The sequence below is a fragment of the Magallana gigas genome, chromosome 3 (assembly GCF_963853765.1).
Source record: "Magallana gigas chromosome 3, xbMagGiga1.1, whole genome shotgun sequence".
Taxonomy (NCBI): domain Eukaryota; kingdom Metazoa; phylum Mollusca; class Bivalvia; order Ostreida; family Ostreidae; genus Magallana; species Magallana gigas.
The window spans coordinates 48,524,237-48,636,048 of NC_088855.1; the positions used below are offsets into that span (position 1 = coordinate 48,524,237).

Sequence of the window (111,812 nt, forward strand, 5' to 3'; positions counted from 1 at the left end):
TGTATATTTACCATAACATGGATTTATAACCCTTAGATATTTTAAACAATTAGAATAGGTTGATTTAAACTGCCGTGTGCATGTCAAAACCTCCAAATAGTGTCATTTTTAGAACTTCAATGCCTTTCTTATATAGAGTGGGTCTGAGCTCCATATTTTTGTCATAGTCTATATAAGGTTTAAAGGAAATGAAACTGACTTCAATCAGCGAAAACATGGAGAGATGACCCACTTTACTTTAGAAATGCCATTTTGTATTGCAACAATTGAACATTTTAGAAAAATAATACAAGTCTTGAAATTTGTGTTTGAAGTTGAATATAGCATTTAACAATTAAGTTTGTTGTGACTGAAATGGCTCAGTGGTTGGAGCACCAGACATTAGGTAACATTATAGAGCTAGGGTTTTAGGTTGTGGGTTCGAGACCACCAAAACTTAATAATTTATTTATTTTTTAATATTCAAAACTGAATATAGTTAGAAATTGTGCCTTTGTAAACTTGAATTATAACACTAAACCAAATGGGCATTTGCGCTATCTTGTTCCCCCATCTTCTTTATTCTGGCATCCAGGAGTTAAATATTTACTTCTAATGAGTATTTTCTCATAAAATTCTTGAAAGAATTAACAATTCATTTTTCTTCATAATTTATAAAACAGTGGTTGATAGTTAAAATACTGGTAATATCAGTTTAAAAGCTAACTTTGTGATGTGTGCCAAGTTTAAAGATGTGTCAGATATCATTACATTACATGTTTGATGAAATTGATAGAGAAAAATAAATGTTTCATTGAATATAAGTCATTCCAATCATCCATTTTTGACAGAAGTTGGAGGGTTAACTAGGTGGAAAGGAAATCAATAGGCAATAGTGATGATATAAGGGACATTAATTCAGACATTGTTTTTCCAATTCATATGTTATTTATAATTGTATTAAAGTCTGGAAACAACAAAAGGTTTGCTAGTATTTTTATTTCTCTATTAGTCAAAGAAAGACTATTGTTGCTCAGTGGTCTAAGGAAGTTGAAACGCCAGAGTTAACATTGTGTTGAATTAGTTGTACTTGGACTAAGCACTTGACTTGAATGCCAGAGTCCACCAAGATCAACATTATTAGTGGATCGGTACCAAATTAATAGTTAACAGAGAGCTGAGGACTTTCGACTTTGAGTAGAGCATTGATTAAAACAGTTTTCCGGTCAACTTTTCTTTCAATATACGTCGATCAATTGATAAATTATTAAATTTATTTCTTAATTAAACCATTCTTATTTAGACAACGAACATGTAAATATATGGAGTTAAAAAAAATATCGTCCCATAGTTAATAAAAAATAATCTCGGCGAGATTCGTCGAGACGGTCAATTTTTTCAGTATCGACTTACCGTAATTTTCAAAATCTCATTGTCTTTATCTCAGACAAAAACATGAATTAATGACGCTGCGATGGCACCTATTTTTAATGTTTTAAAAATTTATAACCTTTTAAATTTTGTGTGAATTTTCAATCTGAATTAAAATTGTGATAAGGCAAATTTTGATTGCTCTTTTTTTATAATCTTGAGAAAAGCGATGCATTATGTTAAATTACTTTTAGATCAACACTTGCAGGGGCGTAGCTTGACTTAAAAGTCTAGTGAGACAAACCCATTGTGGCCAAGGCCCCCAGCAGGCCAAGGGCGGAGTGCTGATGGGGGTTCAGGTGGACAAAGCCCCTTGACTTTGAGAGTTTTAAAATTTAAAAATCATATTAGTCCTTGACAGAAATTCGTAATTTTACCAATGGTTTTGTTTTAAAGACTCCAGCATGCATACCATACTTCATATTAATTTTAAAAGTATTAGAGTAATTAAAAATGTTTACTTAAACTTCCAACACATTTAAATATGAATACACATTTTATTATTTTTTTTCTTTAAAACTTTATCCTCCCGAAGATATTGATATGAAAGTACAACATTCTATAGATTTGTTTAAATGTAAAATAAAAGCCTTTAGTTTTAAAACAAATTAAATATTTTCTGCAAATATTTTCATAATTATCATGATTATAACCTTATATTGTAAAAGGATGGTGGTCAAAAAGTCTTAAGGCAGTGCCTCATTGCCACAATAGAAGCTACGCCACTGACTTGCAGAAATGACTTGCTATGATGTATACATGCATGCATGCATTGTGTGTGTGTGTGTGTGTGTGTGTGTGTCTATATATATATATATATATATATATATATATATATATATATATATATATATATATATATATATATATATATATATATATATATATAGGCAAAATCGTTCATGTTTTCAATTCATAGATTAAAATATTTTGCATTTTCATTTTGGATACATTTGTAGATATTTAGAAACCATATTTGAGGGAAACATATGCTAAAATATCAATAGTTAAACTATGATACCGTTAGAGGATATAAACTCTGAAGTGAAATAAGCAAATCAAACCAGCGACCTTAATTATTAGTCATGGGATTTTTTTTCAAGTCCATTTTTACAAAGTATCTTTGGATATTGAATTGATATTAAAGGGGCGTGGTCACGATTTTGGTCAAAATCTATTTTTATTTTTTCATAATTTACAATGCTTTAGGGATGCATTTCTAACAATCAGATGAAATTTGAGAGTGAGTCGTAGAGTTATAAGCAAGATACAGGGCTCGCTATTCTAGGCACGTGCCTTGTTTTTGTTAACATAGGCTCAATATACCGGTAAAATATATTTTTCCAGCTGATTTGTCTATCTTCTAATTCATTTTAAGCATAAATAAAAAGTTTCAAACGTTTAACACATTCATTTTAGGTATAAAACTGTCATTTCCACTTCAACATTCAAAATGTAAACAAATGCTTTTTTTACATAGCAAAGAATTGTAAGCTCTGTAATTCGCTTATAACTCAACGACTGACACTCAAATTTTGGTTGCCTATTAAAATGCCATTTGTATTACAAACGTTAAAATCAGAAAAATAATTTTTTTTACCAAAATCGTGACCATGCTGACTATGCCCTGGAAATGCGTTAATTTAAAAACGTACCGTTAAATTCAAGTGCAAAAGTATTGCGATATTGCGCGAAAGTGTCGGCGTTTAATTTGTTTTGCGTTCATTCACGAAAGTTTTGCGTTTATTCGCAAAAATAATTTTTAGCTACGAAATACCTGCAATTCGGTGTGAAAAATTCGTTCCAGAACGTCTCAGCGCCAGGTGATCCTACAATCGCTTCCTCGCCTTCGCAACTTCGCACTCTCGCAAATTTTAAATTCACCCTAATGATGAAAGTGCGACCGCCGAGTGGCCCCAACGGAACACCATATATAACCACCCTCCCCCAAACTTTATCTTGCAAGCACATGTATGCACCTGTAATTATTTATTCATGGCATAGGCCTATATATGATTTAAATATTCGTTATAACGTTCTCATGTTTAGGCTACCCACAGTACTTTATTCTATATAAGATAACGTTACCTTGTTTTTTTTTGTTTTTTTTTTATATATATATTTATTTATTTAATTGAAAAGGTTAATTAAAGTTGCGATAGCGATTAGACACCCCCCCCCCCCCCCTTGCTCTGCTCTGTCACAGGTGAGTGCTTTCATCACATGATATTCCTGTTTGACCCGGAAATGATTTTTTTGAATGAATTATGTGACGTATGTTGTTGATGACATTCATACAAAAACATAGATCCTATAAATATATTTTTATTTAAGACAATTAATCGAGTACAAAATTAAACATATCAGCGTATAAAATTTTGTAATGATATGCTATATGGTATCGCTTAACATCATAATTTTACTGATTTATTGACAAATGCGGATGAATATTGGAACTATTTTTATTCTCTTCACCCGGTGGCCGCCATATTGGCAGAACGTAAGGACGGTCACAGTACTAGCCACCGGTAGTAATTTATCTTTTTCGAAAAACTTAGTGTAAGTTGGCGTGAAACAGGGAAACAAGTGATATATTGGCTACAGAATATGTCGCAGTTGCTTCCTATTAGGTTCCAGGAGCATTTACAGGTGTGTATATTCCGTTGTGCATTACTCATCTTTGGGGACACGTTACAGAAATTTCAAAACACGCCCCTCGTTTTGCATTCGGAAACAGGTGTTCTACCCTGAAACACCACTGATTTTAGGCAAAGTGTTTGATATTTGTATCCATGAACGTTTTCATGGACAAGATCAAGTCGATTTAATTTAATAAGACGCATCGCATCATAATTATGTGTAGAAGGGGGTGGAACTTGCAGACCGGAAGCTGATATATTGGTTATTTACAAATGAAGCATCTTTGATTATTTGATCAGTTGCTTCTTTGTAAAAGACATTATGATTTTGATTTTTACTGAATTAACGAATTTGAAATCTGAATTTGTATTATGTTTATTTTAATGCTTTGGAGATTATTCTATAAAAATAGAAATGACTTATAGTTGTACATCAAATGGAGTAATGTCTAAGACAGTATTAAATCTTAGCAATATCTGGTCATTTCATGCCCTGGGGCCTATGCTGTCAGAGAAATACATCTAAAGAAAACAAAACACTACCTTGTTTATGTGCCTGTTGGAAGTTTGTTAGGGATAAAATTGCATCATATAATCTTGATGACCCTCCCACCATCCACATCCACCCCCCTTGTCAATAATGACAATTGTCGAGAAATTTTGATAATGAGGAAATCATTTCATTTTATTTTTTTGAGGTTGTAAATGTTGTATGTCTTGTTAAATCAAAATTTGAATTTGAACTTTTCTGAAAATAAGTATCCCCAAATACTGGATTAAGAATATAAATATATTTATATTATTAAACAATATCTTTGTATGGCTTCTATTTGCAATATTACATAGTTTTCATGAAAAGAAATGTCAGCTTAATCAATGTAGACTTTGTTTAATATCTTATCAGAATGTCAAGAGATAAAACTAAAATGGGAAGTTCAGCTAAATTTAATGTAAATCTGAGCCATAGTGTACGTGCAGTACATCTTTACCAATCATAACTGGGATATTGCCGACAATCATTCAAGCTGCAACAGAGAATACATAACATGCCATGGTCAACTTTTGCTTTAAGTGGTATTAGTATTAGTTGACAGAGTAATGGAACTGTAATAAAATCAATGATGGTTGAGCTGTTTAGTCAATTTATCCAGAGCATTTATTGATTTCCACTATGACCAATAAGCATGATGCCAAGTCTTCTAAACTCTGACATGGGGTACCTTATCCCCTATATCTGTTTGGAAATATCTTTATGATGTTTGTTGAGGTAAAAAAAAATTATTTTTTAAAATTTTTGTTCTGCTCATAGCTCCAAAATGTTGGAATCAATGCTGCAAACATTGGGTTCAGCACCCTTACTATGGAATCGGACAAATACATCTGTGTCCGAGAAAAGGTGGGTGATACTGCCCAGGTGATCATCATAGATATGAATGACAGCTCCAACCCTATTCGCAGACCAATATCTGCTGATTCAGCCATCATGAATCCTGCGAGTAAAGTCATTGCATTGAAAGGTAATGAACAAGCTCATTGTCACATTCCATTGAGATAAAAGTAAAAGAAATGTGTATAGAACATAATTAACTAATCTTTGGCTCTATTTCACAGCTGGTAAGACTCTTCAGATTTTCAACATCGAGATGAAGAGCAAGATGAAGTCTCACACAATGACGGAAGATGTTATATTCTGGAAATGGATTTCGGTGAACACTGTAGCTCTTGTCACTGACGCATGTGTTTATCACTGGAGCATGGAAGGTAATATCATTGGAACTCCATACATTAAGAACTCTACTCCTTCGTGTCAAAAAAATGGTGGGATAGTATAAAGTACTAAGCATTGGTTTTCTGTTACAGGTGACTCCCAACCACAGAAGATGTTTGACAGACACACAAACCTTGCCGGTTGTCAGATTATCAACTACAGAACAGATGCAGCTCAGAAGTGGCTCCTTGTTGTTGGAATATCTGCCCAGGTATGCTTCTAGTCATATTGTTAAACTATCATTCTGAAATGTTTGGCATGAGCTTACTGCTTTATCTCCAAATTTGCATCCTTATCTGAAAAACAATTTTCATATTTTCTTGTTTAATTGTTCATTGATAAAGCATTGTGCTTAAGCATGAAATTCTTGTTATTATTCAAACCTCAATGAAAATCAGCAATGCATATGTTTACAATTTATCAATTAACTTCTTGAATGGATTCTTTTAATGAAAAGTATCATTTGAAGGAATTTCATGCATGTTTTAAAAGATTATCATATCAAATTCAAGCTAATGCTTTAACTCTGGTAAGTGGAGCAGGGGTCAGTTTATTAAGTTTTGTTACTTTGTTAACTAAATATTTGACACTGTGTTATGCTAGCATTATCATTTATGTTCTAAATATTGTGTGTAACATATTGTCAAAGATTTTTGACCAATACTTGAAACAGCAGCACAGGAAATAGAAATATTGCCTGGGTGTTTGTAACGAGGTCCTGACTGGCCAGGGACCTTGTATCTGTAACCCTAACACTGACTTCTCTCAAATTTCAGACTGGGGCAGAAGGAGGAGTAAGTATATATACAGCATTCCCCAGCCATTCTGTACACATAATTACCCCTCCAAGCGCCCCACTGAGGCTGTGTCCTTAGTTCATGGAGAATTCAACAAAAATGCATGTTCTTTACTAAAAGCTATTGATTTTGATTACTGGTTTAGTTCTATGATGATAAAAAGTAGATGATGTTGCATGGGGTATTTTACAAAAATGAAAGTTAATGTGACAAAAAACCAATGAATTTAGGCATGTGGTTGTTAGGAAGAGTTAAATACATATCATGTTTAAACTAGATATGTATTGGGTGGTAGGTATTTTTGTGTAATTTTGTGTTTATGATTTTCTCAAGAATAAGACAAATCATTACTCAATTTTAGATGAGTGCAGATTCAGTGAGTATAGCAACCTGACCCAGATCCCGTTTATCTTCCACAATTACAGTACATTGAAGTCATGAGCCCAATACTCCCTAATTTACACCTGACAACCTAAAACAAGTAGGGAAGACACACGCCAACATTCCATTAACTAAGTTTAATTGCTAATGTTTCTGTTTACAGCAAAATCGTGTTGTTGGTGCCATGCAGCTGTATTCAGTGGAGAGGAAGATCAGTCAGCCAATAGAGGGTCATGCTGCAGCGTTCACACAGTTCAAGATGGAGGGTAACCCCCAGCCATCCACACTCTTCTCTTTTGCTGTCAGAGGAGCACAGGGAGGAAAGGTAAACTTGTAGATGAGGATTCAAACATGTATACTGCTCTGTTGAATAGGTTGTTTGATTAACATCAGACTAATATTGGAATAACTGATTTTTAATTTTAAAACATCATGGAAATTGTATTTTCTACAAAATTTATGCTATTTATTTTTGTCTCTGTAGCTTCACATAATTGAAGTAGGTCAGCCCCCTCAAGGGAATCAGCCATTCACCAAAAAAGCTGTAGATGTGTTCTTTCCTCCAGAGGCACAGAATGATTTCCCCGTAGCAATGCAGGTTGGTTTTATTTTGACATGGTATCATGAGAGATTGGCATGTTTCTAATAAAGTTGCAATTACATTTTTATGAAAATAACTTCACTGAAATAATTTTTCTTTCAGATGAGTCAAAAACATGGTGTTGCATTTCTGATCACAAAATATGGGTACATTCATTTGTATGACATAGAAACTGGTACTTGCATTTACATGAACAGAATCAGTGGAGACACAATATTTGTCACTGCTCCACATGAGGCCACCTCTGGAATCATTGGTGTCAACAGAAAAGGACAGGTTAGTATCAACTTGTGAAAGAAGGTCTCCAAGAACCAGATGTTTTTTTTTTCAAAACTAAAAAAACCTTACAACTTTTATTTATTTTGCCAACAGGTTCTTTCAGTCAGTGTAGAGGAAGACAATATCGTTCAATACGTTACCACTAACCTGCAAAACCCAGACCTGGCTTTGAAAATTGCCTCCAGGGGTAATCTGCCAGGGGCTGAAGACCTGTTTGTTAGAAAATTTAATAACCTATTCCAGAGTGGAAACTACCAGGAAGCTGCCAAGGTAGCAGCTAGTGCTCCCAAGGTAAACTGTTATCAAACTTCTGTATTTATAAACAAGGGTGGTTTTTGATAATTGATTTTCATGATCATACCTATGTTTATAATTTTAAACAAGTCAAAGTAGCATGTAAGGACAGGATTTCTGCTATAAATTTTGGGTTTATAGTGTAACAGTAAGCAATTTTACAGAAATTCAGGTATTATTAATTATTTTTTATGTCTATTGGTATATACATGTAAATATGGATAGATTATGTGATCAAATCCAATTAAGCAAAAGAAAACATTTGCAAGTGAAGATATGATCTGTTAAGTAGCAGTTTGTGTGTTTGTTTAGGGAATTCTAAGGACACCTCAGACCATCCAGAGGTTCCAGCAGGTAGCTGCACAGCCCGGACAGAGCTCACCACTGCTGCAGTACTTTGGTATTCTGCTGGACAAGGGGCAGCTTAACAAATACGAGACTTTAGAGTTATGTCGTCCAGTACTACAGCAAGGCCGCAAACAGCTTCTAGAGAAATGGCTTAAAGAAGACAAGGTACGAGTCAGATATGAAGCATTAGATGTAATCATTTTATTTTAATTGAATTTGATGAAGTGTTCACAGAGGTAACTTTTATTTTAGCTTGAATGCAGTGAAGAACTAGGAGACCTTGTCAAATCAGTTGATCAGAACTTGGCACTGTCTGTATATCTGAGGGCCAATGTTCCTGGAAAGGTAATAAACCCTTATGTTTTAATACAAGTAATCTTTTATGTTACATTCGAACAAATTTGTATTTTTTGGACGTACATTTACATTTGTAGAATGAAAAAATGTTTATAAGTTTTCAAATTTAATATTCTTTGTGTACATCTTACAAAATAATCACAATAAAATAAATAAAGTAAATTGTAATCCTGTTTGAACCCTTTTTGTTGTGCCATTGTAGGTCATTCAGTGTTTTGCCGAGACGGGACAATTCCAGAAGATAGTGATGTATTCAAAGAAAGTGAACTTTACCCCCGATTACATCTTCTTGTTGAGAAGTCTAATGAGGATTAACCCTGAGCAAGCTCTACAGTTTGCGCAGATGTTGGTGGAAGATGATGAACCTCTGGCTGATCTGAACCAGATTGTGGACGTGTTTATGGAGATGAACCTGATCCAGCAGTGTACTTCGTTCTTGTTGGATGCTCTAAAGAACAACAGGCCATCAGAGGGTCCTCTACAGACCAGGCTACTGGAGATGAACCTGATGTCAGCCCCTCAGGTACCTTCAGAAGATTCATAAACTTGCTGTAGTGTGTTTTTGTCTTAGTATAAAGAAACCTGTAATTTAAATGTATTTGATCTTCCTAGGTTGCTGATGCCATTCTTGGAAATCAAATGTTTACTCACTACGACAGAGCACACATCGCCCAGCTGTGTGAAAAAGCTGGACTCCTGCAAAGGGTGGGTAATCGTCTTTGTTAATAAATTATATTCAATTTTAAAAGCTATTTGAGTGGAGAAAACATTTGTTTCCAAACTTTATATTTGCTATAATTACAGGCATTGGAACACTACACCGATCTGTATGACATCAAAAGAGCTGTTGTACACACCCATCTCCTGAACCCAGAGGTAAGAGCCCGCCTGTAGAGGACTGATTGGAGAGTTGAATGATAGTTATACTAAGAGATGTTGTTTACATATGGTTTGTACATTTGTGCAGTGGCTAGTGACCTAATAAGACATGTTGTTTAGATAAGTGTTCTACAATTTTACAGTGGCTAGTGACCTACTTTGGATCCCTGTCTGTTGAGGATTCACTGGAATGTCTGAAAGCCATGCTACAGGCCAACATCAGACAAAATCTGCAAGTCTGTGTACAGATCGCCTCCAAGTATCACGAGCAGCTTGGCACCAACAGCTTGATCGAAATCTTTGAATCATTCAAAAGCTTTGAAGGTATAATCCATTATTCTATCCTGGGAAAGAAATTTTCCAAACGTAAACTGAGTGAAATGAAATAGACACTGTTTGCCTGTCAGTGTCGCATTTCAAATCACAGGTTCTATTAATTATTTATATCATCATATTTCCTGCAAACATACTGTTGTTTCATCAATATTCCTTGAATAACATTTTGTATTAATTTGATCATCAGCAATTTACAATCTTTGAAACTGATTTTCCTAAATCTAGAAAAAGTTTATATCAACAAAGATTGATGAAATCACAATACAATGCATTAAAGGAAATGAAAATCCATATACTAAAGATTTGTGTAATTTTCAGGTCTATTCTACTTCCTGGGATCTATTGTTAACTTCAGTCAGGATCCAGATGTACATTTCAAGTACATCCAGGCAGCCTGTAAAACGGGACAGATCAAGGAAGTGGAGAGAATTTGTCGTGAGAGCAACTGCTATGACCCAGAGCGTGTCAAGAACTTCTTGAAGGAGGCCAAACTGACCGATCAACTGCCCTTGATTATTGTCTGTGACAGATTTGACTTTGTTCATGATCTAGTCTTGTATTTGTACAGAAACAATCTGCAAAAGTACATTGAAATCTACATTCAGAAGGTAAGCATATAATCGAAACTTACTAGTTATGTAAAGATTATGGACATTTCTTATTTGATTAAGTGTTTTGACTTTGTGCCAAAATGCTTAAGAAATTCCTAGAGAAATAGTTCCTCAGACAGGCCGGTGATCCTAAATGATACTGCGCTTTGCTTGTGAACAAACATATCACTCTGTATTATGAATATATGCTGTTCAAGGTTAATGTGCATGAATTTCTGAACAACTGAATTCCTGTTGTAGGTGAACCCTGCCAGACTGCCAGTAGTCATCGGTGGATTGCTGGATGTAGACTGCAGTGAGGACGCCATCAAACAACTCATCATGGTGGTCAAAGGACAGTTCTCCACTGATGAACTTGTAGCTGAAGTAGAGAAAAGAAACAGGTCAGAATTCATTTGCCAGCTTGTTTTTCTACTAATCTCTATGGTAATTTAGGAAAAGGAAGTTGAGTAATCACAAACACGTGCAGATGCAGATGTTTTTTTATGATTCAGCAACAAGACTTGCCTCTTATTTTAAATTCCTATTTTCATAAATTGAGCTTTATATCTTTTCTGTACTGTTGTAGACTGAAGCTGTTATTGCCTTGGCTGGAGATGAGGGTACATGAAGGAGTACAAGAACCAGCGACACATAATGCCCTCGCCAAAATATACATTGACAGCAATAACAACCCAGAGAGATTCCTCAAGTAAGAATCTCCATACATTAAATCGTCTACCACTAACTTGTTAGCTGTTATCACAGCCTTTGGTTGTGTTATTATCATGTGGGTAAAATCTTTTTTGATTTCATTTTATAGGGAGAACCAGTTTTACGACAGCCTTGTTGTAGGAAAGTACTGTGAGAAGAGAGATCCTCACCTTGCTTGTGTAGCATACGAAAGAGGACAGTGTGATGAGGAACTCATCCAGGTACACGCTATATTGAATTACATGTAGTGTCATATCTATGTACTATTGTAGTAAAGCATCACTGATACCTGCTTAATAATATTTGTATAAATTTTCCCTCTCTGTAGGTGTGCAATGAGAACTCCTTGTTCAAGAGTCAGTCCCGCTACCTAGTGAAGCGTAGAGACATGGACCTTTGGGCCAAGGTGCTGAATGAAGACAATGAGTTCAGGAGACAGCTGATTGACCAGGTGGGCGTTGCCTCTATTCACAGGAGATAGTGGAATCATTGCTTGATGCTGTTCTTTGTTAATTGTCAGCTGTTGTAATGAATCTTGACCATGGATTTGTTTTGTGCTTGCAGGTAGTGCAGACTGCTCTGTCCGAGACCCAGGATCCCGACGATATCTCGGTGACAGTGAAGGCTTTCATGACAGCAGATCTACCCAATGAGCTCATTGAGTTGTTGGAGAAGATTGTTCTGGATAGCTCTGTCTTCAGTGAACACAGGTTGGTATAGATGGGAAGGAAATGTTTCTACCATTCCTGCATATAAAATTATCAAAATGTTTCTATACTTAAATTTAAATTAATGTTGTACATGTATTGCCATTTTAGGAACCTACAGAACTTGCTGATCCTGACTGCCATTAAAGCTGATCGCACTCGTGTGATGGAGTACATCAACAGACTGGATAACTATGACGCCCCAGACATTGCAAATATTGCAATCACTAATGAACTGTATGAGGAAGCTTTTGCCATCTTCAAGAAATTTGAAGTCAACACATCTGCTATACAGGTTAGGATCGATTAAAACTTTGAAACATGTATTTTTGTTTGATATTTGTTAACTTCTGCATGTAAGGTTTAGATTTATGAAAATTGTATTTACTATATTGTAAAAAAAATTTTTACAGGTGCTAATTGACAACGTAAAGAACTTGGACCGTGCTTATGAGTTTGCCGAGCGTTGCAACGACCCAGCAGTCTGGAGCCAGCTCGGACGTGCTCAGCTGAATGAAAACATGGTCAAAGAAGCCATTGATTCCTTCATCAAGGCTGATGATCCATCACAATACATGGAAGTTGTCAATGTAGCAGCCAGCAACAGTAAGCAATGTTATCCTGCTTGTAGCAAATGCATATCATTGGTGAACATTCATTGTTCTGTCACTAGTAACTCTTGCAACAAATTCAGAATGTGAAGATATGTATATTAATTATGTTGTTTCTCCGTTTATTACAGATAGCTGGGAAGATTTAGTCAAATTCTTGCAAATGGCCCGCAAGAAAGCAAGAGAAACATTTATAGAAACAGAATTAGTCTTTGCTTATGCAAAAACCAACAGATTAGCAGATTTAGAAGAATTCATTTCAGGGCCAAACCATGCTAACATCACACAGGTAAAAGAGTATAGAATGGTTTTCAGATATTCTAAAATCTGTTTCTGTGTGTGCGTGTTACATGTTTGTTAGATGAAAGGAAACCTTTGATCACCTTGTAAATTTCCTTTATAGGTGGCAGACAGATGCTTCGACAACAAAATGTATGAAGCTGCCAAACTACTGTACAATAACGTATCTAACTACGCCCGCCTGGCTATCACTTTGGTCCATCTAGGAGAATATCAAGGAGCTGTGGATGGGGCAAGGAAAGCCAACAGCACTAAGACCTGGAAAGAGGTGAGGCACAATATACATACATTACTGTAATAGCGAGTGGATCAGTGTGGATGCTGTATAGTTATCTAGTTTGAAAAAGATGAACTAACAAGTCTACTTTTATATGAAAGGTTTGCTTTGCTTGTGTGAACAATGAGGAGTTCAGACTGGCCCAGATGTGTGGTCTACACATTGTTGTACACGCTGATGAGCTGGAGGAATTAATTAACTACTACCAGGATAGAGGCTTCTTTGAGGAGTTAATCTCCCTACTAGAGGCAGCATTAGGCAAGTCACAAAATCTCAATACCAAAACTTATTTCAAATGATATTAAGTTGCAGAACTTTTGAAGATTTGGATCATGTTGAACTAATTGTGGTACGTTTTGTTATTTTACAGGATTAGAAAGAGCCCATATGGGTATGTTCACAGAATTAGCCATTTTATACTCAAAATTCAAACCTGAGAAGATGAGGGAACACCTAGAGCTGTTCTGGTCTAGAGTCAACATTCCAAAAGTAAGTGCATATATTTTAAAATCAGATACTAAAGCTGTATGATTTTGAAAATTAAGTTTTGAAAATTTTGGAGGCAAATTTCAGTCAGAGAGCAATATGTTGAATCTCTTATTTTAGGTATTACGAGCAGCCGAACAAGCCCACTTGTGGCCCGAGTTAGTCTTCTTGTATGATAAATACGAGGAGTATGATAATGCTATCATTGCAATGATGAACCACCCTACAGAGGCCTGGAAGGAGAGCCAGTTCAAAGACATCATCACAAAAGTCGCCAACATTGAGCTCTACTACAAAGCCATTCAATTCTACCTGGACTTTAAACCTTTACTTCTTAATGACTTGCTAATGGTCCTGACCCCTCGTCTGGACCACACCCGGGCGGTCAACTTCTTCATCAAAGTGAAGCAGATATCCCTGGTGAAGCCGTACCTCCGCAGCGTGCAGAAGAACAACAACAAAGCCATTAACGAGGCGCTGAACAACCTCCTGATTGAGGAGGAAGATTATCAAGGTCTGCAGGCCTCCATCGATGGCTACGAGAACTTTGACAACATCATGCTGGCCCAGCGACTAGAGAAACACGAACTCATTGAGTTCAGGAGAATTGCAGCCTACTTATACAAAGGAAACAACAGATGGAAACAGTCTGTTGATTTATGCAAGAAGGACAAGCTTTTCAAGGTGAGATTTTTTAAGAAGGGTGGACTGAATTTTATTTAAGAAACAATATTGAAAAAGAAATAAAACATCTGAATATTTACTGTAGATTCCTTATTTATGCCAGTACTTAATTCTGCGATTGAACTGTTTTGCATCAAATTGCGAGAATATAAAATTGCAAACGCCTAATTTTTATCGTGGTTTTATTTACACCTGTCCAAAAAATAAAAGCAAGAATTAAAATCCGCAAGATGGCCTTTTTGCATTTTTACATGGATATTTATTCCTCGTGTTTAATAAGGAATATACAGTATTGAATTTGAAATGACTAACAGCAATTACAAATACATATAAAGATGACAACTTGAATTTTAACAATTTCAGGATGCCATGTGTTATGCTAGTGAGTCTAGAGACACTGGAATAGCCGAGGACTTGATTGCCTGGTTCTTGGAGAACCAGTATCATGAATGCTTTGCGGCGTCACTGTTCCAGTGTTATGATCTCTTGCGACCCGATGTGATACTAGAATTGGCATGGAGACATAACATCATGGACTTTGCCATGCCCTACATGATTCAGGTTGTGAGGGAATACATTTCCAAGGTAAGAAAATTGTAAATCTGTGAAATACATACCCAAATATACCAGCAGACTATAACATATTGATCGGTATGACGTCTATGGGTCTGATTATTCTGTGGATGCATTTCAGGTTGATAAGCTGGAACAAGCAGAAAATGTGAGAAGTGAGGAGGAACAGAAAGCAGAGGAGAGACCCATTGTCTTTGGTATGAATATTTATAGTTTGCCACTGTAATGATCTTTGAGGAAAATTTTAACAGAAATATTTATTTGATGTACTGGAAAAATACTAATCTGTACAGCTGTAAATTGATCAATTGTTTCTGATTGCAGCTTAATTTGGACTGATGTTATTTTAACAAAATTAAAAATTTGATTGTTTCTGATTTCAGCGGAACCTCAACTGATGCTGACTGCTGGTCCCTCCAACATGATGCCCCCACCTCAGGCTCCTTCACCCCAGCCTCCCTATGGGGGCCCCGCCTACCCTGGGATGGGTGGTGGTGTTCCTACCTATGGCTACAGCATGTAACATTAAAATAACTTCATAGTCATACCAAGTATTCCCAGCATCTGACATGGTGTATATTGTGAACAAGTGATATCATAGATGTGGAAGATTCAAAAGTTTGCCAGTGATGTGTTTTGATGCATTAGTTTGTAGAAGCTGTACAACAGGTCCTTGATGTTGAGTGCAATATTCTCTGTATGTAGTACATAGGGACTATTTAGGCAACCAATAATTTTCAGATTTAATCATTTTCAAACAAATCTTACCGAACGCTTTACTGAACAGGATTTGTTGAATTTTAGTTAATTTTAAAAAATAATGATCAATGATTAATGAAAACTTATTGATCATCGCATGGCAGATTTTTGGAGAAGCCTTAGCTAAATCAATCATTAATTCCAAGGGACCTGTGAAATGTTATATCATTTTATGAGATGTAAATTTTCTGTGATTTTAAGTTGTCAAGTATGTATGTATATATATATATTGAATTTAAGTTTAAAGTGCTTCAAATGCAGTTCATGCAGTGTTTTTGTTATTCATAAAATGAGGTCAAAATAGTAATTGTTACTAGATATAAATTTTGAATTGGCTTGATCATTAGAGCATGTTGTTTTTATTTTCATTTGTCACATGGTTAATGATTAAATTAATGAATGTGTGGTATTTTGCACTAATCTTTCAAACCTCATATTGACATTTGATTTCAAGGAAGTTTTGAATTTGTAGATAAGACAAATCATCAAATACGCTTTACTTTAAAGCATAGAAATTATTTATTTATAGCTATTTAAGAAAAATGTACTATAGACTAGCTTTTAATTGTTGCACATACTCAAATATATCACTGAAAGGAAACTACAATAGTGTATGAAGTTCCATAGCCAACTATATATATAGTTCATTTGAATTCAATGTTGTATAAAAGGACATTTGTAGAGGTTCACTTGAATATGTGACTGTGTGTTGTTGGTTTTCAGACTCTGCTATTAAGGTTCCAGCTAGTGAGCATTTCGACAATATTGTTGTCTATTCTGTGGTCTAGATTGTTATCCGATGCTGTGATGACATTGGATTTTATCTATCAGTAGTAATGTACAAGTGTATTACACAAAGAACAAGAATAAACTTCTATAGACAATATTGAAAACGGCAGTTATTTTTTTTATTCAAAAGGAAGCAATGTTTTGTAAGAGTTATCTCTCTTTTATTGACGCCACCTGAAGAACGGAAATGACTTCCTGAATGACCCGTAGTAGTAGACTCAATACAACATGTACTATGGCATCAGCAGGATAATGATTGACTCACTTCCTCCGATAAGAATACGTGAATCACTCTTTGTTCATTAAATTATCGAAGGAAAAAACGAAAAGATAAACTTTCTGCGGGACCTTGACTTGCGAGCTTAGGTTAATTTTTGACGCTGTTTTACACCGCGATAACTACTCTGTAGCTTCTAGCAAGTCGAAGAAAAGACGCAGTTTACATTACACTGTCGAATTAGTAGTTGTTATCAGTTTCAATATCAATTATTAATAATTTGCCTCAAAATACAAGAACATGTGTGATAACCTTTGTATCAGGCGTATTTTTCACTTCGAAAACTTTTTGTTCTTTGTCTTAGTAATTGAAAAGTTACAGTCATACTGTGGGGAAAACTGTAAATTGTAGTATACATAAATCTCTTTATCACAGCTAGATGTCGTAATTATGTTGACACTGAGTAAAGGGTATGCCACTCGCAAGGTGCGCGGTTACCTGTGACCCCATAAAATTAAGCATGGTCATGAATATTCATAAGTTCGCAGCTTATATAGTCTGACGGGTTTTCGCATCTTTAGTACTAAGATCTAACGAGAGAATAATTAAACATTAAATGAAAATATTTATACTATAGGTGTGAATCATTCGTTCTAGTTGGTGGCGGTAACTTTGAGAGTTTCCCCTTCATTCGGCGAGGCACTCGGATCGGCAGCAGTGGGGGAATTAAAACCTTAGCGCGTGGCAGTGTGTAGCAGACCTCGCGCAAACCAACAGCGCTGCTGAGGGGAGAAGGAACAGCATCTCACAAATCTTGTGGAAGTCGTAGCTTTCATTTTGTTTCTCGCTCAGTGATAGACATGATGGGGAAAAGTGGGCTTCTTTTGGTTGGATTTGTGTTGTGCGTGGTGTATTTCAGTGGGGCAGTTTCAGCTTTCAGGACTTGCGCCGAGGCCCGCTATTGCTGCCCGGGCCGAAATAATACATGCTTTGCTCATGGACCCCGAATGGATAATGACAATAAGCAAGAAAGATGTTTTTGTGACCAGGAATGTGTCACTATGGGCGACTGCTGCATCGACTACACACAGACATGCTCAGGTAATTTCTTACCAAAATATGTTGCCTAGCAACTTGTAGAATTATCAACATCTGTGCATGTAAGATAAAGCTAACCAAAAGCTCCTCAGATTAGCATTAAGATAATGATAGGCTACAGAAAGTAAATCTAGTGCCTTTTCCTACCATGGTACAATTTGTTTACCCATTTCAAAGAATTTAATTATTGGAGAAATCTGAACCCAAAATTAAGAATTTTTCTGGAGGGCAAGTGAGGTCGGCAGTAGATTACCACACAAAGAGTGCTAATTTAGAGGTTTATTACCGACAATCCTGACCCAGGGCTGTGTGTTTAGCTGGGCTGAGACTGGGGGCTGATCCTTGCCATTCAGAGACACTGGGGATGTCACTGTTGTATGTATCAATACACACTGGCTTTGTGTGCCACATTCAACTTTCGCTGTGAAAAATATGATTATCCAGCAGGTTTGCTAATATTCACACGGGGTGGCTCTGTATTGATAGAGATTTAACTGCCCAGGTATAACCAACCCAGACCCTTTAATATATCCCTTGGCAATGGCTCCACTAGACTGGAATTATTTTGTGCGTCTTTTTAGGGTTTTTTTTTCTGACCTCCCCAACAATAGTAATTTTTCTTGTGTGTTCTTGAGGAAGGGGATTTGTAAAATGTGGAATTGGTCAACAGTTTAATGGTTGCCTGTTATCTACCCTTTCTTTGAACCAAGTACACTGTAAACATCATAAAATTTTTGTTTTAGTTCAAATACAAAGTGAAGAGGCATTTATCATGCCAAGACTGCAGTAAGTCCAAAACCAGTTGTTATGTGCCCTGATCTCCTAAATTAAATGTCAAACTTGCACAAAAATCTCTTCTCTGCAATGTTTACACTAGATAATTTTTTCTTCAATGTGTCTAACCTGTTACCTAACAATGAAATAATCCACACAAAGAAGTGTCTTCCCGTTTCTGTGATTATGCAGTGAAATATTGCTTCCTCCAATTTCTAAAAAGGTTGAGTAATGGAACCAAATTCCTTAGATTTTTTTTTCTTTTCCTTGATTATGACGTAATCTATTGGCCACAAAAGTTCGAAGAATCTTATTAAACACTTGATTGATGGAGTGTGTAGCTGATTTTGGAAGGTTGCTCAGCTTGTTATAAAGCAAGAATCATTGACCCCCTAACCAGTGCTGATAGAACCACCGACCCTGATAGTAGGGGGAGATCTCAGAGATGCTATTATCCTGACCATTCACCACAGAACTAGGCCATGTCTGTGTGGCTGTTTTTACTGATAGAGGAGCTGGTAACAGAGCAGTCAGAGAACTCTTTCACAGAGACCTGCCATGTTTTTTTTCTCCACACTGTTTTGAGATTCTTGTGTTTCAGACATGTTTGAAGAAGATTTTGATAAAAGATGAAAGTTCTAGGTCAATTTTTTCCTTCAAAATGTTCTGTATTAAGTCTTAATTGAAAAAAGAAATAAACTATTAAAAATACATTAAATGCTGCCATGCTGTTGAAGATTTAGGATAGACACTATGCATATATTTTCTGTCAGACAGTCAAGACTAATTATGTTAACCTGATTTGACAACTCAGTGACCCAAAGGATGAACAGTTGCAGTCTGGAGGGTAATTAAGGATCTTACGGTCTTTCACCAGGGTATCTATTAGAGGGGAATCCATTTATTAGGTCAGATCGGGTGACTCTTTAATTATTTGCAATGATTCCAAGCCAGTAACTAAGCCGACCCTGTGATCTTCAGCACTATTATCTTACCTCACCGCCACCCCCTTCAGAGCATTTTCAGAATTTTGAAGTTGTTTTGCCAGGAGGGATAGATTGTCTGGCAATTGCTTTTTAATCATACACATTGTCTCTAAGCAGTATATTTTACCCATTCTTTATGACCCATGGTTCTCTATATAGTGGCTCAAAATTATTATGTTATGGACGGAAAGAATGTTGCGTTTTGGTCATATGCATTCATTTTTATGGCATGTTATAAATTTTTTTAAAAGATAATGTTTTAAAGTTCAAGTCAAGGCAAATGGATTAACATATGAATTCTTATTTGAACCAGTCCTTCATGATGGCCTGTTAAATTGTCCACACTCTTGAAAGGGGGAGACATCATTATGGCCACAATTCAGATTTCTGGACTCAGGTGGCTTGTAATTTGAACATTCTTTTAATTTTATGTTAATAAACTGTCAGATTTTTATTTTCGAGTGTGATGAATGATGCGACCAGAGAACTTGATCAATTGAATTTTTTATTTTGAGCATCGCATGTATCTGATAAATGCGGTGTGTGTGGACAGATAAAAGTAAAGGGCCGAATGATGCCCCTTGGCTAACCTAATGATGGGCCTGAAAAAGATAGGCATCTCCCATCATGGTGACACCCTGTGTATAGAATAGCGATGGCAAATTGATTTCATTGCTGTGGGACGACCGCTTGGTCAAACTCTTTTTTTTATTTTGACATTGAAGAGAAGGACTGGGTGTGTAATCAAATAGTTTGTGTTAACAGTTCTTGACTTCTGCCACTATCTGTCACTGCCAGGCTGGAATGAAGTCTAATGGATTCTTAAAGGACAAACACAAAGATAATGAGTCAATCTACATTAATTTATTAGTAAGGGGGAGAAATACAATTGAACCTTTGAGACCAACCTCTTAGATTTGGTTACCTTGGTCCTGAGTGGACACTTTAGTGCTGCTTTTCATCATGACTGTAGTATAATATAAATACTGACGAGACTGAAATACTGCCTTTCCTTTTAAAATCTTCCATCAATAACTTCTTTGTTTGAAAGAAATGTCACTTTTATTTTAACTATTTGGAAAGAATTTATTCTGAAACAAGAGATGTATAAAGAGTGAAAGTTCCCATAAATTATTTAAAATTTATAATCTCTTTAACAGTTGACTTTTTGTATCTTTACCCAAAAATCCAATCTATAATATCTTTTAGTGTGTTGTGCACCTGTTTAATGGTGAAACTAATTACCTAACAGATCACCTTGTGTAGTTCTGGGTAACAGAGGTAATGGTGTTTTTTAGTTAAATTAGGTGTCCGTGGTGATCTGGAATAATCAGGTGGTGCTTCTCACACCTGTTTGTTTTTTTGCAATAAACTGCATCATAAACCACATGACTAGTGGAGGAAAAGTTATCAGTAGTGACGACTCAAGTTAAAAAAACTGAGGGCACCATGACTTCTGTTGTTGAAATAAAGTTGAATTCAGGGTGCATGGCTTTTGCAGATTGTCGTTTATGGCACAAGCAACAAGGATTAAAGGTTTATGAAATAAATCTTCCTAAAGCCAACCTCTATTGAGACAAACTGTCGTTTTACCTAACTATTGACCATAAATAACATCATTCATCCTGCTTCCTTAGAAATAGTGCACAAAAAAAGATCAGGCCCCGAAGATTTGAGTCCTTCTGGTTGATTAGTCCCATCATTGTTCGGACCCTCTCATCAGTGGGGGATATGTTCGGGGTAAGGTTCTGCGGGATCGGATTTTCTGTCTGACCAGGCTGCATTCATGAGGTGTTTTGTATGTTGTTAGACCCCATGTTTGTCAGCTTGTTTGATGACTGTTCATATAATAATACAGCATGTCTGCCTATCAGCATAAAATGAAGTGAAGCATACATGGATAAAAACAGCATCAATGCTGAATGATTCTTACTTTAACTTGAATAGATATATCAGCATTCCAGCATTAGAAAATCAAGAGAGTAGGAATCAGGGTTAATAATTGACAAAGTAACGATATATGCTAAATAGTGCTAAATAGTGCTAAAAAGTAGATACAAGTAATTATAATTTGTACATGGATTTAAAGGTAAGAAAAACTGGAGTCACTGGTTGTTCTCCAATTCCAGCTGTTGCCATGATATGAATGGAGTGTGACTAGCGAGGAGTACTTGAGAGCATTAAGTAACTGTGTTTAATTGAGTCAATCAAGTCGGTTTGTACATGGACTGATCAGTCCTTTGTATACAAGTACTAGGTTATGATAATATTTGCTCAGGTCGTGTAAAAACAGCAGGCTCTGCTCGGGTTGTTGTTGGCAAAATCACAGGTTTCCTTTGAACTGTTCTGATTAATCCTTTTGTCTCCTTACCTAAACACACCTGTCTGTATTGGGGGTTATCTTAATGTCTTCTGTCGTGAACCCACTGTAACACAGGGTTATGCAGAAACGTGTCAAACTAGTACGCCCCTCAAAACAAAGCTCCCAAATTTTCCCTCCCTTGAATTGTTCCATCAGACTGTTCTATTTCTGTGTTTGCTTTCCTCTCATACACGCATCTTGAGACATTTTTAAGTAGAATAATGATGTATTATTGTCTGGCTTCTCTCCATTCCTTTTTTTTAAATTGGACATATCTGCACATCTGGATTAAGAATGATTCATTGCAGGAAAACTTAATGCATTTAACCTTGCAGTTGACCAGAAAATCACTACCATTTTCTTCTTTCAGTCCTCTTTCAAAGGAGGGTATTGAGCATGACAAATCTAGCATAATGATAGCTAATCATGCCAGTGTGCCAGAATGGAATTTCTCTGACCCCTACTTTAAAGTCAATCAGCTGTTAATTGTTTGAAAGCATGGGGTGGGAAAGCCAAGGGAAGGATAACTTAGCTGAAACAGGAGAGAAGCCTCAGATAAAAATGTTACCTTTGAAAAAAGGTTTGTTGATTGACAGATTCCCAGGAATGTTAAAAGCTAAAAGTAAAAATATAGAAATGTAGACATTTTCCAACATGTTTTATAAACTCTGAACATCCCCCCAAAAGAAAAAAAATCAAATCCATAGATATTCAAAATAACTGTCTGACTTTGAGAGATGGTTCAGGGTATATCTTTGTATTTTTCTAGACGAATTGAAATGAAATGAATTGCTTCTCAGTTTTCGTCTCCAATGTGCAATAATCTGTCACCTACTGGGCACATTCTTTTTTTCTTTGTAACTTGAGAATAACTTTTTGAATTGGAGTGAATTGCTGGCCATCTCAATGTTGGTGGTTAGATAATTGGCTTTCCCACAAACCTGCATTTTAAATGATATGCAGATATTTCAAAAATCAATGTATTGAGTCAAGATTCAGTAAATTTAAAATTGAAAGAGTTCAAAAGTTATAAAAAAAAAGAGACTCCTGACTAGGTTCAGGGTTTGCTATGGTGCCATAGTTTGGAACGAATACTCGTTAAACAACGTATTGTATTGTTTAGCCAGTTTAACTTAGTTGAAAACTGTAATGTCATATATAAGTTACAAGAAGTTCTTACTTCATTGAGTTGAAAATGTGAAGAGTTACTTCCCATTTTTAGGATTTTTCTAAAGACTCTTGCTGCAATGGAAAGCCTAATATCTAATTATAAATTGTGAAATATTGAGAGAAGAATGTTAAACAAGGAATTTTGATTCCAATAGTAATGCAATAAAGTTGAAAATGTAGATACTTGTGCTCCTTGATTAGGATTTTCTTCCTTGAGCCAAAAGCCTCTTGCAGCAGTGTAAAACATGTTATCACCTCTGTTGTGTAAACACAGTGTAGGCCTTATCATGAAGGATTAACACCTCTATAGACTGTCAGTAGCAACTTTCATCAGGCGGTGGGAATTCTGCAAGTAAAAATTCCCAGACCTAAAAGTCACTGATAAAAAGACAAGGAAATAAAATCCAAAAGTCCTCAGCCCTTCGTGAGCCCTTTGTTAGCCCTTGATGATCCTGCCGTACTGTCTCTGTCCTCTGAGATTACGCTGTCCTCCAAGATTGTGGTCCACATTTAAAGGGTCTATGCTTCGTCAGATACAACACCTGTTTGGGTTATGTACCACAGTATAATGATTAGTTGATTATTTCACATTGATTGAGAAGTTAATTCTTACCCCAGTCTCCCGCTGTTAAGCATGATTAGGTATTCATTACCTGTGGATCTGTAGGTAAATTGGATCTAGGATCAAACTTACGATGTGACCTGGTTTCACCAGGATTCAAAGGTTGCTGTTTGACATTACTCAGTGGGACAAAAGTGAAAGGAAGGAAACTTGAATTTATTTCAGTGTGTATCAAAGAAGAAAATCAGAGGGCTAAGAAATAAAATCACCAATATTTCTCAACTTTCCAGTCAGATTATGTCTATATTTATACTCACGAATCAACCGATGCCAACCTGGCCTGTTAAATCTTGACATAGAGAGGTTATAGTAATATAAAGGTTACTGGAGTAACTAAATCACAAATAAGTAACTTTGTAAATATAAGCAGATTAACCCACCCGAACCTGCAAGTTTTGATTTGGAATTATTTATTTTTAAAGCTTATGAACATATCTATTGTATTGTCAGCTAATCACAGTTTTGATTTTTTAAATCAATGGAACTCCTTACATTTTTAGTACAATATTCTACAAATCGGATTCATGAATCTTTCTCACTACAATTTTCCTTCTACATAAAGTTGCGAATGGTACCAACTATGGGGTCCAAAGAGTTCCCATCAAAGTGAACGTGTCATGTTGTGTTATTTGTAACTATTGGTTGAATAAGATCTGTAGTACAGAAAAACACTTTTATAATTATGTAATTTTGTTTTATTATAAGTGTAATTCGTTATATCCGTCAAGTTTACAAAATGTAATAAAGTCATGGGGAATGAAAATCACTTCGCTGCAAGTGTCAATTCATTATAAGCGTGTTTGCTATTGAAATACATGCATTTCAAAAGAATGTCACATTTGAATACATGTCACTGTTATGGGTATTATATGGAATCCAATCTTTTTCATCATAGGTAAAGACTGTTTGGTAGATGAGTGGGGGTCATGGAGTAAGTGCAGCGAGACCTGTGGGTACGGAACCCAGCGGAGGAAGAGGAAGGTGCTGCGACACAGACAGAATGGCGGGAAACGGTGCCCCGTGCTCCATGAGAAGCGGGCCTGTGTCGGTGACCAGTGCTTTGCTGTCCAGTCGGTAGAATTCAGAGGGAAAGAACTTGGGGGTAAGTCCTTGTTTAATGATACAAGCATGAGGGACTGTAGATTCCTAATTAAATGTGAAGAATTAGTATCTGCAAAAAATCCTCGGTGATTTTAAATCTCACGATTTTAAAAACTTGCTTTTATTTTCAAAAAATTACAATATATATGATATTATATTAAAAGTTTGGTGCTCATTATTTTATATTCTCTCGATTTGATACAAAATAATGGAATCGCAGATTTATCGTTTATTTTAAATAAGGAATCTACAGTTACATAATTGTCCATGTGAGTATCTGTCTCATTTTTTGGTCGATCAGGAAGCAAACAAAATGTGAAAACTGTGTCATACTCCAATTTATCAAAGCAAGAGTATTCAAATTTTTTTATCTTTATTCATTTTCCTTATCAGTTAACAGGGAAACAGCTGTATCTCTCTTGTTTACATTTTAAAACTCTCAAAAAATAGCCTCTTGTTTACCAGTAGATGGGAAACAAACATTGAATCCTAAATAAATGAGATGTTTACGCATTCTGAAGAATTTCCCATTAAGCATGTCCATTGAGTTCATTGCAGTACTGTAGTTTACTCCGTGGCACAGTTTGACCTAGATGTAGATATCTGGGTTGCTGTAAGTATTGATGCAAAAGATCCCGACACAAGAGCCTGATAACCCTCCGCTTAACATTTAAGAAAGAGTTCAAGCAACTGATTTTGAACTCGATGGGAGGCTTCAGATACACATTTAACAGTTTGACATCAGTCCCTGTTTTTATCCTATGGCTCCCAATAGGATGACTTGGGTCTTTGGAGTTATTAAATATTGCCAATCCTTAGATCACTTTGATGTTAGGAATGTGAATGAAAAAATTACAGGAATAATGAATTACAGCAGTTCCAAATTATAGGGATAAGTCTCTGAGAGGCAGGTGGTGTTGTTACAACTGCGCAGTACAGTAGTACTCGGTAACTGTGTCTTACTAAAGTACTTGTAACTTACACTGACTTTATTATGGAATCAAGAATTTTAATAAAGGTACATTTTCACTTCCGAAAAATATCTGTTGTTTGTCCTCTCCTCTTCTTTTATCAATGAAGTTTATGAGTTCATCTATCAACCAACTCGTGACAAGTAATGATTCATTTAAATTTGATTCTAAACTCTCTTTTACCTTATTGAGTGCAACATGAAGCTATGATTATCAGTCAAGTAACTGCTCTCTTTTCTAGATCATTGAATTCTCTTTGGAGCATGACCGTATTACTACAACAGTTCCTGTGTATCCTCTTTATTGCATGAATATCATTATGTATTGTAAAGGCATACTCAAAATTAATTCACAACAAGGTTCATAAACATTGAGCAAATCTCCCATGGAGTTCAATATGCACAAACTGATAGGAATGAATGAATGAAGGAGCCACGGAAATTACAGACATATTATGAAAGAGGAACAAGTCACTCTGTGTAGAGTGTTCAGTGTAGAGTGTTTGGCAGTTGCCGTCTCTTCGATTCCCCTCTGTTTTTGTGTACCAGGTCTTGTTTCCCATTATCAACATCTTGTACACTGATTATGACAGGGGCTCTTGTCTGGGAAGAATTCAGTCCAAACACTCTGGCTACATGTGAGCTAAGCTACCAATAATTGAGAGAGGACACCCCCCTGTGTGAAAGCCAGACGCAGCTGCCCGCCTCTAATGAAGAAAATGATTTCATTTTTGATTCTGACGTATTCAGTAGACCAGTTGTTTCCGCCTCCTCTCTGTGGTTGATGCCAATGGAGTGTTTTGCTCATAGCCTCTTGCTCTCTTTGATTTGATTTAATACAACCACATCTTTAGCCAGTTTTGAACATCATAATAACCAGGTCAATCATTATGCATCAGTGCATGTGTTGATACTTATTATTTTATCAGGCTATACTTAGGAACATGTAGTGGTAAACAGTGGAAAAAAGAGGGGGAAGGGGGGACTACTTTCCAAGATGTAGGGAAGCAAAGCTCAAGTGTGACAAGCTAGCACTAAGAACTTGGGACAAAAATTATGTTATTAGGAAGAAAAATCATTTTTAGTGACACATGGCAATAAAATATGCCATTATTAATGAAGTAGCATTAAATGAACTGTTTTAAATAGCCATGGCAATGATTGATAGAGGTGATAAATGAACAGTGCTAAACAGTTAGACGAACAGTAAAACCTGTGTGGTCTTCGGCTCACTGTAATGGCATTATTGAAGAATATCAACCCTCTCTTAAAAAAAGGGTTCCCTTAATTCACATAGATAGTGGCGGTGTTTTGCCAAATGAAGTATCAAGAAACTCTATCAAAAACAAGCAAAAGAAACCCTCAAGCATAGAAAACGCTGTAACGTGAGGGAGAATCCTGATGAACAAAAAAGGAAACAGGTGGATACTAGCAGAACTAACTGGTAAACAGGAGCAAAACAAATCCCAAGCCATGAACAAACTTGTACAGATGGTTTCTGCTATAGGTCACCCCTGAACTGCATTTTTACTGGAACAAAAGAAATTATATTTTATGAATGACATTTAAAAATTATGTTCTCATGATTAGAGATTTTTATGAACCATTTTGGCATCACATTTCACTGACTGTAAAATTTTATGAATGATAATTGTGCTGATAAGATCTCCAATTAGGCTATAGTAAATCATATTTCCTGCAATTATACTCTGGCAATACACTGGTGATAAGGCAATGAATGAGTTAGCAGTATACTTACTGAATAAGGCCCATTTCCAGTTTCTGTGGAGCACCTGGACATCTATTCTCAGTAAGATCTGAGGTTGTGCAAGGTCAAATTAGGTTGATCTTTAGAATAACTTGGTGTTTTGTTGATGCCTACAGTATAGATGGCTGCATCATCAATCTTCAATCTGGATTTTTTAAATTTTAGTTTGGTCATCAAACCTTGAAGATTTATTTCATACTAGATCACCATTTCTTCTTATTTTACTACAGTTCAAACACAATTCACATAGGATTCACAATTAAAGTATAATGAATAACCGGTAACATTTATAGGTTTTTCAAACTTATAAGTCTTTGATAAAAAATGCTGATATTTAAGGTATTGATATTTAACATGTGACAAAGTGCTGAGGAAGGAACAAAAATATTTGCTGCCTTATATTACCAGTAGTACAGAGCATGACAATTAATCATACATTAATTGTTGCCCTAATTAGTACCTTGTCAGCTTCACATTTCTTTCCTTGCCCTTGAATTATGAGGGCTTTCATCCACTCAAGGTTAAACCCTTAGTACAAAACAGTTTGTCCTAATCTGGTTCTCGATGATAAATGACCAGTTGTTCTATACACTATTATTTTTATGGCACATTAATGTGCATGGCGGTCACTATGATATTTAACAGTGAAGGTTACCCCAGTACAAATCAACAGTTTAACACACCACAACTTCCAGTCTGGAGGTTTTTCTTTATCTCTCACCTTTGTGAGATCATCTCTGACAAGTAAAAGTGGCGGTTTTGTGGTAGGTAGCCTGTATGAAGGTGTTTGACAGACTAGACAATAATAAATGCTCTACCCCAGACCAGTGATGTGCGGTTTATAATGAGGATTTAAAAGATGGCCCGCAGGTCAAGCTTTGTGGTTTTCTTCATACCTTAATATTTTTGTGAAATATTTTCATATTTACATTACAAATACTGCTGGATGATCTCATAATTTACTTGGGTAAAATATTTAAAAGTGATATATCCCGTAAAATGAAGAATGTTTTTCAAGCAGTTATAAAGTACACTGTCGAACTATTAAAGAGCCGTAATGTGGTAATGTGATAAAGAAGATAAGAAATATTTTGTGAATGAAAGAGAAAAAAAAGGCATAATTGTCACACCAATAGGGTAATCATTATGTTTGAAATTCATACTTCGGGGTCAAAAGGGGGCAAACAATATAACAATGAAACTCATTTACTTTGAATGAGCTAATGTATGGCCCCCATGGTTTATTGTATGTTGAAAAGTTATAAGAAGTTTTAGATTTGTAACATTATCCTTTTATCTTTTGAGCTTTGTTTGAAGTCAGTTATGATCCCCTTATGAACAAGGCTGTGTTAGAGTGTTCATGTTAAGCTGTTAGGTTCATAATCTGTTGTTTATCTTTGTCTCTGTCTCTTTTAATGTACTTTAGTGGAAGCCCTCAGATTGGTATCAGCATTTTAATACTTTGTAGAATATGACCCTTATAATTACTCCTAAAACACCCTTTTAAAACTTTGATAGAGTTTTCATAGACTTCTAAATGGTCTGCACTTAACTTTTGTATGAGATATATGGCATTTGATCCATGTACCTGTGTGCATGCAATGAGCTGCACATAACATCAAAGAAAATTCTAAAATAGGTTAACCCAGGTTGGCAATATTGTCACATACATTGCCATTGTTCAAAATTCAAGTGACACCTGGTTTTGAATTACAGGTCACAAGTTGATGTATTAATATTAAATATACAGTGTGTCTTTGAATATTGACATGCTGTTTTGTTGAAAGAATTTTTGTTTATATTAAAGCTGAAAAAAATATCCTATTGGGATATCTTTTTTGAAAGAAGTAAATTGCTTTAACTACAATGTTTGTAATTGATTCTCCCACTAGGGGAGATAATCTTAGTTGAGTAATACCCAATAATCTCCCCTTAATCTGAGTAATAGCTAGATTTTCTGGCATTTTCCTGGCTTAGTGAGTGTGATACAGACATGAAAAAGTTTGAGATTCTTCCCATTTTCTCTGGATTTTTCACTATTTGTCTATGTACTCAATCAACTTTATTTCCCAAACGAAATTTGAATTCCTATGTAAGAAAAGGTAATGTAGAAACCAAAGGATAAATATTTGTAGATGTAAGTGTATGTTTCCTGTGAACAAGGAGAGCTGTTCTCTTTATACATAATAGAAGTGATTTATATTACAATTGTACTTAGTGATGAAGTGGTTTATAGTAGCTACAGTTTAATACTTCTGGCCTGATCTTTTGACCTGTGCGGGATACAGCTTGCTCTCTGTCTTTCTTTTCTAAATTAAAGTTATTGTTAGTTAAAGTCCAGTAGTCTAAATTTTGCTATAGTGTCACGGTAGTAATTATTTATACAATGCAGGATGCTAGACATCCAACCCCTAAATCTCCTCTTTAGAACAGCTTTTTCTATTAAGAAAATATTAGGATCCTAAATAAATCAAGATTTTAATTTTTGTCTTATATGCTTAATAAAACTTAACTACCCCTTTTATAAGCAGAGAGAGAAACCAACAGGAAGAAAATTGTATTTGTTGAAATGTAAAGAGGTAAATTAAATTTTTTAAATTCTGTACCGTTATTTTGCATGAAATTAGCTCTTGGGAAATTTATTCAGTCTTGAACTCTTTGGTTGTTCAGACTGTCAAATTGAGAGAAGTTTGGGGAGAGGGGGCTTGAAATGTTTGTTTTCTGCACATAGCCTGAGTTATTATAAGTATTGTTCCCTGGTGACTATCGGGGACCGTGTTGATAATCCACCTCCCCTCTCATTGGTTACCAGCTCACCCTAGAGAGAGAGACCTCATTATCATACAGAGCACAAACAAAATTACAAGTAGTCAGCCCAATTAGACATCCAGCTAAGATTTTATTTCTTCTACATTTTGGGGGCCTAGTATATTTGCAACTTTGAAGTTTACTGAGTCAAATAACCCGCTTGATGAGGCTTGACAATGGGGTATATTTACAAACACATAGATGACTCCTTATTCAGGAATGCACTTGCTGAGTGGAACACTTTTTCTCATGCACCATTGTAACGAAATCATGAATAGAGCCTAGACCCCTGTACTTACTGCTGATTTTGTTACCTTCTCAGCATGAGAATTTGCTTTTGTTGAATAAACAATGACATTGTTCATGCATCATTTTTGAGGTATTTATATAATGCTAGAAAGTGATCTGGACAAATGAACCCTTCTAAGGACTTCTATGTCAGTATAAAACGTATACACTACTTCCGCAAACTGATTTCAATGAATTCATCATTAGGACTTTTTTGCTTAATGTTTCCCAAAACAAATATTCATTTTTGTGAAAATTGCACTATTTGGGAGGTAATGTTACATTTTTGGTAGTAGATTAAATGCCAGACTTCTTGACATGGTGGTTTGCGTATTTTCCGTCTTATTTTACCTGATAAGCATCTTTCATTTTTACTTTTGAAAAATAATCCCTCCTGATAATATGAGACTGAGCTCTGTGTGAAAAACAGAGAGGAAAATATGGAATTACTGACACTTATTGTTTACATCTTCTCGCACGCCGAGTGTCATGGGTCCCGAAAAAGAGGCCTCTTGACACTCCCCATTCACAAAATCCTGTCATGAAACAATGTGCAAACAGTCATCAGACTTAGAGGGCTTTAACTACTGCATGCTGCAATGCAAAATAATCCTCATTTGGAACAATTTATCAGAATGCAGGGGAAGTAATAAATGTCAGATATATGAAACAAGTTATCTCCCTTTTGACCCCTCTTGGTGCCTGTGTTTGTTTTGTTGTAATGAATACAGACAACATGTGTGTCTCCCGTTGGAGTTAAATATCTGTGTAACAGAAAGTTACTGTACTCTTGTAAAAATTTATAAGAAGTTAAGCAAAAATAAAACTATATTTCTTTGATAATAAAAGTGTTACTAGTTTTATTATTAAGAGAGGCTACGTGCGCTATAAAGTAAAACCAGCCTTCAATGGCAAAAAGATGGATTATAGTGCAAGTTTAAATTGGTTAACGTATGTTTACTCTGAGAGTGTGTCACTTCCGTTGTTCAGATTTTTAAAAAGTACCTTGTGAATATATTTTGGTAATGTAAAGATATTTAAAATATGATTCATCCTCAAGATTTCTTTAAGTATACATAATAATGAAATGAACTCTCTTGCCTTTTGCAGAAGTTGGAAATATTTTACCAGCAGAGTTTGGAAGATGGAGAACAAGCAGTCAATACAGCATGAGACACGATATAAGAAGGAACCTTATAGAAAACCGCCTGAGCAATGAAGTCCCAACTAGATTAGCGTAAGTAATATCTTCTGAGGTTACTAGTAAAGATGGACCACATGTTTCCCTATTCTTTGCAGATTACTTGGATCACACTGGGTACCTTGCTTTGATCATTTTGTCTGTAGACCATACCCATCCATGTATTAGTGGTAAAGCAGTATTTACCTCTAAATCCTTACACCTGGTTATTTACCTGTGTCTACCTTGTCCCAGGTGTGCAGATAGGACATGGAATTTCTCAAGATGCACTTTTTTCATCACATAATACCATAAATAGATTTGGGTTGTGAAAACTGGTTCTCTCAGTCTAGATATTTCTTGCGACCTACTGACAATAAAGTAACTTAAGCAAGGTTAATTGAAATAATGTTTTGCACCTGGAAACCACTGACTTCAAAGGGCTTGGGTCCACCTACCTGTACAGTAATGATCAGAATATCAAACTACACTCGCAGGTCACATTTCTCTTTGAACATCAAATTCTAATTTTGAAGTAGGAATTGATGCCACCTATTCAATTCAGATTAACCTTATTGTGAACAGATTACAATTTCATGAAGAAACTGAGATGCCTTGCTTTCACCATAAGAAAGGACAGTAAGCAATTTGTCAGTGGGTGGTTTGAGGGGGAAGAAGTATGGTAAACTAACAGATTGTCTGGCCAGACAATGTGATTCAGATATAGACAATGTATACAGTCGCATTCTAGTCCCAGGGTTCCCTGGGAGACATCTTTCTGAAGCTTCACCAAAGTTTACCGGTCAATAAATAGGAAGTGTGAGGATAACTTTTTAATATAAAATCTACCTTCCACCCAAAACATTCATGAAATCTTTCACAACATAAGCCCAATATTTATCGGCATTTCTCTTGAATGGCCCGTTTTGCACAAATGAAACATGACTCTTCCATCCCGAGTAACTGGTAAGTATTGCTCATAGGTTAATTACTGGGGAACCAAGGGCATCAGGAAAGGGCTACTGGCAGAACTGCTTACTCAAAGAGTGTATTTGCCTAGGGAAAGCCGACACCCTGATCCATGAATTAACTCATCCAGTAAAGAGGCCATGCAGCCAAGAAATTGACTGGTGTTGATAGTTGTATTGAATTTCAGCAAGTTTCAGCACTGTTTAGAGGTTGTCTATAGCATGCCACGTTTAATTGGGATTAAATTTTGTGCCAGTTTTTGATGGTCGAGCACTGAAGTACCTTCCATTTGAAACAAAAATACCCATCAAAGGGAGTGAAATATTTCAAGGTTTTAAATGATCAAAAAAAGAATTCTTAAGTAGCAACCTCTTGATAATTTAGACTGTTCATTTCTGGTTTGTGCTAAATAAGTTAAATAACTGCAGTGTCGTCAAATTCTTTGACCATGCATTTTTACTTTCATTGATCACTGAGCATCTTTTGAATATTGCTACAATAACAGAAGATGTGAACTATCATTTGCTCTCTCTCGTGGAACACGATCGGTGTAAATTTCACACTTGAATCTTATGAATGATTATACAGTGCTTAGAATGTGAATGGATCAGGAATGTAGGTAATGTCTATGCTCAAAGTCTTACTTTACGTAATTGTTGTGGAAAATAGGATAAACATTGGTTATACCCCTCAAAGCCTCCCATCTTAAGAGCTTTCCAGATAAAAATGAGAAATTAATGTATTTTTCTCACAGAATCGTGAAATATGTGTTTTCTTTAACTTCAGAAACCTCTAGCTAGGAGGCACCTGCAGGATATGTTTTGAGCCTTGTAGATCTTTGTTAGGTGGTCATGGTGCAAAAGACTAGTTCAATCTCCATCAAATTTCATAAGTTAGGCTGTCTAGAGATTTCAGACTGGGCAGGGCTTTTATATTGTGTGCTTTATTCAAATTCAATGTGTTAGACTTGCCAACTTCGTAATGAAACCAGAATAAGACTGAAAAATAACAACAGGCTCTGAAATGTTTACTAATCATATGATGAAATCTTTTATCTTCAAAATCCAACAGCAAGTTATGTCATTTAAAAAATTAAAATATGAAAGATTTTGAATTTTTAAATATTCTCAGCAGACTTATCATATACATGTACATGTATTATCAAATGTGGTGGTGCTAAAAAATGATTTTGAGAAGCGTAGATTAGTTTTGCTAGTTTATAAATGATACATGCAGGTGCTAAATATTTGATCAGGTTTCTACAACGTAATCTTTACTTTGACAAAAGGGTGCTTTATACTGATAAGTGCATCCTCTGGAACATAAGACTATCTTCAAGACACCTGGTTGACAAGGAGAAAAAATCCCTCAATCCACGCAAATCCATCATTACGTCCACTTAACTGCACCTCACTTATGAGGAGGTCACGGTTTTCCTAGTAATCTTCTTTGTATGAAAAATGAATGCAATTACAAAATTTGACAGTTGCACAAAGAATTAATTTCACTTGATTGTTGCTTTCGTAACTTAAAGCCATCAGAACACCCCACAAATAAATCTATTGAAGTGTAGCGTGAAATGATGATTGACAGAAGTGAGATACAGAGTATCATCTACATGGCGACCGATTGTGAGAACTTTAATTTAATAGGACAGTAAATTCGCAGGGATCAGTAACCTGAGATATTTATTTTTTCACTTTCTTTTCTTAAAAAAGTACAAGCTATTCTTGTGTTCAGGCTTCTGTGCACTTTTAAATGCATATGGGTAAAACTGGGTCCCTGTATCCAATAATACCATTAAAGATTAATCCCGTGGAAGGCCAGATGTTAATAAGGCTTGATTAGACCCAATAAAACAGACATCACGTTTATGACTCCAAGTTTTTTTTTAATTCTATGATTGATAGATAAGTATCTAGGTTACACCCGGTAAGAAGGGAGATGGGATTAAAAATCTGCCATACATTCGTGTCTGGTTCGAGTTAAGGTGTTTATTCAAGCATGAAGAATATTTGGTTCTGATGATGGGAAGTAAACATCTCCGGACGTGACTTTTTACTTGTCACAATGCTAAAGTATGAAAGTAATAAATCCCAAGAAAAACCTTTCTTTGTAAAACAGTTATGAAATTGGGAATTTTTTCAATAATTGGCTCTTTTGAGTCAACAACACCCAGAGATCAAGTTAACAAAAACCTGTATTTATAGATAATTGCAGTAATGAATGGATAGAGCTGACTACAAAGTACATAACCTAGTTCTCTGCTTGGTTAGTCGTACAAATTGTTTATTTCTTTGGATGCTGTAGGTTTCTTATTATAAATCCAATGTGAAGGGACTGTACATAATTTGTCTGCCCTAGAAATCTAAAAAGTGGTTGAAATTAGATTATAAGGGAGGAGAGGATTCATTCTAAGGTTAGAAACTTTAACAAGGGATTAAGCAGCGTGCCAGAATCTCTAATCTGTCCTGTCTCTTTAGCCTAAGATTTCGTGTTTAGTTTTATTCTCGTACTTTTTGATCCTGCAATCTAACAGAAATAGTTGCTCCGAGTTTAAAGCCAGACAGTCCTATATAATACATCACAATGAGTGCATGCAGTTTATTGAGTGGACTCCATTTTTTATTGCAGATACTGCGCCAGATTCACCATCGTTTCCACGAGCTTGTACTGCAACACCACCGAGTTCTCCAAAAAGTGGGCCAATGAACTGCAGTTGAGGAAGACAGTGTGTGTACAGTGTGACCCATTCGCGATGGACAAGGATCTGGGAACACGCTGCAAGGGGCATGGCGTCTACAAGGAGGTGACCCGCTGGAACGCTGTCGACGTCCCGTACTGTACCGGCTTGTGGAGACAGGAGACCGAACCTACAGACTGTGTGTGTGATGTGGATCTGAAAGACAGCTTCATCTTAATCTGAGCGGGTGGACAGACAAATTATTATAAGAACAGTGTATATGATTGTATTAGCGTATAGTTCACATAATGGTACATCTCTATGTTTTGTAGGTTTGATTGGTTAATTAGTCCTTTAATTGCAAAATACAGTGTCTTTTTAACCAAACCTGGTCTTGCAATTTGGGTTAAGGACCACCAGCAAAAGAGAAATTTCATCTTTATTAGGAAAAGATATGAAATGTAGAGTACTTTTGACTTGTACTTTGAGAAAAGCATTGGACCGAGTGATTCATTGTACATCCTGTTCAGTTTTTGCACGATCATGGGTTTTTTTTCTTTAAATTCTGGAAGGTTGTAAAAAATTGAGATAGTGCTAAATTGGATGTAGGAACATGTGACCATAGAAATGTTAAACTTTTTAAATGAGGAGATCACTTATGTTTGGCCAGTACCATGTTTAGATCTATAGTAAAAATTACATATATATATATATTCAAATAAAGATACTCATACAAAACATATGACCCAAATCCTCCAGATCCTTCTAAGATTTCAATGCATTTTTATCCATCTGTATAGCTGTGTAATCATTAATGTGAATAATACTCAAAAGTCCTGTGAATAACATTTGAATATGAATCATAACCAACAAATACCTCGCTACAATAACACACAAAGCATCATGGGTAATGGAACTCATCATCCAATCAACGAAGATCTTGAGAAAAACAAACGGTTTATTATTTGTAAATAAAATTAGAAAAGTCTTGTACAAATTTAGTAGATTTATTAAATCAAGCTGATTGAAATGGTGCTTCCAGATTATTGAACAAAATTATATAACCAGAAACTGCTTCAAATGTTTATGAATTGGCCTTATTTATCCAAAATATGATGCTTTACATACACACTGCAAGGAATCCTTTACTATAAGCCGGCGGTATTTGGTACACCATGCCACCCAAGAGGAGCATGGCTGACCAAAAGGCCGGGGCTTGCGAATAAAACAAGGATTGTCTGATTGTGGCCCTTAAGTATAGCTTATGTGTGGCCGCGGTATGTCCTGTCTTCTAGCTTTACTTGTGTGCATCTCTTTGCAAGGAATCCATTATGTGTATTGAAGATTTGTTGTAGAATTTCTGTAGACTTGTTATCCATTTCATTCTGATGGAGGTAATTATTCTATCATTGCATGTACACACATTTTTACATAAAACTATCTGTTAACCTTGATATTTAGCTTTTGTACTAGATTTTTCACTTTTGCTATAATCTTTTCCCCTGTAATGTTCAGTTTTTTGGATGTTGTGATAGCCTAAACACAAAAGAATTATGAGATTCAGATCAAACTTTAATTTTCTGTTGGAAGGAAAATTGTCGATGCATGCATCTCATTTTGTAAATATAAATACTGATTTTAGTGAATTCTCACTTTTAATTCTATGTATTGATTCAGAAATAAAAATATATTAGTTAAAAGTATTGTCATCTCTTGTGTTTTAAGGTCTTCAAAGACTTCCAAGCTTGATATGCTGTAACATATTTTTAATTCTTTAAAAACTTTTATCAAAATAAAACTTTGCTTATATGATAATCATTTTCAGAAAAAAATATCATGATTGATTTTCAGTCAATATTTTGTGACAGACTTGACTGTACAGAAATCACTAAGGTTTTGTAAGATGGAATGAGACAGTGATATATTATTTATTATATTAATTAGAATGAAAGTACATCAAATTGAGGGTGACTGACATACAAATTTAATTACAAAAAAATACACCAAAAGGCCAATGGGCCACAACACTCACCTGAGGAAATAATGGCCCTCAAACCAAATAATTTTTTCCTATCTAATTGAGACTATTTCTATGCTTAAAAACTTCTATCAGATATTGTGGCCTCATCCCACCTCCAGAGGTCATGCTCTGAACAAATTAGAAACTACCCAACTAGAGGATGCTTCCAATATAAATATGACAAATTATATCTTTGTTGTTCTTGAAAAGCAGATATTTAAAACTTTTTTATAAAGTATTTCTTTGTAAAATATTGATCGGCCATTACGGCCCATCCTGCCCATGGGGAACATGATTTGAAGAAACTTGGATGACAATGGTATGTAAAACTGGGTCCCACTGTATCCCTTGCGGTCATGAATTGAACAATGTTAAATATACACTACCTGATGATGCTTCTATATAAATTGACTAGTTTTGAGAAGAAGATTTTTATTGATTTTTCTTTTGTATTTTAATGTAAAACTTTGAATGACAATCATTGCCCATTTTTTCGTGAATCTACACTACCGGTTTGTCAAAGTCTTCACAAAAGTTTAATATTTTCTGGCCAAGCAGTTTTTGAGATTGTGGTTCATCCAATTTTCACTTTCTAAATAATCTCCCACTGGAAGAGTTCCATTGGAAGAAAGGGTGGCCCTTCATTTGAACAAATTGTAATTCACTTCACCTAATGATACTCTGTACAAAGTTTGTTTGAAAATTGGCCCTGTGGTTCTTGAGAAGATAAAAGTATGAAAAGTTTACAACATCATCAATGACTATGTCGCAATGAAAGACAACAGACAAATTTTGTTCAGAAATGCTCACTTGAGTGTGACTCAGGTGAGCTAATAAGATGTAAGGGGTAGTTACTAAAAATTTGTGTAGAGTAACCCTTTTAATATAGCAATTGTTCAAACATATATTATGGAACTACTTGAACAAGTCTATGTTTTCCCCTTGAGTTTCCACTGTCCTATTCTTTTCCGACTTTCCATCACAAAATCACTAAATTCCCATTCGTTTGGTAAAGTGGTCTCCTTTATAGGTGTTTGCCCTACATTATGCATCTGAAGATCATTTTCATATACAGATTTTCTGTTTTTAGCTTCTTCAAAGAAACATGCTTTAAATGGGAGCATTTCTTCTGTCAAGCCTGTGCAAAGAAATCTGTAATTGACTGCTAGCCAAGTGACCAAAACTGCTTCCACTGAAAACATGTTTTTACATGTTGAAGAAAAGAGAGGAATAAGGGAACTTTCTAAAAAGACATCATGCTCTGAATCATATAACATCAAAAGCATTGCACTTCTCTTGAAGCCTACACATGGAATGAGAAAATTGGGCAGCTCAGGGTGTGTTCTTTTTTGCAAAAATGAAAACACAATAGTCTCTGCAACCAGCTGTGGATTTCTACTCAAATTGTCACTTATCAGTTTAACCTCTACAGGAGATTTTCCACCGGGACTGTCTTGTTCCTTCTCCAAATTTTCAATAACAAGGTCATTCTTGATAATAACGTCCACACTGCCATGCCATACTTTCAGGTTTCCTGCAAGAAAAAACGTGAAATATAAACATGCAATGCGTCTCCATTAGAAAATTATAAAAATGTTATGAATTTTACAATTTTTATATAAGTGACCATGAAACATGCAAGATGACCTTGGTCAAGGTTATGACACACTCACACTCTCTGGTCATAAAAATCTCTGTATCAAGTGTGAACTTCAAATGATTTTCCAAGGTTATAGACCAGACAAGAATTTTCTGTTTTCTGCCTGTGACCTTTAAGTTGCAGATGACTTTGGTCAAAGGTCAAGGTCAGGACACATCCTTGAATCATAAGCAATCTTTGAATCAAATAAGACCTTCCAGTGATTCTCCATTTCAAAGTTATAGCCCAGACATGAGTGAGTTTTATTCTCTTTATTGTCAATGATCTTGAACTTGTCAGAATGATCTTAAGTCATAAGAAATTTTGTACCAAGTATGACTAAAAATACCCTTACAGAAATGTTGACGGATGACTGACAATGAACTAGGAACAACACCATGAGTCAGTTGACCTAAAACTAAACTTTTATAGAGAATCTATCACAGACACAATGAAACAGAAGCCTTGCCCAGGTGACCTAAAATCTATTGTTCAATTATATTTACTATATACCTATACTGGTATCTCCAAAATCTCCAGTCAATACACAGTTTCCATCACTGCAGCTGCATCTTTTTCCTCTTTCACTTTTACAGCCTTTGTAAATAGTGAAGTCTGGTGAAATTGCCAGCTTTCCGAAAAGATGGTTTGCCAGCAGAGTCGTCATGTCTGTTTCACTTTCAACGTTTGCATCAACCATCTCAACTGCAAAATTAGATTTTCAAAATATCAATGCATTTTCACTACATGAAATATAAAATAGAGCCTAACCCTAACATCAGCATCGGCCATGAATTTCAAATTGAAAGAAGTGGCACCCTTCCTTTACATTAACCAGTGCTTAGTGTGATTGCCAAATACTGTAGATTCCTAATGTGAAGAATTAATTTCCACGTAAAATCGCAGGAAGCACCTTTCACAGATTTGAAAAATTCGCCATTATTTTCTGAGAGTTACTACCATTTGTGATTGCAAAACATACTTTATCCATATTTATCAGCAAAATGTTTGTTTATAACAAGCAGAAAAACTTAGGTTAGCATCCGTATTATAGTTTACAACCATTTAAAATGGTTTTACAGATGAAGCTATTGTTGTAAATTTGGATTAGATTACCATTCATAAGCATCACAACCATTAAATATTGTTTAATAGATGAAAAAATAGTTAAAAGAATTGCTTCATAAATATTTATGTGACTTGGCGTTCCATACTTTTTTGTATCTCTACTTTCGCTTTTGGACCTGATACTGAAAGCAGAAAGTAGCCAACCAACCTACCTCCTAATTTCAAAATCTTGACAAGTTTTTCTAGGATAATTTTTTCATGCTTTGCTTCGGGAATATTTCCATGGAGAAAATCAATTGCAATGTTAATTCCTCGTCGGAATACATCTCCCAAAATGAAGCCTCTATCCAAATTTTCTAGTTCACAAAATGCTTTACTAAAGGATACGGGACTCGCTGCGTTAGATGACGTAACTTTGTACGGTAACAACATGGATTTGGATGAACAAAGAGTAAATATAGCTGTTGATAGGTCGTCTAGGATAATTGGAGACACGAGACTTGGAGACAGACACGAATCTATCTTTCTCCGTTTACTTGTAGATGGTCCATGATCGTGAACACGCTCGGCCATATTACTGGCAATAGTAAACACGGTACACGTCAAAGCGCCCCTCAACAAAACCGCCCCAGTTCATAGAACGCTGAACCATCGTTTTTGCTCCTTAACATATTGTATTGTTATACTTTCATGTTAAATACTGAAATCTGATTGGTTAAGACGCAGTTAATAATATTTTCTATTACCCTCAGCGTTAGCAACGCACTTAGCAACGGGTAACATTAAAAAATGTTACATGCGCGAAAATTATGCGCGTACGGTTCGCTGTAGAATTCACGTTATTCCTATATAAAAGCAGTAAAATTTTCTTAAAAATTAAGACATTCAGTATAACAAAATAAATAGTGCCTGTTTGGGAGGATAACAGTTGAAATTAACACCCCTCGAAAACCATTGTCAACCTCCGCTTCGCGTCGGTTGACAATGGTTTTCTCGGGGTGTCAATTTCAACTGTTACCCTCCCAAACAGGCACTATTTATATAATAACCACACGCAATAGTTGAACATTTATTTAGTCGACAACGCTAAATAGTTATGAATTAATTTGTTTCTTGTGTAACGGGGTGGGAGAAATAATGACGCACCAGACCGGGATTCGAACCCGAGGCCCCCTGAATTTCTAGTCAGGTGCTCTACCAACTGAGCAATCTGGCGCCGGTATTCGAACCGGTCTGACAGTCACACTTGTATATTGGACCTAAATGCATGTTCGAACTTGTATCATAAAATCGATTTTATTTGGGGGGGGGGGGGGGGGGGGGGAGTGCAAACGCATGCATTAGTAAATCTTTGTCAACAATCTCAAGATGACGGCAGGTTTGTTGACTAATCATCTACAGATATTTCTTTCTTAATAAAAAAAACATTGTATGTTTTAAAAATTGCAGAACTTTGCGGATTAATAAAAGGAAGGGTATTCCAACTCTCCTTCAGTTTTGAAAATGGTGTAGATAGGTGGAAAGAAAGAAAATTGACCGAAAGAAAATAAAAAATTTAGAATAGGTTATAAAGAAAAATGATTTTATTTATACATGTACATGTGTCATTAAAACTTCGTGCGTTTCCACATGAATACCCCCCAAAGTTCTGCGATTTACAGTGAAAAGAACAAGTATAACGTTTTACTGGTTTAATAAATTAAATATTACAGAAATAAGCTGACACGTGTCTTTTGTTTTAAAAATGGTTAAAATTTAACCCCTCCGGTACAATATCTAGGGTATGAACACCCCTTAAAAGTGCATAAATATAACAGAATATAACAGTTTTTTAACAGAAAAACATGATACTAATGTGTGCAATATTTTCCTACAAATTATTACTGAACACTGTGTACAGCTAGTTTAAATGATTATGTAGAAATACAACCATAGAGAGGGGTTTGAAATTCAGATATATCGAAGAAAAGGCCCAGGGGCCACACCGCTCACCCATTTGTAGTTTTAGCATTTGGGAGAAGATTAAACTATGGTGTTCCGATGGGGCCACTTCGACCTTCGCACTTTCGCCTTTAGGTCGAGGTGCGAGAGTGCGAAGTTGCGAAGGCGAAAGTGCGAAGGTGCGACGGCGAAGGAGCGAAAGTGCGAAGATGCAACGGCGAAGCGCGAAGATGCGAAGGCGAAGTTGCGAAGGTGAAGAAGCGATACTACTATCGCACCTTCGCCATCGCAACTTCGCACTCTCGCCTTTGCATCTTCGCACTTTCGCCTTCGCCTTTTTATATAATTGTGGAGCTCTCTATCGTTTAAAGACAATTTTAGCTGTATAAAAGGACATCTGAGGCAGACGATGAACTTTTTAGAATTTATTTTTAACAGCCTGCGCAGATCCATAACTTTTTTTTTAGGGGGGGGGTGGATGGATAATTATATTTGTCGGGGTTGGGGAGGGTTCCGAGACATATTTTGGAGATTTTATTAAATATAACTAATAAAATTAAATTTTCCGGGGGGATGAGATCCGGACCATCTCCCCCCCTTTACTGCATGTGTGAAGTTATTAATATTGAATTTTCCGGGGGACGGACCCCCTCTCCCCCTCTAGATCCATACATCAGAAAGGAGTGTCGCATAATGAAATTAGAATGTTACTATATGTTTGATCCACGGTAAACAGACAGCTGGTAAGTGACAGGAGTCTAGAGGTGCATATGTATACATTATGGCGGACATTACATTTTATATGGAGTATATAATGATTAGACATAGCCAGCACTGGTAAACATATATGTCACATATACACATTAAAATATTTATAAACAGTCATAGTAAGCACAATGGCCTAGCGCATGCGTACCATGATATCATGGATTAATCGGAAAATCTCGGCGAGTACGGTATCTGCATCAAATTCTATGTAATCGACCGAGACTTTCTGAATGTTATAAAAAAAGGCGAAGTTGCGAAGGCGAGAGTGCGAAGTTGCGAAGGCGAAGGAGCGATGGTAGTATCGCTCCTTCGCCTTCGCACCTTCGCACTTTCGCCATCGCATCTTCGCCGTCGCATCTTCGCACTTTCGCTCCTTCGCCGTCGTACTCTCGCACTTTTGCCTTCGCAACTTCGCACTCTCGCATCTTCGACCTAAAGGCGAAAGTGCGAAGGTCGAAGTGGCCCCATCGGAACACCATCTTAAACAGACTTCAATCTACACTTTCCGAAGATGCTTTAACAAGTTTCATCTTTTCTAGCTTATTTGCTTTTTAGAAAATTCTAAAATATTTTCTCCAAAAATTTCCACGTAAACCTGATTGTTGCCCCACCCAACCCTGGAAATCATGATTTGAACAAACTTGAATCAACACTACCTGAGAATGCTAAGAAATGCGCACAAATTTAATATAGCTTTTCTAGTCAATTGGTTTTTAAGAAGAGTCTTAATTTTTTTTCTTATACATATCGATACGTGAAATGCTACCCCATTGTGGCCCCACCCTACCCCTCAGAGTCATGATTTGAACTAACTTGAATCTATACAAGTTTCAAAAACTTTAACAAGCTCTAAGAACCTTAACCTCCGCCATAAGACACACCATGCATGCAGTTTGGTGAAGTTAGGACCAGTAGTAACTTAGAAATGGCTATCAAAGGGCTTATTTACTACGATGAATATGTGCAAAAAAAATTACATAGTCTAACAGATGCTAATTTCATAATTTATTTCGAAAGAAAGTACAACGCAAAATGTAAATTTCTCCTTAGAAAGGTAAATGACCATGTCAATTTATAGTAAAACATTGAGGGGAGTGGGGGGGGGGGTCTGTTTAACATGGTTTAATATATAAATAATATACTTAATTGATATTTAAATGAAAAAAAACATTTTAAAGTTGAGTAACATTTCAGTTATTTTCTTACAATATTGCCATGTCTCTGGCTAGAAATATCTTATTTAAATTTCAAGTGAGTGCAATGACTAATTGTTGACCACCCAGACTCAAAGTAAAGGTTATCTCTCTTTGAAGGGTCACAAGATTTCCAAGTTATAATATTCACAGCTCTTAAAGGGGCATGGTCACGATTTTGATCAAATTCTGTTTTTATGTTTTTATTATTTACAATGCTTTAGAAACGCATTTCGAATGATCAAATAAAATTTGAGAGTCATTCGTAGAGTTATAATCAAGATACAGGGCTCACAATTCTTTGTCATGTAAACAAGGCTCGTGCCCTGTTTTTGTTTACATAGGTTCAATATACCAGTAAAAAATCTTTTCCAGCTTATTTGTCTATCTTTTTATTTATTTTCAGCATAGATAAACAGTTTCTAACGTTTAACACATCCGTTTTAGGTTTAAAACTGAAATTTTTACTTCAACGTTCAAAATGTAAACAAACGCTTTGTTTACATAGCGAAGAATTTCATGCTCTGTAACTCGCTTATAACTCAACAAATGACACTCAAATTTCGGTTGCCTATTAAAAATGCCTTTTTGAAGCATCGAAGATATTAAAATCGGAAAAATAATTTTTGACCAAAATAGTGACCATGCCCCTTTAAAATAGAAGGGAAATGTGTGTGACTAAGAAATCTATAAAGCCTTCAAGCAAGAAGACACAACTTGTAGAAAATCGGCGTTTCAGTCAGTCATTTAGGTTTGCTTGTACTGGCACTGAGGATCGGGCCCGCCATCTATCATATTTGGTACAGTATGGTACTGGAGGGTTATCATCGGGAGAACAAATGAGCGGTCTGAACAAATTAAGGCTGTTCGCAAGGCCTTGGTGCAGCGCCATCAAAGTCTCCCATTCATATCCATTTGGACTACGTAAGCAAAAAAAGGTACATTAGCATTGAATTTAATTTCAATGTGACCTAATTTAGGACAGGTCTTTAGAATAAACATTAATCAATTTCCTCCAAATTTATTCAGTGTTAGAATGTAACCAATATTTTCAATAAATGACTTTTAAAATTGTTTCCGGAGATAATGATCGGGTATCATTTCGCGGATTTGGGCCACGTGCAGTCTCCAGGTGTTGTTAATTCCCCCATCACACACATTACCCCCGTGATTAAGCTGTGAATTGCCTGTCCTATGTTCGTACTCGCAGTAGTTCTACCTATTGTACGGCTTGCTGACTCTGAGGCATCTTCAGAAGCCTTAATGGCAGTGGGATTCAAAGCTTTTACATGGGCCATTAAAAGACCAATTATAGGCTTCATGTGTGATTTTTTGGCTACCCGTGTTTTCTGCCTTTCCATGTGGCACTATCTGATTAGAGGACCATTAGACGTGACATCTGTGTCCTGTGATTATGCCTGGGGGTGGGGTGGAGGGGGAGGGCCACAATGGACTGATTAAACGGTTACCGCACCCACCATTACACAACCGACGAGTCACCCTCAGAATGACATAAACGTATCCTGTAATAATTGGACGAAATGGAGTGTTTAAGAAAATATAACATAATCGGACGACCACCTTCAATCAAAAGGAAACGTATAAAAAGTGGCAACAACCTTAGTAAATAAACAAAGAAGCGTCCGAATCAAAAAAGACTGAGGTGTAGACCCGTCTGAGGGGGTCATAATTGTCATCGGTTTTATTTATCAAGTATTCGTTCATTATATCAAGGTGTATCAGATCAGCCATCTACAAGAAAGGGCTTCGACCTTCCTCACAAAGCGCGCGCCTTTTGACGTCTGCTTGTCCCGATGACTTACTGCACACGGCCTGTAGTGTAACTGACGGGCTCCTATGGATTTCATACCGGGTTCAACGTCCTTCAGAATGTAGTCCGTAATTATTTTTTTCTCTGTCTTAGCTTTCAACATGTACATATTCACTATTGTTAATTCATAAACAGACTCGTTAGACATTGTGTAAAAGATGCGAACGCGGACATATATTCATGGTATTAGCCTTTACACAACAAAGTGACTTAGTTCTTTAACTTGGACACTGTTGGACTAGTCTAATTAAAATTAGCCCTATAGCGTATTGCAGAGGTTACAAATTGTAATTCCTTTGCCATTTTCCATCGATATAAACAGTAATTTTTGTTTATTTTCTAACACAAAACAGTTGCTGAAACGGGGTCGAGTTAAATTAAATTCTTCCATAAACATGATAACTTCTCTATGTGACCATAATTTTCACCACATTTATATTCTGCCAAAACAGTGGACTGCCACTATTCACAGTTTAGTCCACTTCTTTTGTTATTTTATCATTAATGGGGGAAACTTCAATAACTGTTGTCGGAACTGCGGTCCTGGCGTCAATCATCTTCTGTCCCCCCCTTTAATGAGAAAACCTTCTGTGATTTTATGAAGGCGATTGTCGCCATCACAAAGTGATTAAAGGTCATTTGATAACAAGAGTATCGAGTAACCGAGACCCCGGTCCTATCGGGTCAATTCGAGGTCCGAGACTGATACACGCCATAAAATAGAACTTAAACCAAAGAAAGACAACTCTAGTAAAACTTATTTAATCAACAACATGGCAAATAAGCTCAACAAAGTTACACATGCATACAACGCTACAGTCCATACATCCACAATAAGTATTCCTGCCACACACTCTCTCCCTCCCCCCCCCCGCCACTATGAGGGTGCGGCACAGGCTCTTCTGATACTCATTTCCTGGAAATACATAGTCATTAAGAATTAAAATGGGGCAACTTTTTTTTCAAGACCGACATCATGATCCAAATTTTCAGAAATTGTAAAAAAAAAATATAAAATTTTGTGTGTGAAGTCAGGTGAATGAATTTATGTAAACTGCAATCTTCACTAGAAAATCAGCATATATGAAATGAGATTTGAACAAGATTTCAAATAGGAAATTTTCATTTGTTTTCAATCTTTTCGGTGTGTGATTGGAGTTGGTGGTGGTGTGTCTATTATTTTTATAAATTCATGTAAAAATGTTTCTTTAATTCCAATAGTTGTTTTTACCTATCAACTCTTTTTTTTCTTTCAGAAAAAGTATTGAAAAACAGCTAGTAACGTAAGAAAAATATGGCCTTAGCAATAATAAAACATAGATTTCTGACATTATAAAAAATATAATAAAACTATCAGAAAATTCAGACAGATATTTGTTAAAATATACAATTTTACCCATTTATCCATCAGCTCTGTGAATGTGTATTTACTGGGCATCTGAAGTAACAATCGAGACAGGGATTCTTGTATGGAAGACAGGAAAGGACTTGATTCTGAAATTCAAAAAAGATGCCACCATAATAAAACAAATCAAAGACAGGATGGGTACATACTCACTCTTTGTTGGGTTTGCTTTCCACTGATGGTCAAACCCCCATAAACCAGAAGTACCCTTTTTATAACCTACTAAACAGAGGTCAAATTTCCTTCATTTCAGATCACACTTTTCAAGAGGTAAAAGTGCATCATGTCAACCATGTAACAAGTACTCCGACATGGGTCTTCATTAATGTGTGCTTCATAAAAAAATGTTGTTTTTTTTAATTTTAGAGACAATATTTGGGTTTAAAAGAAGCTTAAAATTGAATGTATCCAGGAAGATGAGAATAGAAGTAAGCCATGTATTTTTGTATTGAAATATATCAAAGACAGATCATTTCTAAGTCTAAAGAGACTGCCCACTTACCATAGTCCTGTGTCTTTGTGTCACACTGGGGGCTGACCTGGGGGTACAGCTCGGGAACCTTCACTGAAATGGGCGGGACACAGGGCAAATTCTTGTCATCTACAACAAACAATGTCACCTCACCATCACTAAATCAATGATGTCACCTCACTCATCACTGAATCAATGATATCACCTCAACCATCACTGAATCAGACAATGATATCACCTCAACTGTCACTGAATTAGACAACAATATCGCCTCACTTATCACTGAATTAGACAACAATATCGCCTCACTTATCACTGAATTAGACAACAAAATCGCCTCACTTATCACTGAATTAGACAACAAAATCGCCTCACTTATCACTGAATTAGACAACAATATCACCTCACTTATCACTGAATCAGACAATAATATCACCTCACTCATCAATCAACCAGACAATAATATCACCTCACTCATCAATCAACCAGACAATTAAATCAATTCAGTATATTATAATTTCCTAATAAATATGTCATTTTAGAAAAAAATCCACTACTTCATAAAGCAATAACTATATACATGTATGTCCACTGTACTGATAGCATGGCAATACAATTAACCAATACTTTTTTCACATACTTACCTATTTTACAGACAAGATGGACATCTTTAGATTTGGAGTGCTGCGTTGGGTCCAGATTAACACGGAATCGGCTGCCGAGCCGAGCAATCTCTCCCTGCAGGATGTGAGGAATATCTTCATCTTCCTCCACCTCTTCTCTCTTCCTCTTTTTTGGTGGAGGGCTTGGGGCTCTGATAAATACAACATAAAGAACTACGGTACAGTTTTGAAATATTTGCTGGAAATACGTACATTGCAACTGGTTCTGGTTTTTAAACTTTTGAATGACCTCAAGATTTAGAACTGAGTGAGATTTTCAAAGAAAGCAAAATTTTAAAATCACATATTAAAAGAATAAACAAGGATGAATTTCTTCAGTCCTCTATCTCTTCTAAAAATAAAATGGCTTGATTAAGTCAATAGCCTGCCTATCTGATTTACAATGCAGAGAGAGTATCATACCTGATTGGTGCCCCAAACAGAGCAGTCATTGCAGGCCCAAACGTCTGCTGTAAAGCATGGTTAAACATGGGAGATTTCATGTTGGTCGCCACGGCATCCAGTAATGGCTGACACATGTGCATGGGGGTGGAAGTAATGGTGGTTGTGGCAGATGGGACAGATCCGACTCCAGGCTGAACCGAAAAATGGGACATCTCATCACACACACCAAATTAATGCAAATCAACATTAGCTTTCTATGTGTATAAGTTTTAACTTTGAGGAAACACCATTACTTGAAAGGTCAAAATAATGGAAACCAATAAAACTTACAATAACTAAAAGGTGTACAGGCCAAGATCCGTGAGTGATAGTAATACTCATACTTACAGGCTTTGCCATTTCCAAGCTGTCCAAAACTTGTTCACATTTCAGTAAGGTTGCCATTGGTAATCTAAAATATTAGATCATTTCATTAACGTAAAAACAGATGTATCACAAATCAAAATAACAGTGGAATTTTTTTTCTACTTTTGGAGAGGTCTATACATTTACCTTTTGGATGGGTCTGTTAAAATCTTTAAAAGATTTTCCATTTTACTGATGTCCTTTTTGCTCTCTAAAAAAAATGTTCAATAGTAAATTTTTTTGATTTCCTAGTTCACCGTGTAAAAGACATTCATTACAAAAATTTCAAACTCATTTACATGTATTGTAAAATAGATACTTTGTTTTGAAAATAATTATGACTTTAATGCATCCAGGAATTTTTGAATTTCTACATTCTAAGTTCACATCATGATTCAATCTCCTGCCATATTGCTTCATTGATTAACTCTTGTCAATTGTGAACGAGACAAAGACTTGATATAACCAATATTGGCAGAACTACTGTTTACATGTACACTTACCTTCATCTTTGCCAGTGGTCAGTCGGTTGATCATTCTCTTCAGTGGTTCGATATACTTTTGTAACTGTTTCAGTTTATCCAGGTAGGCTTGTTCTTCATGTGACCTTGGAGTGTTGGGGCTGGGTGAATTAGGACCACCTATAAGGAAAAACAGACCATTACAGAACCCACGGCTGTAGACCAATGTTATAATGGGACAAGAGGCCAATAGGCCTTAACGGTCAACTGAGTAGCATATAACTCATACACAAACTTGTTGAGGAGTCTAATATATGCATTTAATTGGGTTTCATTCTGGAGTAGAAATATTATAATTTTGTAATGACGACCACCTCCCTGCCTGAAATCTTTCAAAAAGAACTATGAAACCTATAATTTTGGCAAAAAACTTAAAGATCTGGTCAACAAAATCATGAATTCAGTTTTCCTTTCAGGTGTGTGGGAGTAAAGAAGATAATTTTTAAACATTATATGCATTAACACCTATACATCCATTTTGGCCCTGTCCTAGAGTCAAATTCCATACTCCAGGGGACATGAAATTTAAAATTTTAGTAGATGACTTCCTGGTGAACATAATTATGAAGTCAGTTTTTCATACAGATGTGTGAGAATAGAGAAGATTTTAAAACATTATATGCATTAACACTATATTGCCATATTGCCCCTCCCCCCTCTATGTCCTGAACCCCTGGTCCAGGGGCCATGAATTTCACAATTTAGGTAGTTTATCCAGGTGAGCTAAAAAACAAGAGGCCCATGGGCCACATCGCTCACCTGAGGAACAATAGGTATGATAAAGTCAGCTACATGGAGTCATAAAACAAACAATCTGGACAATGTACAATAATACATGTAGATCCTGTATAAATAAAATCCATTTTTCCCCCTTGGAACTCGGATAGCCCTGATTGCTGCCAATATTTACAAGAGCAGACTTTAATCACCGCTCCTGCACATATATAGGGACTCAAAGTTATGCAGGCAGGGATGACCGCACACCTACGCAACTCAACAGGTACCAACGTCTACGCAAGCAGGGATGACCGCACACTTGCACCAACAGCTCAACCTAACGCAAGCAGGGAGTGCCGCACACTTGCGCTAGAAAGGCCTGAACACCAGCATGGATGACCATACATTAGTTCTCCGCCGCTACCACCACCAATACAAGCAGATATGACTGCACACTTGTATTAATGCGATACAGGGCAGGAATGACCGCACACTCAATCTATCCATACCTGTTCAAGTTTAACCCCAAACAGTCGCTCATCGAAATGCAATAGACACTGTCCCTATATATGTGCCAACCTAAAATAATTCATAGTATCTAAAAATTGGAAATCAAAAATAAACAAAATAATCTGGCCTTACCCAAAACTTCTTATGCAGAACAACTTATATACATTGAATATTTATCATTGTATAAAAATAATCATCACAATAATTGGTTAACAGTGGATGCATTAATTAAAATAATCAAGAATCAATAAATCAAGGGCAATAACTCAATACAGTAATACAAAAAGATTCTAATGAAAAAATAGCTGCCTGCTTCAATTCTATAGTCATATCACATGTTGAGTATTGCAGTTCTCAAAAAGATCCTTTACAATTGTTTATATATGGGATATTTAGCTACATCAAACTCTGAACCTTCTTGTGAGGCCGAAGAATTGTCCTGGAGCCAAAGTTTTAACAATGATAAAGAATCATCTTGCTGATTAGTTTCTGAGAAGAAGATTTTTAAAGATTTACTTTATATATTCCTATGTAAAACTTTAACACCCCCCCCCCCCCCCCCCATGTGGCCTCACACTACCCCCAGGGATCATGATTTTCACAACTTTGAATCTACACTACCTGAGGATACTTCCACACAAGTTTCAACTTTCCTGGCTGATTAGTTTCTGAGAAGAAGATTTTTAAAGATTTACTCTATATATTCCTATGTAAAACTTCGACCCCCCATTGTGCCCCACCCTACCCCCAGGGATCATGATTTTCACAACTTTGAATCTACACTACCTGAGGATGCTTCAGCAACAGTTTCACCTTTCCTGGCTGATTAGTTTCTGAGAAGAAGATTTTCAAAGATTTACTCTATATATTTCTATGTAAAATTTTAACACCCCCCCCCCAATGTGGCCTCACCCTACCCCCAGGGATCATGATTTTCACAACTTTGAATCTACACTACCTGAGGATGCTTCCACACAAGTTTCAGCTTTCCTGGCTGTTTAGTTTCTGAGCAGATGATTTTTAAAGATTTACTCTATATATTCCTATGTAAAACTTCGACCCCCCCATTGTGGCCCCACCCTACCCCGGGGGTCATGAATTTCACAACTTTGAATCTACACTACCTGAGGATGCTTCCACACAAGTTTCAGCTTTCCTGGCTGTTTAGTTTCTGAGAAGAAGATTTTTAAAGATTTACTCTATATATTCCTATGTAAAACTTCGACCCCCCATTGTGGCCCCACCCTACCCCTGGGGATCATGATTTTCACAACTTTGAATCTACACTACCTGAGGATGCTTCCACACAAGTTTCAGCTTTCCAGGCTGTTTAGTTTCTGAGAAGAAGATTTTTAAAGATTTACTCTATATATACCTATGTAAAACTTCGACCCCCCATTGTGGCCCAACCCTACCCCCGGGGGTCATGAATTTCACAACTTTGAATCCACACTACCTGAGGATGCTTCCACACAAGTTTCAGCTTTCCTGGCTTTCTGGTTCTTGAGAAGAAGATTTTTGAAAATTTCTCGAAATTTTTCATTAATTTCTAATTATCTCCCCTTGAAAACGGGTATGGCCCTTAATTTTCACAACTTTGAATCCCCTTTGCCTAAGGATGATTTGTGCCAAGTTTGGTTGAAATTGGCCTAGTAGTTCTTGAGAAGATGTTGAAAATGTGAAAAGTTTACGGACGGACAGACGGACAGACAGACGACAGACAAAATGTGATCAGAATAGCTCACTTGAGCTTTCAGCTCAGGTGAGCTAACAAATAAAATATTTTCCAGAAAATAACTCTTTTTTATATTTTGAATTGTGAAGTTTATATTTTTCTCATTGGACACAGTCTATGTACAGTAAATGTAAAGCCTCCTCCCAGACCTTTGGGAGAACACTGCACTTACATGTTGTATTGATTGTGTAGGAAGCAATGTTCAATCAATAGGCTGTATGGTATTTAATACAAGGGTTTGATCATTGCAATACTTTTTCACATTTTATACATCACTTAAATGATTGAATGATTCCAACAGCAACACGACACTTGATATATACTCCACAGAGCTGAGTATAAAATTATTTCACTGATTCGTGTATAGATGTTGTATCGGTAATATATATACAGGACTGCCTACATGATTATGTATTCATTGATAGTATTTGATTGAAGCTACAACTGGTCTAAATAAATCATAAATTCTATAAAAATCAATATTTATTTTCCAATAATGGCTCAAATTTCAGCCTCATTACTTCAACATTTACTCATTCATAATCACTGAAAAACTTCCATAGCCTCATGTGCTTAACATATTTTTTGTCATTTGGTATAAGAAACTCAGTAAATCACATTGACTACTGATAACTGTCGACAATTTCTCTTCTATGAACTATACATTTATTTAAAAAAATTTAAGACAATGACAAGCTAAATACTGAGTATACAGTTTAATTATTTTCAGCCTCTATAAACTCACAAATACTTCCATGGAGCTTTCATGTGTGCTTACCTCTCAGTGTTGCTAACAGTTCAACCCAACCCCCACATGTATTACGAGACTAGTCCCTTAGAGCAGTAAGAACAGTTGTTTACAAAGAATATTTCTCCATAGAAAACAATATACCAGTACATTTAGTATGACAGTTTCAAAACCAAAAGTAAATTTCCTACAACTGCCTCTATTGAATCATGGCAGATAATTGTGAAAAGACAACACAACTGAAACACATAATGCTTTTTTAAAATCGTTTCAGTTTCTCCACGTACCTGGTGTGTTTAGGACTCTGGGGGAGTTTCCACGAGGATTGGCGACCATTCCCTGTGGGGAGGGGGACATCATCATGCTGCTGATGGAGGGGGGCTTTGGTGAGGGCACGGCTTGCTGGCTGTACAAAAATATCCCGACGTACAACTATACTCGTACTTATCATCAGTCACACATCTGTGTTTTTCATGACCTGAGTTTATACTTCCTTTAATCCTATTTACACTTTAGTAACACAAATTTTGATTGAATATTTGAATACACTCTGTTTCTACATTTAAAATTTGATCAAGACTACATTTTGTACAGCTGAACATCAAGATTAGACAAATTTCCACATCATCAGAAAGTACACTTACGAACTTGCATTAGGACCAGCTTGCATCTGGATTCCATAAAAGAGAAGAACAATGAAATTACTGAAAATCTATCAGATATTTAAAGAATATATCTCAGGTATAATAACAAATAAAATAAAAATCAAACTTCTTTCCATATTCGGAAACCATGAAGTAACCTTCCCCCAAAAAGTTTCTTTACCTGCTGACCAAAGGCCATCTGAGAAGCCTGGCTGATGTTCCCAATGGATGTTTGGGGTCTTTGTTGTTGCATTCCCATGGACACCATAGGCATTCCAGGTTGTTGCATACCTGCTTGTTGCATTCCAGGTTGCTGCATAACCCCTTGTTGCATTCCCCCTTGCTGTAATCCACCTTGTTGCATTCCTCCCTGTTGCATACCCTGTTGCATTCCAGGTTGCTGCATCACACCTTGTTGCATCCCCCCTTGCTGTAATCCACTTTGTTGCATTCCGCCTTGTTGCATACCCTGTTGCATTCCTTGCTGCATTCCAGGTTGCTGCATTCCTCCACCCTGCATTGCCTGTTGGTATGTCATCCCAACCTGTTTAATACAAAAGTTTTGCAGACATTGAAAAAGGCATGCAAATAGCATCTTGTACATAATTTTCTAAATTATTAGAGCAACAACTATCCAATATGTAAAAATTTCTAGGAAAAATTCAATTTAATTATTATCATTGAAAGATCAGTTCGAAGGTAATTGTCAATCAATTTCATATCAGTTTATAACCAAGTTAGTAAGAGAAGACTGACTGAGTTTGCAGGGAGTGGCTGAGCCATCGTCTGAACATGCTGAGCAGACGTCACCAAGAACGCATCCTGTCTCTGTAGAAATAACGAGACAGTATCAATTCATTCATCATTTTCCCTCTCTCACTAAACCTTTAATAAAAGCATGCTTTCAAGATAATATACTGTATTCCATTCAGGAAACAAAAAAACCACTGTCCAATGATTGGACACTTCTGCGTTCTCTTCTGTTTCTGTTCTGAATCAGTGCGTACACTGTCCCCTGTTACAGGCAGTCACTGCTTTTGATGATTGTCATTTTCTATTTCCATGACACTTCAATTTAAGGGGTTTTTTTGCAGTGAATGAAACAGCCAATACCAAACTCTTTCTATACTTTCTATATACATGTACAAGTCGAGTCTTTGGAAGAAAAAGCTATTTTAGTCAATAGTTGAATGTTTATATAATTAGACAGTTATTTTAAGATACATATTGGCAAATCCTTTTCACACCTTTGGAAAATTAAAAATTCAACATTTTGCAAAAAAACATCTCAAAAGTTCTATCGAATCATTTTTTTTGGATTAGGGTTAAAATGATTTTATTTTTACTATATGTCTATCATATTTTTATACTGTGGAATCAGTAGATCCTAAGATCAATAAAATTATCCAATTCATCTAACCTGGGTGAGTTTTGCCGTATAGCCAACATAATTGTATCCATATCATCCCCATTTACTAATTTAGAACCATTTTCTCAAATTCAGCTTACAGACAAGACTGTATATATATAAAAAAAACAATTTATTTGAGGACTTATAACTGAATTAACAAACAACTGACCTAAGCCTCATAGTAGATTGACAAAAAAAAACCCACCCAACTTTGATTTGTCATTGTGTATTAACGACTAACTTAAATACCCCACATTGTATGCATCAAAAATTAATAGTTATTTAGAGACCTTATTTTGTGTATCACCAGCCAACTTAAAGATTCACTTCATGGATCAAGATCCAAATTTAAGAACTCACTGTTTGTATCAAAATGAACTTAGAGCCTCGTCATACATAAGAACATATTATATGGAGACTATCAGTAGCCAAATTAGAGACCTTATTTAATACAGACTTTGTAGTTACCTCAAGTTGTGGTCGCTGCTGTTGCTGCTGCATCTGTAGGTGTCTTTGTTGCTGTTGCTGCTGCATGAGCAGCCGTTGCTGTTGCTGGATGTGCTGCTGCTGATTCATCATCCCTACAAGACAGTTTCTCTGTAATTACTGACGGACTCTACAGTAGACAGCGGTCTGTCTCTGACATATGGGTTGATGTCATTGCATCAACAGCGCTTGGTTGTGTCGTACAACCTCAAGTATTTATTTCTAACTCTACCAAACTCAAGCTCTTGACAATCTATTAATATTCATTAAACTTCCTGATTTCATTGATTTCATTGATTGTTGTTTTTAAAAAAATATTCTAAATATAAACTTTGGAATGTGTTTGGGAAACTTGAAGCATTTCTTATATTCATGTGACAACATACCTTATTAAAATGAAGAAAAAAAATGGGAATTAAAAAAATAATAAAAATTGCTCATTTACATGTAGTAGCAAAAGTAATAAATGAAAATACAACATAACAAGGAAGTTAATGAAATTGATGGTGACATCCTCTTCATGTTTTCAAAAAATATACTGAAAATTATTGATTTCAAATATACTGGTAATTAGAGAAATGTTTGCTGTACCATGGACTGATAATTTATTTCACAACCCATCACCAAATATTGAGTCATATGTTTCCATAAATGAATAACAATTGGTAAAAAGAAGTCAGAGTGATTTACCAGTGTATGTTGGATGATAAAAAATCACAGAATAACATCTTAGCATTTAATCTTTAACTTATTGGCAATATTACATAAATTTCATTGTGATCAATTGAATAGCTTCAGGTATCCCTTTTTTCTAATTAATAAATTATTTATTCATTTAGACTTATTCATAAGAAAGGGTTCTGTTGAAGGAAAAAACATTGTTATATAACTATGAAAATGAGATAATACTTATAAATTTATATGAAATGAAAGCTAGTACACATACATTGCTAATATATTTTTTTCAAAAATAGTAATGGAAAAAATGATTGGAAGACCTTTTTCTTTTTATATTGGAGTCACCTTTAATCACATTACAGAAAAGTCCATGTTACAAAATATAGACTTTGATCTCTATCTTCTAATTGTATCTTTCGATCATGTCCCAATAAAATACCGGTATTATACTGTAAACGTATTACATTTGGCTGTGTATTCTATTTAGCGTTTTTGGCGGAATGCGGCTTTCACTAAATCAAGTACATCGCTAAATGCCATGCATATATGTATAAGAATATTCACATTCAGGAATACACTAATTCAAATCCACGCCAACTTGTTCAAAAACTATTTTCCGCCAAATATCGTACACGCCAAATATAATACCGTACGTTTACAGCATTATAAAGATTTAAATGCAAGCGACAAGACAATTTCTAAACAGCACCCCACTCAATAATTTTATAGTGCAGTTAGAGTTGTCTGCCCTTCAGAGTACAATAGAATTAGAACTGCCATCTACAGTATATGGCCGTTTGTAATTAATTTAAGAACTCTTATCATTACAATATATCATGTTAAGGTAAAAGTAATTTGATGCTTAATTTGCATTTATTCACTGCCAATTCAGAACATGTAACAGTATTCAATTAAAGTTTATCATTGAGGGAGTCAGCAAGATAGACTTGCACTCGGGGAACTGGAATCTTTCCATTATATAACTCACTCAATGGTATACTCTAACTCTTATATTAATACCGATACAAACAATAAATCAGAAAAAAGTTCATTATAATTTTAATGTAACAAACAAGTAATAACAAAAAAAAATCAAAACCGTTTTAACAACAATCTTCAATTGATAACAAACAATATAGAAACTCAGTTCATTGAATATCACAATAAATTCTTATCATTTAAATAATTTAATTCGGTATCTAAGCTACTTTGAGATGTTAAAGGTAACAAGCACCCAAAATCTGCAAATCGCCATTTTGTTTGTTATCTTTTGCTACTGAAAACTGGTTATTTGATAATGAATATTCATGATTTTATTTGGAATACTTCGAAACTTTTACTTAAATTAGAGAAAATTGCAAATGGTTCCGAGTAGGGGTGTATCAGTTGATAGAACTGACACACCTTTTTGCAGGGAATCAGTTTGTTGGCGGTGATTTTCAGGGAGTCAGCGAAGTATATCGAATAACTCTTATATAGTAAAAAATAAGTAGAGGTATAATAATATTCATCGTCTTTGCTATATAAATATGAATGAGGATAGACAAAAGGAAATCCTTCAAATTCTACAGTATAGAATTATTTTAAAATCTTAATGCTTAGTAACACACCATTGATATGAGGAAAATATCACTGATACAATGCACCTAATATTAATTAATTCATTTCAAATCTAAATTAGTTTAGATTATTATCAATCAGCTGATACTATTCCAGTGAATTGTTATGTTGCATAAATAGTTAAAAAAAAGTTCTCTAACTGCATCTCATCCATAAAAATACACAATTTTTGTCATAAGGATATATAAGAGCATTATTTTGCAAAGTATGGACAATGATTTCTTAAATTATTAACTTTTTAGGCATGAAAATGTGATGGTATGCTTATAGCAGTGATTGACGTATAATTGAATATATGGGGTATGCGTATATGTTGGATTGTTACATTCAAATTAATCTAATTATACATCAAGATTTTTGGTGTTTTACTTTTTCATGTGATGTTAGTTAGTTGATTAAAAGAAATTTTACTTGCATTTCTCATATAAATATAAAAGGCAGGAGCTACCTTAATTGACAGAAAGGAAGATATGGATGTTATCATTGAAAATTTGATACAAAAGTTTACAATGGGGCTTCATATATCCGAATGCCGGATATCTGGATAATTCAGTTTTCAGATGATTTCGTTTGAGAACAGAATTTTTATATTTTGTATTGTATTTTGTACTTTTAACTAAAACAATGTGTTACTATAAATTTTGCCTCAATAATTGAATGATATAAAAGATGTTAGACTGTTTTTTATTGCTTATTTTGAGTGTTTAATACATTGTTTGTAAATTCTTATCTGGTATGTTACTTGTAGCGAGTAGGCTTCAGTTTATTTAGAATGTAGCAGAGATGAGTATTTAAATTAAATTGAGGCCAGTCTAAGTGATCATGGGGGTAAATTTTAATCTTAGCTGAACATGATTTCATTTAGAATAGCTTTGGTTCTGTCTTTTAAAATAAGCTTGAGCAATTATCAATATCAGTGTGGCCATAATAACAGCCAACATTCAACTTCTGTCAACATATAGCATGACTATGCATTTTTCTAGAATGAAGAGAAATGCTGATCATTGACTTGCTTTGGAACAAGTCAATGACAATGTATTGCTTTTGGACATTTGATACATTTCTGGTGTTAGATTATTTTTAACAAGAGGCCCACAGGCCTAATTGCTCACTTGAAAAACAATTTTTAACGAGGCCAAGTACAGATCGAGTACGCACGCTTTTGTGCAGCCTTTCATTTGTATTGTGACGTCATCTTTTTGCTTGGTTGATGCCATGGCGTGATAGTTTCAACTGCAGACATTCAGTGAAATTTGTTGAAAATAGCTTGTTTGATGCATAAAATTGATATTATATTGAAGAATAAACATAAATGTCTCGAAGTATAAGCTATATTTGGACACGGGTAGAAAACGTGAAGAGGGTTCAACAAGTCTAGCCCTCTGTCACGTTTTCTTAACCCGCCTAAATATAGCTTAATTCATATATTTCAAGACAGTAACCAAGTATTTTATATTAATGACCCTTAATATGTGATGTTATATATTTATTTATTACTTAAATATGTCTGAATGTTTTAATGATACTGTAAAGATCACCATTTCCTCCTTTTTCAAATAAAAAATAGCCATTATCTGACAAATCTGGGAAATTGGGCATACAAAAAACAATTTTGATAAGACCCCCAGAACAAACCAGGAGGTAAAAGGGTTTTTTTTTTATTTGACCATTTGATGCCTTTTAGCAATAACTTTAATATGTAGAACAGAAAAAGAAATCCCTAGGGCAGAAGTTTTAAAAAAAAGTAAAAAATAAGCAAAATTGATACATTTCAAGCAAAATCCCTTAGTGTCCTACGTTAAAAAATTAACAAACTTTAAGATGACCCCTTAAACAAACGGTGTGTTAAATGTCTTATTTTTTTTATCTTAAAATAATAATTATATCAGTAGAAATTGATGTAAAAAATTTCATTTAAAAATCTAGGGCAGAACAAATTAGACCCGGCCTCGTTAAGTGAGTGATAGTATCCTTTTCTACTTTTTTTATATAACACTCTAAAAAGTGGAGACAGGTGGTAAAAAAATTGAAAAATAAATTCCTCTTTAAATGGTATGCTTGCACGATTAAGTTATTTATAAACTGTGAGAACATGACAAATAAAGAAAATAAAAAGACATTTAGGCTCCACTGCTCACCTTAGCAACAATGCTTTGATATGATCAAAGCAGTTAAATGGCTTTTATAAATCCCTACAGAAGACAAAATATGTCTTAAGTATTTTAATTTAACAGTAAGATGAAGTCAAACAACATGTAAAAAATTTTCAACATAAATTTTCAGATCTGTGCGCTTGCCTTCATATCTTAAAAAATATAATAGGCTTCAAATCATGAAGAAGAACATTATTATGTTAAATAAAACTACAACAGTGTCCCCTTTCTTATACAATCATGATATGAATCAAACTTAGAGTTTTCATTTCACAATAAAAAGCATCCAAGTTTTTCAAATTTTTTTTTTGAAAAATTGTTACTTTATTTAAATGTTGACTCCATTTCAAAGAACCTTCTTTACTCCATGACAACACTTGACTACTGTATACAGTACATGAAAGTCTCTACTTATGATAAGGTGTTAACATAACTGGACACATGGCTCTGGTAAAAAAGAAGATGAAACATCCCTCCTCCCCCCCCCCCCCCCCCCCCCCACTTAAAAGGGGCAGTGATCCTTCATTTAATTATTTATGTACTAATAAACCCCTCATCTACAGATGTTTGGAACCAAGTTTGGTTACAGTTGTAATTGGTGCTTCAAGATGATGAAAATGTGAAAAGTAAAAGCATAACAGATGATGATAATTTATTCAGAAATGCTCATTAGAGCCTCATGCTTCAGAGAACTAAAAATATATCAAAAATCAAAAAGGAAAGAATATAAACTTTTAAAATTGCCAAATAAAGAAAAATTAAATATAATGAAAATAAATCTTCAAATTCATGTCTACTCACAAGAAAATTCAGACAAATCAGTTTGGTCCAACCACATAGACACATCCTCTGTTTGATCATTTGATAGTTCTTATATCAAATAACACAAAACAAAGGACATTATAGTAAGACAGGAGCAGAAAAACCAACTACTTCCTATAAGTAAGCTTCCTGTTCAAATTATATCATCTGACAGTAACAGGTGCATTAGAATTTCTGAGTACATACCCTGTTGTCCTACAGGGCCTATGCCTTGAACTGTTAAGTTTTGAAGGGCCCCGATGGGGTCAGGCATGGGTTGGGACATTCCGGCAGCCCCAGGGGGCATCCCCTGAGGAATTCCCATTCCCCCTGGTCCTTTAGGTTTGTCTCTGTTGGCATCTACAAAACAAAATCCGAGTTTTTCAAAACTACAGCACATAAACATTTTTTTAAGCTTGAGTGTTTGTTATACTTATGCATGCACACATCTAGAGGAGGAGGGTGTTGGGGGGGGGGGGGGGGGGGGGAGGTCTGGACCCTTCACCCCCATGGGAAAATTCAAATATTTCAAACTCTCATAAAAAAGGACAATACACAAATAGAGTCAAATTTGGCCCCCAAGATTTAACATTTTCAACGTGTTTCAGACACATCGAATTGTTCTGTTATTTGGTAGTAGAGTTGGTATAAGATATATATTTCATCTACCGGGTATTTAACTCATTTTATTTCACTCATTGGATTCAATCAAAATCAGTCAAATATGTGCATTTTTCTTATCTTTCTATAATTTTATTATCTTTCTAGTAATCCCCCCCCCACCCGCCCCCCGCAAACACAACTATCCCTGGAAAAATTTTCTGGATCCACACATGTTATGTGTAATCAAATTGTGTGTAAACATCATAACTTGATACACTGTAATTGATACACTTTCTACCCTGTTTAAAAAAACTTTCCATAATGTAGCTCAAACTTAATGATGATGGTCTTTGATTTGCTGGAGATTAAGGGGAAATCCATTAGCACTGATGTAATCTGCTTGTATCAGTCATACAGGGTACTCCAGAATCAATCTCCCAGCCTGCATGGCCATTTTCCATAAAATGCAAGGGCGTAAGATTCTGTATGCAAATTAAGTGCCTGTTTACAGACATTGATCTAAACAAAACAAATGAGATTTCTGTGTACTCCTACAAACAGTGCTGTCACTGAATTTCAAGACATCTGTCTATCTGTTCCTTTCTGTTACTGGATCCTAGTTCATAATTTGTCTTGTTTGCTAATGGCAAGAAGCACATGTTGAGAATAAAGGAATGCCAAGAGGTTCAAAAGAAGACTGTTTCATCAACCTATCAGGACTGTCAAATGTGGCAGAGTGCAGGGAAGTCAACAAAAATCTGTCCCTGACAGATTGATAATAATGGTGATAATCATTACTCACAGAAGAAAATTAAAAAATTGCAACGCTTAATGATTCCATACTCTTTTCAATTTATTAGACATTCTTGTAACATTGTGTATACATCCAGAACATAAAATGTGAAGGGTGATTGCCAAAAGTGAATAAAAAAGATCAAAATTGATTTTTTTCTATTCATACAATTACAAGTGTTTAATTAAATTTCTAATTAATTTTCTAAACTGTGTACTGGTATTCTGTTATGAGCTGGTGATATGTGGTGGTCATTTGTCACCACACAGAGAACCAAGAGAAGCACATGAATTAATTTCCATAACTAGAGCCCTTGTCATTATTGGATTTTCAAATGTACTGCATGGCCTCACCACCATATTGTCACAACCAAGTATTAATTTCCAAAGCTTTTTCCATCTACATCTCTAGCATTATATTCCTATAGCAATACAGGCAGAATACTACTATAGGTTCATAGTAGTGAATCAATAAATAAGACAAACTAATTCCCTCTCCAGAATTATTCTTAGTTAGCCTCAGGATATAGTGGTGCCTCAGAGATGCCAACTCTGTGATTGAATTTTCAAGAAATTTCGACAATGCGACCAGTGTGTTTCTACGTTATTAGCTCGGAAATGAAGTGATAAAGCCGCTTGGACTTCAGGCAGCAGTTCTTTTCCTAAAACTGTTTATTTCTTCTAACAGATTTGGCGTCCATCAAGAAGACCTATACAATTCAGGGGTTTCAGTCCGCAGCCTTATCTTGTTTGCTTCCTTCCTTTCCCGCTAAATACTGTGGTTTTACTAATACTCGGGGGCGTAAATTTTCGTGGATTTAATGAAAATTACAATCTTAAGGATATGTAAATTTTTGGACAGTGATCCTATTAATACATTATGTTATTAGAAATTGCACCTCAATGAACATTTTATTATCTCAACAGCGAATTTTGATGAAACCATAGTTCTTTAAAAATAAACAGAACAATCCAGTTTTCCTGTCTTGTTTACTAGCTTTATTTTCCTACTTATAATTATTGATAAATATCAAACATGCATTTTCTCCAGTGAAAGAGTTTTATAAGACAGTGTAAGACTGGCTGCTGGTACATATCTGTTATTCAGTACATAAAGAGCATGCCGCTGGTGTGTTGACTGATACTATTGTGTTAATATGCTCATCAGGTCCTGGTAATTTCTGCCGCAGAGTCCTTCAATGAATAAAACAATATCTGCATGGTGTCCCCCCACAGTGAATGGTTCAACGACACTGGTGGCCAGATCCCTGATACAAAATCAATGCTACACGTCTAAACCTTATTAATCCTCTAATGAGGAATCATATTTCTAATCACCTTTTTATTTGCAAAGGCCAACTTTCTTCCGTTATTCTTTCATGCTCTGGCAGAAAAAAATTTGCTGCTATTTTTTGTTATATTGGCAGTAGAAAATTTGCTATTTCTTTTTAAAATTATCCTTAACTGATGTTACTTCAGGGTTTCGTATCATTAGTGGTTATTCTGTGTTTCATAACAAAGTTAAATGGTGGCTGCATGATTATAATCCATATCCATGGTGATGGTTGCATGTCCTTGCATGTACATATGAAACAAAATATGCGTCTATTGTAAATAGAATACATATCAAATAAATAAAAGAGAGAGAAGATTTCCATCTAGCATACACCAATCTTCTCACAAACATTTTTTTTGCTCTCAATTTCCATTCAGGTTTCTAGCAATTATTCAAATTCAATTGAAAATCAAATCCTATCATTGAAGCAAATGCTATTTAAGAAGCAATGGTGCTTTTGTTTAAACTAAATGAAGGAACAAATCAATCAATGCATAAAAAGCCCACACAGAACTTGTAGATGTAATCTGTTCCATAAGATGATGAGGGGCCTTGGTATGGGCTGCATGGGTTTTTTGGTGTAATGGAGATGTTAACACATGAAGGTGCTGATCTGATCTTCATTAGCTGGAATACTGGCATTGATTTCTTAACCATTAAGAATGGCCTTTCAGTAGAAATACCAGGACTTAAAGCAAGGTCCATATAATATCTTTACAAATCCCACTATATTGATCCGGAATAAAATGTCCATGCATGATCTCTTCAGATCAAGTTAAATTTTACTGAACTAAACTTATATAACAAGTTGAACAAGCCACTCTAGTGGAATTTTTTTTGGCTAGAAAATTTTTTAAGCCTGATATTTTAATCATGAGACATTCATGGTCTTGAATGTTTCCTAAATATAAAACCATAACATGATGACCATACCATTATTATGATGCGAAACAGCCAAGATGAGCAGGTTAGCAAATTTATCAGGCATGAAACTATTAATTCTTCACTCTATTACAAATTAACAATATTTACAAACACCTCAGGTCAACAGATAACTTTACGGTGCAGTCATAAACTCTTTGACAGATCTTTGATTGTTATGCGGGCTCTACTGCATTAACTACTTTGCAATCTAACTGAAGCACGCAAGAATTTAGCCAGTGGGCAGAAAATACTTCAAAGTTATTAGCATCTCTTATTGCAGAGTGAGGATTCAGAACCTTACCCCTACATTCTTCTGGGAAATTTTTACAGTAACTGATATCTGTTTTAAATCATTTGTATTGAAAAACAATTTCTATGCATGCAGCTGAGACATCTCTAGTTTAAAGTTTCCTCTGCTTAGCATTGGATTGTTATGCAATACAGCTACATAACCAAAGCCATTTACAAATAACTTATTTTATTACTATAAGAGACTCTTAAAAATGTAAGTAATGATTAATCAAAACCTATGTGTATGTCTAGGTCATAAGACACAAGTGTCGTTTTGGAGCCGTTGTGAGAAGTACCAATTGAATTGAAAAGAAATGCAATAAAATACAACTCTTAAGGGATTAAGATACGGTACTTATATTTTGAATTGAAGTGAGAAAAGACGATGAAGGAAATCAAGAATAAAAGTTACATTCCGATTTTACAGTTATGCAACAACTGTCTATGTAAATTCGAATATTAAATCTTAACAAGGAAAGAATACAGAATCATGGAAACAAAGACAATAGAATTTGATGAGTGGATACATACAGGTGTAGTATCCCATTGGGCTCCAGGACATGTTGGCTTGGTACATCCCCCGGTTGAGGGCGTAGGGATCTGTCCCACTGTACCCTGGCTGTCCAGAATACATGACCTTGATATACCAAATTATCACACTAAGATCCTCATGTTTAGAATACTAGTCCTCTCCTCCCTGACATGCTGAAGTCACTTAAAAGTCTATACCACGGAACAACTCCAACCAAGTGTCAATCCGGAAGTCTGTTTTCCTATCTCAATGTTTATCTCTTCTATCTTAGAGCAGTATAGGAAGTGAAAAAAATTAACAGTCCCCTGAAATCAAAAAAATGTGAGCAGTACTTTACAGCACCCTCCCGGCTGTGACCATGTTGTGGCAAGAGACTTGGAATCAATCGGACTTCAGTCCCAGGTAACATGTCGCTGCATCTGCTGGGCAATTCAGTAGCTAATTAGACTGCCTTCAGTCGTGGTGCTACTTCAGTTGAGAGAGGACAGCTTATATGTCCAATACTGCGATGAACTCTTACAGCCTCTCCCCCAGTGGCCAATGAAATGTGCTTCCTCCCAATATGAATTGACTGCCTGCATAGATTTCCTATATTCATTACATACTTTTAATGCAGGGCTCTTCACACAGAATGAAAGGGAAAAAAAATTAATTTTCTAGAATTATCTGACACTGGGATCTTAAATATTGACTGTCACCAAGTATCGATGCTTCATTACGTGGGGAGGATGAGGGCTGTGTATACAGTGGGCTGAGGAGCCAGACTCAAAAGTACTCCTGTACTAAACGTCTACAACTTAATTCAGCGCCCAGTGGCTATGTTTTCACCATGTTTAGCTTAAGTTTTTACCTAATGAAGGAAATTTTCTTATTCCATCTGTCAATACACTAATACCAAAACAGATCGATACATGTGCATTTCAAATTTTAAATAATCTGGATGAAATGAAAAAAAATCAATGGAAGTGCTGAGTTTTACTCCTTATGTCAATGATCTTAATCTCTAAATTTTAAGTCAAGCTGAGTTAAATTCAGGGTCCCAAATTTATGGTCAAATATGTATCAATATGAATGAATTGAAGATGCAGTCGCTCATGTTTGAATGAATGAGCTGTATTTTTTCTATTTCATGAAACTGTCCTTTATCAAAGATCGCACTAATCTAGACAGTACTATTAAGACACAGAATTTAAAAAAAAAGTTTTTCAGAGAATATTAAATTTTGACACATAGTATTGCAGTTATTAATTGTATTTAAAAATATTTCCTCATGCACTTACTAAAGTTTCTATTTATTGTCATAGAGGTGAATTGTTGTCCAGTTTATATTACATGTACATTCAAGTCATGCCACTTCTTAAAAATAATTCCTTACTTGATTATTTATGAGGGCTGAGTGAACTAAAGGATGCTCTTCATTATAGGCTCCTCCATATCTGCCGTACTATGCACATTCTCAATCATGCAGTTAAAAAAGTCAATCAATTAATCATTTAGAAATAAAGCTGCATCTCACTGCATGATTACGAATTCTGTGCATTTTACCAATTATCGAAATTAACTAGATGAGTCTATCATGCATTTGCTTGTTGTTTGTTCATTGGGTCGCTTCATAAGGCGGCTCAATTGATACAAGGCTCAATCTAAGCATGGTACAAACTCTGACAAAATGCAGTCAGTTTCTGTGAAAAGCCATTTTGTAAATTGCATGATAATGCTTCATAATGTATTTCAGAGTGCTTTCAGCAGTACAGTTTTTTGTTATTGATTCTTTCTCAAATGTTGATACTTCCCACATATGCTCGGAAACTCATTTGCAGTGTAATGTAGAGCAACAGGTGTTTCAACAAATGGCGTTGTACACGGGAACACCTTACAGCCATACAAGATACAAATTAATATACATGCTATTAAAACTAATTAACTGACAAAATTTTCTGGCACATAATGTTTAAAAATGTGTAACATATTGTTGTGTTTTCATTGAGAAACTTAAAACTAAAGAAGAAATAATGAATTAATGAGAGACATCATTTAACCTTTGAAAGATTTACAGTCCAATGAATTTTTACTCATTTTCAGGGGAAAAATTGTTTTTAAAATGAATGTTTTTAAGAGGCCAAGCTTCTGTGCATCATGAATAATTTGATTCTTTTATCAATAGACTAAATCTGTCAACTATATACAATGCTTTTAGGAAGAGAATAAAAACGCTTACTGGTCAAATTCGACAGGTACATGTACAAAGCAGCAGTAAGTGCATACTTCAATACCAGTGTCACTTCAAATACCCCCAAGTATTTGTACTGTATTTGAGACTGGTTTGTATCTCTGTCAGATTTATATTTGATTCCATGATAACACTACCTTTCACTCAGCAGTAAGTACCTATCACATGTTGTTTACTACACAGTTTTAAATTTAATTTCTATCAGTTAAGGAATATGTTTAACTTACTTCCCTGGCCTTGGGGGACGCACTTTAAGGCCTTCCTCATTCTATTCACTGTACAATATCTATTGCAATACTTAATCAAGTTATACATGTAATAATTTTTCATTATACATGTGTTTCAAGTAGGCAAGTTGCTAATCTTATTCAAGCAATGCATAAAATATACTAATGATTTTGTCATGATTGAGAAAAAGTTTGCAGCTGATTCAAAGGTTATAAGTTAAAAAATTGATAGTCATAATTACATGAGAGTTCTATTTAAAATTGTGCTTAAATTGTGTTAAAAAATCCTTCCATGTTGTGATTTACAGAAAAAGTGCGTATAACTCTTCATTCAGTTGAGCTAAATCTGTCGTTTGAGCATTTTTTGTTTAAGGAGTCTACAATTTGACTCTAACACACTAAACTTAAAGTATATAGATTGATCAATAAGATTATCTACAGTACTACAATAATGGTTTCACTGGATTTGTGGGCGACCTATAGATTGAGAATAATAACTGTCCCAGCTGGTAACAGTACAGCCCTGCCTGCAGGTAAGTCACAGCTGAGACCCTCAATACAGCACAAGGAGAAATCCAGCCTGCAGGTAAGTCACAGCTGAGACCCTCAGTACAGGAAAAGGAAAAATCCAGATCATTATTGTTTTGAAATCAAGGAAAGTCAGTCAAGTCAATCCACTCAGTCAAACTGAATCAACAGTAGTCATTTTGAAGTCCCAAAGAATCTGGTGAAATTAAAGTCATCCCACATTAAACTTAAACAAACCAAAGATTATCAAAATATATCTTCAATTCAGCTCATTATGATGCAGTAAAAATCTGTCAAATTACCATTACCCTTGGATGTGTCTGATATTGTCAAATAGAACAAGGGACTTACCTCCACAACATTGAATGTGAGACTGTGACCTTAGAAATTAACTAGCAATACAATTTCAAATACAATACAACACAAAAAATACCTTAAATTAATTAATACTTATTAATTCAAAAAGACCTCATAATATCATCTAAATATTTTTTTAATCTTTAAAATCAAATTCACAAAAACCTCATGTTAGGCAGAGTTTCCCCTCTCTATTTCTATGTACAAAGCTTGTACCCTATCCATTATCCATGTTAGTTAAAATATTTGAAAAACCCTGAGAATTATTTACATACCGGTATTTATAAACATGTACAAGTTTAATTTCATATTTATTTTATAAGCTATGACATCCATACTTTTAGTGCTGGCTAGTTTTCACATTTACCATATTTGATAAATGCCCAGATATTGCCTTGTGTATTTATTATCAGTGTTTGAAATTACCGTCCACCGACCGCCCAAGACACATATTTTTTGGCACGGGCGAACAAATTTGTTTGTACGAGTGCCCGACTGGACATGGATATTTTTTAGCCAAGCGTATATAATATCGGAATCGGAGTTTTGAGAATTTTTAACTGATTCTTGTAACACAATCACTTTCCTTGTATGGTCATTTAGAAAGTCAAAACAAGCATTTGATTTATGTAGACAATGCTTGACACGTGAGCATGGCGATGTAGAGTCCCCAATCATGCCACGGAATAATGCAGGGTTATCTCAGCGAGATTCATTTAGACTGAAAATTTTTTACGTACGTCTCCATCCCCATCATACGGCTCTTTTGAACGCGGATGACTCTGCAGAACACGGAGCAGCGTTTAGTTCACACGGAAACGACAAGGTCTTTTATTTTCCTTCAAACTCGCTCATAAATTGTTTAATAATTCAAATTTCTTTTAAGCTTAAATCATATAGATATGATTAAGCTTTCAAATGGTACAAAATTCTAACAAATCGAAAAGTTTTTATCTGTTGTTGGTGTTTACACATCAAAATCGTCAATAATTTTGCTAAACATAAACTTTAAGTAACAAGTGTGACCGTTCAATGTCATTTCAATACAATTTTAAAGTATACAAATCTGTCAAAATCATAAACATGCGACACTTAGTAATTCAGTCAAATTTGCCCAAACTTCGGCCGGTTGTTACGATAGAAGTACGCTGAACTAAATCAACTTTTTACTTTGAACATCATTTTAATTCCCTATAAACATAAAATGTTTGTTTCCTACCGTTAAATGATTTAAATCCCATAAAATTTGAACTTGTTTTTATTCAATCCATTTCAACAGTCAGAGATTCGAAAGAGATGTCCGTCAATTTTTTTTTGCTGAGATTAGTGGACGATAACTTTACTTTTAATGTCAACTATTTTTCCGGGCTAGTAAAATTTTTACAGGTCTGACAAATTATACTAGCTGTCAGCCCTGAGTGTCTAGCTAGTTTTTTGACGAGTTTAAAACACTGTTATATATTATAGTCTGTCCCAAGATATTTATGCTGCACATTTGGATGAAATTTAATAAAAATACACATACCTGTGAAAGAAGTGCAATTAAAATCGATGGAAGAGAAAATCTCTAAGATAACTTGAATCACACATTGCCATTTTTCCCTTGTAAAAATTCACAGGAATGAAAAAAGCTCTCCTATGGAGATTTATAATGGGGAATGTTCACATCTTTTTTCCATTCGGAAATCACTCGGACCTTGTACAAATTTTCAACGTTATCATCTGCCTACCTTCACCTCTTTAGCAATGTAAAATCACCGTAGGGCCACACCAATATAATTTCTTGTTGGTTGGACAGCCAATGAAAAAAGGAACAAGCGGGCGAGCGTTAAATAATAAAATTATTTTCATTTTTAGGCCGTACATAAATAAATTTGTGCGGATGGTTATATTTTTGCTACTTGTTTCTGATTTATACATAAAAACTATTTAAAATACAATATATAGAGCGGAAATTGAACAGTGCAGAATTTCCTGGATGCAGACAGCTAATTATATTATTATTTGTACAGTTTTTTTAAATACCATTGCGCGGGGTCAGACAAACAAGAAATTATATTGGTGGGGCCTAGACTTTTTATTTTTAGCCGTGTATTGAAACCTGATAAGCTAGAGAGGGTGTTTCGAAGGGGAAATCTTGGGATTTTTTCATACTATTGAATGAACATCGTCTGAACCAAGAGGTATTTATAAATATTGAATAAGTTAAGAAAATATGCGGCAAAAATATCTCACATACATCATGCTCCCCGATTACTTGACAATGCTACACATTAAGAATGGAATTCACACATTGTGTTTTGAATATCTACATTGTTTCACAACATTTTGTGCAGCGATTTAAGGGGAGTTGAAATATAAGCAATATCTTAGCTCAGGTTGAAATATGAGAGGGCTCTGTAAGCCTCATCTTCTATCATGCTCTCTTACTCTCGCCAAATATCGCTTATATTTCAAGACAGTACCCATGTGTTTTTTAATTTTTTGTAAAGCAAGTGTCCTGCATAAATTATAGGTCACATTCAGCATTGGAAGCATGACTGATATTATGTAATTTCAGAAGCATTATTCCTTCAGGTATATGTAGGGACCGTACATACTTAGACCTAGCTGCTCCTAAAACTTGGAATGAAAACAATTACACTTCTGGCCATAGTAGATTACTGGGTAGTATGTATCATTGGAGAAAAACACTGAATTTATGTACAATATTTTGGATGGTGGAATAATCTATCATCCATTATGTAGGTATAATTGGACACAAATGTTTTGTTCCAAGATGATTAATATCATCAAATTAATTTCTTTTGTAAGTTAAGAATAAACTAATTCCAAAAAAATTGTTTGAATACAGGATGAAATAACAATACTGGGTACAAAATTTTTCTCCCATTTACAACTTTAAATTTCTTACTATATCGAAACATTTATACTAAATCATACTTTAACTAAATTTAATATCAATTAATTTCAATATAGACAAGGACATTTAATATTAACATACATGTAACTGTACAAGACCTTTGGAATTACCCCCCTTTCTACCTTCCCTTTACTGTACATTTAAAATCAGCTTTTAAAAATCCTATGCTTATAAATACCGTATTTTTCGGGGTATATGTCGATGTGGGGCATAGGCCGAATTGCTAATTTTTAGACAAAATTCAAGAAAAATCCTTAGACTAGCCGAATTGGGGGATAAGCCGATTTTCAATCGATGATTACTATAGTGAAAGTATGACCGCTTATTAAGAGAGTTATCGTATTAAGTATATACTTTCAGAATATCGATGTAGAAAGTCAAAAGAGTAATTAAAGTTATTAAATTTGCTTAACATATATATTTTAAGCAATTTTTAAAAATACATCTGTGTTTTGTGGCTGTTTGGTCTCTTCCGTTTTCGTCGGTGTATCGTTATGTATCGTAATTTTACATAGTGTAAATTTAATTGCAACACCAACCTCCGTGGTTTTGTCTGGTAGAACTAAGTATAATATTTTACCAAACCATTTATATTTTATTAATACCTTATTGCTAAATCTCATTTAATCAAGTTATACTTTGAAAGCTACTTGTAAATACGGGGAATGGCGTCCATTAGCTCAACACGTGGTTTCATATTCAAATAGAGTTATCCCCCGTAATCGCTATGAATGAGAAAACGAAATACCAAACATAAAATATTTAATATGTGTTCTTTCCATTAATTAATTAAATAGTGACTGCCGTTATGCAGAGAAGTTGTATTGTTAAAAACACAGTTAATGCAATGAAGTGTAACAGTGTACACTAGTCTACGTGCCCCCAGGCTGTGTTTTAGTCACGGGTTTCACACCTTTGTATATACACACGACACTAGAATACCGTTATTTCATCCAACAGAAAATTAATTGTAAAAACACAGAGCATTTGATTTATTCTCCACCCAAGACCAGTGATTCCCACGAACGCAGACATGAAGAATTCACAAAAATTCCGTCATATTACATTCTACCCGGTTTCGTTTTCTTTTTTACTACGCAATAATAGTTTCCAGGGTTCATACACGAACGTGGGAAAAAATTCTTTTGATTGTGATTGTAAAGAAATACCTCGTACAATACTGTACATTTTATTACTCACGATGTCATTACAAAAATTATCAACGGGACAACTATCGAACAATAGTTCAAATGGATGAAAAAAACCCAACCCTCATAATAAACTGATACAACAGTAAAATGGATAAAAACAGTGGATTTTATATTTTACTGTTCATTTTTTTTAACTTTGAGTCTAAGAATAGCCGATCCCGGAGGATAGGCCGGGGCTCGCTCATCGGAGAAAAAAAATACCGGCCTATGCCCAGAAAAATACGGTACACCATAAACTTACTGATGTAAAGTTGTAAATCAATATAAAGGTGAGGCTTAATGGCTAGAATTCATTTTTTTTTAATTTTATCACTAGATGCAACTTCATTGTCCCATCTATTTCTCTAAAAGAACAGATAAATTCATGTTTTTGATCTCTTAAATTCTCTATGACACAAAAGTCAGTCTAATTAGATTGAACCAAAGCTTACATGGATCTTCTTTAAAATTCTTGAATCAAATGGTGACATTCAGACAAAAGCCAAAGTCTCAAAAATACTCTATCTCCTGTACTCTTATCAAGCTAAAAATGACATAGAACTTGTCATGAGAGGTAGGTGCTATACATTAAGGGGAAGGAGATAATCATAACTTGTATTTATTGTCATTATCAAATAATTTTTTATGAAGTTTGATGGACATTGAGTAATAAAGCAGTTGTCTTTCTATCCTTACCGGTGTATCTAGAATATATCTGCAGCTATAGACAAAGCATCTGTTCACATTCCATGAATTTTATTTCATTATTTTAGCACCACAATGTCATGATCAGAATATACATTTTATGTTTAGATGTAAAATGTTACAATGCCAGATCCTTTCATAAACAACTGACTTCAATGATAGAATTCTAATGAATGTTAGTAAGTTGTAATTTTTTTAAAGAGTACTCCAACAAACAAAAATGTCATTTGAACATCATGTTATTAAGGAGGCCGGGCTGTCAACATATTAACCATCAGATCTGATTTAAACTTTGACATATGATATATAAGGCCACAAACTATCAGTTAGTAAAGAGTAAATCCAAATATCTTAGTTTTAATAAATTAATCATTTTCCTATATCTTTATATGGAACTCTTCTTCTTAAGGAGATTAAAATACTATGAATAACTTAACCTAATGTTATCAAAATAAATTAAACATTCTGGTAGTATTGTTTTAGAACCATTCCACCATTGTCCTGTACAGAACAAATATATTGTACAATGTAAATCTTCTTTGTTTTGTGTATAATAGTCTCACAATTTTTTCAGGGGTCAATTGTTGCACTTATCTAAATAAATAAACAATTAAAGCTAAGATTCATTTTTTTATGTTTACTTAGGAAATTTTTACATGTATCACTTACTCATTTCTTTTACATGCAGAATCAGTCTTGCCACAAGTGCGAGGTATTCCTCCTGAAAGAAAGACAAAATTGGAGGACTTCGTACAGTAGATTAGAGTAATAAGTATTAAACAAGTGTAACAAAATTGAAATGTGTGCTTGTTGTTATTCAAAGCTACAAATTAGCTGTCTTTCTTTGACATATTTATATCCAATAATCAATTTAAGTTTTTTAATGAAATCTTACTATGAGCTGGATTTACTATGATAAATCAAAATTTAAGACAAAATTGCACTAATATTATAATAGCTAGATCATTTGTATAAGCCATTTCATTATCATCTTGTTTTCAAAGAAATTTCATGGTAAATTGGCCATCTTTAAAAACAATTTAGTTTTCTACAAGAACCTTTCAAATTTTGAATGATGCAGACCACTACATTATTTGAACTTATACAATAATCAGTCTGATTTATAAAACCATACAAATTCAATAGTATGTTTTGGAAATCAAGAAATTTAAATCAGGAAGTCTCTAAGACATTATATATTCATTGTGGCATAATTTGTGTCACAAATATTATGTTGCTGTCAAAAGTCAAGATTTTAAATACTGTACCGTACATCTTTATTCATATAATTTGCAATAATTTGGGAAATCTCCATATTATTTGACAAGGGCAAATAAATAGTGCTACATGTATAAAAATATCTGCAATTACTGATGGTTAATCTACTCATGTATATACCAAATTAACTTGACTCTGGGGCCAAATAATTATCTTCTTCACTCTTGATCTCATTCTCACTTTCAGAAAAAGTGAGACTGAGATGACTTTCAATTTCATGACATGGATCAAGCCAATATGTCTCATCTAGTCTCACTACGTGGTCTGTAGTCCTACCCGTGTTTTGGCCTTCTGAAACACATGGTTCTCCATTTCTATGCTGGACTTCGTCATTGGAGAAGCTGATGATCTCACAGCTTCCTCACTGAAAAATGTTGTATATGTTGCATCATACACTTTAAAACAGATATTACTACTTCTGAATTCCAATATAATGAGTGTCAAGGTGGTGGATTCCATCAATAACACAATTATAAGACAGAGCAGCTATTGACTGATCAAAGCCAAATAATTAGGGTATAACTAAAACTAAGGTATTGTTATAGTCTTTTCAACAAAATGTATTCTGTGTGACTTTGAATTTAACTTCTAAAAATTACTGACCACTGAAACTGACCATAGAGGAGTAGATATGGCCTGAAATTATATGGTAAGAAGTAACTATGGTAAATTTATTGGCTAACCCTCTTACTTTGTCAGTTTTGAAAAACTCCGAGTTGTTTGGAAATATAAATGTGAATATTTACATTTTCCAGTGTCTTTGCCTGTGATAACACTACATATTGATTTTGTACTATATAACCCATATTAAGTATAAATGACGCCAAATTGAGGCACCAGCGGGGTTTGCTTATTTATATTAAATTGGATGATGGACAATGGCTTAAAATTATATAAATATAAGTAAGAAGGAATCATTCTTTGAATATTATGAGGTGATAATTTCGGTCCGGCGGGGATGGGGGGGGGGGGGGGGGGGGGGGGGGGGGGGAGGTGATCAAATCTATCATAAAGCCCTTCAGGCTTTATTGGATTTTATCACGCCCTGACCGAAATTATCACCTCATAATACTCAAATAATTATTCCTTATTCCTTAATTATTACCTGTATGTCATATTCGGCATGCATCAAATCTATGTACAAATGTGAACAATTAACAACCAAGTTCAAAAATGTCTCAAATGCCAGTTTTTTTGTGGCAAATTAAAATTTTGATATCTCTGGCATGTGCTCCTCTACATATATGGCCAGAAATTAGTCCTGACTTTTACCCCTTTCTATTTGTAACCAGTAACATTGGTTACAATGCTTGATTATGAATAATTTTCAAACTTTGATGTTCTTGTGACAGGATTGAGCACTATCCCCACCTTTTTTTTCAAGTTTTTTTTATACTGAAGTTTTTCATTTCTTATTTATCTCTTATAACCTCTCATATACGTCTCTAGTCGAAACAGAAATATCACGAGTGGTTAACATTTTTTATTCACATTCGTTTTCTGTATAATTTTTTTTTAAAGGAGGGGGTAGTGCACGGTCCTGTCCACAAGCATTACATGTATAGTTATAGGCAGTCGGTTCTACACAAGCAATTGTGGCAGTGACCAGACAGCAGTGCAGTTTAGCATAAATAACTTTATTTGCAATTGGAATACAATATTTATTTCTGCCTGATCAATGTTATAACAAGTTTTAAAAATCAAATCTACCAGAACCTAAATACTTTGATATGTCGTAAGACAAAAGTATATGACATCTTCGATGATTGTTTGATTTTCTCTGTACCATCGTACATAACGAACCATGAACTCTCTAAATACCAACTGTCTGATAACATTATACTTTTATCATCACAGCCAACAGTTAAAGTATAACCGATAGCAAAAAATATTTACATTTGAGCCACCACTTTTGCACGAAAGGGTTCGCCTCGCCAATCCATAACTTGATCAGCCATTTTACACTGGAGAGCTATTATAAAAAGACAGACAACTCTTAACAATGTCATTCGGAGTACTCTCGGAAATTTTCATAAAAACTCTCTTTTTACTTTAGGCCGATGTAATCCGGAAGATTTGTCCAAAAATCAAAGAACTAAAAGTACTGGAAAACATGTAGCAAGCTATAGTCCGCATTATTCCTGGCTTTTCCCTGTTTTTTTCTAAATAATTTAAATTTAATTTTTTCATTTCTTATTTATCTCTTATAACCACTTACATGTATATATGTGTCTCTAGTAAAAAAATAACAGAAATAGCACGGGTGGGCTTTTGCCAGGAAAAGGTCAGATAGTACGGACTAAAGTCGGTCCCAAGATATTCATGCTGCTCATTTTCTTAAATTATTTTATACTTAGAAATTCCCCTTCGTTCATTCAATAGTATGATTTAAAAAAAAAAGATTTTCTATATGAACACCCTCTCTAGCTTGTAAGGTTTCAATACAAGGCTAAAAATAAAGAGTCTACGGGGATCTTGCATTGCAAAAGAGATGAAAGTACCCGGATGATAATGTTGAAAAATTGCGGGAGGTATTACGAGTGACTTCCGAATTAAGAAAAGATGTAAACATTTTCCATTATAAATATCCGTAAGAAAGTGTTCGTTTCCATAAGTTACCTGGGTAAAAAGAGACGAATTATCTATCAAGAAATCTTTTTTTTCTTTATATCGATTACAATTATACGTCATTGACAGGTTTGTTTATATAATTAAAATTCGCCAAAAAGTAATGAAAGCAATAACTTGGGAAATACTATAATTATAGCACGTTTGCATAATATTTCTTTATCTCTAGATATTGCTATACTCTGTCCCAAGTTTCTACTTCCACCACATTTTGTTTAAATATCGATAATCATAAATATCTTTGTGCCAAAACTACGTCCATCCCTAGAAAGAAAAAAGTCCAGCTTTTTTGTTTTGAAACGCCCCCTTGACTGTTTCAGGTTTCAATACACAAATCTGCGGGGATTTTGCATTTCAAGCGACATGAAAAGAACCCGGATGATAATATTGAAAAATTGAGCGAGGCGTTCCGCGTTCTGATTGGAGAAAGATTTAACCATTGCCCATCATAAATCTGAGAAATTTGATTTCGTTCATGCTAATTTCTTCGGGTAAAATTAGATGATTTATCAATGAAGAAATCTTGCAATTTTTTTCTTACAACGATTTCAATAATTCATTGACAGGCATGTTTATTTTCATTAAAAATTCGTCAAAAAGCGACGGAAACAGAAACCTAAGACAGACTATATAAAGTCTATCTATGATTTTTTCTTCTTCAAAAACCAAGTGTCAGCGTTGAAATCACGAAGTCCCGAGTTTGTTACTAACAAGCAAGTACCTGTTCAATCATTTGAAGTATTCTGAGGGGTCTATACTATTTACATTTTAGGCACGTAACAGCGGGAGGAGGGGGGGGGGGGGGGTGGAGCATGTAAGAAATTAAAGTGAATAGAAAGGAAATCAACAGTGCAATTGAAGTAATAGGTCTACTAAGCAACCCCCCTTCACAGGATTTTTTGGTCCACCCACACACTTTCAAACCCGATGCTACGTGCCTACATATGATAATTCTCATGGGTGATTGTTTGGTATTAGCAAAAGGGTCACTGTATCATGAAACAGATACTAGTATGCGTCACAAAAATGTTAAGTACTAGCAACTTTGACGGGAGTTTTTAGTGCACCACCACACATGAAGGTACTGTTCCTACGATTTATTTGCCCCAAAATATAATAGTAACAATTATTATTATATCATAAGATGAACCTTTATCTCAGAAACAAGCGCATATGCACACCAGTAAAGTGTGTTAATTGCAAGTCACTTACGGGTATTTCGATTCAGCAGTAAAAATTATTGACAGTCCAACAGAAATTTTAGTCCTTATTATAAAATATTTGCATACAGTCTCAAAAAATAATTTAAAGAAGTTATCATAATTTAGTTAACGGTTTTTACTGTTTTAAAGTTGTTTACACCCATGGGCTACGCATCGATGCTTCGACACACAAAGGAAACTTGCAGATACCAACGAGTAATGGCGTCGACAACCTTCATAATATTGGTTATGAAATATCTTTGACCACTTATTACTGTAATATATGTCTTGTAAATAAAAAATAAAAAAAAGTATAAAAATTAAACCACTTTAAGCGAATCTTTAATTTCAATACATTTGATAAATTTGCGATTAAAAATGACGTCACTTAACACTTTAGTTTCGTAGTGTTTACTTTCAAGCAAGATTTTTCGACAATACTGCTGAATATTGTGATAAATACATGATCCTTGGTTTTAGATGAATACATATAATAAAATAAAGAATAATTAAAGCGTCGTATATTTGTCATACTATTGTTTTACATTGTCCAAAAAACGATATTCCAAGATTTTTTTGAAGAAAAAAATATCCAAAATCGGCATCATATAAAAAAATACTGGTTGAAATTCTTCTCGACTAAATTATCGACAATAATCTCCAAAACATCAACGCCTATACAAGCTTGTTGTTGTCTATACGTACATGCTCAAACCACTGTATACATGTAGTTTGGTCTGTATGTCTTTAACACTCGAGATATTCCGGTATATTCATGTATTTCCTATGTTACTGGGAAATTATTTTGCAAAACACGAGCATATGTTTGGGTTTTACCAGTTCATTTAGTGTGTTATAATCGACGAGTATAAATCGCTATACAAAAATTTGAATAATTGTGGATAAGAAACTTGAACTTATTCATAGGAAAAACATATTACATTTGAGCAAGGACTCTAGCACGAAAACTTTCACCTCGCCAGTCCGTCATATCTGCCAATGAAATAAAATACATATCTTAAAAACAATTTAGTTTATATGGTGGCATATCTTTGTCCTTTGTGTTATTTTTTTATCAAATATGTCGACATGCAAGATAAATATGTTGAAATCAAATTAGAATTATCAAAAATCTCAAAAAATCTCAAATATCACCAACATTTGGCATCCAAGAAGCTAGATGCTTATTATTTATGTCGACATGCAACTTACATATGTTAAAATGCAAGATAAATATGCTGACATGAAACTTATTTGTATCAACATTCAACTTGGTTATGTTCACGTGCTACTTATTTATGTCGACATGCAACTAATTTATGTTCACATGCTACTTATTTATGTGAACATGCAACTTAGTTATCTTGACATGCTATAGAAATATGTTGACATGCAACTTAAGTTGCATGTCAACATAACTGAGTTGCATGTTGACATAAATATGTTGCATGTTAACATACCTGTCTTGCATGTTAACATTACTAAGTTGCATGTCGACATAAATAAGGTGCATGTCGACATAAAGAAGTTGCATGTCAACATAAATAAGATGCGTGTCGACATAAATAAGATGTGTGTCACCATAAACAGGTTACATGTTGACATAGATAAGGAGCTTGTAGCATCTTTGCTGTCACACGTTGGCGATATTTGAGATTTTATAATTCTTATTTGAATGCAATTTTCTTGCATGTCAACATAGTTATGTTGTATGTTGACATAATTATCTTGCATTTCAACATATTTACCTTGCATGTCGACATTTTTGATAGAAAAATAACTTGCACACAAGGTACAGAGATATGCCACCAAATAGTTGGATATACATACTAGTATGTAGTTTAATTCTAGTTATAACTTTGATAAACGTAATCTTTATATCAAATTTATGTTTTCTCATTCTTTCAGAAAGCGTTTGCTCTTAATTCATTTGAAAATTAAAGTGTTTACTTCACAAATTTAACTTACTTCTTTCCTTTTCTTTAAGAATCGACTTTGCAGCAAGCTCTAGGTATTCCTCCTGAGAATAAGGCAATATCAGAAGAATTTCACACAGTAGATCAGTAGAAATATAAAAAATGAGTATCACACACTTATGCAGTAGACTAGTGGCATGCTAGTGACACCTAGTAATCAATTTTAAGAACTTGACTATCGAAAATATCATTTGAAGAATTATAAATTTTCCAGCTTTACTCTTCGGGAAAAAAACGAAACAGTATTGATTCACTTTAAAAATCTTTTACTCCCCAAAAATCATCTAAGAACATAATTTAATCAATTTTTTACAAATAATCACAGTTATATTCTATGTTAGATTAAAACTACACAAAACCTTCTGAGTATTTTTTATTCACTAAATTATAACTAATAGTATACATGAATCATTATTTAGTTAATATGTTTAGCTATTGTTCTATTTCAAACGGGTTGGATCATGAGGACTTCATTCCAATGTCTGTATTTTTGTAGGTGTTAATGAAGGTCTTGGGTTTACAAATGTACGTGTAAATAAATATGTCGAAACAACAATCAAATAAATCTCTAAACCAAAACCACTCTATATTCTATAGAAATATCTTGCAATTCCACTACTTTGTATTTAAAATAAGTTTATAGAGGCTTTGCCTGTTGCACACTCCATTTTATATATCAGTAAAATATGTTAAAATTGAATAAAATTATTGTATTAAAAGATAATTAATTAACTTTGCGTGTTGGGTAAGTTAGACTGAGATTAAAAGTTGTGATATCTAGACCCAGAAAAACACGTGCTAACCCTACCCGTGTTTTGGCCCTCTGATACACCGAGTTTTCCAACTCTTTGCTAGATAAAGCGGTCCATTTCAAAGAGTTCTCACTGTAAGTAAAACAAGTATCTGAATGTGAAACACATACAAGCTTATCGCTTTTTTACATCAAGGTTAATGAAACAAGCATATAGTAGATAATACTAGTATATTATTTTATACACTAAAGTTTTATAGTTTATTCTCTTTTAACATAACAGGTTTAGTCCCTTTGCTTGGTCAGCAACGAATCTATGGAAAAAAGAATCTGAAAATTGGTCGTATCAGAAATAAATTGTATGTAACTCCTTTCTATTCTTTTCCTACATTTATTTTTACAGAAGCAGATCCAGTGGTCGGAGAGCTAGTGATAGAGGAGGGAGAAAAAGGGTTGGGATTCTCCAGGAATGCTATATTTACACAGTACTAAAGACTGTGTTTTGCGCAGTCTTTTCTTAATCGGAAAATGCTCATATTTTCTGAACCTTTTATACATGTTATATAATGCAATAAACGCAACATTGATTTTTACCAGCATAGTTAATCAAACCTATTAATCAATCGTTGTTTGTAATGATGTACATCCACTAAGTATGATTACTTTTATTTCTTACGAAAATTGATTGCATGTAATTCATACCTTTATAAAAACTGAAAGGACTGAAATAAACATGATGCAGTTCTAACCAATTTATCGATCGGTCAAAACTTTCAGCATCTAAGGGAAAATCACGGGCTGCACGAAATTATCATGATGATGCCAGACTCAAATTTCTATATACGACTTCTTGGCTATTTCTTTTATCTAATGTATTGATAAACATTAACAATAATCTAATTCATTTCACTTAATCTTTATGATGAAATCATTACCTTGTTAAAAAAGATGTAAATATAAACAATAAAATGCTTTCTTTGATGATATATACGGATCATTGCAGAAAAAAAATTACATGACCCGCTTAGTTTAGTTTAAACAATATTTTGTTTCAAAATTAGATAGGATCGAACAGTAAGAATGGCCTATTTTTATCCTCTCCTTACAAACAAGATCATCATAACATTGTGTGATTAGATTAATAATACAAGTATGGTGCACGAAAATCAACGATGTTAAAGCAGAAGATGCATAGACAGCAAGAATTAATGAATGTTTAAAAGAAAAAATTATGAAGAAAGAAAAAAAAAGACACCCCCCCCCCAAAAAAAAAGTCTGCAACACACCCCACTGCCTTTTGTTATGCTCTAACTAAATACAGTTACATATTAATATTATACTATTGTTATAATCTTTTGGAATTTTTTTTTTTATAAAGATGTGCCCAGCATCAAATATTTGTGTATCAACAGTAAAGTTACATCGATTATTACTATGTAATAACATTTCTACAGATACTGGCATGATAACATTGTGTACAATACTTTACATTATTTCCCTTTATATGGCATATTTTGAACAAGAAAGAAAAAAGTGTTCAGCATCTTCATAGGAATTACCACAATACTGGCAAGATGAGTCTTCAATTAAGAAATCTTCATTTAAGTGTGCATTAATGTTACTTGCTTTGTTTCTCAATTGACAATGTATTATATTTTCTCTTTTGGGTCCATGGTCAAAAACTCTTTTTTCTTTGGAAGATTTACGCGAGTTATGCACTTTTTCTGCAATGTCACAACCTTATTTTTTCTGCTATGTCACTATCCCGCATGAATTACCAAAGATTAAATGTCGTAAGTATATATATATATATATATATATATGTGTGTGTGTGTGTGTGTGTGTGTTTACTTGGGTGGGGGTATTTCTACTGGCTTGATGTCGTGTTTCACCAATAGCAGAAAAGAAAGTTGTTCCTGAATTGTCATCCATTTTGCGGCAACACTTCAATATCGACAAACAAAAAATGCCATTTTAAGCTGTAGACAAATAGACATCATTTATTTTTACTAATATCGTGTACAAACAGTTATTTTTTACTACTCGGGATGTCTTGAAAGCTGACATGGTTCGACATGGACTCAAAATTGACCTGTTTTGATGTTTTTGTCCGTTTTCCTATTGGTTTGGCATATCACAAACTAAGGAATTGGTCAGAGTCTCGATAAGTGAAAGTAACTAAGAACGCGGGTTACAGAAAGTGTACAATACGAAGTCAATGACAATTTGACTCTAAAACGAAAGTTGATTTTATAAAAACCTCTATATATTATATAAGAGATATGCTATTTTTATTGAAAATCAATGTAGTGTAATCAGAATATTATTGATTAAAAAATATTTACATTTGAGTCGCCACTTTTTCACGAAGTTGCTCACTTTTCCAGTCCATAATTTGATCAGCCATTTTACAGAAGAGATCAAGGTTATAAAAGACAGACAACTCTTTATTAATAAACAATGTATAAAAGATCATTGGGGTATGAACTTGGTTGTTATCGTGATAAAATCTTATGCATCTCGAAGGGCTTCTCGAAAGATTTCATTACGTGCCGAACACGCGCAGATCCATGTTAAATTGTTATTATTGTTATTAATTTATTAATATTACGTTCTAAAAATTATGACACGAATTTGTCTTATATACATAACAGAGCAAACAACAAGTTCGTGCGATGTTCATTGCGACACTACAACTTTCACCTCTTGACCTCTGACAAAGATGAGCGTTTGAAGTTTTATATATAAGATATTAGGAAACGTGAATATATATCTACTCATGACCCAATGTTCATCAATTGTTTTAGATCATTGATATCTATCTGATTGGTATCACACTATGATTTTATTAATGATTTAATCGGTATCAGCGTATCTTAGTGTAGTTTTATCCATTTTAGCTCACCTGGACTTAACGTTCGTGTTGGCCCGTTTTCTGATTATTTCTTTGGCGTCTGTCCGTGTGATAGGTGGGTGGGGTTCCCAAACACCCCTCGATAAATACAAATTTCTTCAATTTACAAAGTAAAATGACCGAAAATAGGCCTCGGACCCCTTGCAAACATAGATATATCCTTCGCCACCCCACCCCCAAAATCTAAGTTTTCTTTAATGATACGGTTGTCAATGAATGGATTATAACATACTGTAAACGTACTACATTTTGCTGTGTATTCTATTTAGCGTTTTTGGCGGAATGTGGCTTCCGCTAAATCAAGTACATCGCTAAATGCCATTCATATATGCACAAGAATAGTTAAATTCAGGAATACGCTAATTCAAATATACGCCAACTTGTTCAAAAACTAATTTCCGCCAGATATCGTACACGCCAAATATAATACGTTTACAGTATTCACCCTCTTGGAGCCCATTTTAGAATATAGTCATTATAGATAGAAAAAGTTGAATATGTGAAGATTTTTAATGTTAGTTGTCAAGTAGTTGTCAAGTTTCCTGCGTGATACACAACTCCCAGGGCTCGTTCTATGTTTTCATTACCGTTATATACATCTTTTTAAATGAAAAATACTATTTTCAAAACAACATGAAATACGAAATAAACCATAGAAATTGTTTATTTTTTTCAACATGAAATAATGATAATGATCAATTAATTACGGATTGAAAATGATGTAACTTTTGCACTTAGATTATTGAAGATTATTACAAAGAAACGAAGAAATGCTGTATTCTAATGATGAGTTCTTTTTAATATGAGTTTTCTCAAAATGCACAATAATTTTTTATTGGAGTACAACAAATGAAAGTACATGTATTGCTCGGGATGTTAAACATTGTTAGTTGAAAAAAGAGAAAAAAGCTAAGATTGATTTGTTTTAATTGCTTGCTCTGCTGATTGCTATGCCTCTATTTTGTTTATCCTCTATTTTTTGCGCTTGCTCTTGACTTCCTCTTGAGTGATGACATGGAATGAATCAGAGGCTAATGGCGGGGGTACTGCTGTGGGACATGTGACCACGGGGTCTGTAGAAAGAAGACATACATACAGTATCACCGTATGGTACTGAGTAGGGTTGATCCGAGTTGGAATATGGCATGTGGCCTAAGCCCATCGTCTCAAACATCTTTATAGCTCTCCCCTAACAGACAGGTTTGAGATACATGTAATCGTCAATTGTAGTGACAAAAACCTCTCAAAAACCTTTGATTTTTTCTGCTTTATTTTTCCGTTCTTGTTTGATATTTCATAATAGTATAGGTTAAAATATAAATAAAATTTCTTGTACAAAATTATTTTAGATATTCCGATTGACCTTGAGTTGGATTTTATATACATGTACATTGTATTATAAAAGTGATTAATGCAAATTTATTAGCAAACCCTTTGATTCATTGTTTTAGTTTTACCATCCACTTTGAAAAATTGGTGCTTATTGCATTTTTTGGAGCTCTATATATACATAAACTTTTCTGTGACTGCCACAAACGTAAGTATTTGACGGTGAAAATTACCAGTTTGATCGTGCACCAAATTTTCGCAGAACTCCCCTGTCTGGGTCCCCTGCAACAAGAATCATATTTTTTTTCAAAGTACCCCATATTGTTGGAAAGAAACAAAAACTATTTTGTAGCTTATAAGAAAAAGTTCATTGGTAAAATTAATTAATAAATCAATATCACAAACCCTGTTGTTTCTGCATCGGTAAAGCCTAATGTAATATCCACAACAAAAACATGACATGAGAGTCTCTATAGCGGACATGCTTTGGAAAGAAAACGTTGAATTCATAATGACGTCAGCCCGATTTCAAGTGACGTTTGGCGCCATTTGCAATTTGGATTTACCAAACTTTTGTTTATACTCGATCTAAAAGTTATTCTTTTCAGTTTTGTTGTTGAACAACCACTCGAGACAATTCTTTTACGCATTACCGATAAGTGGTATTTATTTATAACACGATCCTGTGTTGGTGCTATGGATTGTTTTGCATCGGTACTTCCAGAACTTAACAAAGAAAAACACCCCCTCCCCTGCAATGGCCGGGAATTAAACCATGCAGCCAAAAGCATTTTACACACATACAAAAAAAACCATGAGAACCAAATCTGTAAAACCCCAACTTATTATTTAAAAAATAAAGTGTTAAATTCAAATGGGCATATCGTTACATAATTGAGACAAGTAACAACAAGAGAGAGAGAGAGAGAGAGAGAGAGAGAGAGAGAGAGAGAGAGAGAGAGAGAGAGAGAGAGAGAGAGAGAGAGAATGTTACCCGTCGACTTTTTCTTGACAGTGTGAATATGAGATACATGTATATGTGATGAATTTGTACTATAAAAAAATTCCATATATATCAAACATCCTTTTTTCTCTAAAAGGTAAAAAAAAAACCCGAATACCGTATAAATTTAACGTGATACATGGAAACTGTTTGTCGTCAAAAGACGTTATTTCAGTAAAGAAAAAACTTTTCTGACTCCCCCACATACACCTATTCTGATCCCTTTATCCAATTACATGTTGCTGATATATCTTGATTTCCATTATGAAAATTGATACATGTACCTTAAGAAAGTGAGTAACTGTAGGAGGCTGTGCAGTAATAATCTGAGATCCCTGTTTCATCACAAAATGAAATGTTACCTGGCACATGTGGGGTTATTGACGCAAAGATTATGCGTGTTACGCTATAAAGATTGCACAGTAACAGACGTTCTGGATTAGTACACCACTGGAAGGGGACGGCCGTATCTGTCTGGATATCTGTCGGCGAGGACTGGTTAATAGATATACGAAAATGCGGTAAAACACATGCCACATCGGATGGTGGGAAATGTTTACGTATGGCAGGTGTTTTGAGAGAGAGAGAGAGAGAGAGAGAGAGAGAGCAAACATGTACATAATATTCTTGCAGGTAGTTCCCCTTTGCTCATGATCCTTGAAATTCAATAGTATATGTAGTTTTAGTTGTAGGAAAATAAATGCTTAATAAATGTAGATTGTTGTGACTTTATTCGGTGTATCTGTTCAAATTTATTGAAATATAACTGTGTGATTATATGTTTAGTTTATTTAGTATTGGTGGTTCAGGCATTAAATTTTGATGACACAAATTTGATTCTTTTTATTGCATTCTTGAATGTTACAATGAATGCCCGCGCTATCAATATGCATATTTTATTCTTTTTAATTAACAAGCCGCGTATGTGAACGTTTTTGTTTTACAGTCCAAATCGCACCCCACCGGATACCGCTAACGGATATATTTAACGGATATATTTAACGGATAAAAAAGGTAACAGTTTGCAATTAGCTGGTTGCCCATTGAAGGAAGTCATCAGAACTTTGTGTTAACGGTCAATTAACGGACCTCACCTCACAAATACAACGATAAAGAAAATGACGTAACGTGTTTCGAACGGTAGACATCACCTACTAGCTAAAGGCGTACCCGCTCCGGATAACGCTGATGGACGTCCAACATTATTTTATAGTCTTTGCCTGTGATAACACTACGAATCGATTTTGTACTATATAACCCATAATACAAATGACACCAAAGTGAGGCGCCAGCGGGGTTTGCCTACTTAAATTTAAATATTTAATCGTACGATGGATTAATGTTATATAAATATAAGTAATAAGGAATCATTCTTTGAATATTATGAGGTGATAATTTCGGTCGGGACGTGATCAAATCTTTCATAAAGCCCTTTTGGCTTTATTGGATTTGATCACGCCCCAACCAAAATTATCACCTCATAATACTCAAAGAATGATTCCTTATTACTTATATAACACCACTATTTGACTGTATTTTGGAGAGTAAACTCATAGGCATTGTCTGTTACCAATAAAATATGTATAAATTAGACGTTTAACAAATGGTAATTAATTTAATCCACTCATCTGCGTTGGCATTCTTTTTTTTTTTTTTTTTTTTGGTTCTTTTTTTTTTCTCTCCGACAAATACGTTCAATGTCCGATCGGCCCTGGTCTTCTGATGTCAGTTCTATATATCCGTGAGAATGTGTTGAGCATGCTCAAAAGATTGGACAAAAATGTCCGATTCAAGAACTTGAGATCGATCTGCCTTTGCTTGCATTTTTATGGAACTCCTTATTCTTGGACAGTCTGCTTCCATCAACGTCCCGTTGGTGTCCGTTGAACCCGAGTCATAAACGGACAGCTACCGGCCGTCAAAAGGATAAACCGGACTGGCAATATTAATGACGTGACCGGCAAACAAATCGCCGGTGCATGACCATGATATATATTAATCGATGTTTAGTTTCTCATACGTTGTGCATTCATTTTAATTAATAATTGTTATTTACCCAAACACTGATCTCCGTTCGATTTTTATCTGTTTTTAACGCTTCCATAGAGTACTATTCTCTAAACCTCTAACGGCGGCGACAAAGACGTCGGGCAACTAACGAAAACGTTTAGTTGTTCATCTTTATTGGTTACACGTCTGTCAGTGTTTAGATTATAATTCTTCGCAACTTCTCCATTATAGGGCTATGAAACGGCATAACGTCTGGTTTTATTTGGGTATCAAAATCCGATGGTGTTCGAAATTTCAAGTGTCGATTCTGTCCAAATCGTCGGTCGATCCCGGACATTTCCAACGTATTCCGTCAAATAAAAAAAAACACGAAACGCACAATTAACATGATGAAAACGGAGACAACCGGAATACTATGCTGACCTGATGTCAGGTGAGGTTTTTAACTTACATATGGTATGTCGGCTTGTCGATGAACCATCGAATGAAATCAAAATTGTTATATCCATTTTTTGGTGTTTTGTTTTGTTTTTAGAATAAATAAAATTTACTTATTTAAAATGTGGCATGTATCTTATTAAAGAATAAGGAATCATTCTTTGAGTATTATGAGGTGATAATTTCGGTCGGGGCATGATCAAATCCAATAAAGCCCGATATAGGATTCTTGATAGATTTGATCACGCCCCGACCGAAATTATCATATAATATGATTTAATAGTCAAAAAATGATTCCCTATTGCATATATTTATTTAAGAAATAAACAACGTTATTTAGTGAACATGGCGTTATGAATAGCAATTGCTCTGTTGGCATATTTCATGATGCGCGCTAGCGCATCATGGAAAATATGCCAGCAGAGCAGTTGCTATTCATAACGCCATGTTCACAAAATAATCGTTGTTTATTACTTATATTTGCATTTTACCACTCGCAAATACCCTGTTTTAGCCTAGACCTTGACATTTAGCTATTACATCAAAAGTAAACATTCAGACTGTAATGCATCTTTTTAATTGCATAGATTTGTTAACAGAGTCAATGATAATTTATAACAGTAATTCCTTTAAAATGTTATCAAAAACATGTTTTAATATAAAATACGTCAATTTTAATGGAGTTGGAGAAAAACACATGATGTATCGTATAGTAGTTTAACGTAGCTCGCGGGTTTGCTGACGTCACAATAGGAATCGACGTAAAGAGTTGACCGTCATAGTAAACTCATAATTTTTTTTTAAAATGACAAATAAGATATTTAGAAGTATAAAAGAAAATATTTTAAAAAGCTTATATGCGGTTTATGACTGTTTATACAAAGATTTATAATATCAAGTGCTGAAAAAATTTAAAGATGTCACATACATTGTCACATTTTGTTCTATAAAGATAAAGAATGAGTGTGCGTTAGAACTCTTCCATTTAAAGTCATGTTTTAAAATAGAATGTATGCATTAACTTCGTTTCTTTTTTTTTTTACAATTATAACTTCCGTAATCTGTACTACCGATTAAATTCTTAAATTTCTTTTGGCTTGAGATAACTGTTTTATTCGATTACTTACTTATAATGTCAGTAGTTGCCTGGCATTTTATTTTTGCATTGATTGACTCAGAGTTTCATAAAAACAAAAATAGCAATTTTCTGTATCTTTACAGCCTTACATTAATTGCATTTGATAACATTCACAATAATGTTTAATAAGCATTTACATGTTCTAAAATGTGTTAAACAGCTAGTCTTGTCAATAAATGCATTTCAATTTTGGTGTTCTAAGAAGTAAGGAAATGATGACGTCAGGCTAACGTCGTAATGAAAACACAAGGTTTTGAGAAATCTTTTAAATCTTTAAAGTTTTTTTGCCAAAAATTGGCCGAGAACACATACTGATATTTTTTTATGAATTGATTCATAATTATGTCCTCTGTGTTTGTGTTGAGTATGATTAATTTCGTCTGAATCGTTTAAAAGTTTGGAGCATAGTTTTCTAATGCGTTTCTCGGTTAAAATGTGCATTTTACTATATATTTCATTGAAATGGCGCTGCTTGATTTTATTAATGACACTGTATTTGAAACACAATAACATTATTACCGCGCAGACGAATCTTAAATAAATTTTAGAAATAAAACTATAAAACCTATGGATCACGTGGACAAATTTTCAAGGTAGGTTTTCTCACAAGCAGGTAAACCCGCGAGCTACCTTAAATCTATAACGTCATGGAAAGTTACACCTTTATGACGTCATAGTAATTGCGATTATAGAGAAATAAATTTTGCAGCTCCTCCGTATGGGCTTACAGTGGAAAAGAACAATGGAAATGCAAATATATAATTTTAAACCATCATACAATTAAATATTTAAATATAAATAAGCAAACCACGCGCTGGCGCCACAATTAATTTGGCTTCATTTGAAGTTATGGGTTTTATTGTACAAAATCGATACGTAGTTTTATCACAGACAAAGACACTGGGAAATGTAAATATTTAATTTTATTCTATTTAATGTCTTCAGTTTCCTCGTGACGAAACGTGCAAGTAAAATTACAACACTACCACTACACAATATATTGTTATTCCGGATAAAAATAGCACCAGCGTGCAATACCCTCTGCTTACGCTTCGTTTCTTTTTATTCCAGCCAATCAAAAGACTACACATATTAATCTGCTTACTTTCTTTACGATGGAACATTCCATTCTGAACTCAGATAAATTTGAAATTCTTTTAAAAACACTTCATTGATTAAAACATATCACACAATTCCACATGCATTAATTGATTTTGAACTCTAGAGCACAACTGTTTTAGATTTATTCAATTATTTATAACGTGGCACACCATTTTGCCCTGGCCGGAAGTAGTATCGTCCTTTTACCTAACACGGTACGACTTGTCGTGTTGCAGTGCAGAGGTTTCCCCCAACATCTGAGAAACTCAAGCTGGAAATCAACTATTTCTAGCTTGAATTTCGTTAAACATTTTAAAGGGTCCATAATAATAAGTAATAGATGAACTGGATGCTTTAATCAGGTCGGATAGCGAATGTTACTGTCGTGATCAGTGTTTCGTGGATAATAGATTTCTCACTCGGGTGACACCATGGAAGATGCACACACAAGGACAGTTGAAGAAGTGTTAGAACAGTTTAAGGTTGATGAGGAAAGCGGATTAACTGATGAACAAGTCAAGAAAGGACTTGAAAAATATGGACCAAATGGTGAGAAAAGTTAATTTTTGAGATCCGTGTGTTTAAACAACGTGTTGCTTTGTGATAGGCTACAAAATATGAATAATATGACACATGTAAATATTACGCAGTGGGAATTGACTGTTTAATGCCTTTAATGATTAAGCCAAGAAAATTTGTTAAATAAACAGATTCTGCAATATGAGAAACGTTGTATATGATTAATCTAACTCTGACCGCTGATTTATGTTAATTTTTTTCATTTCCAGCTTTACCGGCAGAGGAGGGTGAGTAAACTTCATATAATTTATTCTTTCTCATTATATTCACATCATTGCTTTTTTGACATTTCAATAATAATTCTCTTATTCTAGTTGTTTAGATGAATATGTGAATCACAGTAAATTTAAAGTTCAAGTTTTCTTTATTTTATTATTTTAAGATGCAGCAAATTAAATTAAATGGCAGACATCTAATGGACTGTTTTACAGATATTTTTGACCACAATGCGAAACTTCCTTGTCCATTTAATGAACCAATAATTAGAACCACTAAGATCCATTGAAGCAACTTGTACAATTGTGCATGTTGACTTTAGATAATATCAGAGTTGATAAACTTTATGTGTACACAAAAGAGTGTACTTAGATCTAAACACTGAACCATTGACAGGAGCTTCACGTATTACGTGCAAAAACAGGGAACAAAGACATGTTAGGATAGTCCAATACATCTTTTAACAAAATTAAAATTAATTACTAAAGTATCTTAGGGATTATTTACAATCATCAGAAATGAACTCCTTCATTGAGATGTAATTTGAATAAAAGGTATTAAGACTCACATTTGAAAAGGCTTATACCTTTTTTCTAGCCCTTAAAATATTTTCGATTTATATTGAAAATTAATGTAGGTTATCACGATATTTGATTTATGTGTTTAAATATCTTCACCTTTTGATACCACAGGTAAACCTTTATGGGAGCTGATATTGGAACAGTTTGATGATCTGCTGGTCAAAATTCTTCTCCTGGCTGCTATTATTTCCTTTGTAAGTTTGTATATGTTGAATTTATTTATATCTTGACATTCTATTCATATATCTTATTCATGATAAGACAGAAAGATGGGCACCAGAAGTGCCATCAATACCACAGTAGCTGATTCTCCTATCTTCTCAAACATTTTTCCATACAATCTCCATTCCACTTTTACTCTATTTAGAAGAGTTCTGTTTTTCTGTGAAGTATAATTGGTTCATTTTTGCAAAGAAATAATCAAGAAATTGTAAAACATTGTTCTTCGCATCTCGTACTAGATACCAACCCAAAAATTAATGTTCTTCAATGGATTACTATTGGACCTAGATGAATGGTTATAGAGAGGCTTAATGCAAAATAAGTTCTCAGGTTCTGATTGGAAGATGGATACCAGTATTTTTCTTTTGCTTGGAACTATAATTGATTTGTTATAGTAAATGAAAACAGGTCTGAAATTATAAAAAGGTTTGCTAATCTACTGGGGGTTCCCTTTTTTAGCCCTCAGAATGCTGAGAATGCCCTCATTGCTCCACTGTTGAAACAGCAAACATCGGTTTCTGCTTTCTTGCACAACTTTGCAAAACAGATTTGCTCTGTGGGGTTTTCTGGAGAAAGTTATGTTTTGTTCTCACCTTGAATGTGCATCAGCAGCGAATCGAGTGAATGTCCTTTACATCGTAGTCAAGGTGAAGCATAAGAAGAGAAGGCTAGGCGTGATGCCGTGGAAAGGAGAAATACCACAGACTTTGTATATTGTAGATAGCATCTCTACGTACACAAAATCTTTTATCTCTTGACATCTGGAAATATTGAAAATCTATACACTGATTTATTGTTTTCATGCATACATATTCAGCTTTGTTCTTTATTTGTGGGGCCCTGTATTAAGAATAAGATACTTTCTTTCAACTAATATTGTAAAGGATATGTGCTCTCTTCCCCAAACCTTGGCTAAAATTAGATTCATCAATAGGAACAGTGATGTAGAATTGTGACCTAACAAGACTCATTGTGTCTAAAACTATGATCTTCACACCTTGTTCTATTTTCAGTACTTCATTTTATTAAAGCTCTCTTGACTCCCTACACAGATAAAAACACCCAGTGTGCCCTTCAGAGACTTTTATATAGCCTTTATATTAATAGCTTTTAAGCATAACAATATCAATTCTTTTAAAGATGAAGATACATAAAACAACAAATTGCCATAGATTTATCTGGGAATACAAACAATAGTCAGCAAACAGAGATAATTGTGGTTGGCATTGAATTCATTTGCTTCCATCGGTCGGCTCTCCTTAGAAGAGCAATTGGATTCTTGGCATCAGCTGTTTTGACTTGTCAGGCACAGGCAAAACCATTGTTGATTTAATTTCAATTCACTGCAATATACATGTACCACATGCTGATGGCAAACCTGCAAACATTTCTATTACGTAAAAATGCATCATACCGTCGATAATATTTCAATATCTCTGATAAAGTTTACCCGTTTTCATGAATGCATATCATAGGTATGGTAATTTAATGTTTTAGAAAATAAATCTAAGTATCAAAAGAGGCAATAAATTTTCAAATCTAAGAGGGTTTTGCCGTGAAATCCCACTGTGTCTTGTTTTGATATTCTCAATTTCATGTTTTTATGTCGGTATATCATATCTTGCAGTAATAAATATCTTTTTGTTCTTGTTTTATTTTTAGGTTTTAGCCTGGTTTGAAGAAAGTGAAGACCAAGTAACGGCCTTTGTGGAGCCCTTTGTAATCTTGACAATTCTTATATGTAATGCAGTTGTAGGAGTCTGGCAGGTGAGAGATTACATCAACCTCTGTAGAACAGCACTTAATGTCCCCTATCTCTGTAACCATTGTGTAGGAAACAAGTCCTAATGTCAAACACTAACATGTTACAAGTTATGTAAAGTTCAGTGTTAGTCTGAAAAGGTCATCATGCCAGTGGTCGTATGTCCTAGTGATCTGCACACCTCAGAAACTGTGTGCGGAGAAAATGCGTGAATAAATTAAGAAATGGCATAAAATGCATCCAATTAAGAAATTTAGAGATTTTTAAGGAATATAGATCTTCCTTGTTTGTTTTGAATTGATCAGTAGCTAGACTAGTCAGTAGTCAGGAGGTATAGTACAGTGTGGGGAATATTATTGCTGCTAATGAACAACAGGTGATTTACCCAGCCTCTCATGCTGCTACATCTGAGCCATGATGGATGGGCTCACCAACATGCTGCAGGAAATAAAGGTCACATTATCTGTTCATAGGGCTAGGTAAATCAGGTCTGAGGCAAAACGATGCAGAGACTATATAGTACACAGAAACTAAAGAAATTTGGTTTCTAAATGCAGTACTGTCACAGTGTAACGTTCACTGAATGGTGGTGACTCAACTCAGCAAAATCAGTTGTGAAAAAATGTTGCAGAGACTGTATAGTACACAACAACTAAAGAGATTGGTTTCTAAATGTAGTACTCTCACCCTGTAACTTTCACTGAATGCAGCTGTAGGACAGGCAAATGTGTCCACTAAAAATATGAAGCATAAAATTTGGGGACAAGGTCATTTTAGTGTGTACCTTTTACAACAAGCTGATAGAATAATTGACAGGCAGTGTGAGTTCCATTCTGTGGTCATTACTGGGCATTTCTCCTGCAGTTCATGTAGAACACAATTAACAGCTCCATGTAATACAGAAGTAGGTTGGCAGCCAATCTCAGCCTCCCATCAATACTACACTAACACCTTCTGTCAGTGAGGATAGGTACTTGTTATATTATCCATCTACTGCTGTACAGCTTTCAAGTACAATTGTACTACACAGCAAGATATATATACATATTGAAACAGGCCATATTTATTTATTTACATGATTGTACAATCATCCTGTTGCCCCTTGAGGGCCCCTAATTGGTCAATAAATTAATTTGATTTTTGTCTAGAAATTCAAAGATAATCATCTTTAAATTGGTGATTTTTTTTCTGATTCAATGATATGTGCAGTTGATTTTAAACAAAAGAGTAAAAAAATATAGTTGCACGCATTGCATAAAAAAAGCAGAATTTTTTTTATGTGAGCGTAAGCAAATCACATTTATATAAAAACCAACTGGGCCCATCATTTATTGCTGCATAAACTGATAACCTGGTGATAGAAGTGAACAAGTTGAACCGCTATAAATATCAATTGCAATTTCTGAAATTATGTGGGTGGTTTCAGCGAGATGTCCGTTTTTTATGACTGGGTCTTGATCATCAGTTCTCTGAGTTCAGGTCTTAAAGGGAAAGATAAAGCATATAAATCTGGGAGTTATTTATATGCTTTGCACTCCATAGTTTGTGTATCTGATGTCTTCAGTAGATACTGACGTCAGACCACATAGCTTGGCTGTTCACCTGTGTAAAGACTTGGGTTTAACGGCTTCACACCAATCTACCTTGACTAGAATGCAACACAAAGAACAGAAAATTAGCCAGACTTTCTTTCTCATTATTATGCTGTTAACTTGTAAACATTCCACATTGATTTTAGCTTCCAATAATTTGATGATGCTCTTACTCATGTTTTCACATTTTGGAAGCTTGTTCAAGTTAATTTTTTAAGTTATTCATTTTATAGTAGTAGATTTGATCCAGTTTATTAGATGATTAAGTATCCATGCCACTTTAAAGTGGTTATAAGGTCTATTAAGGAAGGAGTCTTTTCTGGTTTTTGACTTGTCAAAAGTAAATTTGATTAATTGTTGAGTAAATTAAGATGAAAGGAAATTTAAATAGTATATTTTTCTTTCTTTTTTACTATCATACAACTTGGCATAGAAAAGGTAATCAATGTTTATAATCTAACAAGGACTATATTTTTGGCGTAATATTGGCGTAGGAAAATATCACATATTTCGCAATTCAGAATTGCTGGAGATTAATGAGTCTGTTTTAGTATTTTAAAAACAATAACATTAATGTTGGATTTTTTTTCTGATGTGAACTAATGATATTATACTTGGGTTTCAGAATATGTTTTTAAAATATGATATGCCTATCAAATTACATTTTTACAAGCTTTTTAAAGCGCCCATTCTAAATATTGATTTTTGTGAAAAATCACGAATATCAGTTTTTCTCTCCTATTAAACGGTCAATATATATGCTTTTCTGTCAATTCATATCTTTATATAACGTCTTCATAATACATAAAAATCAGAAATATTTTATTATTGGAAGCATAAAAAAATAATCAAAATTTCTTCAAAATTTAAGGAAATTAGAGGAAATGCGGGCTAAGCAATATCAATTTTAGTATAAATATTTATTCCAATTTAGTAGTACAAGCTGATAGACATTTTGATATTCTATCATTTCATTGAAGAATAGAACCTTCAAATCTTAAACAAATGTCGACAGAATTACAAAGAGCTACACTTATTTTTATCATCCTTAACGTTGAGGAAAAAGGTAGTGACCTTGACCTGACCTTTATGTGAAAACAAAAAGGTCAGATTTGATTAAACTGATAGAATCATTTAGTAATATGATCCGTTTGACTGTGTCAAAATTTCATGAATTTCTTATTATAAGAAGTATGTTTGATAACGAGAAGACTCCTTCCTTAAGTCACATTATAAACATCAAGGATATTGAGGTTTTATACTCTGGATTAAGTAGCATTTTAAATACCTTTTATATTGTTGACAAACATGCTATTTGAAAGAGATATTTTGTCACAGAAAGACATGGTTAGGTTATTCATTTTACAAAAACATGATAACTGAAAGAAATATTTTGTCACAGTATACCTTATTAGGATACTCTTAAAAAAAAAAGACAAACTTTTCCATGCTCTTTGATAAAAGAATTATGATTTACCACAGCGATATATAGAACTTAACAAGGGTAATGGTTTATTTTGCATATTCCTCTTCAAATTAATTCAATTGCCCTTCATTGTGATTTTAGTTCTGATTGCATTGATCGTTATTCATACTTGTCTAATGTATGTGGGGACAGGGGAACCTGTACATTATGTTGAATGCCTTGGTCTTTTGATGTTTTAGGAGAGAAATGCTGAGAGTGCTATTGAGGCCCTGAAGGAATATGAACCCGAGATTGCCAAGGTGATCAGAAAGAGTGGAAGAGGAGTTCAAAGAATCAAGGCAGTGAATCTGGTACCTGGAGATATCTGTGAAATCTCAGGTGAGATCAATATGAATACTCAGATATCAGAAGACGAAAGTACTAGACGGAGGTGTAATATGATGATTTAATGTCCCGAGTACTGTCTGTCAACTATAGTAGATTGGATGATCCAGATTGAAGTAGGAGCATCTCTCTTATAAAAAACTTTAAGTATGAATCAACTATTTACAAGGTGTTTTCGTTATGGATATTTAATACAAATGGAGCACTTGCAAATATAAAATGACTTTCAGCAGGAAATCCTTATTTTCCATTCTTTTTTATTGTGATGAGAATTGCCAGATAGACAAAATTCTTAATGGCTGTAAATATTTAAGATCTATAGTCTCATGCATTATTGGGCTTTTCCACTAGTAAGAGTTAAGTCTGTGTCTAACTCAGAGCATTCATTTTATGTTCAAATAAACCCGGCAAGCCGAGAGAATAGATCAATTAAAGTTTGTCTCCTCCAAGGCATAGTAAAATGTAGAAAGTGATCATAAGTTACAAGCTAACTGCTTCTGATGTGGAGAGCAGCAGTGTAACTCCTTCTTTATCTTTGAAGTGTGCTAAGAAGCTTTTAACTGATGCTAATAATTGTTTGTGTATTTTCAGTTGGAGATAAAGTTCCAGCAGACATAAGGATTTCCACCATCCATTCCACCACACTCCGAGTAGATCAATCTATTCTAACTGGTAATTGACAATTTATTTCATTTTTGTGTCTTAATGAGTTTGAGCGTAGCTAATGAGGTTCTATACTACAGACTGATAGATGTCTACATTTAATCAGAATATACTCTGGATTTCATGAAGACAGGACAGTCGCATGTAGGAGATTTACTTTGGGATGCAAATGATCATAGCATGACAAATCTCGTTGATGAAAACATGTTTTTGAGGAAGTTAATTTCCTTGAGATATTTTTACACACTTGATATTAATTACTAGTCTGTCTTTCTGTCCATTTTAGGTGAAAGTGTTAGTGTAATCAAACATACTGACCCAATTCCTGATGTGAGAGCGGTAAACCAGGACAAGAAGAATATTCTCTTCTCTGTAAGTACTGACGTCAGACAAACTTCTGTCTCCCGGTGCAGAACAGAACAGATATACACAAGAAAGCTGTACATACAATCAACAATGGCAGCATCTAAATCCGCTCACTGCTTACACAGATAATAACTCATAAAAGACCTTGATAACAAACATCAGATACTAACAAACATCAGATACTTGCAGTATCTGGTACATTACTCCGATTCCTATAAAAATAATACATCAGATATTCTTTAAACTAACCGAATAGAAGTATTCTTTAAACTAGCTGAATAGAAGTGGTACATGAGTTTGTACATGATTTCATTCTGCAAGTTTCATTTTAAAAATCAAGATGAATAAAATAATAAAAAAGTTTTGTTAGTTTGATTTTTTGTTCTTATTTTCACAGGGAACAAATATATCGGCAGGAAAATGCAGGGGTATTGTAATTGGAACCGGACTGAACACAGAAATCGGTGAGTTTTCTTAACTAGGATGACTCAAAAGTGCATGATTTGCTGCACAAAAAAAAGCTTGGTGCAAAATTCTTCTCTATAATCAAAGTGTTTGCAAGTGTCGACAGGGTCATTTAATTTACTGCATAAATGCAGAAGGGCTGGAACAACAGGCTCATCATGACAAGAGTGCAGAGAGCTGATTGGGTGGTGTCAAGGTATAGATGTTGTCTGTCTGCAAGCGTATTAAAACTGTTGGTGGTGTCAGAAAAAGTATTGAACCCCACTGATTGTTGCTCACCAAATTCTGAAATTATTTCGACTATGCCCACAAAGATCCTTATCCTTAGAACTTAAACGATGTGTTATTTTAGGATAAAAATAAGTGGGAAGATTTTGTGAGTCTGACATGGTAAATTGTGATATGAATTTCAGTTCGCTTTGAAATTAATATGCTCTTTGAGAGACTTGTAAAAGCTGACCAATTTTGGAGTGAAACTAATGGGGAATGCTACCTGTAATAAATATTTCCTAGTTTTTATCACTGATGGGTTTTAATGAATTTCTGTTTGCCATCATAAATCAATGAAGAGATAGTATAGAGAGCTGTAAACCGCTGAATTTTTAAAGGGTTTGTAGATTTAAAGGTTTTTTGCCCAAGGGTTTAAAGTTTGTCATGGACTATCTTGACCATCTTTAATGCATCTTTGGAGAATTGAACTGGTAGATATTTCATACTGTAGGAGAAATAGCAATATTTGTCTTATCCATTCCTATGTCTAATCTCATCATGTCAAAGTTGGGGGTCTTTGACCCTGGCCATTCAAGGGTTGAAGGTCAAATATTTGTTTTTCATTGAAATTCTTCTCTATTACATTCATTGCATTGCAATGGTACGCATTTAGAACTGAATTACTTCTCAAGAGCAATGATACTGGGCTTTTTTTTAATCCATTAGATACATTTATAATTGGTTGCTTTGCTTAGAACATTGTACCTAATGGACCAAACATTTTCTCTTGGGATGATCAGATTTAGAAACTATATTAATGAATATTGATGTTTTACCACACTTGAAGATGAAACTATTTTAAAGTGTTGTAATCCCCTCTAATCCTGTCTTAGGAATGCTGAGGTTTTTAATGAAGTTGTGACAGCTTCGTAACTTGCTGATAATGAGCCATTGCACAGAACAGCAGGTTTAGTTATGGTTGGTAGGACTTGCTTTCTTTGGTTTGTCTTGTTTAATAAGTTCACAGAATGTACAAACATCATTCTATATTTATGAAGAATTTTTATAAATTTGTACCAAGTTTGTAAACCCAGCAGTAAATGTTTATGAATTTTCACTGGGAAGATGTACCACATGTGAACACTATAATAAGACATACTGAGTTTAATCAGAAAACTTCGATACCCAGACTTAAATGTTAGAGGGATTCCAGTGTAGTCTATAATTGCAATGTATTTGTTGAATTTCAGAAATTTTTTCCAGTTTGATTCCTATATCTAAATTCAATGAAGTTTACAAGTGTGTGTTGTATACACGTACATTGTTAAATTTTTCTATGGTTAATTAGTTTGATTTCATTAGTCTCCAGTTTGTTTAATTGATATTTTTTTCCTTTGTCCCTTCACAATTGCTGTTAGTATTGTTACTGTGTGACCAAGGCATTTTATCAATATCTGCTCGGAAATGATTTTCCTTATCATCCAATATTTGATTAAGCATTAATTTCCACGTAAAAGGATGTGTTTTTGAAATAATGAAGAGGAGAATTTTTTTATCGATTTGAGAATCTTAATTTATATGTCAAAAACAAGCTTATTGACAGAAGTAAGGCCAGCTAGTTGACAGATTTATCATATTAAAGGTGGTATTTTCTAGGAAGAAGTAGTTTGGATCTCTGTGTTTGAGCATATTGATCTGAAACTGCCTTAATATGTCACACAGCTTCAAGACGTTGATGGGATGAAAATGAATAGCCCTGTCAAAACTGCTGAAGTCTTCCTTGAGCAATAGATGTCATTAACTCAATTACATCCTGTTTATCTAGAACAAGCTCTATCTATTTGTCACCTTTCCAGTTGTGGAATAGTTTTTAGACTCGTAGATATAGATGCTAGTCAGAAAGAACGGCTTCGATGGCAATATAAATGGAGGAGAGGTTGATTGTATAGACAGAAATGCCTAGGAATACTTATACATATCATTCCCTGGTTCTGAACCTGCGTCATTCATTTTCTTGTCTATATTTGGTGACCAGATGCATTTGCTCTCCGATTATTTGTTTTAATTAGATGTATTGAACTGCCAGTACAGTTCTGCTTGATTTGCATATTTTCAATGAGGGTGCAGTGTGAGGTTACTGAGGAACATATGTTTTTGTGCAACGTTCGGAAGGTCAATGGAAGGGCGCAGGATTGTGCGTTTATCTCTGTGGGCTACCAAACGATGGAGAATCTTTATCAGAACTGATTATTTTTTTCTGCAGCAAGGTGTATATTTATACATAAAGCATGCCTCCTGACTGTCACAGCCCTTGGAAATATCAGGCAACATATGGAAACGATACAGTGTAAACGTCACATCCATAATATTTGCCTCTTACTAAATGTCTAGCGTAATTCAGTTTTCATTTGCTTCTTATTTTCAATTCCTTGATATTAACATGTAAGATAATGCAAATAGAACCATTACGTCAAGTCTATAATCTTTTGGCACATACAGCCACATTAGGCTCCACTCTTAGTTACAGCTTCAGAATGGATTTTGAGCTTTGTTAGTTCTCTGACAGGCAAAATATTTCCAACAGATATATTGCATTCTGAAGCACCAGAAAGTAACCTTGGTTGATAAAAATAAAAAGATTTGATGAACAGAGTTTCCATTTTATGATACAGTTTTGATAGATCAGAATGCTTTATCTATGAAAGTTAGGTCATTAGTTGCCGTTATTAATGACTTTGTTTTATCTCAATTATCTCGATTATTTTGCATCTGAGGTCAATGAACAAATGTCTTTGGTTTGTTAAAGTAAAAACATTTTTTGAGTGAACAGGTGCCTTAATTATTTGTATAAAGCAGGTAAAGAGGTTTGCAGAATGCGATAAATGTTCTGATAGGTTAGGTGTAAGGAAAATTTGTAAGACATCATTTAATGAGAAGGATGCTGATGAGGCTGCAATTGTCGGATAGTTGGCATTTTGGTAGATTTCCTAGAGCAGAACCAGAGTTGGCATGCCTACAAATGCCTTTCTTTTTATAGAAAGCAGGGAAACCAACAAAGACTAGCACCAATTCTTTTTTTTTTGAGTAAAAGATCCTAATGTTTCATTTATTGATTACCTGCAGAAACTTTGCATGCATATAGATTAATGTATATAAGAAGATCACTGCATGAAGTTCTTGATGCTTTTGTTAGAACTCCATGATTCATTAGAGGACACTAAAGGTCATGTGCAAGATGAAGTAATCTGCCTCATCTGTTGGAAATATTTGGAGGGGGTAAAAAATCCAAGGACATTTATGACATCACAAAATTGTGAAATGTTTTTTTATGCATTTTTTGATCTTTTAGCCTGTGAGAGGTGGCGTTATCAGGTATCGTATTGTTAGTGATGGGGCTGAGATAAGGGTTTATAAGACAGATTGATGGCGGTGCTGAGAGGTTGGAGGCAGGCAGGGGTCTCAGTGTGTATGTAGGGGGAATCATTATTTCCTGTTTATACACAATCAGAGCTTTGATGACTCTCACATGAATCTTCCTAGAGGTAGCCTATTCTGACATAGGGGTAAGAGAGGGGGGCACAATAGGATATAGCCCTCCAGACAGACTGATATTCAGTCAGTTGTCCATTACCACTACTTGGAACTGGCATTGCAAATGTTATGCAGATTTTTCAACAACAAAATCGATTTAATATAAAAGGAAGATCAATATGGGTTACAGATAAGAAAGAAACACTTTTAAACTGCTCTGATATCTAGAGAAATATTTATTGATTAAAACTTTAGAGGTTATATGTTACCTATTTGTAGTGTGTGGCTTATAAAGCAAGTGAGGGATGTTAATGTCTCAAGAAATCACTGATATAAAGTGAGTGTTTTACAGCTGGTGTTAACAGACACATAAACGTACACATGGTTTTTATTTCTCAATTTTTCATTAGCACATGTAAGAGTAGCATGGTGCTGATGAAAGAAATTCATTATAAAAAGGTGTGAACACAATAAACTGTGCTCCATCATCAACATCGAGGCCTGTAATCCTGGATGACACCAACAAATTAATCTCACTTTGTTATTTTGTGAGAGAGATGAAGTGTGCGAAAAGAGACTGCAAAACAAAGGAGGAGAAAAGAGCACATTTGTTCCATTCTAGCTGACAGGGATATGACACTTGTTGTAAAAGATGGCTCTGTGCTCAGTGACTGTTCTCCGTCTGTTTCCAGTGTCCGCCAGGAAGCCAACAGGAAGCAGAGTGGAGCAGGATTTACATCCTCTGTAAAGATACTTAAATGACTAGGGATTTGATTTTTGTTTTTAAAGTAAATTGTGCTTTCTGGTTTGGTTATCTTGAGATATGTAGGATAGGGTTTTATTTGTTGCAAAGTTTAAATTTAAATTACTGTTTGCACATGGATAACTTTGCTCAAACCTAGTTCGTTATCCGGGATAATCAATTGTTCTATAGGTCTGACCTGTCTCAGAAAAGCTCTAGAGACTACAATTGCTGTCCATTTCTGACGTTTGATATTTCCGGAGTAGACTGCTGTGCAGTTTGACAGTCTGGGTGTTTGTTCTGCACAGGAAGCCCATCTCCCTGGAGAGGGGGAGAGGGTGACGTTTCCTCAGGAAAATTTGCATAAAGAAAATTAGATTTCCAATAAGAACAATTCTCCATCCTCATTATTTGTAGGACTTCTTTTATCGAAGTTTTTTGTGGGATATATCAGATTTGTTTAAATTGGTTTAAAACCTCTGGAGAGATATAAATAGGCGTTTCTTCAATACCAATCTAAGTTTTTAAAAAAGTTTTGTATATGCATGCATTACGCATACTTCCACAAAATGAAAAGAACACAGCTACATTTAGGGCTGGGACGATACTGTACTGAGCCGATTCGATACATATCACGATACATGAGATGCGATACGATACATATCACGATACATTGCAATTAAATGAAAACATGAATAAAAGTTCAAAATTTCTTCAACCTGCCGATGTATTACCGCATGTCCAAAGTTATTTTGTTATATTCATAATGAGCGTTGCACAATTTACAAATTACTTTAGTCTCGTGTACACTAGTTTTTCATAAACAAGTACTCCAAAAGTTTTCCACACTCCATATTTAGCTTCCTAACAGTTTTGACAACTTTACGAGGTTTTCCGCCATCTTTGTACTTTCATATTAGGCGCGCGGACTAAAAATAGCCGATATATGAAGCTCGGATATTTTTGAAAAATAAAAAAAGTTTGGTAAGGTATCGTTGTATTAATGGTAAATGTATCGATCCAAATATCGTCAAAATAAATACCGCGATGCACCGGTGCATCGGTGGATCGTCCCATCCCTAGCTACATTGACCTCTAAACTTATTTTTGATCAGCTATCAAGCGCCTGCCTCCATATCATTAATCTCCAAGATTCATTTCATAGTGTTTGAGCAGAGCAGTGATTCTTTGAGGTTTACATCATCCCAAGAATAGTGTTGGTAATGAAATAAATGAGATGAAATTGCACAGCCTAGGTATGATACAATCTCTGTATAATTTGAGTCTATCCATCAGTTGTAGCCTACCAGAGATTGCCTCACAGAATCCCAGCACACTCCACAGATGCTCCATAAAATCCCCTACCTGGGGTGCTCCTCACTATATATGTTCAGAGAATATAAATTCCGAGATCAGATCAGCTTTAATTATACTGGCATGTCAAGATCAAAAGTTTTGATATATTGCATAAAAATGATTATTTATGATGAAAAAAAAAATGTTTAAAAAAATTTCCGAAAGTTCATCAGCTGTGCAGGAACTTGTTATACGGTAATAATTATCTAAGAAAATGTTGAACTTGTGAATTTTACACAATTTATTGCTCAGAAGTGTGATGTATTTGAAGCAGAATGCTGGCACATGTATCCATTAGTTAATTTTAGAACTGCTTGCGTAATTGGGCATATTTTATTACTGTCCTCCGCCTTCTGCTATGATGTAAGCACTTGAAGAGTGTCGTGTTCAAAGTGGTAGCTGGTTTGATGCCTTTGTGAAATCCTTGTTCTCCTCTCGGGCTTGGTACAGCGGTCTTGTTTGTCTTGTTGGGGTAATTGATGACAATACATTGAAAATGTTTTCTCTTTCTCTTCTGGAAGCAAGATTCTAAAAAAGCTAGAGATAGCATAGGCATTTGGTTTTAATTTACATCATCAGGGTCTGCAACAATTACATCACAGTAGCTCATCCTCCATCTCTTGGAAACATTCCCCACAAAGCTTCAGGCAATTTGTGCCCCTGGCATGTGCATAAACAAACTCAAGAGATTTCAAATGTGTAGGTATCGGGCAATTCATGTGGAAGGGTTTCACCACTGCTGTACAAAGACATTTTATGTTAATGTGATGATGTTTTTGTACTAAGTCTTACATAATCATCCATCATCTACTCTTACAGCACAAACCTCTTATGATTAAAAAGTACTGTACTTATACTGCAGAGAATGTCACAAATAGCTTACATAAACATCATCAACCTGTAACAACAACAACCAACATTGACTTTTTGTAAATTAGCAAGAAAACATATTTTTTTCCTCTCATTATTTCTGTTCATAAATAACAACTGGGATGTATGATGCTACCAAGAAAAAAAAACATCCGTAGCACAACCACAGAGAGTACTTTTACTGTGTGGTTTACATAGACATGATGAAAACAAAGAAGTGTTGTTATAAGTGGCAGAAAATAGCAGCACAGCAACAAGATGATGGAAGCTAGTAGATTTGTAGATCATGTTGGTCTTCTCTTTGTGCTAGCGGAGCTTTGTTAGTATATGCTCATTAAGCAGATTAACAAGTCGACAGCCATTATCAGTAGTCTTGTCATGTATTTACTGTGCTTTATATAGTGCAAGCTTCCTGGCGTTTCGCTCGGTCATGAGCCTGACCTTTAGCAATCACAGAGACTACTAGATGCTCTTTGTTGTTCATAAAATCAATGCAAACTGTAAATCTGAGAGAATTCGTGCAATCAACCAAAACTGGGCGGTCACTCATTTGAAATAAATGGGAATATTTATAAGTCTCTGTGGTATATATACCTGAGCCAGCTGTTTACAGAGAGTGGGCGTCCAGTGTTTGTACTATTGCAGCCAGTCGCCCCAATCTCTCTATTTACCTTTGTGTAAAACATGAAAAGTTAATATTAATAGATCCATTTTTGAAGGGCCCTATAAATCGTAGATTTTGTGAACAGCCATACATGACTCAAGTGTGGTACAAATAGATTTCTTATGTATGAAGACCCAACTTGCAGGCAAATCCTAACCTGTTTCTTGTTGATTAGAGCTAGGATCAAGTTTCTGAAGTCTTTTATAGTAAAGGCTAACCGTGGTTATTGATTATATCACCATTAGCAATAGAATCCAAGAGAGCAATATCTACTGTGTGTATTGGATAAATCAAGATTTAAATCACACCTGAAGGTCTTTGATGCAATTTAAGCTGCATATAAAGGCAGGATGTTCATTGTCCCCAAGCAGACATTTACATTATAGATAGCATACTTGATAATCAGGCTCAAATTAGAGACTTTGGAAATGTCTCTATAAAAAATCCTACAGAAAACTAGAATTGTATTGTCTCAACTGCAATAATGTAGATAAAAAGTTCAATAAAAGAGTAAAAAGCAATCAATGTCTTTGTCTAGTTTAACACTCATGAGATATGACCACTCTTCAGTGTATAAAATAAAATAGAAAGGAAGGAATGGTTGATCTGACCTTTGTGGTCAGTTATGAATTGTGTAATTAAAACATTCATTTAATTAATGAGGATTGGTTGTTGTTTACAGGAAAGATCCGGGATGAGATGATGGATACAGAGACGGAGAAGACGCCTCTTCAGCAGAAATTGGATGAATTCAGTCAGCAACTTTCTAAGGCAAGTCTTGTTCTGCTGCTGCTGTACTAGTAACAAGGGGCTCTGGTGGCTCAATACAGCAGGGCTTTGATAGCAGATTGTTTCTGTGTGTTTTACATTGATTGCAGCAGTGGGGCTCCAAGATCTAAATTTAACCAAAATTAGCTTAAGGTTTTACACATGTAACCATTTCAGAACAGAAATTGGATTCATCTCCCATATAAACTGACAGGTTTTTGTTGTGTAAATAAACTGACAGATGTTTTTTGGGGTAATACGTCATAGAATTGATTCCATATGATCTAATTTGTTCTGTCTTGAATTCATTTGACTTATGTAACAAATGATCTATTTGTATCTACATAGATTTCCAATCCGTTTAAATTGCTCCTCTTTACAGGTGATTACAGTTATTTGTGTAGCTGTGTGGGCCATTAACATTGGGCATTTTAACGACCCCGCCCACGGAGGATCATGGATCAAGGTGAGATTTCCTTATTTAATTTGAATTCTATAAAAACTGTTTCAACATTTGATGCAGCTTCAAGCTGTATTGTTTCTCTCAGAATATGCAAACATGTCAATTCTATCCATTCGTTTTAAAGAGACCATATGTTATACAAGCACTGAAACAGCCTTGAAAGAAGGACTTGATAGAAGAAATCTGTAACATAAAGATAAAAATAACAGCATTATCAGTAACTAAATAGTGTAAAAGCAAAGCAGCTATGTATCTTTTGGGGAGCAATAAAATGATAGATGTATCTAAGGCTCATAGAAGAAACATATTTTCTTTGAATCAAATAACTAAATGTATTAATTTGGGCCCTCATGTGCCTGCCTGATGATACCTTTTGATGTTGGCTATTTGTAGGGAGCTATCTACTACTTCAAGATTGCGGTGGCTTTGGCTGTAGCAGCTATTCCAGAGGGTCTGCCTGCTGTCATCACTACGTGTCTTGCTCTCGGTAAAGCACCTTAATCCTGATGTCACATGTATGCAAGTCACACAGAACAAAACAAACACATCACACATCCCTCTCATTATTCCTTTTATTTTGTCTTTAACTGATTTTTAAGAAAATTATTGGTTATCCAAATGTACTGTAACTTTTATTCGCATGCGAGAAATTTTTGCGAGGTTTGTGAGAGCCTCTTTGTCGTAAATATTTCTTGCTGGGGATCAGTATTTGCCATATAGAAGTAATAAAAAAACATGTGGATAAGGCTTGGTCGCAAAAATTAGTTGCGCAAACTACTTTATCTCTGGTAAATCACGAAATAAAGTTGTTGCTAATAATAGCTGGTTTGCAGTATATTCCATGCCCAGGCCCCGCCGTCACCAAAATTTTTAAATCCCTCAGCTCAGTCCTCAACTCAAAACCTAAAAGGAACAGTGCATGAATTTGGGGTAAAAACTCAGACTTGAGGCTGAGTAATGACTTGAGGAAAGTTGGTGACGGCGGGGCCTGACAGTACAAGAGTTATCTTCCCTGATCACTGTTATGTCAGTTCTTGTACCAAGTTGACTCGGCTTGCTATGATTTTAATGAACATAAAATTGTTATAGATTTATATCTCTGATGCTATAATTGCAAAGGCAGTAAAAAAGATACATTTGTTACATGGGTTTTAGATGAACTTATATAGGGCTCTAGCCAAGCTTGATATTTCAATAAAAAATCTGTTGTTATACATAAATTATTTGTAGAATCATGGACCGTCATATATTCATGTAATGTAATGTAAAAGATCTTGTTGATGTACATGAACTAGATTTATATTGATAACTAAAATGTGTATGAATTGTGTTTAGGAACCCGAAGAATGGCCAAAAAGAATGCTATTGTGAGAAGTCTTCCATCTGTGGAAACCCTTGGATGTACCTCTGTCATCTGTTCAGACAAAACCGGAACCCTGACTACAAACCAGATGTCTGTGTGCAGGGTAAGCTGAAATATTGAACCAGATAACATTAACCAGAACTTTAAACCAGATGTTTGTATGGGGTATGGCAGAAATAATAAACCAGAAAACATCAAGACAGACAACTGATTACTGTGTTGTGTGGAGGATAAACAAGATGATAAAGCTTTAGTGCAATTATTAACTCATACCAATAAATATTTAACTGTGGTTTTAAAAACCAAAATTTGTACATTGTTTTTTAATACCCGATATTTAGTAAAAGTTTCTGTTGTAGATGTTTTTGTTCAACAAGATTGAGGGAAATGACATCAAGACTGACCAGTTTGAAATCACTGGTTCCACATACTCCCCCGATGGAGATCTGTGAGTGTGCCTATATAACTATACATGTATCTCTGTAAATCCAGAATATAAAATAATAAAGTACTAGGCTGTAATGTGCATCTTGTCAATAAGAAGTAATATAAAACATTAATAACAAGTCTTAAATGTCTTACTTTTGAACTTGAAATCAATTAAATATTTAATCTATTTAATATCTGTTATTTTGTTCTTTAGGTATGTTGGCAGCAAGAAGGTGAAAGCCTCTGAATACCCTGGACTTGAGGAACTGGCTACCATCTGTATCATGTGTAATGACTCCAGTGTGGACTATAATGAGGTGAGGTTTTTGGCACAGGCATTGCTCTTTTCAGCTCTCTTTTACCAGCGATCAGTATCTCAAATAACATATTCGTAAATTCATTAAATAATCTGCAGAGTCATGAAAGTAAAGGTACAAGTATGTTCAGATGCTTTATGATTGAAGGAGTTGGCGTGAAGAGCAGGAGACTTGGTGGTTAAAGTTATTTAGAGGGTTGCATGTTCAAATCCCACCATTGGTATTTTACTTAATATGTTGTGTCCTTTGACAAGACCCTTAATAGTCTATCCAAGTGGGTACTAGCTAATGCCTGGGTGGGCTGATGACCCATTCAGGGAAAGTCATTGACTCTCATTGGCTCAGCACTACAGAAACTAAAAGAATGAGCTCTAACCCTATGAGGCTGATGACTTGCATATAATTCATATATCAAAATGCATTATCTAATAATTTGTTAACCTCTGTTGTAGACAAAGGACATATATGAGAAGGTAGGAGAAGCCACTGAGACTGCCCTTGTTGTTCTGGCCGAGAAGATGAACTATTACAACACCGACAAAAGCAACCTGAGCAAGCGTGAGAAAGGAACAGCCGCTGCCCATGTCATTCAGCAGATGTGGAAGAAAGAGTTCACTCTAGAGTTCTCCCGTGACAGGAAATCCATGAGTGTGTACTGCTCCCCCAACAAACCCTCCAAAAATGGAGGGGCCAAGATGTTCTGCAAGGTAAATATATACATGTACAGTGTAAGGAGAACAGAGTTGTGTTGTGTAAAATCCAAGGCAAGAGAGAAAGTAATAGTTGTCTTATATATCACTTTATATCTGTTTCTCTTACATTTTAAGCACTGCACAATATTCTTAATCATTAACATTATTTTTTATATACGTCTGTATGTTCTTTACAAAAAGGGTGCCCCTGAAGGTCTTTTGGACAGATGTACCCATGCCCGTGTTCAAGGAAGCAAAATACCAATGTCACCTGCCATCAAGAACGAAATCATGAAACACGTTAAGTCTTATGGAACTGGTAAGCCACTGGTGTTGC

The 111,812-nt window shown here is 34.8% G+C and overlaps 5 protein-coding genes and 1 long non-coding RNA gene across 28 annotated transcripts in view; 3 read left to right on the plus strand and 3 right to left on the minus strand.

Moving 5' to 3' along the window:
* Positions 1–3,868: 3,868 nt before the first annotated feature.
* Positions 3,869–16,683, plus strand: LOC105340059 (clathrin heavy chain 1). Of its 3 annotated transcripts, XM_011445894.4 has the most exons (32): positions 3,869–4,059; positions 5,359–5,566; positions 5,661–5,810; positions 5,910–6,028; positions 6,594–6,611; positions 6,976–6,990; positions 7,159–7,320; positions 7,480–7,593; positions 7,699–7,872; positions 7,969–8,166; positions 8,482–8,682; positions 8,770–8,862; positions 9,077–9,397; positions 9,487–9,579; positions 9,679–9,750; positions 9,897–10,077; positions 10,408–10,697; positions 10,941–11,083; positions 11,269–11,391; positions 11,503–11,614; positions 11,722–11,844; positions 11,958–12,103; positions 12,212–12,395; positions 12,514–12,706; positions 12,843–13,000; positions 13,115–13,279; positions 13,390–13,546; positions 13,659–13,777; positions 13,895–14,458; positions 14,822–15,043; positions 15,153–15,228; positions 15,415–16,683. In XM_011445894.4, the coding sequence occupies exons 1-32, from the start codon at positions 4,018–4,020 to the stop codon at positions 15,552–15,554; spliced, it is 5,076 nt and encodes a 1,691-aa protein (XP_011444196.1). In that variant the 5' UTR covers positions 3,869–4,017; the 3' UTR covers positions 15,555–16,683. The 3 variants fall into 3 exon arrangements, with proteins under 3 accessions (XP_011444196.1, XP_011444197.1, XP_011444198.1); XM_011445895.4 differs by lacking the exon at positions 6,976–6,990; XM_011445896.4 differs by lacking the exons at positions 6,594–6,611; positions 6,976–6,990.
* A 689-nt stretch (positions 16,684–17,372) lies between these two features.
* Positions 17,373–37,278, plus strand: LOC105340061 (somatomedin-B and thrombospondin type-1 domain-containing protein). The gene is made up of 4 exons (XM_011445898.4): positions 17,373–17,897; positions 24,704–24,910; positions 31,854–31,980; positions 35,527–37,278. The coding sequence occupies exons 1-4, from the start codon at positions 17,657–17,659 to the stop codon at positions 35,816–35,818; spliced, it is 867 nt and encodes a 288-aa protein (XP_011444200.1). The 5' UTR covers positions 17,373–17,656; the 3' UTR covers positions 35,819–37,278.
* A 756-nt stretch (positions 37,279–38,034) lies between these two features.
* LOC105340060 (uncharacterized) lies at positions 38,035–41,264 on the minus strand. Its single transcript, XM_011445897.4, has 3 exons — positions 40,515–41,264; positions 39,748–39,939; positions 38,035–39,129 (listed from the first exon to the last, which is right to left on the minus strand). The coding sequence occupies exons 1-3, from the start codon at positions 40,873–40,875 to the stop codon at positions 38,525–38,527; spliced, it is 1,158 nt and encodes a 385-aa protein (XP_011444199.4). The 5' UTR covers positions 40,876–41,264; the 3' UTR covers positions 38,035–38,524.
* Positions 41,265–46,775: 5,511 nt separating this feature from the next.
* On the minus strand, positions 46,776–84,346 carry LOC105340062 (mediator of RNA polymerase II transcription subunit 15). 7 transcript variants are annotated; one of them, XM_066080111.1, is made up of 23 exons: positions 84,227–84,319; positions 83,733–83,825; positions 81,939–82,014; positions 81,123–81,174; positions 80,130–80,147; positions 77,221–77,296; positions 75,601–75,688; positions 74,716–74,767; positions 61,616–61,768; positions 61,409–61,477; positions 56,139–56,251; positions 55,016–55,087; positions 54,441–54,803; positions 54,260–54,285; positions 53,903–54,021; positions 49,888–50,025; positions 49,532–49,595; positions 49,367–49,430; positions 48,998–49,170; positions 48,557–48,726; positions 47,943–48,041; positions 47,432–47,529; positions 46,776–46,951 (listed from the first exon to the last, which is right to left on the minus strand). In XM_066080111.1, the coding sequence occupies exons 1-23, from the start codon at positions 84,286–84,288 to the stop codon at positions 46,913–46,915; spliced, it is 2,277 nt and encodes a 758-aa protein (XP_065936183.1). In that variant the 5' UTR covers positions 84,289–84,319; the 3' UTR covers positions 46,776–46,912. The 7 variants fall into 7 exon arrangements, with proteins under 7 accessions (XP_065936183.1, XP_034338950.2, XP_065936186.1 ...); XM_034483059.2 differs by lacking the exon at positions 83,733–83,825 and having other exon boundaries at positions 84,227–84,346; XM_066080114.1 differs by lacking the exon at positions 61,409–61,477.
* A 1,227-nt stretch (positions 84,347–85,573) lies between these two features.
* On the minus strand, positions 85,574–86,684 carry LOC136273387 (uncharacterized). The gene is made up of 3 exons (XR_010711590.1): positions 86,530–86,684; positions 86,358–86,406; positions 85,574–85,868 (listed from the first exon to the last, which is right to left on the minus strand). It is a non-coding gene; the product is annotated as an uncharacterized lncRNA (long non-coding RNA).
* A 5,249-nt stretch (positions 86,685–91,933) lies between these two features.
* Positions 91,934–111,812, plus strand: part of LOC105327139 (calcium-transporting ATPase sarcoplasmic/endoplasmic reticulum type) — a 29,768-nt gene continuing 9,889 nt past the window's right edge. For 3 of the 15 annotated variants that reach the window (XR_004604300.2, XR_010712325.1, XM_034483071.2), the window contains exons 1-16: positions 91,941–92,363; positions 92,603–92,620; positions 93,302–93,384; positions 95,075–95,179; positions 98,432–98,570; positions 99,168–99,248; positions 99,526–99,611; positions 100,003–100,069; positions 108,126–108,214; positions 108,594–108,677; positions 109,068–109,161; positions 110,010–110,140; positions 110,397–110,485; positions 110,681–110,783; positions 111,236–111,490; positions 111,677–111,794. Coding sequence is in view for 10 of the 15 variants with exons in the window: in XM_034483071.2 (XP_034338962.2) it covers positions 92,246–92,363; positions 92,603–92,620; positions 93,302–93,384; positions 95,075–95,179; positions 98,432–98,570; positions 99,168–99,248; positions 99,526–99,611; positions 100,003–100,069; positions 108,126–108,214; positions 108,594–108,677; positions 109,068–109,161; positions 110,010–110,140; positions 110,397–110,485; positions 110,681–110,783; positions 111,236–111,490; positions 111,677–111,794 (1,660 nt within the window). In the remaining 5 variants the exon portion in view is untranslated. Of the gene's footprint in view, positions 92,364–92,602; positions 92,621–93,301; positions 93,385–95,074; positions 95,180–98,431; positions 98,571–99,167; positions 99,249–99,525; positions 99,612–100,002; positions 100,070–108,125; positions 108,215–108,593; positions 108,678–109,067; positions 109,162–110,009; positions 110,141–110,396; positions 110,486–110,680; positions 110,784–111,235; positions 111,491–111,676; positions 111,795–111,812 lie in introns of all 15 variants that reach the window. The other 12 variants (XM_034483079.2, XM_034483080.2, XM_066080117.1 and 9 more) reach the window with 9 other exon arrangements.

What these genes read in the sequence shown, in the direction of transcription:
- LOC105340059 (XM_011445894.4), top strand. Translation starts at nt 4,018, where the DNA reads ATGTCGCAGTTGCTTCCTATTAGGTTCCAGGAGCATTTACAG. An exon ending in GCACTAAGACCTGGAAAGAG is followed by an intron (nt 13,280 to 13,389) that starts GTGAGGCACAAT and finishes TTTATATGAAAG; the next exon opens with GTTTGCTTTGCTTGTGTGAA. An exon ending in CTAGAGTCAACATTCCAAAA is followed by an intron (nt 13,778 to 13,894) that starts GTAAGTGCATAT and finishes CTCTTATTTTAG; the next exon opens with GTATTACGAGCAGCCGAACA.
- LOC105340060 (XM_011445897.4), bottom strand. Translation starts at nt 40,875, where the DNA reads ATGGCCGAGCGTGTTCACGATCATGGACCATCTACAAGTAAACGGAGA. An exon ending in CAAGATTTTGAAATTAGGAG is followed by an intron (nt 39,940 to 40,514) that starts GTAGGTTGGTTG and finishes CTAATTTTGCAG; the next exon opens with TTGAGATGGTTGATGCAAAC. An exon ending in TTTTGGAGATACCAGTATAG is followed by an intron (nt 39,130 to 39,747) that starts GTATATAGTAAA and finishes TTTTTCTTGCAG; the next exon opens with GAAACCTGAAAGTATGGCAT.
- LOC105340062 (XM_066080111.1), bottom strand. Translation starts at nt 84,288, where the DNA reads ATGGCTGATCAAATTATGGACTGGAAAAGTGAGCAACTTCGTGAAAAA. An exon ending in GCAAAAGTGGTGGCTCAAAT is followed by an intron (nt 75,689 to 77,220) that starts GTAAATATTTTT and finishes AACATTTTTCAG; the next exon opens with TGAGGAAGCTGTGAGATCAT. An exon ending in CAGAGTCCTAAACACACCAG is followed by an intron (nt 50,026 to 53,902) that starts GTACGTGGAGAA and finishes TTTTCCTTATAG; the next exon opens with GTGGTCCTAATTCACCCAGC.
- LOC105340061 (XM_011445898.4), top strand. Translation starts at nt 17,657, where the DNA reads ATGATGGGGAAAAGTGGGCTTCTTTTGGTTGGATTTGTGTTGTGCGTG. An exon ending in CTACACACAGACATGCTCAG is followed by an intron (nt 17,898 to 24,703) that starts GTAATTTCTTAC and finishes TTTTCATCATAG; the next exon opens with GTAAAGACTGTTTGGTAGAT. An exon ending in GAAGTCCCAACTAGATTAGC is followed by an intron (nt 31,981 to 35,526) that starts GTAAGTAATATC and finishes TTTTTATTGCAG; the next exon opens with ATACTGCGCCAGATTCACCA.